Here is a 144,179-nt window from a genome sequence, read left to right as displayed (position 1 = left end):
TTCATGAAACTTTCAGATTATGATTATAACATATATGAATATGCATGTAATTGCCAAAGCACAAGTCACTAGTATTTGAAATACGCTTTTTACAAAAGTGATGGTGAGGGGGTGAATTTAGAGGTGGGGGTAAATTTTAACAAAAACCGAATAAGGTTTTTTATCGATAAAAAAAGATCGAGATGAGTTATCGATTTTTAATGATAAACTTGATATGCGCGCTGTAATTACGGACATTTTAAAAAAAATTTGAAGTCTCTAGCTCTTATATCTTCTGAAATCGACGCGTTCATACATACGGACAGACGGACAGACAGTCGGACAGGGCCAAATCAACTCAGTTCGTCACCCTGATCAAGAATATATATACTTTGTGGGGTCTGCCACGCCTCCTTCTCCCTGTTACATACATTTCAACAAAACCATTATACCGTGATTTCCCATTGAAAATGGGTTCAGGGTATAAAAACAAAACACAAACGCAAAGCTTATCAGCAAACGCGCGACTAACAAAATCTATCGCAAAAGCAAACAGAAACAAAAACAAACACACACCATAAACAGTTACACTGGGCAATAGCCCAAAAACAACAACCATGAACGAACCACCCGCTAGAAGCAAAACCTACAAACCACAAATAAACGAGCCAAAATACATTGTACTAAAACGGAACGACAACGAATCATTCGAAAAAGTGTCACCCTTTATCATAAAAAAGACCATAGACTATGCATGCGGAGGAGAAGTAGAAACATGTAAAAGAACAAGAGACGGCTCCCTGCTTATTAAAACTAAAAACAAACTGCAAGCACTGAAACTAATTGCACTAAAAAAAATGAATAATCTCGATATGACTGCAACAGAACACAAGACTTTAAATACAACCAAAGGCGTAATATATTGCAACGAACTACGAAACATATCTGAAAGAAAATCTGCTCAGAAGCAAAACACACAAATGATGGGGAACTCTGCAAAAATACGCTAAACTGCCTAAACTGCAAAAATAACCCCCAAATTGACCACCAACATAGCCCACTCGACCGTAAATTCCCCACCTTCCTCAAACAACAAGAGCTGCAATAAAAACCACCGAAAAAGTCGATCACAAAACCGCACTGGATATATATCACAACAGGCACAATCAACAATTGAGAAACAGCTATGCTAAAACTCTTGCACAACCAACGCCAAACACATCAACATCAACACAAAATTCAACCAATAGACAATGCTCACATACACAAATCATTACTACGCAGCAAATAGCAAGCACTCCATCTACGATCTTCCCCCTGGAGAAGGTACTCACAGAAATAAATAAAAGGCATCAACCAAATTCCACGGTAACAGAAGATATGGAAACAGACGGTAACCTTCCCCCACACGGAAAACAAATCATATCTATCACAGTCAACTGAGGATCTAAAACTTAGAATATTTACCAAAGATAAATCTAGCCCACTAGCAACTAACTTTAAGCCCTCTAAACCAAAAACAAAATCAAAATCCACTAACAAAAACCTTCATAAAAACAAGTAAGAAAGTTCTAGTCGAGACTACTCGACTACGAGATCCCCTGAACCCTTGGAGTAATAGCTATTTCAATAATTTTTGGCGGCAGTGAGCGCTTACTATGAGAACTTAATTGCTTAATAACTTTTTCATGGACGTACGATCTTCATGAAACTTTTAGATTATGATTATGACATGGATATGCATGTAATTGCCAAAGCACAAGTCTCTAGTATTTGAAATACGCTTTTTTACAAAAGTGAGGGTGAGGGGGTGAATTTAAGGGTGGGGGTAAATTTTAACAAAAACCGAAATTGTATAAATTGCATATAGGCATACATTAAAATTTTGGAGACTCTAGCAATAAAGGTGTAGAAGATATAATTTTATAACTGGTTTTCGATAAGGTTTTTTATCGATAAAAAAGATCGGGATGAGTTATCGATTTTTAATGATAAACTTGATATGCGCGCTGTAATTACAAACATTTTTAAAAAAATTTGAAGTCTCTAGCTCTTATATCTTCTGAAATCGACGCGTTCATACATACGGACAGACGGACAGACGGACAGACAGACGGACAGGGCCAAATCAACTCAGCTCGTCGCCCTGATCAAGAATATATATACTTTGTGGGGTCTGCCACGCCTCCTTCTGCCTGTTACATACATTTCAACAAAACCATTATACCCTGATTTCCCATTGAAAATGGGTTCAGGGTATAAAAATGAATTTAGTAATTATTGCAACATGTGATGAAGAATCTGAAAAAGCAAAGCGATTCAATATTTTGATGCTTTGATAACAGAAAATTTTTAATTGTTCAGCAATAAACTTGTAAGTATTGCAATAGAGAAAAATGAATTCAGTAATTATTGCAACATGTGATGAAGAATCAGAAAAAGCAAAGCGATTTAATTTTTTTGATGCTTTCATAACAGAAAATTTTTAATTGATCAGCAATAAAGAAGTAAGTATCACAGAAGTGCAGTATCACTTCGACATCTCTGGAGATAAGACGTGCTGCATTGAAACCTCGCTACGCCAACGCAACAGCAAAAGCATATCAGCAAACGCGCGACAAGCAAAAATCCAACCGCAAAGCAAATAAAACAAAACAAAACAAGTAAGAAGACTCTAGTCGAGACTGCTCGACTAGGAGATACCCTGAACCCTCGAATCTGATATTCTAATCAGTCTGCACTTCTTTTCGACACACATACATACACACGCACGTAGTAGAACGCGCTCTGCTAACTGCGCAGTAAGCAGCGACTGCGCTTGGGCTGCGCAACATTATAAAAATTTATTTGTTGAATAATTTAATTTCTAGACTTACAATTTTAATGAAACTTTCAGGGCGTAATCATATGGTGGTGTGTGTACATTTCAAAGCACACGTCTCTAGTACTTGAAATACGCCTTTTACAAAGGTGATGGTGAGGGGGTGGATATAGAGGTGGGGGTAAATTACAACAAAAATCGAAATTATATAAAATACATATAAGTCTACATTTAAAATTTGGAAGCTCTAGCTCTAAAGGTGTAGGAGATATAATTAAATAACTAGCTTTCGATAAGGTTTTTAATCGATAATAAAATATCGGGATTAGCTATCGATATATAAAGAAGAACTTGATATGCGCGTGATATACACGGACCTAGGAAAAAAATTTAAAGTCTCTAGCTCTTATATCTTCTGAAATGAACGCGTCATACATACGGACAGACGGATGGACGGACGGACGGACGGACAGACAGACGGACATGGCCAAATCGACTTAGCTCGTCGCCCTGATCAAGAATATATATACTTTGTGGGGTCTGCCACGCCTCCTTCTGCCTGTTACATACTTTTAACAAAACCATTATACTCTGATTTCCCATTTTCAATGGGTTCAGGGTATAAAAATATAATGATAATATATATATATATATATATATATATATATATATATATATATATATATATATATATATATATATATATATATATAATAAAATAAAACAAATATTTAAAAAAAATCAATTTATTTGGAAACTACTTTTTTACCCTTTAAGCCCCAAGAGTGCCTTGAGGCACTTATTTACATTTTCTCACCTTCCAGGTAAACGAAAGCTTCTAGATTTTTTCTGAGTTCATATTTGAGCTCAGGGGCCCCGATTTACTTTTAAAAAAATTATTCGAACTAATTTCTGCCTTTATTTTGGAAAGTAGTCTGAGAGGGTTAATACTCATTCACGAAAGTGAATGGGTTTTGTGCAATGTCCGTCTTGCTGTCCGTCCGTCCGTCCTTCCGTCTGTCCGTCTGTCCGTATGAACGCAATCTATTTCGACGCTATTGAAGCTAGAGACTTGAAATTTGGAACACATACTCGTGTATATCTCCGATTTATAAAGTGTTAAAATTTTCCCGATCCGCCCACTAGGGGCGTGGCAAATCGGAAAATGCATTTTCCGATATACCAGAAATCATGTTAGTTAAAGAGCTAGAAAGCTGAAATTTGGTATTTAGGTCCGCGTCGACCACCCAAGATCACAAGCTATGGCGAATATATCTCCGCCCATTGAGGGCGTGGCAAATCGGATAAAACTGTATCTCCTAAAGTTGTAAACTTAGAATGCTGAAATTTTGCACGTCAGCTAATGTTATGATTCTATAAAGTCTAAAGACAAAACAAGTAAGAAAGCTCTAGTCGAGACTACTCGACTACGAGATCCCCTGAACCCTTGGAGTAATAGCTATTTCAATAATTTTTCGCGTCTTTCAGCTTACACAAGAAACACGCACACACACACACACACACACGCACGCACGCACGCACACACAGGCATACATACACACATACATACAAACATACACACACACACACATACACAAACAATTACATACATATACACACACAAGCATAAACACGCATGGGCGGCAGTGAGCGCTTACTATGAGAACTTAATTGCTTAATAACTTTTTTGTGGACGTACGATCTTCATGAAACTTTCAGATTATGATTATGACATGGATATGCATGTAATTGCCAAAGCACAAGTCTCTAGTATTTGAAATACGCTTTTTACAAAAGTGATGGTGAGGGGGTGAATTTAGAGGTGGGGGGTAAATTTTAACAAAAACCGAAATTGTATAAATTGCATATAGGCATACATTAAAAATTTGGAGACTCTAGCAATAAAGGTGTAGAAGATATAATTTTATAACTGGTTTTCGATAAGGTTTTTTATCGATAAAAAAAGATCGGGATGAGTTATCGATTTTTAATGATAAACTTGATATGCGCGCTGTAATTACGAACATTTTAAAAAAATTTGAAGTCTCTAGCTCTTATATCTTCTGAAATCGACGCGTTCATACATACGGACAGACGGACAGACGGACAGACGGACAGACGGACAGACGGACGGACGGACAGACGGACGGACAGACGGACAGACGGACAGACGGACAGGGCCAAATCAACTCAGCTCGTCGCCCTGATCAAGAATATATATACTTTGTGGGTTCTGCCACGCCTCCTTCTGCCTGTTACATACATTTCAACAAAACCATTATACCCTGATTTCCCATTGAAAATGGGTTCAGGGTATAATTAGAAGTCTACACCCATTAGGGGCGTGGCAAATCGGACCTGAAGATATAGTGATTTTTCGAATTCTGCTATATTTTGGATACTATTGTTGCCAGAGATCTCAAATTTTGTATATATACTCAGGCTGATCACCCAAGACCAAAAAGTTTTGTCGGATATATGTGCGCCCACAGGAGGCGTGGCAAACCGAAAAAGTTTATATCTCCTAAAGTATATATCCTAGAAGCTTCAAATTTTGATAGTTGAGTTACTGGTAGCCTTCTCTATCGATTCATCAAACAAATAATTTTTATGCCTCTTTAGGGGCGTGGCATATCGAAAAATACCTTGTAATTTTCACTTTTTTTGAGGGTAAGCAGTCAATCTTTGCAGTTAGGGTAGAGTTATCTCGTTTTAAAAACTGACCAAAAATGAGGTATCTACGCCCAGTTGGGGCGTGGCAAATTGGAAAAAACTGTATATTCTACAGTATTAGAGCGAAACTTAACTACTAAATTGTTGATGGGATGTGAATGAGTATTCCGCAGTCGGTAACGCCCGACTGCAACGTTCTTACTTGTTTTTTTTTTTTTTTTTATATTCGTTTATTGACAATCTTTATAATACAAGTGGCAAGTTGCGTGTTGGCTAGGATAGTGCGCGATGCTTGCGGGACGGCCGTAAAGCATTGCTTCGCAAGCACTGTGCGCTCGTCTTCTCATTCGCTCGACTCTGCGGAGCTCCATCATCACTGTAGCCGCGAAGGGGCTTGTTAGTTCCCAAGCTTCTTCCGATTCCAGCATGGCGTTAACAATGTTGTCCGCTCTGATGGAGCGGCCCACTGCCTCTTCCAGACGACGCCTCTCCTCCAGGAACCGTCCACATCCGAAAAGAATGTGGTTGACGTCTTCCACATGCCCTCGCTCGCACCAGGGGCACTCGTCAGATTCCTCGTGGCCAAAGCACTTCAAATAGCTCCGAAAGCATCCATGTCCCGAGAGGATCTGCGTAAGGTAGAAGTTTACCTCGCCGTGTTTGCGGTTGACCCATGGTTCAAGCTCCGGGATGAGCTTGTGCGTCCACCGCCATTTAGCTGAGCTATTCCACTTTCTTTGCCATCGTGCAATGCTGTTCGCCCTGACAGCGTTGAGTCGCGTAGGCGCGTGCGAATTCCGCTCTACGGCTTCGGCGACCAAATACTCCAGTGGCACCATACCGGCTATGACGAGCGCCGCGTCATCGGAGATAGTCCTGAAAGCGCAGCTGACTCTGATTGCGCTCAGCCTGTAGATCGCGCAAATGCCTCGGCTGTAGCTCGGCGTTGCCATCGCTCTTGCCCATATTGGCGCAGCATAGAGGATGACAGACCTAATGACGCTCATTAGGAGGAGACGTCGTTGCTGTTTAGGTCCCCGCGTGTTAAGCATGATTCTCGAGAGAGCTCTACAAGAATCAGCTGCCTTTTTATGCACATACTCTAAGTGCTCGCGGAAAGTTAATCTTGTGTCTATCATGACACCAAGATATCTTATCGCCCTCTTTGACGCAATGGTGACGCTGCCGATCTTTATATTGGCAGTTTCCACTCTTTGCGACTGCTGACTAGTACAACTTCGGTCTTGTGTGCCGCAAGCTCGAGCCCAGCTCCTGTCAACCAGCTTCGTATGCGATTGATACTTTCGCTGCACATATCCTCTGTATCTTTGAGCTCCTTTCCTATGGCTACGACAGCTACATCATCAGCAAAGCCAATGGGGTGCGCGCCTGCTGGTAGTTCCAAGCGCAGTACGCCGTCGTACATGATGTTCCATAGGAGAGGCCCCAGCACTGAGCCTTGGGGTACTCCAGCTGACACTGTATGAGTTTGGGGACCCTCACTCGTATTGTATACCAGTGTTCTTCCTCTGAAGTATCTCTTTATTGTTTCTTTAAGATATTTAGCGATATTATATTGTGACAGCGCATTCAGTATCATATCCCAACTAGCTGTATTGAAGGCATTGCGACCCTGGACGTCGCAATAATGCAGTATTGCTTCGTCCCATGTTTCCATCTTGTGCCATGGATGGCGGAAGTGGCCAGACCAACAACTTTGTTTAGCGCATCCGTTGTTGACCGGGCCTTCCGGAATCCAAATTGATTTGGTGACAGGCCTCCGGCGCTAGTAATCGCAGTCTCCAGTCTAGAGCAGATCAATTTCTCAAACACCTTTCCCATGGTGTCTTAGAGACAGATCGGTCTGTATGAAGATGGCTCATCTGGTGGTTTGCCAGCCTTGGGTAGCAACACCAGGTTCTGGGCTTTCCATTTTGCCGGGAACGTCTCTTGAATTAGACATTCGTTGAATAATTCAGCGAACGTACTAGGATGCAAGGCGAGAGCTAGCTTTAGCGCACGATTTGGGATCCCATCCGGCCCTGGAGCAGTGTTGGTTCTAAGACTTCGGACAGTTACTATGATTTCTTCCTCTGTGACTAAAACCATTTCAGTGCTCGTCGAGCCCTGATCAGCAGACTCGGACCCGTTAGTGGAGCTTAAACTTTCTAGAAAGAGCGTTTCCACAATCGATTTGAGCTCCAGACGATCCGTAGGCTGCACCTGTCTACCTGCGTATAGTCTTTTAACTACTATCTTATATGCCCTGCCCCAAGGGTCATATTCGGCTGAGTCGCACAACTCTAAAAAAGCATTCTCTTTTGCTTGCCCGAATGGCCCTCTTCAGCTGTCTTCTAGCTGCCTGGTAAGCTAACTGTTTCTCAAGAAACATGGCCTACCGCGAGCCCGTTGGTAGCTTCTTCTCGCCTGGATGCATTTGCGACGAATGTCACCTATTTGCGTATTCCACCAATACGTAGGCTCATGTTGTCGCGTGAACTGCTTGCGGCGTAACATGCTGCTATTGCAGGCACTCTGTATTTGGGCTACCATTTGGCATGCTCTGGCCTCAGCATTACCAATTGTACCCAGAGACTGAATGGCCTCTGAAAAGACCGCGGGATCAAAAGTATCTAGCCGATACGACTCCCTCCACAATGTTGACGCCCTGGCAGGTGGCTCACCTACTGTGAACAGAAGTGCCGTATGATCGCTGCCTGTATAGCTATCGCAATGGCTCCATGTTGCTCCCCGAAAGAGGGATGAAGTGACAAAAGTAATGTCGATAACAGATCCGTATCCCGCCCGACAGAAGGTGTACTCGTGGCCAGTGTTGAGCAGTGCAACATCTAGTGTCGCGAAGATCTCCAGTAGGATACGACATCTGGCATTTGTTGTGAGGCTACCGCATTCTAACGCCCAGGAGTTGAAATCTTCAGCTATAATGGCCTTCCGACCCCTAGCATCCTCGGCAAGCTCGTCTACCCAACCTATTCTAATTTTGGACAGCTCGAGCAGAGTTTTAGCTTTCCCGATTGGAAGAGCAACCGTAGCTCTTTGCTGTCAACCAAAAGCTGGCCGAAGCGATTTGATAGCCTTAATGGGGAGTGAGCTATCCTTCAACTCCACCCTAATTGCCTCCAAGATCTCCTCTTTGCTTGCTAACTCATCTAGGTCGCGAATCTCAATTTGAACCGATTCGGTAAGTGTTTTAACTAACGCTCGGTCACCCAAGGCTTTGCCTACAGCTTCGTGCAGAGCCTCAGCACTATGCTCCGGCTTCCTACTCAGTTGCAACAAAAGGTCCCCCTTAGCTGTCATCCTAATACCTTGGGTCGCTCTTGACTACGCGAAGCATGTCCGCATAGCTGCAACCACCTACACCTGAAACCGCGATGGCTTCACTTCTGGAACGTTTTTGCAGCGGCTTGCGTCCCGTCCAGCTGTTCGAACTCGTCTGTCGACCTGCCTGGTTGGTTTTATCGGCTGCAGCCCGTAGAGCCATTGGCTCTGTTGGATTTGCTGCGCTTTTATTGTGCCTCGGCTTTTTCGAGGGAGTTTTCCTCTGCTCAGTGGCAACTTCCCTCGACCGCTTGGGCGTATTACTACCTACTGTAGAACTACCACTCGCTGTTTTAGCCTTCTCAGCTACTTTCTTGACCAGCGTGGTCTGCACCTCGCAGTCTTTGACCGGTCGGTTGCAGAACGCTTCGGCTGTCTTGTGGAGACTGACCAGCCTAGCCAGCTCCTCTCTCATTAGGGCATTATTATGCCGCTGACCCCCAAATAAGGCAGTCAAGCCCTCTAGCGTAACTCCTATTTTGGCTAACGCTTCTTTTAAAGACTTGGGTGCCTGGCACTCAGCCACTGGAGACTGATTATAAGTCGACGGCTGCGGCAACGCCCTCTGTTGTTGCTGCGGTGATCGCTGCAACGAGGAACGGCGCGCGAAAGCTTGCAGCTCCTCCTCCATCATGGCCTCCATATTGCTCCGACTACCAAGGCGTGAAGCCTGTTGTGGACACTGCCTACTAATATAATTTGAGTTTAGAGACCGCAGTAACTTAAACTCAACTTAATTACAGCGAGAGCCCGAACGTATGCACTACTTTCATTACCTGCTACCTCACACCAGCAGCTAGGTTGCTGTCTTTGCTGGGACTTAGCAACTCACCAAAGCTAGTGAGCAGCTGATTGTCCGCTGCAATTTCCAGCACTACTAACTGTTGAGGATTGATCTCGAAAAACTCATCATCAAGTGAGCATTTGAGCTAACGGTAAACACAGTCGTCGGCTGATCGCACATTTGTCTCTAGAATAAGAAACCGAATGTTCTGGATTATGAAATAGACGCAAACATAGAAGCATAAGGAGACATCCAGAACATTCGATATGCAGTAGAAGTAGGTATATAAGCGCGCTGTAAGTCGAGCCAAAGTACATTCAGTAAGTTCATTGTGTAAGATCAATGTCAGTGTGTCGGCTCGGTTAGTTAAGTTCAAATTGTCGCGGTACGTGAAGAAGTGTACTTGTTACTGAATATTGTGTTAAATAAACTTTTTGTGTTGCGCCTACATATACCGTGTTTCATTTAAGAAAAACCTTCAACAGGTTATGGGCCCAGACAGTGCTAAACGTGTAATGTAGTGTGAAATCGAGTGCAAGTACAAAAGTGAATTAGTGGCAAATTTGTAACTAAATAAAGACAATGAAAATGGAGCCATTAAATATGAGAATTGAACGATTACGCGACAAAGACAATTGGCATTTGTGGTGTTTTATGATTCGTACGCTATTGGAAGAAGACGACGATGTTCTTGCCGTTTGTGAAGGTAGTTTGACGTGTCCGACACAGGAGTCTGCAACATACGAGAGAGACTCGAAAAGGTTCTTGAAAGCTGATAAGACTGCAAGGAAAATAATTATTCATTCTATCGAGAGAAGACCGATGGAATTGATTGTGAGCTGCAAAACAGCAAGAGAAATGTGGATAAAATTGAACTCAGTGTATGATATGAAATCAGAAGAAAATTTATCGGCTATTCAGAAACAGTTTTTTGATTTCAAATGGATTGAAAGTGAGAGTGTGGACTACAATATTTCAAAGTTAGAAGTTTTGTGGAGCAAGATGAAAAATCTTGGAAGTGCTGTGCCTGAAACAATGTTAATGTCGCGAATCCTGTCATCTTTGCCTCAAAAGTTTAACTATTTTCATAGTGCGTGGGATTCGGTCGAAGACAGCAAAAGAACATTGAACAATTTGACGACTCCTTTAATGACAGAAGAAATGCGGTCAAAAGAACAAGAAGTGGTACCTGAAGAGTCAACAGCGTTAGTTGCCGGCAACGGAAAAAATAAAAGAGAACATGAAAATAAGAAGAAAATTATGAAGTGCTATAACTGCGGCGTGATGGGACATCTGAAGAAGGACTGCTACAGGTGTTATATATGCAAGAAGAAAGGCCACAAGAGCAACACCTGTCACCAAAGGAGAAATGCAGGAAGTCAAGCGGAAAATAATCAAGGAGAATCGGGTGAATCATCGAGGAAAGGATTGATTGCGAGCAGGGACGGCAGAGAAGATGACGTGTGGGTGATCGACTCAGGAGCTTCTGATCACATGTCAAGGCGTCGAGATTGGTATTCTACTTATGAAGAATTTTTGGAGCCCCTGAGGATAGGCGTAGGTAACGGTAAATATATCACGGCGCACGGAAAAGGTAATATTGATATTGAAACTTATGTCAATAATAATAAAAGGGGCGACGACAATGTTTGATGTTTTGTATGTTCCGGAAATAGTTTACAATTTATTTTCTATTATGTCAGCTGCAAAAAGGGTGTTGATTGTCTTATTAAAAATAAAGGAACACAGTGTTTGTTGAGACGTGATAATAAAATAATTGCAACGGGTTCTAGGTTCGGAAACTTATTAAAATTAGATGCGAATGTTTTGATGCCAAAATTGTGTAATTTAACAAGAAAAATAGAATCAAAAGAAAGTGATTCTTTACAAGTATGGCACGAGAGGTTTTGTCATCAAAACGTTCGACATGTTCGCGATTATTTGAAAAATAAGAATATTGATTTTCTAGAAAATGATTTCTTTTGTGAAGGATGTGCTTATGGGAAGCAGCATCGGCTAACATTTCACAAAAATATTGACCGTGCAACAAAGACACGAGAGATAATTCATACTGATGTTTGCGGTCCGATAGAGGTAGAGTCTATTGGTAAAAAGTTGTATTTTGTTAGCTTTAAAGATGATTATTCAAGTTATGGGGAAGTTTATTTTATACGTCATAAGTCAGAAGTATTTGAAAAACTCCAAATTTTTATTCAGGCAATTCAGAATCAATTTCATGAAAACATTAAAGAAATTCACAGCGATGGGGGTAGAGACTATATTAATAAAGAAGTTAAATTGTTCTTTAATAAGAAGGGAATAAAACATATTGTTAATGCTCCTTATACACCTGAACAGAATGGAGTTGCGGAACGTGAGAATAGAACTATTATTGAAGCTGCACGATCAATGTTCCATTCTAATTCTGAGTTACCATTATTTCTATGGGCAGAAGCAGTAAACACTGCAGTTTATGTAATTAACCGCACAGGTCCAACAAAACATGGGAATAAAACTCCATATGAGTTGTGGTTCAAGAAAGAGCCAGATATCGGAAATCTTAAAATTTTCGGGACTGAATGTTTTGTACATGTACCAAAAGAAAAAAGGAGAAAATTAGATAAAAAGTCTATGAAAGGATTTATAGTAGGATACGTTGAAAATTGCAAAGGATATCGTGTATATGTTCCAAATATGAGAGATGTAATTATAAGTAGAGATGTATGTTTTAAACCAGAAAACTTTACAGCTCAGTTTAAAAAACCTGAAATTTTAGTTGACAATTCTGAAAGTGAGACTAATGAAAGTGAATACGAAAATAATAAAATTGAAGATGAATCAACTGAACATAATAATAGTGAAATGGGTCGGCGATTGCGAGATAGATCACAGATTCGTATGCCAGATTTTTATGGTTGCCCTGTTACATTTATTACACAAAGCTTGCCTTTAAATTATAATGAAGCGTTAAAGTCTGATGATAAAGAGTACTGGCAAACTGCGATGCAAGAAAAAATTAATTCTTTACATGAAAATAAAACTTGGGTTCTTGTTCCAAAACCTGAAAATAAAAAGGTTATCAATAGTAGATGGGTTTATACAAAGAAGCTCAATCCAGACGGCTCGGAAAGGTATAAAGCGCGTTTAGTTATTAAGGGTTATTCACAAAAGGAAGGGATCGATTATAAAGAGACTTTTAGCCCTGTAGTTAGATTTGATACCGTGAGATTCCTGTTAAGTGTAGCTGCTCAAGAAAATCTATTTCTTGGTCAGTTTGATGTAAAAACAGCCTTTTTATATGGTACTCTTAAGGAAAATATTTATATGCATCAGCCAGAGGGTTTCGAAGATGGCACCTCTTCTGTTTGCAAATTGTTGAAGAGTTTGTATGGGTTAAAACAAGCTCCGAGGTGCTGGACAGAGCATTTTGCAAATGTTATTAAAAATTTGGGTTTTACACAAAGTATTGCAGATCCATGTTTTTATATATACTCTAAAAATAATGACAGAATTTTGTTAACAATTTATGTAGATGACGGGTTAATTGCTGCATCCAATGAATTTTTAATTGATAATCTATTTGAGAATTTGAACAAGGAATTTAAAATAACAAGTACAAAAAATGTAACATGCTTCTTAGGAATAGAAATACTGAAGCAGCCAAATGGTTCTATCTTCATATATCAAGAAAATTATATAAAGAAAATTTTAGAAAAATTTAATATGATAAATGCGAACATTGTCTCCACGCCAGTTGAATGTAATTATGATGAAAATGTATCTGAACAAAATAATTGTAATGCACCTTACCGCGAAGCAGTAGGAAATTTAATGTTTTTACAAGTTGTTTCAAGGCCAGATATAAGTTTTTCTGTTAATGTAGTTTCCCGAGAGCTAGAAAACCCGAAGCAGCATCACTGGACGTTAGTTAAGAGAATATTTCGTTATTTGAAAGGAACGATGGATTTGGGAATTTTATACAGTAAAATTAATAATATTTTTGAGACATATAGTGATGCTGATTATGCAGGTGATAAGAAAACTCGGAAATCTACATCTGGAATTTTGTGTAAATATGCGAATGCTGCAATAACGTGGCAAAGTAAAAAACAACAATGTGTAGCTTTATCAACAACAGAAGCCGAATATGTAAGTGCAGCTCTAGCAAGTAAGGAAATGATATGGCTAAAGAAATTGTTTTTTGATTGTAACATTAATTTAAGTAACTACATCTTGTTTATAGATAATATAAGTGCGATTAAGCTAATCAAAAATCCTGAATTTCATCAACGAAGCAAACATATAGATGTTAAATATCATTTTGTACGCGATTTATTTGAGAAAGATGAGATAGATGTAAGGTATGTAAAGAGTGAAGAGCAGATCGCTGACATTTTTACTAAAGCTTTGCCAAAGCCCAGATTTTTGTATCTAAGAGAGAAATTGGGAATGAAGAATAAGGGACAAATTTGTTATAGAGATGTTGAGTTTTAGGGAGGGTGTTGAGGATTGATCTCGAAAAACTCATCATCAAGTGAGCATTTGAGCTAACGGTAAACACAGTCGTCGGCTGATCGCACATTTGTCTCTAGAATAAGAAACCGAATGTTCTGGATTATGAAATAGACGCAAACATAGAAGCATAAGGAGACATCCAGAACATTCGATATGCAGTAGAAGTAGGTATATAAGCGCGATGTAAGTCGAGCCAAAGTACATTCAGTAAGTTCATTGTGTAAGATCAATGTCAGTGTGTCGGCTCGGTTAGTTAAGTTCAAATTGTCGCGGTACGTGAAGAAGTGTACTTGTTACTGAATATTGTGTTAAATAAACTTTTTGTGTTGCGCCTACATATACCGTGTTTCATTTAAGAAAAACCTTCAACACTAACAGCTGTTAGAGTGAATGCACCTGATTTTTTATTATTTGCACAAATGTGACGCCTAATGTGACAAATCTTTTCGCGCTTAAAAAAGAAAGGGAAAGCCCTGACGCCAAAAACAGTGACGCTATTGCCCCCCTCTCTTGCACCACCGGATTGTACCACGGTGGTACTCCGCGAGACCGCCACGAAGTAAGTCTTTGATAGTTTTTGCCGTCGCTGAGTGCGTCGCGCCCACAGCAACCACGTTGTCTACAGTTCTTTCCACTTTCACAGGGAAAAACACAGATCAAGCTATTGTCCACGATGGATCACGATAACGTCGACCGTCGAACTCTCTGTATGCCTGAATGTGCGTGCGTGTGTGTGCCTGTATGTGCGTGCGTGTGTGGGTGTGTGCGTGTTTCTTGTGTAAACTGAAAGACGCGAAAAATTATTGAAATAGGCATTGCTCCAAGAGTTCAGGGGATCTCGTAGTCGAGCAGTCTCGACTATAGCTTTCTTACTTGTTATACCCAGAACCCATTTTTAATGGGAGATCAGGGTATAATGGTTTTGTTGAAATGTATGTAACAGGCAGAAGGAGGCGTGGCAGACCCCACCTTGTTTTCCTATAGTACAGTGTTGGCTTACTATGGGAATTTAATTGTTTAATAACTTTTCTTGTGGATGGACCATATTCAGATTATAAATATACCATAGATATACATGTATTTGCCAAAGCACTAGTATTTGAAATACGCCTTTTACAAATGTGATGGTGAGTGGATGAATTAGGGGTGTGGGGAAACTTTTGACAAAAATCGAAATTGTATAAAATTTATATAAGTATACATATAAATTTTGTAGACTCTAAGCTAGAGCTAGAAGATGTAGGTGATATAAATTTATTACTGGTTATCGATAATGGTTTTAATCGATAACAAAATAACGGGGCAAGCTATCGATATTTAAAGCAAAACTCCATATGCGCGTGTTATACACGGACCTAGGAAAAAAATTTAAAGTCTCTAGCTCTTATATCTTCTGAGATCGACGCGTTCATACATACGGACAGACGGACGGACAGACAGACGGACAAATCGACTCAGCTCGTCACCCTGATCAAGAATGTATATACTTTATGGGGTCTGACACGTCTCCTTCTCCCTGTTACGTACATTTCAACAAAACCATTATAACCTGATTTCCCATTGAAAATGGGTTCAGGGTATAAAAAGGGAAGAGAGCAATTGACCCAAATGGCTACCCTGAGGTACACCACACGAAACAAAGATATATATTTTATATGAGCATTTGAATAGAGTTCATATTATATCAAAAGAATCATAATACATCAGCAAAAGACCACAAGATTAAAATCCATCAGCGGCGACAAGTTTGCCAATACATCACCAAAACCAGCAAAATCAACAACCATCAGCGGAGACACATTTTTCAATACACAAAACAAAACCAGCAAGACGCAGTGATGTGGTATGTAATTGTGTGGCTCGTCAAGCCTTGGTGAGTGTACCAAACTCATGTGATTTAGATCCTCATATTCGCGCATAAATTCTGTATATGCTGCCTTTAAGAGGATTGCGATTTAAGCGCCGTTTCCTTAAATGGTAGCCGAACAAAAATTCTGGTTGTTGGAGTACAGATCGAGTAAATATTTGTTCGCACTGCAGTTGCTGCCGTTGAACTTGTTGATTGGTTTGCTTAAATCTTCAATATACTCTGGCGAGCTGAGTCGATTTGGCCCTGCCCGTCCGTCTGTCCGTATGTATGAACGCGTCGATTTCCGAAGATAGAAGAGCTAGAGACTTCAAATTATTTTTTTTAAATGTCCGTAATTACAGCGCGGATATCGAGTTTATCATTAAAAATCGATAACTCATCCCGATCTTTTTTTATCGATAAAAACCCTTATCGAAAACCAGTTATTAAATTATATCTCCTACACCTTCATTGCTAGAGTCTCCAAATTTTTTATGTATGCTTATACGCAATTTATACAATTTCGATTTCTGTTAAAATTTACCCCCCACCCCCGTATTCTCCCCCTCCCCCTCACTTTTGTAAAAAGCGTATTTAAAATACTAGAGACTTGTGCTTTAGCAAATACATGCGCAGCCATTTTATAATCATAGTCTGAAAGTTTCATGAAGATCGTATGTCCACAAAAAAAGTTATTAAACAATTAAGTTCTAATAGTAAGCGCACATTGCCGCCCATGCGTGTTTATGCTTGTGTGTGTATGTGTGTGTGCGTGTTTCTTGTGTAAGCTGAAAGCAGCGAAAATGATTGAAATAGCTATTACTCCAAGGGTTCAGGGGATCTCGTAGTTGAGCAGTCTCGACTGGAGCTTTCTTACTTGTTATACCCTGAAGCCATTTTCAATGGTATGTATGTAACAGGCAGAAGCACGCGAGGCAGACCCTACTAAGTATATATATTCTTGATCAGGGCGACGAACTGAGTCGATTTGGCCCTGTCCGTCTGTCTGTCCGTCCGTATGTATGAACGCGTCGATCTCAGAAGATATAAGAGCTAGAGACTTGAAATTGTTTTTCCTAGGTCCGTGTATATCACGCGCATATCAAGTTTTTCTTTATATATCGATAACTACTCCCGATATTTTATTATCGATCATAAACCTTATCGAAAGCCAGTCATTTAATTATATCTCCTACACCTTTAGAGCTAGAGCTTGCAAATTTTAAATGTAGACTTATTTGTATTTTATATAATTTCGATTTTTGTTGTAATTTACCCCCCACCTTTATATCCCCCCCTCACCCACACCTTTGTAAAAGGCGTATTTCAAGTACTAGAGACATGTGTTTTGGAATGTACATACATTTTCACCATATGATTACGCTCTGAAAGTTTCATCAAGATTGTAGGTATAGAAATTAAATTATTCAATAAATAAATTCTTATAATGTTGCCCACACCGCAGCGCAGCCCACGCGCAGTCGCTGCTTACTGCGCAGTAAGCAGAGCGCGTTCTAATATGTACGTGTGTATGTATGTGTGTCGAAAAGAATTGCAGATTGATTAGAATATCAGATTAGAGGGTTCAGGGTATCTGCTAGTCGAGCAGTCTCGACTAGAGTCTTCTGACTTGTTACAAATTGTTTTTGATTGACTCCTCCTGTGAGAGCGAGTAGCGTCCACACATAATCCATCCGAGTAACGTTTTCTGAAGCGTAGTCAGGTTAGAGCCCAATTTGATTTGTCCCATTGCAAGAATTAAAACAAGTAAGAAAGCTATAGTCGAGACTGCTCGACTACGAGATCCCCTGAACCCTTGGAGCAATAGCTATTTCAATAATTTTTCGCGTCTTTCAGCTTACACAAGAAATACGCACACACACACACACACACACACAAACGCATACACACACACATATACAAACACATACACAAACACATAAACACACATACACAAACACATACACACACAAGCACCCACGCATAAATACGCATGGGCTGCAGTGTTGTTAATTGTTTAATAACTTTTTTTTGTAGACATACGATCTTCATGAACTTTCAGATTATGATTATAACATGGATATGCATGTATTTGCCAGAGCACAAGTCTCTAGTATTTGAAATACGCTTTTTACAAACATGGTGGTTAGGGGGTGGATATAGGGGTGGGGTAAATTTTAACAAAAACCGAAATTGCATAATTTGCATATTAGCATACATAAAAATTTAGAGACTCTAGCAATAAAGGTGTAGGAGATATAATTTTAAAACTGGTTTTCGATAAGGTTTTTATCGATAAAAAATGATCGGGATGAGTTATCGAATTTTAATGATAAACTCGATATCCGCTTTGTAATTACGAACATTTTTTAAATATTTGAAGTCTCTATCTTCTATATCTTCTGAAATCGACGCGTTCATACATACGGACAGACGGACGGACGGACAGACGGACAGACGGACGGACAGACAGACGGACAGGGCCAAATCGACTCAGCTCGTCGCCCTGATCAAGAATATATATACTTTGTGGGGTCTGCCACGCCTCCTTCTGCCTCTTACATACATTTCAACAAAACCATTATACCCTGATTTCCCATTGAAAATGGGTTCAGGGTATAAAAAATGTTTCAGTTCCAATAAGTTTTGTGAAACTTCTCATCAGCTAAAGGTGTGTTCTTGGTATGTTCCAAGATGAAATGTCGATGTCCGAATCCGGCTAATATGCAATCTGTGACGTCACGCAGAAATCAATGGGCATCTTGAAATCCACCAAGCGTGACTTGATTGTGGCCGAAGTGCCAAACTTGATGTATGCGTGTGACTTGCCTACGCTACAAATTCGCATATGCCGTTTGACCTTTGGCAAGCGTAGTGATTGTGCGAACTGTTCTGAGATGAAGTTCATCTGTGAGCAAGAATCCAATAGAGCACGACCGATCCTGTTGTTTCCAGATGCATCCATGACCTCGACGATGGCTATTACTAGGATGACCTGGTCTGTTCGATTGGAGTGTGTATGTGTCACAGCATCGTTTGAATTCGAGCCGCTGGGCAAAGTAAATGTCGATCTCGTCACAGCTGCCTTCCGATGTAATAATCTGTGATGAGGTCTCGAGCAAAATCGACCTCTTTGAGTAGATGGATGTCTGGTGGCCCTTGCCAAGACAGTTTAAACACCGACTATGTCGTTTTGCTGCTTCATAGCGCTCTACAACCGACATCTCCTGAAGTCGACTTCAAAGTGAAATTCGATGCTGTAAACTAAGAGAAAGAGGACATGAGCGAGTTGAACAATTAAAAGACAAACCATGTCGCGTGGCTGTCTGGCATCGTGATTTGCTAGCAATCGCAGTTCGAGCCTGGCTCGATTCGGACTTACCGCTTGATTCCAAATATTGGCAATGCCTCCCAACTACCTGTACACACAAATCCCACGTAGGCAACTTGGAATAATTCAATGATTCGTTCCATTTGCGCTTGGGTTCCATAACAATGTTATCCATGACAATGGCTATAAACATGAGCATGAGATATTGTCCATCGTCGTAGCGTTGATTCAAACGATCAAAGGCCGTCCGGTAATATTCTGGTGTGATCTGAAAGGTTTTTACCCATTCTAATGCTGCTCCCTTTAAGCAGCTGATCAGTTGATTAAACTTCTCGATGTTTGACAAACTGTTCTATTGAATAGCGTACTATTTAATTGAATAGCGCATTAAAATTCTTGTAGTCCGCATAATTGCCATCAAATGTAGGTAGCGTAAGTCGGGGCAGCTTGGCAGACGATAAGAACGTAGGCCCAGATGCGAATGGTGATTCGTGCATCTTATCCGTGAATTGCTCTGTAATGCAAACCTTTATTTCTACATACAGCTCCTCCAGTTCGGCACGTCCTATATCGGTCGGACACTCCTTTTCAATTTGGATCTGCAAAACCATTTCTTGCTTAAAATTTTCCAAGCGACTCTTTAATTCAGCTTGAAGTGGCGCAGATTTCCTTTCCCGTAGTATGGGATCGCCTATATTATGAATACGGCTAATATTGCGGCGAGTATTCGCGCGCTGTGTTTTAAGGCTCTCCAGAGACATGATTCGATCAACAACAACTTTATGATGATCACATTCACTGCCAGAGTTAAACCCAAATTACGCAAAAGATTTAGTAGCGGAACGAAAAATGCAAGTGACAAATTTCACTCAACTGAGCGTGCAGAATAATGCATGAAAGGAGAGAGGAGGTTTTAAAATGCAAGAGAGGCAAGCAATTAGATTTGTCCCAAATATAAGAATATAGGTATAAATTTAAGTTAAACAAATGAATATATGTGAATTTGGGCCAAGAGTTGCTATGGAGTGTATTGCACTGTAGTGTATGTTTTATAACAAACGTTTTCACGCCAATAGTGAGGATACCGGGTGTAAGGTGGCCTTTTTGCCCACCTTACATATTGCATTCTAGCTGTCGAGTTTACTGGAGTTTGTAGTGAGTAAGTTAGTAGTAAGTTATATTTGTAGTGAGTAAGTTAATAGTAAGTTATATTTGTAGTAAGTAAGTTGGTTAGTGAGTTATATTCGTAGCATGTAAGATAGTGGAAGGAAATGAATTGGATTATAGTCATTAAGTTTATATCTGTAGTTTTGTAGCCATTAAGTTTACATTCTGGAGTCATTGATTATTTTGGTAGATAGTAAGTAGGCTAAGTGTTAGATAGTTAAGTAGATATAGGTGTCATAGTCGTTAGCTTTAGATAATAGGCAAAATTCAAATTAGTGGGCGGGCACGCGATCAGCAATGCAACCATGCGACTCGAAAGCTCACGGTGGTGAATTGCATTGCTGGTCGCGTGGTGAAATCGGCAGAGCGCAAGGAGAAGCGCGAAAGCTGCGCGCAGAGTTAGTGAGTTTTGAGCTCTCGATGTGAGCAGTTGATATCAAAGAAAATAAGAAACAGATAAACGAGGGGTAAAGAACGTAAGGTAACATGGAATAAAAATGTTAAATGTATCTATAGAAATGATTGCGTACTCATTTGTAGTTGATTTGGCAACAATAATCTACTAATAATAACAACACTAACTGGTGGTTAGAACGAGGGCAATCCTGTTCGCCAGAAGGCCAAAACTCTGGCACACAAAATCGCGTGGTCTGGAGTGAACGCCGGCGACAACGCTGGGCGTTCCTCGATCTGCGATCCACCAATGATAGTAGCCCCACTAATACCCCGCAATATGCCTTTGTAGCCCCGACCCCAGCAATCTAGAGTGCGCTTGATCGCGCCACTCGATCGCTGCAGCCATCCCACGTGCAAGCGTGTGCGGGCGTGGTCGGCGAGTTCGGGCTGCGTGGCCATTTAATACATAATGACACGTGTAGTCCCGTATTAATTTACAAATGTCTTGTAAGTTGTGGCCCTGGGCAGACTGAGACTCTGACCCCGGCTGAAAAACATAACCTGTAAAATTGTTGTTGAGGATTGATCTCGAAAAACTCATCATCAAGTGAGCATTTGAGCTAACGGTAAACACAGTCGTCGGCTGATCGCACATTTGTCTCTAGAATAAGAAACCGAATGTTCTGGATTATGAAATAGACGCAAACATAGAAGCATAAGGAGACATCCAGAACATTCGATATGCAGTAGAAGTAGGTATATAAGCGCGCTGTAAGTCGAGCCAAAGTTCATTCAGTAAGTTCATTGTGTAAGATCAATGTCAGTGTGTCGGCTCGGTTAGTTAAGTTCAAATTGTCGCGGTACGTGAAGAAGTGTACTTGTTACTGAATATTGTGTTAAATAAACTTTTTGCGTTGCGCCTACATATACCGTGTTTCATTTAAGAAAAACCTTCAACAGGTTATGGGCCCAGACAGTGCTAAACGTGTAATGTAGTGTGAAATCGAGTGCAAGTACAAAAGTGAATTAGTGGCAAATTTGTAACTAAATAAAGACAATGAAAATGGAGCCATTAAATATGAGAATTGAACGATTACGCGACAAAGACAATTGGCATTTGTGGTGTTTTATGATTCGTACGCTATTGGAAGAAGACGACGATGTTCTTGCCGTTTGTGAAGGTAGTTTGACGTGTCCGACACAGGAGTCTGCAACATACGAGAGAGACTCGAAAAGGTTCTTGAAAGCTGATAAGACTGCAAGGAAAATAATTATTCATTCTATCGAGAGAAGACCGATGGAATTGATTGTAAGCTGCAAAACAGCAAGAGAAATGTGGATAAAATTGAACTCAGTGTATGATATGAAATCAGAAGAAAATTTATCGGCTATTCAGAAACAGTTTTTTGATTTCAAATGGATTGAAAGTGAGAGTGTGGACTACAATATTTCAAAGTTAGAAGTTTTGTGGAGCAAGATGAAAAATCTTGGAAGTGCTGTGCCTGAAACAATGTTAATGTCGCGAATCCTGTCATCTTTGCCTCAAAAGTTTAACTATTTTCATAGTGCGTGGGATTCGGTCGAAGACAGCAAAAGAACATTGAACAATTTGACGACTCGTTTAATGACAGAAGAAATGCGGTCAAAAGAACAAGAAGTGGTACCTGAAGAGTCAACAGCGTTAGTCGCCGGCAACGGAAAAAATAAAAGAGAACATGAAAATAAGAAGAAAATTATGAAGTGCTATAACTGCGGCGTGATGGGACATCTGAAGAAGGACTGCTACAGGTGTTATATATGCAAGAAGAAAGGCCACAAGAGCAACACCTGTCACCAAAGGAGAAATGCAGGAAGTCAAGCGGAAAATAATCAAGGAGAATCGGGTGAATCATCGAGGAAAGGATTGATTGCGAGCAGGGACGGCAGAGAAGATGACGTGTGGGTGATCGACTCAGGAGCTTCTGATCACATGTCAAGGCGTCGAGATTGGTATTCTACTTATGAAGAATTTTTGGAGCCCCTGAGGATAGGCGTAGGTAACGGTAAATATATCACGGCGCACGGAAAAGGTAATATTGATATTGAAACTTATGTCAATAATAATAAAAGGGCGACGACAATGTTTAATGTTTTGTATGTTCCGGAAATAGTTTACAATTTATTTTCTATTATGTCAGCTGCAAAAGGGGTGTTGATTGTCTTATTAAAAATAAAGGAACACAGTGTTTGTTGAGACGTGATAATAAAATAATTGCAACGGGTTCTAGGTTCGGAAACTTATTAAAATTAGATGCGAATGTTTTGATGCCAAAATTGTGTAATTTAACAAGAAAAATAGAATCGAAAGAAAGTGATTCTTTACAAGTATGGCACGAGAGGTTTTGTCATCAAAACGTTCGACATGTTCGCGATTATTTGAAAAATAAGAATATTGATTTTCTAGAAAATGATTTCTTTTGTGAAGGATGTGCTTATGGGAAGCAGCATCGGCTAACATTTCACAAAAATATTGACCGTGCAACAAAGACACTAGAGATAATTCATACTGATGTTTGCGGTCCGATAGAGGTAGAGTCTATTGGTAAAAAGTTGTATTTTGTTAGCTTTAAAGATGATTATTCAAGTTATCGGGAAGTTTATTTTATACGTCATAAGTCAGAAGTATTTGAAAAACTCCAAATTTTTATTCAGGCAATTCAGAATCAATTTCATGAAAACATTAAAGAAATTCACAGCGATGGGGGTAGAGAATATATTAATAAAGAAGTTAAATTGTTCTTTAATAAGAAGGGAATAAAACATATTGTTAATGCTCCTTATACACCTGAACAGAATGGAGTTGCGGAACGTGAGAATAGAACTATTATTGAAGCTGCTCGATCAATGTTGCATTCTAATTCTGAGTTACCATTATTTCTATGGGCAGAAGCAGTAAACACTGCAGTTTATGTAATTAACCGCACAGGTCCAACAAAACATGGGAATAAAAACTCCATATGAGTTGTGGTTCAAGAAAGAGCCAGATATCGGAAATCTTAAAATTTTCGGGACTGAATGTTTTGTACATGTACCAAAAGAAAAAAGGAGAAAATTAGATAAAAAGTCTATTAAAGGATTTATAGTAGGATACGTTGAAAATTGCAAAGGATATCGTGTATATGTTCCAAATATGAGAGATGTAATTATAAGTAGAGATGTATGTTTTAAGCCAGAAAACTTTACAGCTCAGTTTAAAAGGCCTGAAATTTTAGTTGACAATTCTGAAAGTGAGACTAATGAAAGTGAATACGAAAATAATAAAATTGAAGATGAATCAACTGAACATAATAATAGTGAAATGGGTCGGCGATTGCGAGATAGATCACAGATTCGTATGCCAGATTTTTATGGTTGCCCTGTTACATTTATTACACAAAGCTTGCCTTTAAATTATAATGAAGCGTTAAAGTCTGATGAAAATGTATCTGCACAAAATAATTGTAATGCACCTTACCGCGAAGCAGTAGGAAATTTAATGTTTTTACAAGTTGTTTCAAGGCCAGATATAAGTTTTCTGTTAATGTAGTTTCCCGAGAGCTAGAAAACCCGAAGCAGCATCACTGGACGTTAGTTAAGAGAATATTTCGTTATTTGAAAGGAACGATGGATTTGGGAATTTTATACAGTAAAATTAATAATATTTTTGAGACATATAGTGATGCTGATTATGCAGGTGATAAGAAAACTCGGAAATCTACATCTGAATTTTGTGTAAATATGCGAATGCTGCAATAACGTGGCAAAGTAAAAAAACAACAATGTGTAGCTTTATCAACAACAGAAGCCGAATATGTAAGTGCAGCTCTAGCAAGTAAGGAAATGATATGGCTAAAGAAATTGTTTTTTGATTGTAACATTAATTTAAGTAACTACATCTTGTTTATAGATAATATAAGTGCGATTAAGCTAATCAAAAATCCTGAATTTCATCAACGAAGCAAACATATAGATGTTAAATATCATTTTGTACGCGATTTATTTGAGAAAGATGAGATAGATGTAAGGTATGTAAAGAGTGAAGAGCAGATCGCTGACATTTTTACTAAAGCTTTGCCAAAGCCCAGATTTTTGTATCTAAGAGAGAAATTGGGAATGAAGAATAAGGGACAAATTTGTTATAGAGATGTTGAGTTTTAGGGAGGGTGTTGAGGATTGATCTCGAAAAACTCATCATCAAGTGAGCATTTGAGCTAACGGTAAACACAGTCGTCGGCTGATCGCACATTTGTCTCTAGAATAAGAAACCGAATGTTCTGGATTATGAAATAGACGCAAACATAGAAGCATAAGGAGACATCCAGAACATTCGATATGCAGTAGAAGTAGGTATATAAGCGCGCTGTAAGTCGAGCCAAAGTTCATTCAGTAAGTTCATTGTGTAAGATCAATGTCAGTGTGTCGGCTCGGTTAGTTAAGTTCAAATTGTCGCGGTACGTGAAGAAGTGTACTTGTTACTGAATATTGTGTTAAATAAACTTTTTGCGTTGCGCCTACATATACCGTGTTTCATTTAAGAAAAACCTTCAACAATTGTAACCTTACAAGTGGCGCCCGAGCAGGGACTGCGGGGCTAGAGAGAGTGCGGTATACGGGCGGCGTGAAATCCCGCCGGCATACCCAAATAGAGGTGATGGTATAATTGTTGGTGACGGTTATTGTAGTGGTAGTGAGCATAGAGAGGTGAAGAAAAATTAAGAAAAACTAAGTACATTCGCGAAAAGTGTCGTAAATTTAAAATCGAATATACCCTTCGACGGCCACGGGGTCGAGGGTAAAAACTTCGAGAAGCGTCGAGCGAAAAGAAAGAAAAAAAAAACGGGATTAGAAAACCGTTGCGGCGCCGAAAAAGTACAGTGCGCGCGAAAATATTACGCAGAAGCGTAAGCCGAAGACGCATATGCACAAGCATATGCACGCGCGGGAGCAGCATAGCGAACGTCGCCGAAATCCAGCGAAGAGAGGTGGTAAGGATATAAAACGGGTATATGCGCCCACACCGAGAGTAAGTAACAAAAAAAAAAAGAGAGAAAGAAGGGTATCATGAGTGCAGCAAGAAGCCAGAAGCTGAATTGGAAAGTGGTAAAAGTGAGCGAAATGAATCATCATTAAGAGACAGTGTGATTGCAGCAAGAAGTTAATAATTGAATGTAAAAGTGTTTGTGAGCGAATATACCCGGTGACAGAGAAGTTAAATTGTGAAGGGTATTAGCGCACGCATATGTAAGCGTGCATAGATGCGTGTATATATGTATGTATGCATATGTATATATACAGGCATATGAAAATTGACATAGAAAGAGTGAATAGTAAAGTGTTCGATAAAGAGTGCATATATATATGTATTTACGTATATGCATATATGTGTGTATGTGCATATGTATGTGTGTATGTGTGCATATGTATATACATATATATATAATTAGTGAAGAGTAAATAGTGGTGAATATTCCATGATACGCGCATAGATGAATGCGCACATGTATGTAGGCATATACATATATACATATATATATACTGGCATGAGAGAGTGAAGGGTACTTGGCGAGAGAGTGAAGAGTTTTGTGCATAGGAAAAAGGGCAAGCGCATGTATATATGCATAGGTGCAAGTGAGAAGGCGAGCGCGAATGCATATATATGTATGCGAGAATAGATCAAGAGAGAGAGAGAGTAATTGGTCAAGCGTGGGCGATTGTGCTAATGCGCATATGACATGAGGCGATTTTGTTGATGCGCATGTGACACTAGGCGATTTTTGATGCGCATATGACATGAGGCGATTTTGATCGTGAGAGTGGACAGTGGGCCGAGACCAGTGAAAATAAAATAAAATAAAATAAAATAAAATAAAATAAAATAAAATAAAATAAAATAAAATAAAATAAAATAAAATGAAATAAAATAAAAAAATAAAATAAAATAAAATAAAATAAAATAAAATAAAATAAAATAAAATAAAATAAAATAAAATAAAATAAAAATAAAAATAAAATAAAATAAAATAAAATAAAAATAAAATAAAATAAAATAAAATAAAATAAAATAAAATAAAATAAAATAAAATAAAATAAAATAAAATAAAATAAAATAAAATAAAATAAAATAAAATAAAATAAAATAAAATAAAATAAAATAAAATAAAATAAAAATAAAAATAAAATAAAATAAAATAAAATAAAATAAAATAAAATAAAATAAAATAAAATAAAATAAAATAGAATAAAATAAAATAAAATAAAATAAAATAAAATAAAATAAAAAAAAAAATAAAATAAAAAAAAAAAAAAAATAAACTAAAAACGCACTGGAACGGAACATAGCGAGGTTAAGTAGGATAAAGCGAAGCGAAGAAAAGCAAAGAAGATAAAGCGAAGCCGAGTCAAGTGAAGGGGAAGTGAGGCGATATGAAATAAGGTGAAGAGAAAATGCAACAAGGAGAGCTGAAGCGGAGTGAAACAGAATAAAAGCGGAGTAATAAAGACTAGAGTAAAGAGAAGAGGAGTAAGTCAAGTGAACGGTAGTGAAAGCGAACCAAGTCGAAGCGAACAAACTAGGATAAAGGGATAAAGTTGAGTTGGATGAGCGAACGGAAAGTGGAAAAAGGGAAGGGGAATAAGATCAATTAAGAAGTAAAATTGAAGGGAAAAAAAAGGAAATAAAACAAAAAATACATTAAGAAAAATAAAGAAAACGAAATAAAACAAAATATACTAAGAAAAATAAGGAAAACGAAATAAAGCGAAATAGATTAAAAAAAAAAAAAAAAAGAAAAAAAAAGGATTAAGAGAAAATGAGAATAAAACTAAAAAGAATAAAAAAAAAAAAAAAGGGGGAGAATAAAACTAAAGAGAGCGAAATAGGTTAAGACGAATAAAGAAAAGTAAACCAAAACTAGAATAAGTGTAATATAAGGTAGATTAAGACAGTAAAAGCAAACAGAATTGTATAAGATAAGAAAATTTGGGGGGAAATATATATAATAATAAATAAATAGATTAAAAAAAAAAAAAAAAAAAAAAAAAAAAAAAAAAAAAAATTAAAAAAAAAAAAAAAAAATAATAATAATAATAAAGGAGAAAAAGAAGAAAAGAAAGAATAAAGAACAAAAGAAGAAAAAAAAGGGAAAAAATAAATAAATAAGGGGGAAAGAGAAAAGAAAGAAAAGAAGAGCTAAACGACTGGAGATCGTTAGTATAAGTAACCGAAGTGACACAGAGCACCCAGGCATCAAGGATGGAAGGAGCGGCATCCCACAGTTCGGGACTGAACGTCGGCTGGGTTTACCAGCGCTGCAAAGAAGAATTGATAGCGGTTGCACGAGATCTCGGCCTTGACGACGAGGGCCGCGTGGAGGATTTAAGAAAGAGATTGTCGTCCTACATCCAGGGCGGTAGCTATTCGGCGGAGGTCAAAGGGCGACTGACCGAATGGGAGGCACGATTCTCTTCGGGAGGTGCGATGTCGAGCATGGGCGGCCGCGCATACCAAAAGTCGGAGCCCGATTTGCGAAAGATCCAGGAGAGTGGATCTAGTTCGACGGCGCCGCTGAGGCTTAGCGTACCGACGGCGAGCAGCATGGCTGGGGGCCGGAGGGACGAAAAGTCGAAGGGGGCCGGCAATGGAGGCGAGATGAGTGTTGAGCGTCGGACTCCAGCGCTCTCACCGCCGCCAGAGAGGCACCCGCCTTGGAATATCGCCGAGCAAGTCAGGAAGTGGGGAATGAAGTACGACGGTCGGTCGGATCCCCTCGGCTTCGTCGAAATCTTGGAGGAGCGAGCCATAACTTATGGAATCGAGCTGGACAGGATGCCGAGGGCGCTGAGCGAGGTGCTGGTAGACAAGGCGGCCAAGTGGTTCCTGACCAGCGGGCTAAGAGATGTGCCCTGGTTGGAATTTAAGAAGGAGTTCTTGGACTTTTTCTTACCTCCCCAATACCTCGAGCGTTTGGAAGACCAGATCCGGGCGCGCCGGCAGCGGGAAGGCGAACCCTTCAAGGACTACTTGATTGAGCTGCGTCTATTGATGCGTCAGGCTAGATACAGCCCGGCCCAAGAATTGAATAGGGCCTACGAAAACGCATCCCCGGAATACAGATTGTACGTACGGAGGCACGATTTTTCATCTCTAACACAGCTGACCCAGATGGCCGCGGAGTTCGAGAACGTGAGGAGTCAACAAAGAGAACAAGGAAGGAAGGCTACGGTGGAGACCACCTGGCCTAAGCCAGCGGAGGTGCGACAGAGTAATCCCTTCCGCGCAAAGACATCTGATCCCCGATCTGGAGGACAAGCCGAGGGGCGGACAGAGACGCCGGCGGCGACACAGTCGGTGGAGGCAACTAGCCGGATGATGGCCCAGGACGCTGGACCTAGGCCAAGCCGAGTTTGTTATCGATGTGCACAACCCGGACATTTCGCGCGAGAGTGTCATAACGCACAGGTGTTGTTTTGTCGACACTGTGGTCAGCGAGGCCGGACTGCGAGGGAGTGCTGCGAACGAGACAGCTCGGGAAACGGCCAGGGGCGCCCTCCAAGAGAGAGGAGCGGCGCCAATTAAACACGGGAGATGAGGAGAGGAACCCGCTCCGAGTAAAGGAGTGGAAGATCGTCGCGACGGTGACGGTCGGGGGTCAAAGGATGACCGCCACGATCGACACCGGGGCCACGCGCAGTTTTGTCAGCGAAGATTGCGCGCGCCAACGGACGATACGAGGCGAGCGTTGCCAGGTGGAGTCGCGAATCAGGCTGGCCGATGGATCGGCGCTGGACGTGACAAGGATGATGAAAACGGAAGTGAGTCTGGCTGGAAAGACGGCGGAAGCGAACCTGCTAATAATGCCGACCATGCTGGACCATGTCATCCTCGGCATGGATTTTCTATGTGCCATCGGCGCTACGGTGCGTTGTGGCAACGCGGAGCTGGAAATGAGGATGGTGAACGACGTGGGAGAAGGGGCGTCGCCACCGAGTGGACGAAGAGGAGAGAAAGGCAGCAGCGGTTTTGGAGAGCAAGGCCAGCTCACTAAAGGACATGTGAAGGAGTCGGGCCCAGAGGTGTCGCGCGAGGCCGCGACGTCGAAGGAGGATCCGAGGTCGGCAATCACGGTGTCGACAGTCGGCGTTCAGGAGTCGTCGAGCCAAGGCGCACCGCCCGACAAGAAAAGAGGTGAGAGGAAACAGAGGAAGAAAAGCAGAGACAAGAGGAAAAAAATGGAAAAGGGAACGCCGGAGGAGAGACTTAGAGGGAGTCTCCCAGCGACAAGGAGAGATAAAAAAGGACAGAAGCGAGATAATGGAGGACAAAAGGGGAGCTGGGCCTCCCACGAGAGCTGTGAAGCAGAGCGAGGACTTGAGGAGCGGACCCGAGGAGTGGTCGCCGGAGTTTAAATCAGTCGAGTTGGAGAAGGAAGGTGAGCCCGGAGGCGGCCCACCGACAAGAGAGGAATCAGAAAGCGAGGATGAAGGAAATGAACGATCCGGGCACAGTAGCAAGGAGTGGCCGGAGGAGTTGGAGGAGGAACTGCAGGAGTTTCTAGAAGCAGAGCTAGCATTATTTGAGGACCTCAGAGGCGTGACGCACATCGCTGAGCATAGCATCCGGATGAAGGACGACAAGCCTTTGAAGCAAAGGTACTACCCTAAAAATCCGGCTATGCAAAAGGTGATCGATGAGCAGGTGGACGAGCTACTCCAAGCAGGGGCGATTGAGCCGTCGAAGAGCCCACACAGCGCACCCATAGTCTTGGTCAAGAAAAAGACTGGGGATTGGCGCATGTGCGTAGATTATCGACAGCTCAACGCTCACTCGATCCCGGATGCGTACCCTGTTCCGCGGATTCTTCACATTTTGGAGAAATTAAGACACGCACGATTCATATCCACGCTGGATCTAAAGAGCGGTTACTGGCAGATCCCAATGGCGGCGGATAGCAGGGAATACACGGCGTTCACCGTGCCAGGCAGAGGATTGTTCCAATGGCGAGTGATGCCATTCGGTTTGCATTCGGCGGGGGCGACATTCCAGAGGGCGCTGGATACAGTCATCGGGCCCGACATGGAGCCTCACGCGTTTGCATATCTAGATGACATAGTGGTCATCGGAGCGACAAAGGAGCAGCATGTGGCCAACCTGAAGGAAGTTTTCCGGCGGTTGCGAAAGGCCAATCTCAGACTCAACAGAAAGAAATGTAGCTTCTTTCGGGAAAAGTTGGCGTATCTTGGCCATGTGATAAGCGGAGAGGGGATTTGCACGGATCCCGCGAAGGTTGAGGCGATTCGGAGCCTCCCATCACCTTCGTGTCTAAAGGAGTTGCGGCAATGCCTAGGAATGGCATCGTGGTATAGACGGTTCGTGCCGGACTTCGCATCGCTAGTACAACCGATGACGAAACTCCTGAAGAAAGGTCAGAAGTGGATCTGGAGCGAGGAACAGGAGGCGTTGCAGAAACTCAAGGAGAGTTTGACGACCGCGCCTATTCTGGCCTGTCCCGACTTCTCGGCCAAATTCGTGCTGCAGACCGACGCCAGCGACTACGGCCTCGGTGCAGTGCTGACGCAAGAAGTTGAGGGGCAGGAGCGAGTAATAGCATATGCCAGTCGGAAGTTACTGAAGGCGGAGCTAAACTACTCGGCCACGGAAAAGGAGTGTCTCGCGATCGTCTGGGCGATCCGAAAGATGCGATGTTACCTGGAGGGCTACAGGTTCGACGTCGTCACGGATCACCTAGCGCTGAAATGGCTCAACTCCATAGAAAGTCCCACGGGCCGGATCGCTCGTTGGGCGCTAGAGTTGCAGCAATTCCAGTTCGACGTACGCTATCGCCGTGGGAAATTGAATGTGGTGGCCGACGCACTGTCCCGACAGCCCATAGACAGTTGCAAGCAGGCCGTGGAAGAAAATCCCCCTTGCGGGCGGATAAAGAGGATGCGTGAAAGGATCGTAAAGGAGCCTGAGAAGTTCCAGGATTACGTGGAGGAGGATACTACCGCAGACCCTATTCCCCAACGCCGAACTGGCGCCGACGTTGAGAGGGACCAGCAGCCGGAATCCGTCAGGATCTCGTTGCGATATACGCCAGGCACGGTTGAAAACCGGCGCCTGTCACGCTCGTCGCAGTCCAGCGCAGAACGCCCGACAGATCACTGCCAGGCGTCCAGGCGTAAGCGTCGTCAGCGACGACGAAGAGGGCGGCCAGTGTTCGCGCGCAAACCGGACCCCTGCACCCCCGCCGGTCAAGGGAAACCAACGGATGGCGCCGAGGGTCCGTCCGCGCATCGGCAGAGCAGGAAGTGGAGCCGGTCTGAGAGCGGCCAAGAACGTGACGGGCGTAGAGATGAGTCGACGGAGACTCGCTCGAGCGAGGAGAGGCGCCTATTGGCAGACATGGCTAAGATGCTGCACGAATGGGAGGTGAGCCTCGAGGATGCGCTGGGCGCAGAGGACGTGGAGGCGACAAGGATGTTATCGCTGATCCCCGTCAACTGGAGGATACGCCCTGCTGGCGCCGAGCTGAGCGAGGAGGTGATCCAACTCTTGAGGCGAGAAGTGGAAACGCGCAGACGGCAGCACAGGAGAACCCGTTTCCGGGTTGCGGCGGGGGAACGGTCATACACGGTGACCATCAATTCGTCGGGGGGCGTCACAGTCGCTCTGTCGAAGTAAGGGGGGGGTGTAAGGTGGCCTTTTTGCCCACCTTACATATTGCATTCTAGCTGTCGAGTTTACTGGAGTTTGTAGTGAGTAAGTTAGTAGTAAGTTATATTTGTAGTGAGTAAGTTAATAGTAAGTTATATTTGTAGTAAGTAAGTTGGTTAGTGAGTTATATTCGTAGCATGTAAGATAGTGGAAGGAAATGAATTGGATTATAGTCATTAAGTTTATATCTGTAGTTTTGTAGCCATTAAGTTTACATTCTGGAGTCATTGATTATTTTGGTAGATAGTAAGTAGGCTAAGTGTTAGATAGTTAAGTAGATATAGGTGTCATAGTCGTTAGCTTTAGATAATAGGCAAAATTCAAATTAGTGGGCGGGCACGCGATCAGCAATGCAACCATGCGACTCGAAAGCTCACGGTGGTGAATTGCATTGCTGGTCGCGTGGTGAAATCGGCAGAGCGCAAGGAGAAGCGCGAAAGCTGCGCGCAGAGTTAGTGAGTTTTGAGCTCTCGATGTGAGCAGTTGATATCAAAGAAAATAAGAAACAGATAAACGAGGGGTAAAGAACGTAAGGTAACATGGAATAAAAATGTTAAATGTATCTATAGAAATGATTGCGTACTCATTTGTAGTTGATTTGGCAACAATAATCTACTAATAATAACAACACTAACTGGTGGTTAGAACGAGGGCAATCCTGTTCGCCAGAAGGCCAAAACTCTGGCACACAAAATCGCGTGGTCTGGAGTGAACGCCGGCGACAACGCTGGGCGTTCCTCGATCTGCGATCCACCAATGATAGTAGCCCCACTAATACCCCGCAATATGCCTTTGTAGCCCCGACCCCAGCAATCTAGAGTGCGCTTGATCGCGCCACTCGATCGCTGCAGCCATCCCACGTGCAAGCGTGTGCGGGCGTGGTCGGCGAGTTCGGGCTGCGTGGCCATTTAATACATAATGACTCCCCCACCCTCTCCCATTTCTCTAACCACGTGTAGTCCCGTATTAATTTACAAATGTCTTGTAAGTTGTGGCCCTGGGCAGACTGAGACTCTGACCCCGGCTGAAAAACATAACCTGTAAAATTGTAACCTTACACAGGATAATATTAACAATTTATCAGACGAGGGTAAGAGTAAAAGTTGCTATTTATTTTATAATTGAAAATACAAGCCGCTACATATATTTAGATTACTTTAATTTATATAATTATATATCTTATAGCTAAAAATTGATATTAGCTCTATAATGTTTAGTAAAGATGCTCCAATAAAAAGTCCGATAACACCTCCAATTGATACTATAAATATATAAAAAGAATTATATTAATATTAAACGAGTAAGAAGTTGGTGATCATCGATCATCGTTTTTAAGAAAATATTGGTTTTGTGAAAGTTTGATAACCTAATGATAGATCAAAATATGTTCACATTCAAAACCACAAGTCTCCAGTACTTCAAATACTTTATTTTTAAGGGTATGAAAGCGTTGGTGCGCATAATGAAAATTCTTTCGCGACGAGCATGCACACATACGTTCATACATACGGACAGACGGACGGACGGACAGACGGACAGACGGACGGACAGACAGACGGACAGGGCCAAATCGACTCAGCTCGTCGCCCTGATCAAGAATATATATACTTTATGGGGTCTGCCACGCCTCCTTCTGCCTCTTACATACATTTCAACTAAACCATTATACCCTGATTTCCCATTGAAAATGGGTTCAGGGTATAAAAAATGTTTCAGTTCCAATAAGTTTTGTGAAACTTCTCATCAGCTAAAGGTGTGTTCTTGGGTATGTTCCAAGATGAAATGTCGATGTCCGAATCCGGCTAATATGCAATGTGTGACGTCACGCAGAAATCAATGGGCATCTTGAAATCCTCCAAGCGTGACTTGATTGTGGCCGAAGTGCCAAACTTGATGTATGCGTGTGACTTGCCTACGCTACAGATTCGCATATGCCGTTTGACCTTTGGCAAGCGTACTGACTGTGCGAACTGTTCTGAGATGAAGTTCACCTGTGAGCAAGAATCCAATAGAGCACGACCGATCCTGTTGTTTCCAGATGCATCCATGACCTCGACGATGGCTATTACTAGGATGACCTGGTCTGTTCGATTGGAGTGTGTATGTGTCACAGCATCGTTTGAATTCGAGCCGCTGGGCAAAGTAAATGTCGATCTAGTCACAGCTGCCTTCCGATGTAATAATCTGTGATGAGGTCTCGAGCAAAATCGACCTCTTTGAGTAGATGGATGTCTGGTGGCCCTTGCCAAGACAGTTTAAACACCGACTATGTCGTTTTGCTGCTTCATAGCGCTCTACAACCGACATCTCCTGAAGTCGACTTCAAATTGAAATTAGATGCTGTAAACTAAGAGAAAGAGGACATGAGCGAGTTGAACAATTAAAAGACAAACCATGTCGCGTGGCTGTCTGGCATCGTGATTTGCTAGCAATCGCAGTTCGAGCCTGGCTCGATTCGGACTTACCGCTTGATTCCAAATATTGGCAATGCCTCCCAACTACCTGTACACACAAATCCCACGTAGGCAACTTGGAATAATTCAATGATTCGTTCCATTTGCGCTTGGGTTCCATAACAATGTTATCCATGACAATGGCTATAAACATGAGCATGAGATATTGTCCATCGTCGTAGCGTTGATTCAAACGATCAAAGGCCGTCCGGTAATATTCTGGTGTGATCTGAAAGGTTTTTACCCATTCTAATGCTGCTCCCTTTAAGCAGCTGATCAGTTGATTAAACTTCTCGATGTTTGACAAACTGTTCTATTGAATAGCGTACTATTTAATTGAATAGCGCATTAAAATTCTTGTAGTCCGCATAATTGCCATCAAATGTAGGTAGCGTAAGTCGGGGCAGCTTGGCAGACGATAAGAACGTAGGCCCAGATGCGAATGGTGATTCGTGCATCTTATCCGTGAATTGCTCTGTAATGCAAACCTTTATTTCTACATACAGCTCCTCCAGTTCGGCACGTCCTATATCGGTCGGACACTCCTTTTCAATTTGGATCTGCAAAACCATTTCTTGCTTAAAATTTTCCAAGCGACTCTTTAATTCAGCTTGAAGTGGCGCAGATTTCCTTTCCGTAGTATGGGATCGCCTATATTATGAATACGGCTAATATTGCGGCGAGTATTCGCGCGCTGTGTTTTAAGGCTCTCCAGAGACATGATTCGATCAACAACAACTTTATGATGATCACATTCACTGCCAGAGTTAAACCCAAATTACGCAAAAGATTTAGTAGCGGAACGAAAAATGCAAGTGACAAATTTCACTCAACTGAGCGTGCAGAATAATGCATGAAAGGAGAGAGGAGGTTTTAAAAATGCAAGAGAGGCAAGCAATTAGATTTGTCCCAAATATAAGAATATAGGTATAAATTTAAGTTAAACAAATGAATATATGTGAATTTGGGCCAAGAGTTGCTATGGAGTGTATTGCACTGTAGTGTATGTTTTATAACAAACGTTTTCACGCCAATAGTGAGGATACCGGGATAATATTAACAATTTATCAGACGAGGGTAAGAGTAAAAGTTGCTATTTATTTTATAATTAAAAATACAAGCCGCTACATATATTTAGATTACTTTAATTTATACAATTATATATCTTATAGCTAAAAATTGATATTAGCTCTATAATGTTTAGTAAAGATGCTCCAATAAAAAGTCCGATAACACCTCCAATTGATACTATAAATATATAAAAAGAATTATATTAATATTAAACGAGTAAGAAGTTGGTGATCATCGATCATCGTTTTTAAGAAAATATTGGTTTTGTGAAAGTTTGATAACCTAATGATAGATCAAAATATGTTCACATTCAAAACCACAAGTCTCCAGTACTTCAAATACTTTATTTTTAAGGGTATGAAAGCGTTGGTGCGCATAATGAAAATTCTTTCGCGACGAGCATGCACACATACACGTTCATACATACGGACAGACGGACGGACGGACAGACGGACAGACGGACGGACAGACAGACGGACAGGGCCAAATCGACTCAGCCCGTCGCCCTGATCAAGAATATATATACTTTATGGGGTCTGCCACGCCTCCTTCTGCCTCTTACATACATTTCAACTAAACCATTATACCCTGATTTCCCATTGAAAATGAGTTCAGGGTATAAAAAATGTTTCAGTTCCAATAAGTTTTGTGAAACTTCTCATCAGCTAAAGGTGTGTTCTTGGGTATGTTCCAAGATGAAATGTCGATGTCCGAATCCGGCTAATATGCAATGTGTGACGTCACGCAGAAATCAATGGGCATCTTGAAATCCTCCAAGCGTGACTTGATTGTGGCCGAAGTGCCAAACTTGATGTATGCGTGTGACTTGCCTACGCTACAGATTCGCATATGCCGTTTGACCTTTGGCAAGCGTACTGACTGTGCGAACTGTTCTGAGATGAAGTTCACCTGTGAGCAAGAATCCAATAGAGCACGACCGATCCTGTTGTTTCCAGATGCATCCATGACCTCGACGATGGCTATTACTAGGATGACCTGGTCTGTTCGATTGGAGTGTGTATGTGTCACAGCATCGTTTGAATTCGAGCCGCTGGGCAAAGTAAATGTCGATCTAGTCACAGCTGCCTTCCGATGTAATAATCTGTGATGAGGTCTCGAGCAAAATCGACCTCTTTGAGTAGATGGATGTCTGGTGGGCCTTGCCAAGACAGTTTAAACACCGACTATGTCGTTTTGCTGCTTCATAGCGCTCTACAACCGACATCTCCTGAAGTCGACTTCAAATTGAAATTAGATGCTGTAAACTAAGAGAAAGAGGACATGAGCGAGTTGAACAATTAAAAGACAAACCATGTCGCGTGGCTGTCTGGCATCGTGATTTGCTAGCAATCGCAGTTCGAGCCTGGCTCGATTCGGACTTACCGCTTGATTCCAAATATTGGCAATGCCTCCCAACTACCTGTACACACAAATCCCACGTAGGCAACTTGGAATAATTCAATGATTCGTTCCATTTGCGCTTGGGTTCCATAACAATGTTATCCATGACAATGGCTATAAACATGAGCATGAGATATTGTCCATCGTCGTAGCGTTGATTCAAACGATCAAAGGCCGTCCGGTAATATTCTGGTGTGATCTGAAAGGTTTTTACCCATTCTAATGCTGCTCCCTTTAAGCAGCTGATCAGTTGATTAAACTTCTCGATGTTTGACAAACTGTTCTATTGAATAGCGTACTATTTAATTGAATAGCGCATTAAAATTCTTGTAGTCCGCATAATTGCCATCAAATGTAGGTAGCGTAAGTCGGGGCAGCTTGGCAGACGATAAGAACGTAGGCCCAGATGCGAATGGTGATTCGTGCATCTTATCCGTGAATTGCTCTGTAATGCAAACCTTTATTTCTACATACAGCTCCTCCAGTTCGGCACGTCCTATATCGGTCGGACACTCCTTTTCAATTTGGATCTGCAAAACCATTTCTTGCTTAAAATTTTCCAAGCGACTCTTTAATTCAGCTTGAAGTGGCGCAGATTTCCTTTCCCGTAGTATGGGATCGCCTATATTATGAATACGGCTAATATTGCGGCGAGTATTCGCGCGCTGTGTTTTAAGGCTCTCCAGAGACATGATTCGATCAACAACAACTTTATGATGATCACATTCACTGCCAGAGTTAAACCCAAATTACGCAAAAGATTTAGTAGCGGAACGAAAAATGCAAGTGACAAATTTCACTCAACTGAGCGTGCAGAATAATGCATGAAAGGAGAGAGGAGGTTTTAAAATGCAAGAGAGGCAAGCAATTAGATTTGTCCCAAATATAAGAATATAGGTATAAATTTAAGTTAAACAAATGAATATATGTGAATTTGGGCCAAGAGTTGCTATGGAGTGTATTGCACTGTAGTGTATGTTTTATAACAAACGTTTTCACGCCAATAGTGAGGATACCGGGATAATATTAACAATTTATCAGACGAGGGTAAGAGTAAAAGTTGCTATTTATTTTATAATTAAAAATACAAGCCGCTACATATATTTAGATTACTTTAATTTATACAATTATATATCTTATAGCTAAAAATTGATATTAGCTCTATAATGTTTAGTAAAGATGCTCCAATAAAAAGTCCGATAACACCTCCAATTGATACTATAAATATATAAAAAGAATTATATTAATATTAAACGAGTAAGAAGTTGGTGATCATCGATCATCGTTTTTAAGAAAATATTGGTTTTGTGAAAGTTTGATAACCTAATGATAGATCAAAATATGTTCACATTCAAAACCACAAGTCTCCAGTACTTCAAATACTTTATTTTTAAGGGTATGAAAGCGTTGGTGCGCATAATGAAAATTCTTTCGCGACGAGCATGCACACATACACTGTCCCTTGCTACATGTACTATGAGCATTTGTATGCCTGTGTGTGTAGCTCTAGCTGCCTGTAGCAATTTTGAAGCACAGCATTTGCATTCGGTCGATCTTGTGAAGTGCTCACATACATATGTATGTATGTATGTTGAGGATAATTTGTCGAATGTTTTAATAAAGAAAGCATTTATTTACGATGGCACGTCAGTGCCTTCTTAGACTTCTTTTGCGAATGTTCTTTATTGAATATATTCTTATGGTTAGAGCCGCATAGCTGCGCTGCCGGTTACGCCAGCAGCGGAGCGGCTTCGTACATATACATATATGCTTAGGTATAAGTGTTTATGTATTAGCTTAAGGGTCTGGCGAGAGTCGCAGACGGAGAGGGCGTAATGTGTCCACTTGTTTACGAAACAGTCGCGCATGTAAAATATGCCGACTCACCGGAGTTAGTACTCTGTTAAGGCACATGCTCTTGAGAGTGATCATATGACCTCTTATGTTGTGACTGCGAGTTATGTATGAATATTGCACTTTAATTGTAACAATGTATTTGTGACATTCTTTGTATATGTAAATATGTAAGGTACTGAGTACAGTGAACATTTGATAAAGTGGACGTACTACATCTCCCTCCTTTTGAAAAATAACATAATTTTATTGGAGTTATTATACCCTGAACCCATTGAAAATGGGAAATCAGGGTATAATGGTTTTGTGAAAAGTATGTAACAGGCAGAAGGAATCATCGCAGACCCCATAAAGTATATATATTCTTGATCAGGACGACGAGCTGAGTCGATATAGCCCTGTCCGTCTGTCCGTCCGTCCGTCCGTCCGTCCGTATGAGCAAAAGGATCTCAGAAGTTATAAGAGCTAGAGAGCTGAAATTTGGCATGCATACTCGTGTATATCATAGGCAGTACGAGTTTGCTTTATTTTTTCGATAACTCATCCGATAACTTTTTTATCGAGAATAATCGAAAAATCGACATTGTTTTTTCAGCCTAATTTGAACACTTTTCAACCAGGAGACTTCAAATTTGCGTTGTATATAGAGTTAATGGATACAAAGATTTTGTAATTTACAGATTTTGGATACCACGCCCCCTTCGCCCCCAATTTGTAAAAAACGCATTTCAAGTACTAGAGACTTGTGCTTTGGAATGTACACACATTTTAACTATATAAACACATTCTAAAAGTTTCATAAAGATACTCTTACTACAAGAGAAATTATTCAACTAATAAATTCTCATAATATTGCCCACATTGCAGCGCAGCCCAAGCGTAGCCGCTGCTTACTGCGCAGTTAGCAGAGCGCGTGCTTATAAGTGCATGTGTATGTATGTGTGCATAGAAGAAGTGCAGAATGATTAGAATATCAGCTTGGAGGGTTCAGGGTATCTCCCAGTCGAGCAGTCTCGACTGGAGCCTTCTTACTTGTTAATGTATGCTTATATGCAATTTATACAATTTCGGTTTTTGTTAAAATTTACCCCCCCACCTCTAAATTCACCCCCTCACCCTCACTTTTGTAAAAAGCGTATTTCAAATACTAGAGACTTGTGCTTTGGCAATTACATGCATATCCATGTCATAATCATAATCTAAAAGTTTCATGATGATGATCGTACGTCCACAAAAAAGTTATTAAGAAATTAAGTTCTCATAGTAAGCGCTCACTGCCGCCCATGCGTGTTTATGCTTGTGTGTGTGTATATGTATGTAATTGTTTGTGTATGTGTGTGTGTGTGTGTGTGTGTGTGTGTGTATGTATGTGTGTGTATGTGTATGTATGCCTGTTTGTGCGTGCGCGTGTGTGTGTGCGTGTTTCTTGTGTAAGCTGTAAGACGCGAAAAATTATTGAAATAGCTATTGCTCCAAGGGTTCAGGGGATCTCGTAGTCGAGTAGTCTCGACTAGAGCTTTCTTACTTGTTTTCTTAGTTATATTACTTATCCAGGGGTTTTTTTTTTTTTTTGTGTCTTATATCAAGCAGGTTGATCATTCCTGTTCTTGATTTTGATTTTTTATACCCTGAACCCATTGAAAATGGGAAATCAGGGTATAATGGTTTTGTGAAAAAGTATGTAACGGGCAGAAGGAGGCGTGGCAGACCCCACAAAGTATATATATGCTTGTATGCTTATATGCAATTTATACAATTTCGGTTTTTGTTAAAATTTACCCCCACCTCTAAATTCACCCCCTCACCATCACTTTTGTAAAAAGCGTATCTCTAATACTAGAGACTTGTGCTTTGGCAATTACATGCATATTCATTTTATAATCATAATCTAAAAGTTTCATGAAGATCGTACGTCCATAAAAAACTTATTAAACAATTAAGTTCTCATAGTAAGCGCACACTGCAGCCCATGCGTGTTTATGCTTGTGTGTGTGTATATGTATGTAATTGTTTGTGTATGTGTGTGTGTGTGTGTGTGTATGCGTTTTTTGTATGTATGCGTGTGTGTGTGTATGTGTGTCTTTATGCGTGTGTGTGTGTGTGTGTGTGCGTGTTTCTTGTGTGCGCTGAAAGTCGCGAAAAAGTATTGAAATATCTATTGCTCCAAGGGTTCAGGGGATCTCGTAGTCGAGCAGTCTCGACTAGAGCTTTCTTACTTGTTTATAGTTTTATTTTTGGTTTTTTTTTTTTTTTTTTTTTTTGCAATTAATTGATTATGAATTAAACATTTTTAATCTATCTTTATGTACTACTTGTTTTTTATTTTTATACCCTGAACCAATTTTCAATGGGAAATCAGGGTATAATGGTTTTGTTGAAATGTATGTAACAGGCAGAAGGAGGCGTGGCAGACCCCACAAAGTATATATATATTCTTGATCAGGGCGACGAGCTGAGTCGATTTGGCCCTGTCCGTCTGTCTGTCCGTCCGTATATATGAACGCGTCGATCTCAGAAGATATAAGAGCTAGAGACTTGAAATTTTTTTCCTAGGTCCGTGTATATCACGCGCATATCAAGTTTTTCTTTATATATTGATAAATAATCCCGATATTTTATTATCGATTAAAAACCTTATCGAAAGCTAGTTATTTAATTATATCTCCTACAACTTTACAGCTAAAGCTTCCAAATTTTAAATGTAGACTTATATGTATTTTATATAATTTCGATTTTTGTTGTAATCCACCCCCTCGCCATCACCATTGTAAAAGGCGTATTTCAAGTACTAGAGACGTGTGCTTTAGAATGTACCATATGATTAAATTATTCAACAACAGAAATTCTTATAATGTTGCCCACACTACAGCGCAGCCCAAGCGCAGTCGCTGCTTACTGCGCAGTTAGCAGAGCGCGTTCTACTACGTGCGTGTGTATGTATGTGTGTCGAAAAGAAGTGCAGACTGATTAGAATATCAGATTAGAGGGTTCAGGGTATCTCCTAGTCGAGCATCTCGACTAGAGTCTTGTTACTTGTTCTTATTTGTTTCTAGCATTATCCTAGCTCTCTTATATGCCTGTTCTAGTCTAAATTTTGATTCCTTAGCATAGTGTTTTACATTATAAAGTGGCTTTATTGTATCTATGCTATTAAAATCTTTTGGCAAGTTTGACGTTTTGCCGAGCACGAGCTCATATGGACAATAGTCATGTGCCATAGAGGGTGTTGTGTTAAAACAATACACAAAGTATCTTAAACATACTTCCCAATCTGTCTTATCGACTGATATGTAAGATCGTATGAACTTGTTAAGTGTTCTGTGGCTTCGTTCCACGGTACCTACTGTCTGGTGATGGTGTGCGGTTGAAGTTATGTTTTTATACCCTGAACCCATTTTCAATGGGAAATCAGGGTATAATGGTTTTGTTGAAATGTATGTAACAGGCAGAAGGAGGCGTGGCAGACCCCACAAAGTATATATATTCTTGATCAGGGCGACGAGCTGAGTTGATTTGGCCCTGTCCGTCTGTCTGTCCGTCTGTCCGTCCGTCCGTCCGTCTGTCCGTCTGTCCGTATGTATGAACGCGTCGATTTCAGAAGATATAAGAGCTAGAGACTTCAAATTTTTTTTAAAATGTTCGTAATTACAGCGCGCATATCAAGTTTATCATTAAAAATCGAAAATTCATCCCGATCTTTTTTTATCGATAAAAAATCTTATCGAAAACCAGTTATAAAATTATATCTTCTACACCTTTATTGCTAGAGTCTCCAAAATTTTAATGTATGCCTATATGCAATTTATACAATTTCGGTTTTTGTTAAAATTTACCCCCCCCCCTTAAATTCACCCCCCTCACCCCTCACTTTTGTAAAAAGCGTATTTCAAATACTAGAGACTTGTGCTTTGGCAATTACATGCATATCCATGTCATAATCATAATCTAAAAGTTTCATGAAGATCGTACGTCCATGAAAAAAGTTATTAAGCAATTAAGTTCTCATACTAAGCGCTCACTGCCGCCAAAAATTATTGAAATAGCTATTACTCCAAGGGTTCAGGGGATCTCGTAGTCGAGTAGTCTCGACTAGAACTTTCTTACTTGTTTTTATGAAGGTTTTTGTTAGTGGATTTTGATTTTGTTTTTGGTTTAGAGGGCTTAAAGTTAGTTGCTAGTGGGCTAGATTTATCTTTGGTAAATATTCTAAGTTTTAGATCCTCAGTTGACTGTGATAGATATGATTTGTTTTCCGTGTGGGGAAGGTTACCGTCTGTTTCCATATCTTCTGTTACCGTGGAATTTGGTTGATGCCTTTTATTTATTTCTGTGAGTACCTTCTCCAGGGGGAAGATCGTAGATGGAGTGCTTGCTGTTTGCTGCGTAGTAATGATTTGTGTATGTGAGCATTGTCTATTGGTTGAATTTTGTGTTGATGTTGATGTGTTTGGCGTTGGTTGTGCAAGAGTTTTAGCATAGCTGTTTCTCAATTGTTGATTGTGCCTGTTGTGATATATATCCAGTGCGGTTTTGTGATCGACTTTTTCGGTGGTTTTTATTGCAGCTCTTGTTGTTTAAGGAAGGTGGGGAATTTACGGTCGAGTGGGCTATGTTGGTGGTCAATTTGGGGGTTATTTTTGCAGTTTAGGCAGTTTAGCGTATTTTTGCAGAGTTCCCCATCATTTGTGTGTTTTGCTTCTGAGCAGATTTTCTTTCAGATATGTTTCGTAGTTCGTTGCAATATATTACGCCTTTGGTTGTATTTAAAGTCTTGTGTTCTGTTGCAGTCATATCGAGATTATTCATTTTTTTTAGTGCAATTAGTTTCAGTGCTTGCAGTTTGTTTTTAGTTTTAATAAGCAGGGAGCCGTCTCTTGTTCTTTTACATGTTTCTACTTCTCCTCCGCATGCATAGTCTATGGTCTTTTTATGATAAAGGGTGACACTTTTTTCGAATGATTCGTTGTCGTTCCGTTTTAGTACAATGTATTTTGGCTCGTTTATTTGTGGTTTGTAGGTTTTGCTTCTAGCGGGTGGTTCGTTCATGGTTGTTGTTTTTGGGCTATTGCCCAGTGTAACTGTTTATGGTGTGTGTTTGTTTTTGTTTCTGTTTGCTTTTGCGATAGATTTTTGTTAGTCGCGCGTTTGCTGATAAGCTTTGCGTTTGCGTTTTGTTTTTATACCCTGAACCCATTTTCAATGGGAAATCACGGTATAATGGTTTTGTTGAAATGTATGTAACAGGGAGAAGGAGGCGTGGCAGACCCCACAAAGTATATATATTCTTGATCAGGGTGACGAGCTGAGTTGATTTGACCCTGTCCGACTGTCTGTCCGTCTGTCCGTCTGTCCGTATGTATGAACGCGTCGATTTCAGAAGATATAAGAGCTAGAGACTTCAAATTTTTTTAAAAATGTCCGTAATTACAGCGCGCATATCAAGTTTATCATTAAAAATCGATAACTCATCTCGATCTTTTTTTTATCGATAAAAAACCTTATTCGGTTTTTGTTAAAATTTACCCCCACCTCTAAATTCACCCCCTCACCCTCACTTTTGTAAAAAGCGTATTTCAAATACTAGTGACTTGTGCTTTGGCAATTACATGCATATTCATATATGTTATAATCATAATCTGAAAGTTTCATGAAGATCGTACGTCCATAAAAAAAGTTATTAAACAATTAAGTTCTCATAGTAAGCGCACACTGCAGCCCATGCGTGTTTATGCGTGGGTGCTTGTGTGTGTATGTGTTTGTGTATGTGTGTGTGTATGTGTGTGTATGCGTTTGTGGGTGTATGCGTGTGTGTGTGTATGTGTGTGTGTGTGTGTGTGTATGCCTGTGTGTGCGTACGTGCCTGTGTGTGTGTGTGTGTGCGTGTTTCTTGTGTAAGCTGAAAGACGCGAAAAATTATTGAAATATCTATTGCTCCAAGGGTTCAGGGGATCTCGTAGTCGAGCAGTCTCGACTAGAGCTTTCTTACTTGTTATACCCTGAACCCATTGAAAATGGGAAATCAGGGTATAATGGTTTTGTGAAAAGTATGTAACAGGCAGAAGGAATCATCGCAGACCCCATAAAGTATATATATTCTTGATCAGGACGACGAGCTGAGTCGATATAGCCCTGTCCGTCCGTCCGTCCGTCCGTATGAGCAAAAGGATCTCAGAAGATATAAGAGCTAGAGAGCTGAAATTTGGCATGCATTCTCGTGTATACCATAGGCAGTACGAGTTTGCTTTATTTTTTCGATAACTCATCCGACAACTTTTTTATCGAGAATAATCGTAAAATCGACATTGTTTTTTCAGCCTAATTTCAACACTTTTAGACCTGGAGACTTCAAATTGGGGTGTATATAAAGTTAATGGATACAAAGATTTTGTAATTTACAGCTTGGGCTGCGCTGTAGTGTGGGCAACATTATAAGAATTTATTTGTTGAATAATTTAATTTCTAGACGTACAATCTTAATGAAACTTTCAGAACATAATCATAATGTTCAAATGTATGTACATTCCAAAGCACAAGTCTCTAGTACTTGAAATACGTCTTTTACAAAGGTGAGGGTGAGGGGGTGGATATAAGGGTGGGGGAAAATTACAACAAAAATCGAAATTATATAAAATATATATAAGTCTACATTTAAAATTTGGAAGCTCTAGCTCTAAAGGTGTAGGAGATATAATTAAATAGCTAGCATTCGATAAGGTTTTTGATCGATAATAAAATATCGGGAGTATTTATCGATATTTAAAGAAAAACTTGATATGCGCGTGATATACACGGACCTAGGAAAAAAAATTTAAAGTCTCTAGCTCTTATATCTTCTGAAATCGACGCGTTCATACATACGGACGGACGGACGGACGGACGGACGGACGGACAGACAGACGGACAGGGCCAAATCGACTTAGCTCGTCGCCCTGATCAAGAATATATATACTTTGTGGGGTCTGCCACGCCTCCTTCTGCCTGTTACATACTTTTAACAAAACCATTATACCCTGATTTCCCATTTTCAATGGGTTCAGGGTATAACAAGTAAGAAGACTCTAGTCGAGACTGCTCGACTAGGAGATACCCTGAACCCTCTAATCTGATATTCTAATCAGTCTGCACTTCTTTTCGACACACATACATACACACACACGTATTAGAATGCGCTCTGCTAACTGCGCTTGGGCTGCGCTGTAGTGTAGTAACATTATAAGAATTTATTTGTTGAATAATTTAATTTCTAGACGTACAATCTTTATGAAAGTTTCAGGGCGTAATTATATGGTGAAAATGTATGTACATTCCAAAGCAATTGTCTCTAGTACTTGAAATACGCCTTTTACAAAGGTGAGGGTGAGGGGGTGGATATAGGGGTGGGGGGTAAATTACAACAAAAATCGAAATTATATAAAATACATATAAGTCTACAGTTAAAATTTGGAAGCTCTAGCTCTAAAGGTATAGGAGATAAATTAAATAACTAGCTTTCGATAAGGTTTTTAATCGATAATAAAATATCGGGAGTAGTTATCGATATAAAAAGAAAAACTTGATATGCGCGTGATATACACGGACCTAGGAAAAAAATTTCAAGTCTCTAGCTCTTATATCTTCTGAAATCGACGCGTTCATACATACGGACGGACGGACGGACGGACGGACAGACAGACGGACAGGGCCAAATCGACTTAGCTCGTCGCCCTGATCAAGAATATATATACTTTGTGGGGTCTGCCACGCCTCCTTCTGCCTGTTACATACTTTTAACAAAACCATTATACCCTGATTTCCCATTTTCAATGGGTTCAGGGTATAACAAGTAAGAAGACTCTAGTCGAGACTGCTCGACTAGGAGATACCCTGAACCCTCTAATCTGATATTCTAATCAGTCTGCACTTCTTTTCGACACACATACATACACACACACGTATTAGAATGCGCTCTGCTAACTGCGCTTGGGCTGCGCTGTAGTGTAGTAACATTATAAGAATTTATTTGTTGAATAATTTAATTTCTAGACGTACAATCTTTATGAAAGTTTCAGGGCGTAATTATATGGTGAAAATGTATGTACATTCCAAAGCAATTGTCTCTAGTACTTGAAATACGCCTTTTACAAAGGTGATGGTGAGGGGGTGGATATAGGGGTGGGGGTAAATTACAACAAAAATCGAAACAAGAAACAAGCACACACACACACACACACGCACGTACGCAAACACAGGCATACATACACACACACGCATACAGATACACATACACACACACACACGCATACATACACAAACGCATACACACCCACACACATACACACACACATACACAAACACATACACACACAAGCAACCACGCGTAAACACGCATGGGCTGCAGTGTGCGCTTACTATGAGAACTTATATACCCTGATTTCCCATTGAAAATGGGTTCAGGGTATAATAAATTCTTATAATGTTGCCCACAATACAGCGCAGCCCAAGCGCAGTCGCTGCTTACTGCGCAGTTAGCAGAGCGCACGTGTAATACGTGCGTGTTTATGTATGTGTGTCCAAAAGAAGTGCAGACTGATTAGAATATCAGATTAGAGGGTTCAGGGTATCTCCTAGTCGAGCAGTCTCGACTAGAGTCTTCGTACTTGTTAATAATTTGCTTTTTATACCCTGAACCCATTTTCAATGGGAAATCAGGGTATAATTGTTTTGTTGAAATGTATGTAACAGGGAGAAGGAGGCGTGGCAGACCCCACAAAGTATATATATTCTTGATCAGGGTGACGAGCTGAGTTGATTTGGCCCTGTCCGTCTGTCTGTCCGTCTGTCCGTCTGTCGGTCTGTCCGTCTGTCCGTATGTATGAACGCGTCGATTTCAGAAGATATAAGAGCTAGAGACTTCAAATTTTTTTAAAATGTCCGTAATTACAGCGCGCATATCAAGTTTATCATTAAAAATCGATAACTCATCTCGATCTTTTTTATCGATAAAAACCTTATCGAAACCCAGTTATAAAATTATATCTTCTACACCTTTATTGCTAGAGTCTCAAAATTTGTAATGTATGCTTATATGCAATTTATACAATTTCGGCTTTTGTTAAAATTTACCCCCCACCCCTAAAATCACCCCCTCACCCTCACTTTTGTAAAAAGCGTATTTCAAATACTAGAGACTTGTGCTTTAGCAATTCATGCATATTCATGTTATAATCATAATCTAAAAGTTTCATGAAGATCGTACGTCCATAAAAAAAGTTATTAAACAATTAAGTTCTCATAGTAAGCGCACACTGCAGCCCATGCGTGGTTGCTTGTATGTGTATGTGTGTGTGTATGTGTGTGTGTGTATGCGTTTGTGTCTGTATGCGTGTGTGTGAGTATGTGTGTCTGTATGCGTGTGTGTGTATGTATACCTGTGTGTGCGTACGTGCGTGTGTGTGTGTGTGTGTGTGCGTGTTTCTTGTGTAAGCTGAAAGTCGCGAAAAAGTATTGAAATATCTATTGCTCCAAGGGTTCAGGGGATCTCGTAGTCGAGCAGTCTCGACTAGAGCTTTCTTACTTGTTTAATTTGTGAAGCTTTGTGTGCAGTGTCGGTTCATTAATTTCATTATTTGCATTTTTGCTTTAGTGTTTCTATTTGTTGGCGCTCTCCCCAGTTCAGTCTTTCTAAGTTTGTTGTGAGTGTGTGCATAAGTTGCTCTCACTATCTACGGTTGTTGTATTTGCCTCTCTTGAATCTTTGATTTTTGTGGTGTGCAAGTATACTCTCTCGCTGAGGACTTTTGATCTGCTCTGTAACGGCTGTTTTTGTTGTTGACTCGCTCTCTCAACATATATTTTCGTTGCGCTCTGTAACGGCTGTTTGTTGTTGGACTCGCTCTCAACACATTTATATCTCTCTTGGTTTTTACATTTCTGTTTACATTCAGTAATTTTGTGATCTATCCCAATTGCCAATATGAGTTGCTGCAAAAAGCTTGCACTTTCAGGCAAACAGTTGATTCTGCACAAGCGCAATTTATAAGTTGCTGGCTGTGTGATAACATGATGCATACTAAGTGTGCAGGTCTTACTGGGCGTGAATATGACAAGATTATGTGTTTTACTAAAGCTGGTAGTGGAGGCATACGCTGGTCTTGTCCGATTTGCTTGGAAAAAAAAATAAACTTTTCTAAAATGTATAGTGCTGTGAGGGCTCAATTTTTAAAACTGAAGAAGATTTCTATGCAGTTGACCAGTGACATGGCTGCTGCTGAGGAAATCTTAAATCAGTATGGCTTTGAAAGTCCTCTCTCTCAATTGGAGACTCCTTTGTTGTCGGTAACTCCTTCTGTAATAGTACCGTCACCTAATTCGCTAGCTCCTCCCGCACCTTGCGCTTCTGTTTTGTCGTCGGCTCCCAAATCTCTAGATCCTCCTTCACCTTGTCCCATATCTGTTTCTCCTATTGAGGCTTCTATTGAAACTCAAGCCCCTGTCCCAAATTTGGATGCTACTTCTATTGTTGCTCAAACAAAGAGTGTCAATAAGTCAGCCTCTCCTAGCATTACCTTATATTTTGTCTCTCCTAGAAAGCAAGTTTTCTTATCTAGGCTTTCATCTGACACTACCATTGAGGCAGTATCGGCTTTTATCTCAAATAAGATTCCGGCTAATGTTTTTATATCGACACCGCGTGAAATTGCTTCGTTCAAAATCAATGTGCCTGTAGAATACTTTAAAACCCTTTGTGACCCTAATTTCTGGCTACCTCATGGAGTTGTTCATGAATTTAAACCCAAAAATCGTAACAGATCGATGCCTATTTCAGTAAATTTACCTTCGGTGCAATCTTCATCAAACGTTGTACCAAAAAACTAAATTACTTACAAACCTTTTCTCAGCTGTCCCTGATTTATCAAAATGTACGTGGCTTAAACTCAAAACTTAAAAGTCTTTTCTTGCATAGTTTCAGTGTACAATATGATATTATCACTTTCACTGAAACATGGCTAAGTAGTAATATTCATAATAGTGAAATTCTTTCAAGTAATTTCACTATTTATAGACTCGACCGTTCGTCGCGCAGAGGTGGTGGGGTGTTAATTGCGGTTAAGTCCATTATCCACTCTGAATTGTTTACCTTTTCGTCCCTTCATGATGTGGAGATTATAGCGGTTAAATTAACTCTCCCATCGTGCTCATTATACATCACATGTTCTTATATCCCTCCCTCTTCTGATGTACAAGTTTATGCTCACCACATAAATTGTATTAAACAAGTTAATGAACATGTAAATGATAGAGATTGTCTTCTTGTGTTGGGTGATTTTAATATTCCGAACACTTCTTGGTCTTCAACTTGTAATGCAAATTACTTTATTCCGACAATTGATCACTATCTTTTTGATGAATTGTTTAACCTGTCTATGTCTCTATTTCAAACCATCTTAATCGCACTCTTGATCTTGTGTTTGTTAATCATGATTCGCTCATTAATGTCGCGAGATCAACTCCTTTCTCCTTACCTGAGGATATATATCACCCCACTTTAGAGGTTTTATTAACTATCGATAATCCTCCCTCTACTACTCCAATGCCTTCTAAGCTTAGTCGCTGTTATCGTAAATGCTTAACGAACTAATTAATTCAACAGACTGGTCTATTTTATATGAGTCGGTTGATATTAATTTAGCAGCATCGTTTTTTTATTCTACCTTAAACTCTATTCTGGACGTTTGAGTCCCTCTCCGCCTTATTTCGCCAGTTTCAAACATTAAAAATAAATGTTTTAAAAATTACAAAAAGTCTGGTTCAAGTATTGACTGGTCCAAATATTCCATTTCCAAGTCAAACTTCAATCTTTTAAATTCTAGCTGTTATGAGAATTATCTTACACGTTGCAAACGTCAGTTTACTCGAGATCCCAAACAATTTTTCTCATTTGTAAACTCGAAGCGTAAATCCTCTGGTTTGCCGTCCTCATTTGTCCTTGGAGGTGAAAAAACATGCAACGATCAGGATTCCTCTGATCTATTTGCTGATTTTTTTCAATCCACTTATTCTTCTGCTGATCTCTACAGCAACTCATATCCATATTCTCTTCCTGAATATGGATGTATAAATACTCCCAAAGTTACTGCATCCTCTCTGGCTGCAGCCATTAGGACATTGAAATCATCTTTCCCTCCTGGTGCTGATAATATTCCTAGTTGTGTGATTAAAGAGTGCAGTGTTTCTCTTCAGTCACAATTACTAAAATTGTTTAACTTGTCCTTGGATACTTCTGTGTTCCCTTCAATTTGGAAAGAATCTTTCATCATTCCCTTATATAAAAAAGGTGGAAGATCTGATATTTCCAATTATAGAGGCATCGCGAAATTATCTGCTATCCCGAAGTTATTTGAGAAAATCATAACATCGGCCTTGCAGCATTTTTGCAAATCGATTATTCAACCATCTCAACATGGTTTTGTTCAAAATCGATCTACGTCCTCTAATTTACTTGAGTTCACTTCGCTTGTTAATGACAGCTTTTCCAAAAAAATGCAAACCGATGTTATTTATACGGACTTCAGTAAAGCATTTGACTCAGTACATCATCACATACTAATTCTTAAACTTGAACGCTTAGGATTTTCACCCAGTCTTGTCTCTTGGATTTCATCCTATTTAACGGGTAGAACCCAAAGAGTCTTGCTGAGAACAGCTATGTCTAAACTTATCTTTGTTTCGTCTGGTGTACCTCAGGGTAGCCATTTGGGCCCATTGCTCTTTTCCCTTTTTATAAATGACCTTCCTAGTTGTATCTCGTATTCCACTATATTTATGTATGCCGATGATGTAAAACTTTGCCTTCCATACTCCAGGGCAAATGGACATCTTCACCTTCAAGATGACCTAAATGCATTTCAACTTTGGTGTGTGGCAAACCAGCTTGACCTAAATTGCTCAAAGTGTATGACAATGACCTTCAGTCGTACCGTTCCTCTAACTGTTGATTATAAAATTAGCAATATTTCCTTACGACGCATCTTTACAGTCAAAGATCTTGGTGTGTTCTTTGACTGTAAACTTAACTTTAATCTTCATATTTCTACCATCATTAATGAACCCAAAAGTGTGTTTGGCTTTATTAAACGTTGGTCTAAGGAATTTAAAGATCCTTTTATTACCAAACGCTTATTTACTTCGCTTGTGCGTCCTATCCTAGAGTATTGCTCTGTCGTATGGTCTCCGCAACATAAACTGTATCAGGATCGTATCGAATCGGTCCAAAAACAGTTTCTTCTCTTTGCCTTAAGAGACCTTAGATGGGACAGTAATTTACGATTACCGTCTTATCATAGTAGGCTCCAGCTAATTAATCTTCCATCGCTAACCAATCGCAGAACAATTTTAGGAATTGTTTTTCTGATTCGTCCTCTTTGTTGGGTCGTCTAAATTTTTTGGTTTCGTCCCGAGCAACTAGACACTATCGTCCGCTTCATTACCTGTGTGCACTAAGGATTATTCTTTGCACAGTGCGTTTCATGTTCTTTGTGTTAATTTTAATAAATATTATCACGTTTTTATACCCTGAACCCATTTTCAATGGGAAATCAGGGTATAATGGTTTTGTTAAAAGTATGTAACAGGCAGAAGGAGGCGTGGCAGACCCCACAAAGTATTCTTGATCAGCGCGACGAGCTAAGTCGATTTGGCCCTGTCCGTCTGTCTGTCCGTCCGTCCGTCCGTCCGTCCGTATGTATGAACGCGTCGATTTCAGAAGATATAAGAGCTAGAGACTTGAAATTTTTTTTCCCTAGGTCCGTGTATATCACGCGCATATCAAGTTTTTCTTTATATATCGATAACTACTCCCGATATTTTATTATCGATCAAAAACCTTATCGAAAGCTAGTTATTTAATTATATCTCCTACACCTTTAGAGCTAGAGCTTGCAAATTTTAAATGTAGACTTATATGTATTTTATATATAATTTCGATTTTTGTTGTAATTTACCCCCACCCTTATATCCACCCCCTAACCCTCACATTTGTAAAAAGCGTATTTCAAGTACTAGAAACATGTGCTTTGGAATGTACATACATTTTCACCATATAATTACGCCCTGAAACTTACATTAAGATTGTACGTATAGAAATTAAATTATTCAACAAATAAATTCTTATAATGTTACCTACACTACAGCGCAGCCCAAGCGCAGTTAGCAGAGCGCATTCTAATACGTGTGTGTGTATGTATGTGTATCGAAAAGCAGTGCAGACTGATTAGAATATCAGATTAGAGGGTTCAGGGTATCTCCTAGTCGAGCAGTCTCGACTAGAGTCTTCTTACTTGTTATACCCTGAACCCATTGAAAATGGGAAATCAGGGTATAATGGTTTTGTTAAAAGTATGTAACAGGGAGACGGAGGCGTGGCAGACCCCACAAAGTATATATATTCTTGATCAGGGTGACGAGCTGAGTTGATTTGGCCCTGTCCGTCTGTCTGTCCGTCTGTCCGTCTGTCGGTCTGTCCGTCTGTCCGTATGTATGAACGCGTCGATTTCAGAAGATATAAGAGCTAGAGACTTCAAATTTTTTTTTAAATGTCCGTAATTACAGCGCGCATATCAAGTTTATCATTAAAAATCGATAACTCATCTCGATCTTTTTTTATCGATAAAAAAACCTTATCGAAACCCAGTTATAAAATTATATCTTCTACACCTTTATTGCTAGAGTCTCCAAATTTGTAATGTATGCTTATATGCAATTTATACAATTTCGGTTTTTGTTAAAATTTACCCCCCACCTCTAAATTCACCCCCTCACCCTCACTTTTGTAAAAAGCGTATTTCAAATACTAGAGACTTGTGCTTTAGCAATTCATGCATATTCATGTTATAATCATAATCTAAAAGTTTCATGAAGATCGTACGTCCATAAAAAAAGTTATTAAACAATTAAGTTCTCATAGTAAGCGCACACTGCAGCCCATGCGTGGTTGCTTGTATGTGTATGTGTGTGTGTATGTGTGTGTGTGTATGCGTTTGTGTCTGTATGCGTGTGTGTGAGTATGTGTGTCTGTATGCGTGTGTGTGTATGTATACCTGTGTGTGCGTACGTGCGTGTGTGTGTGTGTGTGTGTGTGTTTCTTGTGTAAGCTGAAAGTCGCGAAAAAGTATTGAAATATCTATTGCTCCAAGGGTTCAGGGGATCTCGTAGTCGAGCAGTCTCGACTAGAGCTTTCTTACTTGTTTAATTTGTGAAGCTTTGTGTGCAGTGTCGGTTCATTAATTTCATTATTTGCATTTTTGCTTTAGTGTTTCTATTTGTTGGCGCTCTCCCCAGTTCAGTATTTCTAAGTTTGTTGTGAGTGTGTGCATAAGTTGCTCTCACTATCTACGGTTGTTGTATTTGCCTCTCTTGAATCTTTGATTTTTGTGGTGTGCAAGTATACTCTCCCGCTGAGGACTTTTGATCTGCTCTGTAACGGCTGTTTTTGTTGTTGACTCGCTCTCTCAACATATATTTTCGTTGCGCTCTGTAACGGCTGTTTGTTGTTGGACTCGCTCTCAACACATTTATATCTCTCTTGGTTTTTACATTTCTGTTTACATTCAGTAATTTTGTGATCTATCCCAATTGCCAATATGAGTTGCTGCAAAAAAGCTTGCACTTTCAGGCAAACAGTTGATTCTGCACAAGCGCAATTTATAAGTTGCTGGCTGTGTGATAACATGATGCATACTAAGTGTGCAGGTCTTACTGGGCGTGAATATGACAAGATTATGTCTTTTACTAAAGCTGGTAGTGGAGGCATACGCTGGTCTTGTCCGATTTGCTTGGAAAAAAAAATAAACTTTTCTAAAATGTATAGTGCTGTGAGGGCTCAATTTTTAAAACTGAAGAAGATTTCTATGCAGTTGACCAGTGACATGGCTGCTGCTGAGGAAATCTTAAATCAGTATGGCTTTGAAAGTCCTCTCTCTCAATTGGAGACTCCTTTGTTGTCGGTAACTCCTTCTGTAATAGTACCGTCACCTAATTCGCTTGCTCCTCCCTCACCTTGCGCTTCTGTTTTGTCGTCGGCTCCCAAATCTCTAGATCCTCCTTCACCTTGTCCCATATCTGTTTCTCCTATTGAGGCTTCTATTGAAACTCAAGCCCCTGTCCCAAATTTGGATGCTACTTCTATTGTTGCTCAAACAAAGAGTGTCAATAAGTCAGCCTCTCCTAGCATTACCTTATATTTTGTCTCTCCTAGAAAGCAAGTTTTCTTATCTAGGCTTTCATCTGACACTACCATTGAGGCAGTATCGGCTTTTATCTCAAATAAGATTCCGGCTAATGTTTTTATATCGAAGTTTAGTTTCGCGACACCGCGTGAAATTGCTTCGTTCAAAATCAATGTGCCTGTAGAATACTTTAAAACCCTTTGTGACCCTAATTTCTGGCTACCTCATGGAGTTGTTCATGAATTTAAACCCAAAAATCGTAACAGATCGATGCCTATTTCAGTAAATTTACCTTCGGTGCAATCTTCATCAAACGTTGTACCAAAAAACTAAATTACTTACAAACCTTTTCTCAGCTGTCCCTGATTTATCAAAATGTACGTGGCTTAAACTCAAAACTTAAAAGTCTTTTCTTACATAGTTTCAGTGTACAATATGATATTATCGCTTTCACTGAAACATGGCTAAGTAGTAATATTCATAATAGTGAAATTCTTTCAAGTAATTTCACTATTTATAGACTCGACCGTTCGTCGCGCAGAGGTGGTGGGGTGTTAATTGCGGTTAAGTCCATTATCCACTCTGAATTGTTTATCACATGTTCTTATATCCCTCCCTCTTCTGATGTACAAGTTTATGCTCACCACATAAATTGTATTAAACAAGTTAATGAACATGTAAATGATAGAGATTGTCTTCTTGTGTTGGGTGATTTTAATATTCCGAACACTTCTTGGTCTTCAACTTGTAATGCAAATTACTTTATTCCGACAATTGATCACTATCTTTTTGATGAATTGTTTAACTTGTCTATGTCTCTATTTCAAACCATCTTAATCGCACTCTTGATCTTGTGTTTGTTAATCATGATTCGCTCATTAATGTCGCGAGATCAACTCCTTTCTCCTTACCTGAGGATATATATCACCCCACTTTAGAGGTTTTATTAACTATCGATAATCCTCCCTCTACTACTCCAATGCCTTCTAAGCTTAGTCGCTGTTATCGTAAATGCTTAACGAACTAATTAATTAAACAGACTGGTCTATTTTATATGAGTCGGTTGATATTAATTTAGCAGCATCGTTTTTTTATTCTACCTTAAACTCTATTCTGGACGTTTGAGTCCCTCTCCGCCTTATTTCGCCAGTTTCAAACATTAAAAATAAATGTTTTAAAAATTACAAAAAGTCTGGTTCAAGTATTGACTGGTCCAAATATTCCATTTCCAAGTCAAACTTCAATCTTTTAAATTCTAGCTGTTATGAGAATTATCTTACACTTGCAAACGTCAGTTTACTCGAGATCCCAAACAATTTTTCTCATTTGTAAACTCGAAGCGTAAATCCTCTGGTTTGCCGTCCTCATTTGTCCTTGGAGGTGAAAAAACATGCAACGATCAGGATTCCTCTGATCTATTTGCTGATTTTTTTCAATCCACTTATTCTTCTGCTGATCTCTACAGCAACTCATATCCATATTCTCTTCCTGAATATGGATCTATAAATACTCCCAAAGTTACTGCATCCTCTCTGGCTGCAGCCATTAGGACATTGAAATCATCTTTCCCTCCTGGTGCTGATAATATTCCTAGTTGTGTGATTAAAGAGTGCAGTGTTTCTCTTCAGTCACAATTACTAAAATTGTTTAACTTGTCCTTGGATACTTCTGTGTTCCCTTCAATTTGGAAAGAATCTTTCATCATTCCCTTATATAAAAAAGGTGGAAGATCTGATATTTCCAATTATAGAGGCATCGCGAAATTATCTGCTATTCCGAAGTTATTTGAGAAAATCATAACATCGGCCTTGCAGCATTTTTGCAAATCGATTATTCAACCATCTCAACATGGTTTTGTTCAAAATCGATCTACGTCCTCTAATTTACTTGAGTTCACTTCGCTTGTTAATGACAGCTTTTCCAAAAAAATGCAAACCGATGTTATTTATACGGACTTCAGTAAAGCATTTGACTCAGTACATCATCACATACTAATTCTTAAGCTTGAACGCTTAGGATTTTCACCCAGTCTTGTCTCTTGGATTTCATCCTATTTAACGGGTAGAACCCAAAGAGTCTTGCTGAGAACAGCTATGTCTAAACTTATCTTTGTTTCGTCTGGTGTACCTCAGGGTAGCCATTTGGGCCCATTGCTCTTTTCCCTTTTTATAAATGACCTTCCTAGTTGTATCTCGTATTCCACTATATTTATGTATGCCGATGATGTAAAACTTTGCCTTCCATACTCCAGGGCAAATGGACATCTTCACCTTCAAGATGACCTAAATGCATTTCAACTTTGGTGTGTGGCAAACCAGCTTGACCTAAATTGCTCAAAGTGTATGACAATGACCTTCAGTCGTACCGTTCCTCTAACTGTTGATTATAAAATTAGCAATATTTCCTTACGACGCATCTTTACAGTCAAAGATCTTGGTGTGTTCTTTGACTGTAAACTTAACTTTAATCTTCATATTTCTACCATCATTAATGAACCCAAAAGTGTGTTTGGCTTTATTAAACGTTGGTCTAAGGAATTTAAAGATCCTTTTATTACCAAGCGCTTATTTACTTCGCTTGTGCGTCCTATCCTAGAGTAATGCTCTGTCGTATGGTCTCCGCAACATAAACTGTATCAGGATCGTATCGAATCGGTCCAAAAACAGTTTCTTCTCTTTGCCTTAAGAGACCTTAGATGGGACAGTAATTTACGATTACCGTCTTACCATAGTAGGCTCCAGCTAATTAATCTTCCATCGCTAACCAATCGCAGAACAATTTTAGGATTTGTTTTTCTGCATAAATTGATTAGATGTGATATTGATTCGTCGTCTTTGTTGGGTCGTCTAAATTTTTTGGTTCCGTCCCGAGCAACTAGACACTATCGTCCGCTTCATTACCTGTGTGCACTAAGGATTATTCTTTGCACAGTGCGTTTCATGTTCTTTGTGTTAATTTTCATAAATATTATCACGTTTTTTCCTTAGAGCTTTCTCCTCCTAAAATAAAAAGTTTACTATCAGCTTATCTTAGGGAAATCACTCACAATTCCCAGGCATAAGCATTGGCATACGTTTTTGCTGCTAATGTTGTGTTAGTGATTTCTCAATTCTATTCTTATACTCTATTTTTGGCTCTTCCCTTACTCTTTTCTTTTTATTATTATACCCTGAACCCATTTTCAATGGGAAATCAGGGTATAATGGTTTTGTTGAAATGTATGTAACAGGGAGAAGGAGGCGTGGCAGACCCCACAAAGTATATATATTCTTGATCAGGGTGACGAGCTGAGTTGATTTGGCCCTGTCCGTCTGTCTGTCCGTCTGTCCGTCTGTCCGTCTGTCCGTCTGTCCGTATGTATGAACGCGTCGATTTCAGAAGATATAAGAGCTAGAGACTTCAAATTTTTTTTAAAATGTCCGTAATTACAGCGCGCATATCAAGTTTATCATTAAAAATCGATAACTCATCCCGATCTTTTTTATCGATAAAAAACCTTATCGAAACCCAGTTATAAAATTATATCTTCTACACCTTTATTGCTAGAGTCTCCAAATTTTTAATGTATGCTTATATGCAATTTATACAATTTCGGTTTTTGTTAAAATTTACCCCCCACCTCTAAATTCACCCCCCTCACCCTCACTTTTGTAAAAAGCGTATTTCAAATACTAGAGACTTGTGCTTTGGCAAGTACATGCATATTCATGTTATAATCATTATCTAAAAGTTTCATGAAGATCGTACGTCCATAAAAAAAGTTATTAAACAATTAAGTTCTCATAGTAAGCGCACACTGCAGCCCATGCGTGTTTATGCGTGGTTGCTTGTATGTGTATGTGTGTGTGTATGTGTGTGTGTATGCGTTTGTGTCTGTATGCGTGTGTGTGTGTATGTGTGTCTATATGCGTGTGTGTGTATGTTTACCTGTGTGCGTACGTACGTGTGTGTGTGTGTGTGTGTGTGCGTGTTTCTTGTGTAAGCTGAAAGTCGCGAAAAAGTATTGAAATATCTATTGCTCCAAGGGTTCAGGGGATCTCGTAGTCGAGCAGTCTCGACTAGAGCTTTCTTACTTGTTTCTTATTCTTTTTATTAACTTTTCTTGCAACTTCTTTTATTACCGTCCTTTTTCTTTTTCTATACTTTATCTATTCTTATTTTATTCTTTTTTTTTCTTTTTTTTATTATTGTTTTTTATACTCATTCACGAAAGTGAATCAGTATATTGGTTTTGTGCAATGTCCGTCTTGCTGTCCGCCCGTCTGTCCGTCCGTCCGTCTGTCCGTCTGTCCGTATGAACGCAATCTATTTCGGCGCTATTGAAGCTAGAGACTTGAAATTTGGAACACATACTCGTGTATATCTCCGATTTATAAAGTGTTAAAATTTTCCCGATCCGCCCACTAGGGGCGTGGCAAATCGGAAAATGCACTTTCCGATATACCAGAAATCATGTTTGTTGAAGAGCTAGAAAGCTGAAATTTGGTATGTAGGTCCGCGTTGACCACCCAAGATCACGAGCTATGGCGGATATATCTACGCCCATTGGGAGCGTGGCAAATCGGATAAAACTGTATCTCCTAAAGTTGTTAACCTAGAATGCTGAAATTTTGCACGTCAGCTAATGGTATGATTCTATAAAGCCTGAAGATAAATTATAAGTCTACGCCCATTGGGGGCGTGGCAAATCGGACCTGAAGATATAGTGATTTTTTAAATTCTCCTATATTTTGGACACTATTGATGGCAGAGACCTCAAATTTTGTATATATACTCGGACTGATCACCCAAGACCAAAAAGTTTTGTCGGATATATGTCCGCCCACAGGGGGCGTGGCAAACCGCAAAAGTTTATATCTCCTAAAGTATAATAGCTAGAAGCTTCAAATTTGGATAGTTGAGTTACTGGTAGCCTCCTCTATCGATTCTCCAAAAATAATTTTTACGCCTCTTTAGGGGCGTGGCATATCGAAAAATACCCTGTAATTTTCACATTTTTTGAGGGTAAGCATTCAAACTTGTCAGTTAGGGTACCGTTATCTCTTTCTAAAAACTGACCAAAAATGAGGTGTCTACGCCCAGTTGGGGCATGGCAAATCGGAAAAACCTGTATATTCTACAGTATTAGAGCGAAACTTAACTACTAAATTGTTGATGGGATGTGAATGAGTATTCCGCAGTCGGTAACGCCCGACTGCAATGTTCTTACTTGTTTTTTTTTAACTCCTTTCATTTATTTATTTTTATTTTTTTTTATTATTATTATTTCTTTATTTTTATACCCTGAACCCATTTTCAATGGGAAATCAGGGTATAATGGTTTTGTTGAAATGTATGTAACAGGCAGAAGGAGGCGTGGCAGACCCCACAAAGTATATATATTCTTGATCAGGGCGACGAGCTGGAGTTGATTTGGCCCTGTCCGTCTGTCTGTCCGTCTGTCCGTCTGTCCGTCCGTCCGTCTGTCCGTCTGTCCGTATGTATGAACGCGTCGATTTCAGAAGATATAAGAGCTAGAGACTTCAAATTTTTTTTAAAATGTCCGTAATTACAGCGCGCATATCAAGTTTATCATTAAAAATCGATAACTCATCTCGATCTTTTTTTATCGATAAAAAACCTTATCGAAAACCAGTTATAAAATTATATCTTCTACACCTTTATTGCTAGAGTCTCCAAATTTTTAATGTATGCTTATATGCAATTTATACAATTTCGGTTTTTGTTAAAATTTACCCCCCACCTCTAAATTCACCCCCTCACCCTCACTTTTGTAAAAAGCGTATTTCAAATACTAGAGACTTGTGCTTTGGCAAATACATGCATATCTATGTTGTTATCATAATCTAAAGGTTTCATGAAGATCGTACGTCCACAAAAAAAGTTATTAAGCAATTAAGTTCTCATAGTAAGCGCTCACTGCCGCCCATGCGTGTTTATGCTTGTGTGTGTATATGTATGTAATTGTTTGTGTATGTGTGTGTCTGTGCGTGCGTGCGTGTGTGTGTGTGTGTGTGTGTGCGTGTTTCTTGTGTAAGCTGAAAGACGCGAAAAATTATTGAAATAGCTATTACTCCAAGGGTTCAGGGGATCTCGTAGTCGAGTAGTCTCGACTAGAGCTTTCTTACTTGTTTATTATTATTTTAAGAATTATTTTAATTATGCTAGATATTGTTAATAACCTACATTTTAATATTTTATTTTTTTAAGTTTTCTTACTAACACTTTCTTTTCATAGCTTCAATAGTATCACTGACCATATTTGGCTGTGAGACGCGGGCATAGCCGGCCGGACTGACAAATAAAATACCCCCATCGGGTTGGTGTTACTATTGAAATTATATCGTGTACTTTGTATAGGCTTTTTATACCCTGAACCCATTGAAAATGGGAAATCAGGGTATAATGGTTTTGTGAAGAGTATCTAACAGGCAGAAGGAATCATCGCAGACCCCATAAAGTATATATATTCTTGATCAGGACGACGAGCTGAGTCGATATAGCCCTGTCCGTCTGTCCGTCCGTCCGTCCGTCCGTATGAGCAAAAGGATCTCAGAAGATATAAGAGCTAGAGAGCTGAAATTTGGCATGCATACTCGTGTATACCATAGGCAGTACAAGTTTGCTTTATTTTTTCGATAACTCATCCGATAGCTTTTTTATCGAGAATAATCGAAAAATCGGCATTGTTTTTTCAGCCTAATTTGAACACTTTTCAACCAGGAGACTTCATTTGCGTTGTATATAGAGTTAATGGATACAAAGATTTTGTAATTTACAGATTTTGGATACCACGCCCCCTTCGCCCCCAATTTGTAAAAAACGCATTTCAAGTACTAGAGACTTGTGCTTTGGAATGTACACACATTTTAACTATATAAACACATTCTAAAAGTTTCATAAAGATACTCTTACTACAAGAGAAATTATTCAACTAATAAATTCTCATAATATTGCCCACATTGCAGCGCAGCCCAAGCGTAGCCGCTGCTTACTGCGCAGTTAGCAGAGCGCGTGCTTATAAGTGCATGTGTATGTATGTGTGCATAGAAGAAGTGCAGAATGATTAGAATATCAGTTTGGAGGGTTCAGGGTATCTCCTAGTCGAGCAGTCTCGACTGGAGCCTTCTTACTTGTTTAAATTAAAATTGACTCTCGTTTTTAGACTCATTCACGAAAGTGAAATGAGTATATTGGTTTTGTGCAATGTTCGTCTTGCTGTCCGTCCGTCTGTCCGTATGAACGCAATCTTCTTCGGCGCTATTGAAGCTAGAGACTTGAAATTTGGAACACATACTCGTGTATATCTCCGATTTATAAAGTGTTAAAATTTTCCCGATCCGCCCACTAGGGGCGTGGCAAATCGGAAAATGCACTTTCCGATATACCAGAAATCATGTTTGTTGAAGAGCTAGAAAGCTGAAATTTGGTATGTAGGTCCGCGTTGACCACCCAAGATCACGAGCTATGGCGGATATATCTACGCCCATTGGGGGCGTGGCAAATCGGATAAAACTGTATCTCCTAAAGTTGTAAACCTAGAATGCTGAAATTTTGCACGTCAGCTAATGGTATGATTCTATAAAGCCTGAAGATAAATTATAAGTCTACGCCCATTGGGGGCGTGGCAAATCGGACCTGAAGATATAGTGATTTTTTAAATTCTCCTATATTTTGGACACTATTGATGGCAGAGACCTCAAATTTTGTATATATACTCGGACTGATCACCCAAGACCAAAAAGTTTTTTCGGATATATGTCCGCCCACAGGGGGCGTGGCAAACCGCAAAAGTTTATATCTCCTAAAGTATAATAGCTAGAAGCTTCAAATTTGGATAGTTGAGTTACTGGTAGCCTCCTCTATCGATTCTCCAAAAATAATTTTTACGCCTCTTTAGGGGCGTGGCATATCGAAAAATACCCTGTAATTTTCACATTTTTTGAGGATAAGCATTCAAATTTTGCAGTTAGGGTACCGTTATCTCTTTCTAAAAACTGACCAAAAATGAGGTGTCTACGCCCAGTTGGGGCGTGGCAAATCGGAAAAACCTGTATATTCTACAGTATTAGAGCGAAACTTAACTACTAAATTGTTGATGGGATGTGAATGAGTATTCCGCAGTCGGTAACGCCCGACTGCAACGTTCTTACTTGTTTTTATATATTTCGATATATCTTTTGTCATTTTATTCCAGTGATAATGCCTTTTTATTTTGGCTATTGTTCTGGCTATTCCAGTATGACCTCCATGTATTGGGTCGTCATTGAACGTAAACAGTATTGCTTCTTTTTATACCCTGAACCCATTTTCAATGGGAAATCAGGGTATAATGGTTTTGTTAAAAGTATGTAACAGGCAGAAGGAGGCGTGGCAGACCCCACAAAGTATTCTTGATCAGCGCGACGAGCTAAGTCGATTTGGCCCTGTCCGTCTGTCTGTCCGTCCGTCCGTCCGTCCGTCCGTATGTATGAACGCGTCGATTTCAGAAGATATAAGAGCTAGAGACTTGAAATTTTTTTTCCTAGGTCCGTGTATATCACGCGCATATCAAGTTTTTCTTTATATATCGATAACTACTCCCGATATTTTATTATCGATCAAAAACCTTATCGAAAGCTAGTTATTTAATTATATCTCCTACACCTTTAGAGCTAGAGCTTGCAAATTTTAAATGTAGACTTATATGTATTTTATATATAATTTCGATTTTTGTTGTAATTTACCCCCCACCCTTATATCCACCCCCTAACCCTCACATTTGTAAAAAGCGTATTTCAAGTACTAGAAACATGTGCTTTGGAATGTACATACATTTTCACCATATAATTACGCCCTGAAACTTACATTAAGATTGTACGTATAGAAATTAAATTATTCAACAAATAAATTCTTATAATGTTACCTACACTACAGCGCAGCCCAAGCGCAGTTAGCAGAGCGCATTCTAATACGTGTGTGTGTATGTATGTGTATCGAAAAGCAGTGCAGACTGATTAGAATATCAGATTAGAGGGCTCAGGGTATCTCCTAGTCGAGCAGTCTCGACTAGAGTCTTCTTTACTTGTTATACCCTGAACCCATTGAAAATGGGAAATCAGGGTATAATGGTTTTGTTAAAAGTATGTAACAGGGAGACGGAGGCGTGGCAGACCCCACAAAGTATATATATTCTTGATCAGGGTGACGAGCTGAGTTGATTTGGCCCTGTCCGTCTGTCTGTCCGTCTGTCCGTCTGTCGGTCTGTCCGTCTGTCCGTATGTATGAACGCGTCGATTTCAGAAGATATAAGAGCTAGAGACTTCAAATTTTTTTTAAAATGTCCGTAATTACAGCGCGCATATCAAGTTTATCATTAAAAATCGATAACTCATCTCGATCTTTTTTTATCGATAAAAAAACCTTATCGAAACCCAGTTATAAAATTATATCTTCTACACCTTTATTGCTAGAGTCTCCAAATTTGTAATGTATGCTTATATGCAATTTATACAATTTCGGTTTTTGTTAAAATTTACCCCCCACCTCTAAATTCACCCCCTCACCCTCACTTTTGTAAAAAGCGTATTTCAAATACTAGAGACTTGTGCTTTAGCAATTCATGCATATTCATGTTATAATCATAATCTAAAAGTTTCATGAAGATCGTACGTCCATAAAAAAAGTTATTAAACAATTAAGTTCTCATAGTAAGCGCACACTGCAGCCCATGCGTGGTTGCTTGTATGTGTATGTGTGTGTGTATGTGTGTGTGTGTATGCGTTTGTGTCTGTATGCGTGTGTGTGAGTATGTGTGTCTGTATGCGTGTGTGTGTATGTATACCTGTGTGTGCGTACGTGCGTGTGTGTGTGTGTGTGTGTGCGTGTTTCTTGTGTAAGCTGAAAGTCGCGAAAAAGTATTGAAATATCTATTGCTCCAAGGGTTCAGGGGGATCTCGTAGTCGAGCAGTCTCGACTAGAGCTTTCTTACTTGTTTAATTTGTGAAGCTTTGTGTGCAGTGTCGGTTCATTAATTTCATTATTTGCATTTTTGCTTTAGTGTTTCTATTTGTTGGCGCTCTCCCCAGTTCAGTATTTCTAAGTTTGTTGTGAGTGTGTGCATAAGTTGCTCTCACTATCTACGGTTGTTGTATTTGCCTCTCTTGAATCTTTGATTTTTGTGGTGTGCAAGTATACTCTCCCGCTGAGGACTTTTGATCTGCTCTGTAACGGCTGTTTTTGTTGTTGACTCGCTCTCTCAACATATATTTTCGTTGCGCTCTGTAACGGCTGTTTGTTGTTGGACTCGCTCTCAACACATTTATATCTCTCTTGGTTTTTACATTTCTGTTTACATTCAGTAATTTTGTGATCTATCCCAATTGCCAATATGAGTTGCTGCAAAAAGCTTGCACTTTCAGGCAAACAGTTGATTCTGCACAAGCGCAATTTATAAGTTGCTGGCTGTGTGATAACATGATGCATACTAAGTGTGCAGGTCTTACTGGGCGTGAATATGACAAGATTATGTCTTTTACTAAAGCTGGTAGTGGAGGCATACGCTGGTCTTGTCCGATTTGCTTGGAAAAAAAATAAACTTTTCTAAAATGTATAGTGCTGTGAGGGCTCAATTTTTAAAACTGAAGAAGATTTCTATGCAGTTGACCAGTGACATGGCTGCTGCTGAGGAAATCTTAAATCAGTATGGCTTTGAAAGTCCTCTCTCTCAATTGGAGACTCCTTTGTTGTCGGTAACTCCTTCTGTAATAGTACCGTCACCTAATTCCTTGCTCCTCCCCTCACCTTGCGCTTTCTGTTTTGTCGTCGGCTCCCAATTCTCTAGATCCTCCTTCACCTTGTCCCATATCTGTTTCTCCTATTGAGGCTTCTATTGAAACTCAAGCCCCTGTCCCAAATTTGGATGCTACTTCTATTGTTGCTCAAACAAAGAGTGTCAATAAGTCAGCCTCTCCTAGCATTACCTTATATTTTGTCTCTCCTAGAAAGCAAGTTTTCTTATCTAGGCTTTCATCTGACACTACCATTGAGGCAGTATCGGCTTTTATCTCAAATAAGATTCCGGCTAATGTTTTTATATCGAAGTTTAGTTTCGCGACACCGCGTGAAATTGCTTCGTTCAAAATCAATGTGCCTGTAGAATACTTTAAAACCCTTTGTGACCCTAATTTCTGGCTACCTCATGGAGTTGTTCATGAATTTAAACCCAAAAATCGTAACAGATCGATGCCTATTTCAGTAAATTTACCTTCGGTGCAATCTTCATCAAACGTTGTACCAAAAAACTAAATTACTTACAAACCTTTTTCTCAGCTGTCCCTGATTTATCAAAATGTACGTGGCTTAAACTCAAAACTTAAAAGTCTTTTCTTACATAGTTTCAGTGTACAATATGATATTATCGCTTTCACTGAAACATGGCTAAGTAGTAATATTCATAATAGTGAAATTCTTTCAAGTAATTTCACTATTTATAGACTCGACCGTTCGTCGCGCAGAGGTGGTGGGGTGTTAATTGCGGTTAAGTCCATTATCCACTCTGAATTGTTTATCACATGTTCTTATATCCCTCCCTCTTCTGATGTACAAGTTTATGCTCACCACATAAATTGTATTAAACAAGTTAATGAACATGTAAATGATAGAGATTGTCTTCTTGTGTTGGGTGATTTTAATATTCCGAACACTTCTTGGTCTTCAACTTGTAATGCAAATTACTTTATTCCGACAATTGATCACTATCTTTTTGATGAATTGTTTAACTTGTCTATGTCTCTATTTCAAACCATCTTAATCGCACTCTTGATCTTGTGTTTGTTAATCATGATTCGCTCATTAATGTCGCGAGATCAACTCCTTTCTCCTTACCTGAGGATATATATCACCCCACTTTAGAGGTTTTATTAACTATCGATAATCCTCCCTCTACTACTCCAATGCCTTCTAAGCTTAGTCGCTGTTATCGTAAATGCTTAACGAACTAATTAATTCAACAGACTGGTCTATTTTATATGAGTCGGTTGATATTAATTTAGCAGCATCGTTTTTTTATTCTACCTTAAACTCTATTCTGGACGTTTGAGTCCCTCTCCGCCTTATTTCGCCAGTTTCAAACAATAAAAATAAATGTTTTAAAAATTACAAAAAGTCTGGTTCAAGTATTGACTGGTCCAAATATTCCATTGCCAAGTCAAACTTCAATCTTTTATATTCTAGCTGTTATGAGAATTATCTTACACGTTGCAAACGTCAGTTTACTCGAGATCCCAAACAATTTTTCTCATTTGTAAACTCGAAGCGTAAATCCTCTGGTTTGCCGTCCTCATTTGTCCTTGGAGGTGAAAAATCATGCAATGATCAGGATTCCTTTGATCTATTTGCTGTTTTTTTTCAATCCACTTATTCTTCTGCTGATCTCTACAGTAACTCATATCCATATTCTCTTCCTGAATATGGATCTAAATTTACTCCCAAAGTTACTGCATCCTCTCTGGCTGCAGCCATTAGGACATTGAAATCATCTTTCTCTCCTGGTGCTGATAATATTCCTAGTTGTGTGATTAAAGAGTGCAGTGTTTCTCTTCAGTCACAATTACTAAAATTGTTTAACTTGTCCTTGGATACTTCTGTGTTCCCTTCAATTTGGAAAGAATCTTTCATCATTCCCTTATATAAAAAAGGTGGAAGATCTGATATTTCCAATTATAGAGGCATCGCGAAATTATCTGCTATCCCGAAGTTATTTGAGAAAATCATAACATCGGCCTTGCAGCATTTTTGCAAATCGATTATTCAACCATCTCAACATGGTTTTGTTCAAAATCGATCTACGTCCTCTAATTTACTTGAGTTCACTTCGCTTGTTAATGACAGCTTTTCCAAAAAAATGCAAACCGATGTTATTTATACGGACTTCAGTAAAGCATTTGACTCAGTACATCATCACATACTAATTCTTAAACTTGAACGCTTAGGATTTTCACCCAGTCTTGTCTCTTGGATTTCATCCTATTTAACGGGTAGAACCCAAAGAGTCTTGCTGAGAACAGCTATGTCTAAACTTATCTTTGTTTCGTCTGGTGTACCTCAGGGTAGCCATTTGGGCCCATTGCTCTTTTCCCTTTTTATAAATGACCTTCCCTAGTTGTATCTCGTATTCCACTATATTTATGTATGCCGATGATGTAAAACTTTGCCTTCCATACTCCAGGGCAAATGGACATCTTCACCTTCAAGATGACCTAAATGCATTTCAACTTTGGTGTGTGGCAAACCAGCTTGACCTAAATTGCTCAAAGTGTATGACAATGACCTTCAGTCGTACCGTTCCTCTAACTGTTGATTATAAAATTAGCAATATTTCCTTACGACGCATCTTTACAGTCAAAGATCTTGGTGTGTTCTTTGACTGTAAACTTAACTTTAATCTTCATATTTCTACCATCATTAATGAACCCAAAAGTGTGTTTGGCTTTATTAAACGTTGGTCTAAGGAATTTAAAGATCCTTTTATTACCAAACGCTTATTTACTTCGCTTGTGCGTCCTATCCTAGAGTATTGCTCTGTCGTATGGTCTCCGCAACATAAACTGTATCAGGATCGTATCGAATCGGTCCAAAAACAGTTTCTTCTCTTTGCCTTAAGAGACCTTAGATGGGACAGTAATTTACGATTACCGTCTTATCATAGTAGGCTCCAGCTAATTAATCTTCCATCGCTAACCAATCGCAGAACAATTTTAGGAATTGTTTTTCTGATTCGTCCTCTTTGTTGGGTCGTCTAAATTTTTTGGTTTCGTCCCGAGCAACTAGACACTATCGTCCGCTTCATTACCTGTGTGCACTAAGGATTATTCTTTGCACAGTGCGTTTCATGTTCTTTGTGTTAATTTTAATAAATATTATCACGTTTTTATACCCTGAACCCATTTTCAATGGGAAATCAGGGTATAATGGTTTTGTTGAAATGTATGTAACAGGCAGAAGGAGGCGTGGCAGACCCCACAAAGTATATATATTCTTGATCAGGGCGACGAGCTGAGTTGATTTGGCCCTGTCCGTCTGTCTGTCCGTCTGTCCGTCTGTCCGTCTGTCCGTCCGTCCGTCTGTCCGTCTGTCCGTATGTATGAACGCGTCGATTTCAGAAGATATAAGAGCTAGAGACTTCAAATTTTTTTTTAAATGTTCGTAATTACAGCGCGCATATCAAGTTTATCATTAAAAATCGATAACTCATCCCGATCTTTTTTATCGATAAAAAACCTTATCGAAAACCAGTTATAAAATTATATCTTCTACACCTTTATTGCTAGAGTCTCCAAAATTTTAATGTATGCCTATATGCAATTTATACAATTTCGGTTTTTGTTAAAATTTACCCCCCACCCTTAAATTCACCCCCCTCACCCTCACTTTTGTAAAAAGCGTATTTCAAATACTAGAGACTTGTGCAATTACATGCATATCCATGTCATAATCATAATCTGAAAGTTTCATGAAGATCGTACGTCCACAAAAAAGTTATTAAGCAATTAAGTTCTCATAGTAAGCGCTCACTGCCGCCCATGCGTGTTTATGCTTGTGTGTGTGTATATGTATGTAATTGTTTGTGTATGTGTGTGTGTATGTGTGTATGTATGTTTGTGTATGTATGCCTGTGTGTGCGTGCGTGCGTGTGTGTGTGTGTGTGTGTGCGTGTTTCTTGTGTAAGCGGAAAGACGCGAAAAATGATTGAAATAGCTATTACTCCAAGGGTTCAGGGGATCTCGTAGTCGAGTAGTCTCGACTAGAGCTTTCTTACTTGTTTATGATTGTTTTTTATACTCATTCACGAAAGTGAGTCAATATATTGGTTTTGTGCAATGTCCGTCTTGCTGTCCGTCCGTCTGTCCGTCCGTCTGTCCGTCCGTCCGTCTGTCCGTCTGTCCGTATGAACGCAATCTATTTCGGCGCTATTAAAGCTAGAGACTTGAAATTTGGAACACATACTCGTGTATATCTCCGATTTATAAAGTGTTAAAATTTTCCCGATCCGCCCACTAGGGGCGTGGCAAATCGGAAAATGCACTTTCCGATATACCAGAAATCATGTTTGTTGAAGAGCTAGAAAGCTGAAATTTGGTATGTAGGTCCGCGTTGACCACCCAAGATCACGAGCTATGGCGGATATATCTACGCCCATTGGGAGCGTGGCAAATCGGATAAAACTGTATCTCCTAAAGTTGTTAACCTAGAATGCTGAAATTTTGCACGTCAGCTAATGGTATGATTCTATAAAGCCTGAAGATTAATTATAAGTCTACGCCCATTGGGGGCGTGGCAAATCGGACCTGAAGATATAGTGATTTTTTAAATTCTCCTATATTTTGGACACTATTGATGGCAGAGACCTCAAATTTTGTATATATACTCGGACTGATCACCCAAGACCAAAAAGTTTTGTCGGATATATGTCCGCCCACAAGGGGCGTGGCAAACCACAAAAGTTTATATCTCCTAAAGTATAATAGCTAGAAGCTTCAAATTTGGATAGTTGAGTTACTGGTAGCCTCCTCTATCGATTCTCCAAAAATAATTTTTACGCCTCTTTAGGGGCGTGGCATATCGAAAAATACCCTGTAATTTTCACATTTTTTTAGGGTAAGCATTCAAACTTTGCAGTTAGGGTACCGTTATCTCTTTCTAAAAACTGACCAAAAATGAGGTGTCTACGCCCAGTTGGGGCGTGGCAAATCGGAAAAACCTGTATATTCTACAGTATTAGAGCGAAACTTAACTACTAAATTGTTGATGGGATGTGAATGAGTATTCCGCAGTCGGTAACGCCCGACTGCAACGTTCTTACTTGTTTTTATATATTTCAATATATCTTTTGTCATTTTATTCCAGTGATAATGCCTTTTTATTTTGGCTATTGTTCTGGCTATTCCAGTATGACCTCCATGTATTGGGTCGTCATAGAACGTAAACAGTATTGCTTCTTTTTATACCCTGAACCCATTTTCAATGGGAAATCAGGGTATAATGGTTTTGTTGAAATGTATGTAACAGGCAGAAGGAGGCGTGGCAGACCCCACAAAGTATTCTTGATCAGGGCGACGAGCTGAGTTGATTGGGCCCTGTCCGTCTGTCTGTCCGTCTGTCCGTCCGTCCGTCTGTCCGTCTGTCCGTCTGTCCGTATGTATGAACGCGTCGATTTCAGAAGATATAAGAGCTAGAGACTTCAAATTTTTTTTAAAATGTTCGTAATTACAGCGCGCATATCAAGTTTATCATTAAAAATCGATAACTCATCCCAATCTTTTTTTTATCGATAAAAAACCTGATCGAAATCCAGTTATAAAATTATATCTTCTACACCTTTATTGCTAGAGTCTCCAAATTTTTATACCCTGAACCCATTGAAAATGGGAAATCAGGGTATAATGGTTTTGTGAAAAGTATGTAACAGGCAGAAGGAATCATCGCAGACCCCATAAAGTATATATATTCTTGATCAGGACGACGAGCTGAGTCGATATAGCCCTGTCCGTCTGTCCGTCCGTCCGTCCGTCCGTCCGTCCGTCCCGTCCGTCCGTATGAGCAAAAGGATCTCAGAAGTTATAAGAGCTAGAGAGCTGAAATTTGGCATGCATACTCGTGTATATCATAGGCAGTACGAGTTTGCTTTATTTTTTCGATAACTCATCCGATAACTTTTTTATCGAGAATAATCGAAAAATCGACATTGTTTTTTCAGCCTAATTTGAACACTTTTCAACCAGGAGACTTCAAATTTGCGTTGTATATAGAGTTAATGTATATAGAGATTTTGTAATTTACAGATTTTGGATACCACGCCCCCCTTCGCCCCCAATTTGTAAAAACGCATTTCAAGTACTAGAGACTTGTGCTTTGGAATGTACACACATTTTAACTATATAAACACATTCTAAAAGTTTCATAAAGATACTCTTACTACAAGAGAAATTATTCAACTAATAAATTCTCATAATATTGCCCACATTGCAGCGCAGCCCAAGCGTAGCCGCTGCTTACTGCGCAGTTAGCAGAGCGCGTGCTTATAAGTGCATGTGTATGTATGTGTGCATAGAAGAAGTGCAGAATGATTAGAATATCAGCTTGGAGGGTTCAGGGTATCTCCCAGTCGAGCAGTCTCGACTGGAGCCTTCTTACTTGTTAATGTATGCTTATATGCAATTTATACAATTTCGGTTTTTGTTAAAATTTACCCCCCACCTCTAAATTCACCCCCTCACCCTCACTTTTGTAAAAAGCGTATTTCAAATACTAGAGACTTGTGCTTTGGCAATTACATGCATATCCATGTCATAATCATAATCTAAAAGTTTCATGATGATCGTACGTCCACAAAAAAGTTATTAAGAAATTAAGTTCTCATAGTAAGCGCTCACTGCCGCCCATGCGTGTTTATGCTTGTGTGTGTGTATATGTATGTAATTGTTTGTGTATGTGTGTGTGTGTGTGTGTGTGTGTGTGTGTGTGTATGTATGTGTGTGTATGTGTATGTATGCCTGTTTGTGCGTGCGCGTGTGTGTGTGCGTGTTTCTTGTGTAAGCTGTAAGACGCGAAAAATTATTGAAATAGCTATTGCTCCAAGGGTTCAGAGGATCTCGTAGTCGAGTAGTCTCGACTAGAGCTTTCTTACTTGTTTTTTCTTTATTATTATTATCGTTTGATAATAGGGTCACCGGCTTGAGTAGCGCTACTCTTAAAGACTTTAATATTTTATTGCCCATTAATTTAAAAGATTCTATTGAGATAATCTCAAAGATCTTTTCGCTCGGTGCCACTTTGAGTTCGCTAATGATTCAAGCCTTTGAAAGAATTGACCTAAGTCAAAAGTTTCATTGGTGTACATATTGCTAACATCAATTCTTGCGATAACACTTTTTCCGTGTTTTAATAAACATAGAGAATTTGTTATTCGCAAGGTCACTACCTTTCGTACCTCGTCATTTACAATGACTTCGTATACGTTGGGCCTAGAAGCATTTGGAGTCTGCTTTTGCAAGATCTCCCTTTCTTTTTCTTTTCCTGCGCAGGAATTTAACTGTTTACTTTGATTTCTGGTAGTGGCTTTCAGAATTTTATTGTTTGTCTGTATATTTTTTATACCCTGAACCCATTGAAAATGGGAAATCAGGGTATAATGGTTTTGTGAAAAGTATGTAACAGGCAGAAGGAATCATCTCAGACCCCATAAAGTATATATATTCTTGATCAGGACGACGAGCTGAGTCGATATAGCCCTGTCCGTCTGTCCGTCCGTCCGTCCGTATGAGCAAAAGGATCTCAGAAGATATAAGAGCTAGAGAGCTGAAATTTGGCATGCATACTCGTGTATACCGTAGGCAGTACAAGTTTGCTTTATTTTTTCGATAACTTGTCCGATAACTTTTTTATCGAGAATAATCGAATAATCGACATTGTTTTTTCAGCTTAATTTGAACACTTTTAGACCTGGAGACTTCAAATTTGCGTTGTTAATAGATACAAAGATTTTGTAATTTACAGATATGATTACGCTCTAAAAGTTTCATTAGGATCGTATGTCTACAAAAGAAATTATTCAACAAATAAATTCTCATAATATTGCCCACACTGCAGTGCAGCCCAAGCGCAGCCGCTGCTAGCTGCGCAGTTTGCAGAGCGCGTGATTATATGTGCATGTGTATGTATGTGTGCATAAAAGACGTCCAGAATGATTAGAATATCAGTTTGGAGGGTTCAGGGTATCTCCTAGTCGAGCAGTCTCGACTGGAGCCTTCTTACTTGTTAAGTCTGTTATAGTTATTCTAGATAGCGCATCGGCTACGCAGTTGTCTTTTCCCTTTAGAAATTCTACAGTAAAATTTTATTCCTCTAGTTCAAATCTTATTCAGGTGAGTTTGGAGCTCGGATTTGTCATTAAAAATAGATATGTGAGTGCCCTGTGATCTGTTTTGACAGTGAAGTGTCTACCATAAATGTATGGCCTGATTTACGTTTTTGCCCAATGTATGGCTGTTAGTTCCTGTTCTGTTGTGGTTTTATTACTTTCTCCTTTAGTAAGAGATCTTGATGCGTATGCTACCGGGAGTTGAAGTCCATCTTTGTTTTGACTGCTCCACAAGCTTGCTTACTGGCATCCGTTATAATGCAAAATTCTTTGCTGAAGTCTGGGTATTGGAGATGTGTTGGATTCATTAAAGCCGATTTTAGATGTTCGAGGGCGTTTTGGCAATCTGCCGTCAATTCGAATTTGACATCTTTTTTATACTCATTCACGAAAGTGAAAAGTGTATATCTACGATTTATAAAGTGTTAAAATTTTCCCGATCCGCCCACTAGGGGCGTGGCAAATCGGAAAATGCATTTTCCGATATACCAGAAATCATGTTAGTTAAAGAGCTAGAAAGCTGAAATTTGGTATTTAGGTCCGCGTCGACCACCCAAGATCACAAGCTATGGCGGATATATCTCCGCCCATTGGGGGCGTGGCAAATCGGATAAAACTGTATCTCCTAAAGTTGTAAACTTAGAATGCTGAAATTTTGCATGTCAGCTAATGTTATGATTATATAAAGTCTAAAGGGGCGTGGCAAATCGGACCTGAAGATATAGTGATTTTTCGAATTCTGCTATATTTTGCATACTATTGATTCCAGAGATCTCAAATTTTGTATATATACTCAGGCTGAGAGACCAAGACCAAAAAGCTTTGTCGGATATATGTGCGCCCACAGGAGGCGTGGCAAACCGAAAAAGTTTATATATCCTAAAGTATATATCCTAGAAGCTTCAAATTTTGATAGTTGAGTTACTGGTAGCCTCCTCTATCGATTCATCAAACAAATAATTTGTATGCCTCTTTAGGTAACGTAACGCCCGACTGCAACGTTCTTACTTGTTATACTCTGAACCCATTGAAAATGGGAAATCAGGGTATAATGGTTTTGTGAAAAGTATGTAACAGGCAGAAGGAATCATCGCAGACCCCATAAAGTATATATATTCTTGATCAGGACGACGAGCTGAGTCGATATAGCCCTGTCCGTCTGTCCGTCCGTCCGTCCGTCCCTCCGTCCGTCCGTCCGTCCGTCCGTCCGTCCGTCCGTCCGTCCTTCCGTCCGTCCGTATGAGCAAAAGGATCTCTGAAGTTATAAGAGCTAGAGAGCTGAAATTTGGCATGCATACTCGTGTATACCATAGGCAGTACGAGTTTGCTTTATTTTTTCGATAACTCATCCGATAACTTTTTTATCGAGAATAATCGAAAAATCGACATTGTTTTTTCAGCCTAATTTGAACACTTTTCAGCCAGGAGACTTCAAATTTGCGTTGCATATAGAGTTAATAGACACAAAGATTTTGCAATTTACAGATTTTGGATACCACGCCCCCTTCGCCCCCAATTTGTAAAAACGCATTTCAAGTACTAGAGACTTGTGCTTTGGAATGTACACACATTTCAACTATATGAACACATTCTGAAAGTTTCATAAAGATACTCTTACTACAAGAGAAATTATTCAACTAATAAATTCTCATAATATTGCCCACATTGCAGCGCAGCCCAAGCGCAGCCGCTGCTTACTGCGCAGTTAGCAGAGCGCGTGCTTATGAGTGCATGTGTATGTATGTGTGCATAGAAGAAGTGCAGAATGATTAGAATATCAGCTTGGAGGGTTCAGGGTATCTCCCAGTCGAGCAGTCTCGACTGGAGCCTTCTTACTTGTTTTTGCATAACTTTGTTATGTGACGAGAATAGTCGGCGAAGTTCTTAATGAATCGTCTGTAGTAATTACAAAAAGCTATAAATCTTCTAGCGCTGTCCGCATCATGTGGGACTGGGTAATTTTGAATGACGTCGTATTTTTTGTCGTCGGGTAAGATTCCTTTATCTGTGCATTTATGTCCTAAGAAAGTGACTTCATGCATAAAAAATGAACATTTTTCTGGATGTAACTTTAGGTTGTCCTGCCTACATTTCTCAAAAACATTAGTTAAGTTTTTGAGCATATGTTTTTCGGAGCAACCAATGTCTATTAAGTCATCCATATAAAGGAATGCTTGAGAGGGCTCAAGTCCAGAGAATGCTATAGTCATCATTCTCTGAAACGAATTTGGCGCTATTTTTAAACCGAATGGTATCCGCGTGAAGCGATATGAACCGTTGGTTGTTGAAAATTATGTAATGTCTCTTGATCTTTCGTCGAAGTTCTATTTGGTGAAAGCCTGACATTAAATCTAGGCATGAAAAGAATTTCGCTCTACCTAGTTGATCTAAAGTATCATCAATTCTAGGGAGTGGAAATTTATCGGAAAACAATTTTTTATTGATCTGACGATAGTCAATTACTAATCGCCATTTATTCTTTTCAGAATTTGGAAGTGTTTTCTTGGGCACTAATAACAAAGGGCTATTATAGGGGGATACGGACGGTTCGACTATTTTGTCGTCAATTAGTTTTTGGACTTGTTTCTGAATTTCTTCTTTTTGGCTATGAGGATTTCTATAATTTTTTATATATATCGCTTCATCATCTTTCAATCTCAGTTTTTGTTTATAAAATGTTTATGGAATAATGGCGGAAAATTTTTTTTCTCTTTTTTCTGGAGTTGTTGTAACTACTTCGTAGTTTGAAAGTGGTTCATATTTTAAACTGTTTATGCTAATGAATTGGTCTTCGTTAGTTGTATTGAGCATTCTTAAGAATGCTTTTTGAGAATTTACTATGGTATTTGCTTTGTAAATACCATGTTGAATTTCTTGATTTGGAATAAGTATACTTTCTTCTTCTGAGTTTATTTTAATGTTTCTGTTACTTGAGATCTTGCTGGCAGAATTATGGAGTTGTTGCCAGAACTGTATGTTATTTGAACATAAATGGGATATTTTAAATTGTTTGGTCTAATTATTTGCCAGTCTTCAGTAGGATTAAAATCCAATAGGCAGTTATATTTCTTCATAAAATCGATTCCTAGTATTCCATCACATGGAATAGCGAAGTTTGTGTTCACGATGTGAAAATCGTGTTGAATTATATATTTTGAGGTTTGTATTTCTATAGAAGTAAATCCTTTGGATTTATTAACTTCCTTACTTATTCCTTGTATGTTGATTATATTGTTTGTTTGGATGTATTGATAAACTTCCGAATTTTCTTTTAATATTGAGATGTCTGCGCCAGTGTCCTGTACTAGCGTTTGTGAATTTTACATATATATTTTGGCTGAGATTGATAGTGTGAATTTCTGATATCTTTACTGCTGATTTTCTAAAGGGTGTTGGGAGTTTCCCGAAGTATTTTGGGCCACCCTAATTTTGCTATTATTATTGTTGTTATTGTATCGGTTATAACCGCAGTTCTGCTGGTTATTTCCTCTGTTGTTTCCTCTATTACTTCTATTATTGTAATTCCCTCTATTGTTTCCTCTATAGTTGTTATTTTGATTGTTGTTATTTTGGTAGTATAACGATCATTATTATTATAATAATAACCGCGGCCATTGCCCCTACCACGACCTCTGTTATTGAAATTACCTCGACCCCTTTGGGTAGAACACCGTGTTGGGATTTCCGGTCATTTCTGTACTACATTGTACATATTTGGCTATGGCCTCGTTCATTGTTTTGAAGTTTCCATCCTCAAGGATTGTTTTTAGTTTACCTTGCTCGCAATTTTTAATCATTGCGTCAATGGCTTCCTTAGTACTGAATTTATCAGCATGTTCTGCTGGTAAACCTTCATCAATATACGAAGCCTCAAGAAGCCTTCGTAAATTGTCTATTTCGATCGTGAATTTTTCGGCCGGTTTTCCTTTTTGCATAGTTTTAGATAGTTTGGCCTTTACTACTTCGGATGTCTCACCAACTATAGTATCTTGAAGTTTTTTTATTATCGCCTTTATAGATGTTTCATCTTGGACTTTATATAGTGTTGAGCCAATAATTTTTTATTTTATTACTTCAACAGCTATATCTTTAAATGTCCCTTTTGTAAGATCTACTAGCTTCAAAGCTCTTATGAATCTTTGAAGATGTATTCTTTGTCCGTTGAATTCCGGAATGGCATTTGAAATGTCCTTTATGTAGGCTCTTTGATCGTTTATATTTGCCATGATGTTTATTTTTGTATCTACTATACTCGTATTAGAATCTATGTCTATGTCTATCGGGTTCCCATAATGTAAATAGGGATGGTATTGTTAGATCGTTTAGATCTTTTTCTTTTATTTGAGTTTCGGATTCAGAATCGGAATTTTCGTCAACTGATTCTATGTCTGTCTTCTTTGCCAGTGAATATAGCTAGAGGTGTGTTCAAAACGGTTGGTATGAATATATCTAGCTTATATTTTTCTTTTACGTTTATAGCTTATTAGCGATGCAATCGCACCATAACTTTTTTGGATTGTCCTAGAATAAGGTTATATTCAGTTACTATTTTAGCCTGAAAATAAGGAATGGTTGTCGCTAAGACAAGACCTTGCTCGAATTGGGTCAAATTATATAATGTACATGTAACACCACCGAATGTTTCCATATATTCTCCTGAGAATTCATATACACTTATAAATTCTTTGTGCTGTTGAAGCACATTTAGTGATCTCACTAGGAATTCGGGCTCTCTGTTGAGGACTTGCTGATATGTGCGTTTGTCATTTTAGTCATTTCTTATATGTTAGAAAAATATTTGTGTTTTTTGTTTGAGCTTTTATTACTAGAACCGATTTTAAGACATATATAAAAGTTTTCTTCTTTTTATACTCATTCACGAAAGTGAATCAGTATATTGTTTTTGTGCAATGTCCGTCTTACTGTCCGTCCGTCTGTCCGTCCGTCCGTCTGTCCGTCTGTCCGTATGAACGCAATCTATTTCGGCGCTATTGAAGCTAGAGACTTGAAATTTGGAACACATACTCGTGTATATCACCGATTTATAAAGTGTTAAAATTTTCCCGATCCGCCCACTAGGGGCGTGGCAAATCGGAAAATGCATTTTCCGATATACCAGAAATCATGTTTGTTGAAGAGCTAGAAAGCTGAAATTTGGTATGTAGGTCCGCGTTGACCACCCAAGATCACGAGCTATGGCGGATATATCTGCGCCCATTGGGGGCGTGGCAAATCGGATAAAACTGTATCTCCTAAAGTTGTAAACCTAGAATGCTGAAATTTTACACGTCAGCTAATGGTATGATTCTATAAAATCTAAAGATAAATTATAAGTACGCCCATTGGGGGCGTGGCAAATCGGACCTGAAGATATAGTGATTTTTTAAATTCTTCTATATTTTGGACACTATTGATGTTAGAGACCTCAAATTTTGTATATATACTCGGACTGATCACCCAAGACCAAAAAGTTTTGTCGGATATATGTCCGCCCACAGGGGGCGTGGCAAACCGCAAAAGTTTATATCTCCTAAGGTATAATAGCTAGAAGCTTCAAATTTGGATAGTTGAGTTACTGGTAGCCTCCTCTATCGATTCCCCAAAAATAATTTTTACGCCTCTTTAGGGGCGTGGCATATCGAAAAATACCCTGTAATTTTCACATTTTTTGAGGGTAAGCATTCAATATTTGCATTTAGGTTACCGGTTGCTTGTTCTAAAAACTGACCAAAAATGAGTTGTCTACGCCCAGTTGGGGCGTGGCAAATCGGAAAAACCTGTATTTTCTACAGTATTAGAGCGAAACTTAACTACTAAATTGTTGATGGGATGTGAATGAGTATTCCGCAGTCGGTAACGCCCGACTGCAACGTTCTTACTTGTTAAATTTAGAATTATTTTTATATTTAGAAATATGTTGCGCGCTCTATATAGCACTGCCGGCCCTATAGTCCTTGGTCAGGCTGTCGGGGCTCCGGTGCTGGTCCTCGCACAAGCTGTTGGGGCGCCGGTGCTGGTCCTCGCACAGACTGTTGGGGCGCCGGTGCTGGTCCTTTTCATACACGTATAAACGCAGTGAGGCGTCTCCAATAGTTCAGCGCAGTCAGCAGCATTTATCGTCAGGTTTTGTTTTAATATCCTTCTGTAGTGGCACTGCTTAGAATTTTATTTCATTAATAGTTTTTATTTTCTTAATGTTTTTTATACTCATTCACGAAAGTGAACTACTAGTTAACTACTAAATTGTTTATGGGATGTGAATGAGTATTCCGCAGTCGGTAACGCCCGACTGCAACGTTCTTACTTGTTTTTATACTCATTCACGAAAGTGAATCAGTATATTGGTTTTGTGCAATGTCCGTCTTGCTGTCCGTCCGTCTGTCCGTCTGTCCGTCCGTCCGTCTGTCCGTCTGTCCGTATGAACGCAATCTATTTCGGCGCTATTGAAGCTAGAGACTTGAAATTTGGAACACATACTCGTGTATATCTCCGATTTATAAAGTGTTAAAATTTTCCCGATCCGCCCACTAGGGGCGTGGCAAATCGGAAAATGCATTTTCCGATATACCAGAAATCATGTTTGTTGAAGAGCTAGAAAGCTGAAATTTGGTATGTAGGTCCGCGTTGACCACCCAAGATCACGAGCTATGGCGGATATATCTACGCCCATTGGGGGCGTGGCAAATCGGACCTGAAGATATAGTGATTTTTTAAATTCTCCTATATTTTGGACACTATTGATGGCAGAGACCTCAAATTTTGTATATATACTCGGACTGATCACCCAAGACCAAAAAGTTTTGTCGGATATATGTCCGCCCACAGGGGGCGTGGCAAACCGCAAAAGTTTATATCTCCTAAAGTATAATAGCTAGAAGCTTCAAATTTGGATAGTTGAGTTACTGGTAGCCTCCTCTATCGATTCCCCAAAAATAATATTTACGCCTCTTTAGGGGCGTGGCATATCGAAAAATACCCTGTAATTTTCACATTTTTTGAGGGTAAGCATTCAAACTTTGCAGTTAGGGTACCGTTATCTCTTTCTAAAAACTGACCAAAAATGAGGTGTCTACGCCCAGTTGGGGCGTGGCAAATCGGAAAAACCTGTATATTCTACAGTATTAGAGCGAAACTTAACTACTAAATTGTTGATGGGATGTGAATGAGTATTCCGCAGTCGGTAACGCCCGACTGCAACGTTCTTACTTGTTTATATTCGTTTATTGACAATCTTAATACAAATCGCAAATTGTGTGTTGGCTAGGATAGTGCACGATGCTTGCGGGACGGCCGTAAAGCATTGCTTCGCAAGCACTGTGCGCTACCTTAGCCTGGGACAGCTCGTCTTCTCATTCGCTCGACTCTGCGGAGCTCCATCATCACTGTGGCCGCGAAGGTGCTTGTTAGCTCCCAAGCTTCCTCCGATTCCAGCATGGCGTTGACAATGTTGTCCGCTCTGATGGAGCGGCCCACTGCCTCTTCCAGACGACGCCTCTCCTCCAGGAACCGTCCACATCTGAAAAGAATGTGGTTGACGTCTTCCACATGCCCTCGCTCGCACCTGGGGCACTCGTCAGATTCCTCGTGGCCAAAGCGCTTCAAATAGCTCCGAAAGCATCCATGTCCCGAGAGGATCTGCGTAAGGTAGAAGTTTACCTCGCCGTGTTTGCGGTTGACCCATGGTTCAAGCTCCGGGATGAGCTTGTGCGTCCACCGCCCTTTAGCTGAGCTATTCCACTTTCTTTGCCATCGTGCAATGCTGTTCGCCCTGATAGCGTTGAGACGCGCAGGCGCGTGCGTGTTGCCATACCAGCTATGACGAGCGCTGCGTCATCGGAGATAGTCCTAAAAGCGCAGCAGACTCTGATTGCGCTCAGTCTGTAGATCGCGCAAATGCCCCGGCTGTAGCTCGGCGTTGCCATAGCTCTTGCCCATATTGGCGCAGCATAGAGGATGACGGACCTAATGACGCTCATTAGAAGGAGACGTCGTTGTTTAGGTCCCCGCGTGTTAAGCATAATTCTCGTCCAATAGCTTGAAATTATTGTCTTTGGTGTGTCCAGAGTCCGTATCCAATGAATTAGTTGAATATGTCATACTAGGATTGGGACCGAAAATTTTTATTTTTTCCCACAATGTCTTTAAAAAATCGATTGCTCTTTCTTTTTGTAAATTGTCTATAATATTATGGAATCTGGGGTCCAAATAAAGGCAAGCGTCGAAGCCCACGTTTGACACTAATGTTTTGGTCTGTGCTTCCATACTTTGAAGAAGATTGTTTGCAATTATAGAAATAATTGAATCCTTATTTTAAGAGTATGTCGATAAAATCTGATTAGTGGCTAGTTTGCAAGTTAGCCAAACAGCATAAAAATTTCCGTAATGTAACTGCTCTGCTTGGAACTGAACTATTGCCTTTTGTAGTGGAGCCATAATAGTGATATAGGACTCCATATAATCCCATAAAGCGTCATTTGCTTCAAAATGTTCTTCATCTGTCTGATTTTCCACAGTTTCGATTAGATCCAATATAGTTTTTGAGCTGTGAAGTTTTTCAACCATGTTGAAGGTTGACCCCCATCTTGTAGGACAATCCAATTGAGGTAATTGAAAATTTTTATTTTCAAATAAATCACGGTAGTCGTTTGAAGACTTTCGAATGTATTTTGTAAGGTTGCGGCATTGAAATAAACACATTTTTATACCCTGAACCCATTGAAAATGGGAAATCAGGGTATAATGGTTTTGTTAAAAGTATGTAACAGGCAGAAGGAGGCGTGGCAGACCCCACAAAATATATATATTCTTGATCAGGGCGACGAGCTAAGTCGATTTGGCCCTGTCCGTCTGTCTGTCCGTCCGTCCGTCCGTCCGTCCGTCCGTATGTATGAACGCGTCGATCTCAGAAGATATAAGAGCTAGAGACTTGAAATTTTCCTAGGTCCGTGTATATCACGCGCATATCAAGTTTTTCTTTATATATCGATAACTACTCCCGATATTTTATTATCGATCAAAAACCTTATCGAAAGCTAGTTATTTAATTATATCTCCTACACATTTAGAGCTAGAGCTTGCAAATTTTAAATGTAGACTTATATGTATTTTATATAATTTCGATTTTTGTTGTAATTTACCCCCCCACCCCTATATCCACCCCCTCACCCTCACCTTTGTAAAAGGCGTATTTCAAGTACTAGAGACATGTGCTTTGGAATGTACATACATTTTCACCATATAATTACGCCCTGAAACTTTCATTAAGATTGTACATCTAGAAATTAAATTATTCAACAAATAAATTCTTATAATGTTACTACACTACAGCGCAACCCAAGCGCAGTTAGCAGAGCGCATTCTAATACGTGTGTGTGTATGTATGTGTGTCGAAAAGAAGTGCAGACTGATTAGAATATCAGATTAGAGGGTTCAGGGTATCTCCTAGTCGAGCAGTCTCGACTAGAGTCTTCTTACTTGTTATAACTGTGTGTTTGGTAACATCAAGTACACAAATCTGTGCAGTGTGGGCTGCACATCGGCATATTTGTATATCAGCCACAAACATGTTTTCGGTTTTTTCAAAATTATCAATTTGTCTTGCGTACTCAATATTCTTTTGCTCAATAAAAGTTTTGTCCAAATCTTCATCGCTTGTGTTCATTTGTGACAAAATTTTTGAAGTTTTTAACATATTGGCCCCATTATCCGATGTTATTGATACGATTTGGCTCAGAGATATTTCGTACTTTTCTAAAACAGAAATAATTTCCTTAGCAAGATTTTTAGATTTGCTGGAGTCAGGTCCTTTAAGTTCCACCATGCCAAGAATTTGTGATTTTATTTCATTTTTGCTTATGAATTGTGCACTGATGCCAAAAATATTTCGCCCAAGCCGCGTTGCACTATCAATTTTTAAAGATAATAAGCGATTTTTACTGTCTTGTTTTATTTCAAGTCTAGCATTCGCTGCTACGTGTTTAAGAACAGACTTGCATTTGCTTCCATTCAACTTAAAATTTATTCCATGCTTTGTTTCAAGCCTTTGACATATGGGGTCAATTATATTGCGCATATTAATTGAATTAAGCACATGGAATGGAACGCTTTCTTCACTTGCAAGACCAATATATGATACTAGTTGATGTTTCACATTTTTTGAAGTGGCAACAGAATCACTAATCTCACTTCCTTTATCATCGATTTCAATTTCGTGCAACAATAAATGTTTTTTTAAATTAAAAACGCGATCTTTTTTTAAAAGTCTTTCGCATTTTTTGCATTTAATGTAATCGTCATCACTTGCATCGATATATTTATTAATAGTAAAATTCTTTTTTTGCGGTGGCATGTTTGCACATTGAATCAATACTTTGAAGTGCCACATTTTCAGTCTACTACAAAGCAATATGAAAAAACTAACGGTGCATTTCGAAAACCGACCAAAAATTGCAGTAAAAACAAACACAAACAAGTAAGAAGACTCTAGTCGAGACTGCTCGACTAGGAGATACCCTGAACACTCAAATCTGATATTCTAATCACTCTGCACTTCTTTTCAGCACACATACATACACACGCACATATTAGAACGCGCTCTGCTAAGTGCGCAGTAAGCAGCGACTGCGCTTGGGCTGAGCTGCAGTGTTGGCAACATTATACGAATTTATTTGTTGAATAATTTAATTTCTAGACGTACAATCTTAAAACTTTCAGAACTTAATCATATGGTGAAAATGTATGTACATTCCAAAGCACAAATCTCTAGTACTTGAAATACACCTTTTACAAAGGTGAAGGTGAGGGGGTGGATATAGGGGCGGGGGGCAAATTACAACAAAAATCGAAATTATATAAAATACATATAAGTCTACATTTAAAATTTGGAAGCTCTAGCTCTAAAGGTGTAGGAGATTTAATTAAATAACTAGCTTTCGATAAAGTTTTTAACCGATAATAAAATATCGGGACTAGTTATCGATATAAAAATAAAAACTTGATATGCGCGTGATATACACGGACAGAAGGAGGCGTGGCAGACCCCACAAAGTATATACATATATTCTTGATCAGGGCGACGAGCTGAGTCGATTTAGCTCTGTCCGTCTGCCTGTCCGTCCGTCTGTCCGTATGTTTGAGCGCTTCGATCTCAGAAGATATAAGAGCTAAGGACTTGAATTTTTTCAAATGTGTATATATAACGCTCATATCGAGTTTATCTCTAAAAATCGATAACACATCCCGGTATTTTATAATCGATGAAATGCCTTATTTAAAATCAGCTATAAAATTATATCTCCTACATATTTAAAGCCAGAGTGCCAAAATTTTAAATATATATTAGGATGCATTTTATACAATTTCGATTTTTGTTGAATTTTACCACTATATCCACCCATTCACCTTTAAGTTTGTAAAATACGAATTTCAAATACTAGACTTGTGCTTTGGCAAATGCATTCATATCTATGTTATAATCATAATCTAAGTTTCATCGACAAGAAAATTTATGAAATAATTAAATTTCCATAGTAAGCCTACAGCCTACTGCGTATGCCTCATCATTCATTCAATTTTTAATAGCATCATCGCTGAGATTAACGACTCTGCGTTGGTATATAACACATTCTTTCTTTTTGGTGAGCTTGTAAGGCTCAGCGCTCATCTATATTGTATTCCTGACGTTGGAAAGGCTCGTATTACTCTATAAATATAGGGTCCGTACATGAGACCGTTACCTTTATCCTTCTCGTCGTGGCATGTATACGATCTTCATATATTTGTATGTTCATGCCTGGACAGAAGGTTAAATGAAATCAATGTCGAAAGTTGATTTTAGACAGTATGATTAATGAGTACGCGAATTTTTTCATTTAAAGTTTAATGAAAATGTGTGTATAGATATTAATAAATACATACACCTTCTTACCAATAAGGTCTAATTTTGTTTGTGTAACTATACGGTAAAATCTTGCTGAAGGTGGACTGGCGATTTGAATTTCAACGGTAAAGTCCTTTCCGGAATTTAGGTCTTCAGTCGAGCTATATGAAAAAAATGTTGTTCTCTTGTTTAGACTTATTTGTTAAAAATAGTGTTATTTTTATACTCATCTACGAAAATGAAATGTGCAATATCCCTATTGTCGTCCGTCCATCCTTATGAACGCAATTATTGCGGCGCTATTGAAGACACTTGGACTAGAAACTTGATACATGAAACATATACTCGTCTGAACCGTCGAATTATAATCGTATTAATTTAATAGCTAGAGCTGAAGTTTGGAATGTAGATTCACGTGGTTAACGTGATCAAGATCAACAAGCTATGGGGGATACTTCTACGCCCATTGGGGGCGTGGCAAATCGGATAAAACTGTATCTCTAAAAGTTTTTCAGTTATGGATCTATACAATGTTACAATGTTATGGATCTATAAAGTCAAAAGACAAAATTATAAGTCTCGCCCATTAGGGGCGTGGCAAATCAGACCTGAAGATATAGTGATTTTTTAAATTCTGCTATATTTTGGACACTATTGATGCCAGGGACCTCAAATTTTGTATATATACTCGGGCTGATCACCCAAGGCCAACAATTTTTGTCGGATATATGTCCGCCCACAGGAGGCGTGGAAAACCACAAAAGTTTATATCTCCTAAAGTATAATAGCTAGAAGTCCTCTATCGATGACCCAAAATACCCTGTAATTTTCCCTTTTTTTGAGGGTAAGCATTCAAACTTTGCAGTTAGGGTACCGTTATCACGTTCTAAGAACTGACCAAAAAAAGAGGTGTCTACGCCCAGTAGGGGCGTGGCAAATCGGACAAAACTGTATTTTCTACAGTATTATACCGAAACTGTACTACTAAATTGTTGATGGGATGTGAATGAGTATTCCGCAGTCGGTAACGCCCGGCTGCAACCTTCTTGTTTTATTTTATTTTCTAAAAATTTTTACTTACCCCACAAAACTTATTTGTTGTTCTAAGCACGAGGGCAAGCAAATTAAATTGGTTCCAACGTAAGATATTACTTTTTCGGATATTCCAGCTGAAAATAAAGGAAAATTAAAGTTTCTATATAGAGTACATTTAAGATACTGAGATTTTACGAATAGATTCGAAAGAACAAACGATTTTGACCGTCATGCTGTCCGATATTCTATATGTGCAATACTTAATCGTCAATCTATAACTTTTTTCACATGCACCGGCACTTTTCACATGCATCTGCACTACAATGGAGGACAAAAGTATTTTGACAACGCATTGCAAAAATTTTAACCGCTTATTTCAGCGTGCTAAAAGAGCTAACGGTACCCATTATATTTTTCAGAGAGAGCAAATATACTAGGCTTTAAGTGACCAAAATATTGCATTGATAACATGACTCATTATTTTTCCATAATTATTTGCATGGCGAATTGTCATTATTTGGCTGGACAAAAGTATTTTGACATTAATATTTATTAAATAAAGTGAGACAAAAACTTAACAATGATCATAGTAACTAAAATATTAATAAGAATTAAAGCCTCCTTTAATATCTGCAAGCGTCTATGGATCGATCTAAGCAAATTTTGTAATGTTTCTATTGAAAAATCCTGCTAAGGTCCTCAAACCTCAGCAATCCGTCTCTCTCTAAGCTACGTTTTACTTTTGCGTAAGCCTACACATTCTCTATAATATTGAGATCAGAGCGCTGAGGTGGCCAATCATATGTATTGACTTCAATATTCCCAGAAAATTCAATTATAATATGGACCGTGTGGGATGGAGCATTGTCCTGCTGGAGTATACATGATTTTCCAATGAGCCGGTAACCGTAATTCGATGAGTGGTCATTCAGGACACGTAAATAATTATCCCTCTTCATTTTTTCATTAATTAATATCAAATTGGAGAGGCTATTGACACATGCGAGCCCCCAGAGCAATACCGATTCTTCAGCACGTGGGTACGCCTCTTTTTTTGCGAATATTCTTTGGCAATCTGTTATAAATGGCTTTTTTTTATCCAGGATACCCAAAGAAACTATCGACCATCCATAAAATAAGTAAGAAAGCTATAGTCGAGACTGCTCGACTACGAGATCCCCTGAACCCCTGGAGCAATAGCTATTTCAATAATTTTTCGCGTCTTTCAGCTTACACAAGAAACACGCACACACACATACACACACACGCATACACACACAAACGCACGACGGTGCTCGACGAGCTTGCCAAGGATGCTAGGGGTCGGAAGGCCATTATAGCTGGAGATTTTAACTCCTAGGCGTTAGAATGGGGTAGCCTCACAACAAATGCCAGAGGTCGTATCCTACTGGAGATCTTCGCGACACTAGATGTTGCACTGCTCAACACTGGCCACGAGTACACCTTCAGTCGGATCTGTTATCGACATTATTTTTGTCACGCCCATCCCTCTTTCGGGGAGCAACATGGAGCCATTGCGATAGCTATACGGGCATCGATCATACGGCACTTCTATTCACAATAGGTGAGCCACCTGCCAGGGCGCCAACCTTGTGGAGGGAGTCGTATCGGCTAGATACTTTTGATCCCGCGGTCTTTTCAGAGGCCATTCAGTCTCTGGGCACAATTGGTAAGGCTGAGGCCAGAGCATGCTAAATGCCTGCAATAGCAGCATGTTACGCCGCAAGCAGTTCACGCGACAACAAGAGCCTACATATTGGTGGAATGCACAAATAGGTGACATTCGTCGCAAATGCATCCAGGCGAGAAGAAGCTACCAACGGGCTCGCGGTAGGTCTACGTTTTTTGAGAAACAATTAGCTTACCAGGCAGCTAGAAGACAGCTGAAGAGGGCCATTCGGGCAAGCAAAAGAGAATGCTTTTTAGAGTTGTGCGACTCAGCCGAATATGACCCTTGGGGCAGGGCATATAAGATAGTAGTTAAAAGACTATACGCAGGTAGACAGGTGCAGCCTACGGATCGTCTGGAGCTTAAATCGATTGTGGAAACACTCTTTCCAGAAAGTTTAAGCTCCATTAACGGGTCCGAGTCTGCTGATCAGGGCTCGACGAGCACTGAAATTGTTTTAGTCACAGAGGCAGAAATCATAGTAACTCTCCGGGGTCTTAGAACCAACACTGCTCCAGGGCCGGATGGGATCCCAAATCGTGCGCTAAAGCTAGCCCTCGCCTTGCACCCTAGCACGTTCGCCGAATTATTCAACGAATGTCTAATTCAAGAGACGTTCCCGGCAAAATGGAAAGCCCAGAACCTGGTGTTGCTACCCAAGGCTGGCAAACCACCAGATGAGCCATCTTCATACAGACCGATCTGTCTCTTAGACACCATGGGAAAGGTGTTTGAGAAATTGATCTGCTCTAGACTGGATACTGCGATTACTAGCGCCGGAGGCCTGTCACCAAATCAATTTGGATTCCGGAAGGCCCGGTCAACAACGGATGCGCTAAACAAAGTTGTTGGTCTGGCTACTTCCGCCAGCCATAGCACAATATGGAAGCATGGGACGAAGCAATACTGCATTATTGCGACCCTGGACGTAAAGAATGCCTTCAATACAGCTAGTTGGGATATGATACTGAATGCGCTGTCACAATATAATATCCCTAAATATCTTAAAGACATAATAAACAGCTACTTCAGAGGAAGAACACTGGTGTACAATACGAGTAAGGGTCCCCAAACTCATACAGTGTCAGCTGGAGTGCCCCAAGGCTCAGTGCTGGGGCCTCTCCTATGGAATATCATGTACGACGGCGTACTACGCTTGGAACTACCAGCAGGTGCGCACACCATCGGCTTTGCTGATGATGTAGCTGTCGTAGCCATAGGAAAGGAGCTTAAAGATACAGAGGATATGTGCAGCGAAAGTATCAATCGCATACGAAGCTGGTTGACAGGAGCTGGGCTCGAGCTTGCGGCGCACAAGATGGAAGTCGTCCTAGTAAGCAGTCGCAAGAAAGTGGAGACTGGCATTATAAAGATAGGCAGCGTCACCATCGCGTCAAAGAGGGCGATTAAGTATCTTGGCGTCATGTTAGACACAAGATTAACTTTCCGCGAGCACTTAGAATATGTGAATAAAAAGGCAGCTGATTCTTGTAGAGCTCTCTCAAGAGCCTCTTCCAGACGACTTATAATTTTGTCTTTTGACTTTATAGATCCATAACATTGTAACATTGTATAGATCCATAACTGAAAAACTTTTAGAGATACAATTTTATCCAATTTGCCACGCCCCCAATGGGCGGAGATATATCGGCCATAGCTCGTGATCTTGGGTGGTCGACGCGGACCTACATACCAAATTTCAGCTTTCTAGCTCTTTAACTAACATGATTTCTGGTATATCGGAAAATGCATTTTCCGATTTTCCACGCCCCTAGTGGGCAATGATGTGGCAATCCTAATTGTTGCTGAAAACTACCAAGAAGGTTAGTTCGATGAATTATTACGCATATTGTTTGAGCAAAAGTAACTGATATTGGTGCAGCAGATCTCGAATTATAAGTTTTGTAACAAACTCGACTTTGTTTTATATATATAGAGACTGTTCGCCGGGACAACTAGCAATTGATAAAAACACACAGGAAGGATCGCCTATGTTGTTAGTTGTTAATAATTAATAAAACACTTTCAACGTAATTCTTTTATTAATACTTATTCTCATTCTTAAGTTGTTGCGCATGCTCACCCGCTGTTCTCGACCGCTCACTAACTAATGATCATCTTCGCGCTCTTCAGCCGCCTCCACATCTTGGCCGCGCGATCCCCCTCGGCGTCGGCAATGCAACCCAACCCAATGTCGTTCTGCGCGGTAGTCGCCGCCCTTCTAGCTCCCGTTCGTCCAGTGAAGTGCCTGCGGGATGGATTCTCCAGCCGGCAGGGATTGCTGGTGCCGACTCAAATGAAGGGGGCTCTCTCCCATTAGGATGTCGAATTATTACGACGTGCCGAAAAATGCGAAATAATGACAACAAATTTAAACATTCAAAGACGCTGTTAGAAATATATACATATATGTTTCTATTTATCAGTGATTAGTGCTTACGTAGCAGCGACACAAATGCTGCTAAGACAGAGAGAGACACAATGTCGAAGTCACACAAATGTTTTGATACCATGATATTGAAATAATATATATAATATATATATATATATGTCGGAGATAAATGGATAGAGTACAGTATTTTGAAATTACGCGCCAATAGTCATAAGGTTCTGTTGTGTGGTCAGTGCTGTTCTAGCGTGACCAAATTGAGTTAATGCAACACTAAAATGGTGTGACGTCAGTAAATACTGATATCGAGTGTGGCTCAGGGTTGTGTTGGGTAAGTGTGACGACGATTGTTATCGATACTGAGTATGGGAAGAATATGATCTCTAGTAGACATGAATGTGCTAGAGCACGTCACTTTTGATTTGAGTAGAGAACCCGACAGTACGCTGAGACTCGCTGCACAATTTTAGTGGCGTAATGAAGGACAAAATACAAGACGAATCGACTGTAACTGAGGATTTTAATGACTCGCCGATATCAGAAGTGGGATCAAACTTTCGACCAACAGTGGCTGAAGATCAATTTCGTGTTTTGTTAGAGCAACAAAATCAGAATTTTCTGGAACTTGCAAAAAGTTTGCAAGCGTCGTCTAAACAACCGTTACAAAATGGCGGCATTGTCTTGCCGAAATTCAATTCTGATGTTGCTGGCGCCGATGCAAGACAGTGGTGTGCTACTGTAGACATCTTATTCAGCGAAAAACCTTTGTCTGGGAGTGAATTAATTTTGGCGCTAACAAAATGCTTGGATGGAAGCGCGTCTCAGTGGCTATCGCAGATTTGTTATTCAGGCATTACTTGGCCTCAGTTCAGACAACTGTTTGAGCAAACGTATCAACGTGTGGAGACGCCAGCGGCATCTATTCTAAATCTACTGAATAGTCGTCCAAATGCCGGCGAGTGTCTTGCTGTGTATGCCAGTCGACAAATAACATCTCTATTGACTAAATGGCGAGACATGGATACTGAGGGTATAGCTACGTCTGTTGTGCTTGGTCATTTGGCAAATCACGACCACAGGTTGCGACGCATTGCCTACACTGGAAACATTAGTAACAGAAGGGATTTGCAGTCGGCGTTACAGGTGTTTTCGTTCGAAAGAAAGCGATTTAACTTCACGGAGGAGGAATCTTCGAACAAACGCCCCAAGATGTTTCAAGTTAAATGTCACTCATGCGGGAAACTTGGACATAAGAAGGCAGAGTGCAGAGTGAAGAAACAATCGCCATCTAGAGAAGACCTTCGAGCTGAGCGAGCGTCGTTGTGTGTGTCGTCGACGAGCCAAAAACAATGATGCAACATCGAGGTGAGAAGTATCAGACTATTTTTGATTCGGGCTCCGAGTGCTCTTTAGTTAAATTGTGTCTATCACACAAGTTGACCGGTAAAAGAACAAACAATGTTGTGTCACTAAGCGGTATTGGTACCACTACTATTATTTGTACGATTCAGATAATAAGTAACGTAATGATTAATGGAAATTGTATTGAAATAGTGTTCCATGTAATTGAGGATGCATGTATGAAAAATAGTATTGTATTAGGTCGCGAGATATTAGCTCAAGGGTATATCGCTATAGTATCATGTGCAGGTGTCGAATTTGTAAAAGACAAAACAGTTAATATTTGTTCTGTAAAAGCCTATGAATATGATTTTGAAAACGTATGCACAGATTTAATTGGAGAAGAGAAAAACCAATTGCTTAAGTTATTGGAAAAGTATAGAAAACAGTTTATTCAGGGAACGCCTTGTCCTCGTGTAAATACAGGAGAGATGACTATTCGCTTAATTGAACCAACTAAGACGGTACAAAGACGACCTTATCGATTTAGTCCTAACGAACGAGAATTACTTCGAGCTAAAGTTCAAGAGCTGTTAGAGTATAATGTAATCAGACCTAGCAGTTCGCCCTTTGCTAGCCCGGCACTTTTAGTAAAAAAGAAGAATGGTTCAGTCAGGCTCTGTGTTGATTATAGAGAATTGAATGAAAATACAGTGGCTGATAAGTTTCCACTTCCTCTAATATCCGATCAAATATGGATACTACCAGGTGCAGTTGCATAAAGATTCCATTGAATACACAGCATTTGTCACTCCTGATGGGCAGTTCGAGTTTACGGCCATGCCGTTTGGGTTAAAGAACGCACCATCGGTATTCCAGAGAGCGGTAATGAAAGCGATCGGCGACCTGGCCTATACTTATGTAATTGTTTACATGGACGATATAATGATCGTTGCCCCAACGAAGAAAGATGCTTTTGAGAGATTAGAAACGGTTTTGAATGTACTGTCTAATGCTGGCTTTTCATTTAATGGTGAAAAATGTTCATTTTTAAAAGACTCGGTTCAGTATCTTGGATATGAAGTACGAGAAGGTGAAATTCGTCCTAATTTACGTAAAATTGAAGCATTGAGTGAATTGCCACCTCCCACGTCAATCACAAGTTTGAGACAATTTATTGGCTTAGCTTCATACTTTCGGCAATTCGTGCCAGGTTTCTCTCAGGTAATGAAGCCCCTTTATGCACTGACTTGTGATAAAACTAGCTTTAGCTGGAAAAAGGAGCATGAATCAATTCGCAAACAAATTGTTACGATTCTTACTAACAAACCAGTGTTAATGATATTTGACCCAAAATACCCAGTGGAACTGCATACTGATGCAAGTTCAATCGGGTATGGAGCGATACTCTTACATAGAATAGAAAATAAACCATATGTCATAGAGTATTTTAGCAAGACAACTACTACATGTGAATCTAAATATTCGTCCTGAGTTGGAAACTTTAGCAGTAGTTAAGGCAGTAAAGCACTTTAGATACTATTTGATTGGAATTAAATTTGTCCTATTTACGGATTGTCTAGAACGAAAATTGAATTAACACCAAGGGTATATCGTTGGTGGGCATTTTTACAATCTTTCAACTTCGATATACAGTATCGGGAAGGGAAGCGTATGGCCCACGTAGACTTCCTCTCTAGGAATCCCTTGACCAATAAGAAAGAAGTGTCACAGAATAAATTCCTAGAAAAGCGTGTAGAAATTATGACAGTGTCGGAAAGTCGGATACAAGCCGAACAGCAACGCGACTCTGATATTTCAGGTATAATTCGCAAATTAATTGATGGAGAGCTTTCGAATGATTTATCATTCACGTGTGAAATTAGGGCTAAAGTTTTGTATAAGAAGATTCAACGCAATGGTAGGACTCGTAGTTTACCAGTGATCCCGCGATCGTTTCGGTGGTCGATAATAAATCAAGTTCATGAATCAATATTCCATCTCGGGTGGGAAAAGACCTTGGATAAGGTATACGAGCACTATTGGTTTAAGGGGATGACAAAGTATGTCCGAAAATTCGTAGCGAACTGTATCACTTGTAGAGTGACAAAATCAACTTCAGGGAAGGTTCAAGCGGAACTACACCCAATACCTAAAGTGAGTATACCCTGGCATACTTTGCATGTAGACATTACTGGGAGGTTAAGTGGCAAGAATGATCGCAAAGAGTATATAATAGTACAAGTTGATGGTTTTACGAAATATGTGTATCTGTATCACACATTTAAGCTGGACGCTAATAGCTGTATCAACGCATTAAAATCTTCAATTGCTATATTCGGAGTACCCAATCGAATAATAGCTGATCAAGGTAGATGTTTTACATTCATCTGCATTTGATAGCCACGGGAACCAGTAGGGCCAACGGGCAGGTCGAAAGAGTGATGAGTACTTTGAAAAATTTGCTAACTGTCGCTGAGGCTAGTGATCGAATATGGCAAGATGTTCTGGGAGAAGTGCAATTGTCACTAAATAGTACAATTAACAGAATAACCAAGTCAAGTCCATTAGAACTCTTAGTTGGGAAGAGTGCCAGACCCTTGGGACTAGTTCCTATTGATGATATGGAGCCTCAAGTTAATGTGGCAGAGATACGAAAGCAAGCGATAAAGAATATAGAGAAAGCAGTCCAGTATGACAAAGTTAAATTTGATAAGGGTAAAGCTAAAGTTGTGAAGTTTGGTATAGGAGATTACGTTTTAATTAAAAACAACGAACGTATACAAACAAAGTTAGATCCAAAGTTTCGTGGACCTTTTGTAATCATAGAAGTTTTAGAGGGTGACAGATATAAACTGAGATCTTTAACAGATAAACGACTGTACAAATACTCTCATGACAGCTTACGAAGAATGCCTGAGGGGCAAGTACCAAGTGAGCTGGATATCGACGGAGATGAAATGAGTTCATCTGAAGAAACGGGTGAAACAGACCGTATGGAAACGGGTGAAACAGACCGTATGGAAACGGGTGAAACAGACCGTATGGAAACAGTGGCAACAGACTGTAAAGACGGAGGATAGATGCCGTCAGATGTCGTGGAGTATTGTCGATGGCTACGTGGAGGTACTTTGCCTAGGATTCTTGAGACGTAAAAGTGACATGAAAGGACTGAATAACAAGAATTGAAATGTAAAAGATATTTACTGAAGAGGCATTGTTAATGAAATTGAAATGTAAAAGATATTTACTGAAGAGGCATTGTTAATGAAATTGGAATGTAAAAGAAATTTACTGAAATGACAATGTTAATGAATTGAGAATGTTGTGTTAAGAAACGGTTATGTGAATTGAAAGCTTGCATTGAGACAAAATACTTTTGAAGATTTTTAATGAATATTAATTGCTTTAATAAAGTTTGGAACTATTAAAATGAGTTTTTAGAGAACTGTTTCCTACACGTGGGCGTGTAGATTGTCAGGTTGGCCGTGTCGGAGATAAATGGATAGAGTACAGTATTTTGAAATTACGCGCCAATAGTCATAAGGTTGAGTAAATGCAACACTAAAATGGTGTGACGTCAGTAAATACTGATATCGAGTGTGGCTCAGGGTTGTGTTGGGTAAGTGTGACGACGATTGTTATCGATACTGAGTATGGGAAGAATATGATCTCTAGTAGACATGAATGTGCTAGAGCGCGTCACTTTTGATTTGAGTAGAGAGCCCGACAGCACGCTGAGACTCGCTGCACAATTTTAGTGGCGTAATGAAGGACAAAATACAAGACGAATCGACTGTAACTGAGGATTTTAATGACTCGCCGATATATATAAATGTTGTTTTGATTACAAAATTAAATTTTTTTATGTTAAGCCCCTTTACAAATATATTTTTTTTGCTCCTTCTGGTTAAAGCGTCCTCCGGGTCCCTTGAATGTCGCTATAACCGGACTCCACTGTATATGTAGCTTATATATAAGAAGTGAAAAGTAAGCAATTGGAGTAAAGCGTGTTATGCACATACATATATTCTGCAAGCGGTCACTGCATGGTATTCAGGCTGAGTCGGCTTGTTTGTGGTTCAAGACACTCTTAGTAGATCATATTTCGGTGTACTTGAACTGCACTTGAACATGAATGCAACAATGACTAAGTGTCGTTGACTTCTAGTGTAAACAATTATTGGTATATAGAAAGTATATACTTGACATAGTGATGAGCACAGGAGCTCTCGATATGTGCATACCACATCTCCCTCCTTTTGAAAAATAACGTAATTACATGAAGTTATTTTTAAATTATGTGTACGTTTTTGTATATATTTCTACCCTGAATCCATTTTCAATGGGAAATCAGGGTATAATGGTTTTGTTGAAATGTATGTAACAGGCAGAAGGAGGCGTGGCAGACCCCACAAAGTATATGTCGGGTTAGCACTTTCAATATCATTAAAATCCATAACCGGACGCTTTCTGGGCCGCGACATGTTCGCTCTTTCAATCTCTTCTCGAAACTGCCAACCTTCGCTGTGCCATCTCTCTGCCAATTTTTGTGTACTCACACATTCTCGCTCACATGTATTGCAATTGTTATTCTTATCTCGCTCTAACTTACTGTCGGGCCCAGACTGCGTCAGACAGAAACGTCTGCCAGGTTAGGATAACGGATCGGTGAAAAAACGAATGGAATTGAAACAACGGCCGTCGCATAGACACACATACAACATTAAGCGTTATTGCGAAGTACATTTTATTCTTTCCTCTTTACGCTCTTAATCTTAAAATATAGAGATGACACAATGCTTATAATAGTGATGGCACGATATTCATAATATTGTGAGGGCACGACACGGCCATTCTGACGTTCACACGTCCTCGTGTGTTACAATCTAAAAAAACTAATAAAATAAACTAAACAGCAGTATGCACAGCTCAATTTAAAAGACAAATCAGTCCAAACCTATTACTTTAAATAAAAATCCAGTCAATTTATATTTTCTCGAGTAGGTCATTCAATTGACAGAGTTTCCAAGATAGAACAATTATTCTTGTGATGTATCCGGTGGCAAAAGGATTTCCACTAGTTATGTGAGGTTTACTTAGATCATCAGGACAACAGCCCACGAAAAATCTTACTATACGTGCCTACCAGCGACTCAATAGGATAACACATTAACTCGTGTCCCTAATAGCTTTAGTAGTTAAGTCACATATCAGCAAGATTCCCCGACATAGTGTCTGATATCTCACATGTTAGACTCCACTAACATGTCACTGACGTCTCTTTCAACGCCTTCATTGACGTCTCTTTCAACGCCGTCTCTACACATTTCCAACTCAATGGGAATCCCCTCCGCCGGCATACGCCTCAACGACTCATGCGAATACTTATAAGTTCGCTTGTTGACTAAGGACTTCAAAACATAACGGTCTCCATCGAGAACCTCTGTCACTAAGAACGGACCTTTAAATTTGGGATCTAATTTAGTTTGGTGTCTTTCCTCATTCTTGAGCAGTGCATAATCGCCGACCTTAAATCTAACAATTTTTGACTTATTTTTGTCGAATCTCTCTTTTTCGTAACGAGCGTTCTGTTCAATATTTTCTTTGGCAATCTTTCTTACATTACTTATATCTGTCTTATCTTCATTTTCACAAACATGTAACATATTTAAAGGTCTTACTTCTTTTCCAATTAGTAATTCTAATGGGCTGGCTTTTGTAGTTCGATTTGTTGTACAGTTTATAGCCAATTGAATTTCACCTAAAGCGTCTTGCCAAGAACGCTCACTACTCTCAATGGCACACCAAAAAACGAAATCAAGGATTTGACGGCACTAATGCAACTTTCTGCGTTAATATTGACTGTGTGATATAAGTAAACGAATTTGGTGAAGGCATCGATTTGAACTATTACATATTCCTTTTGATCACTTTTTCCGCTTAATTTACCAGTGATGTCAATGTGAACCGTGTGCCACGGAATATCTACTTTTGGTATGGGATGGAGCTCTACTTGTGGTTTGCCTGACGATGGTTTTGTCAATTTGCATGTAATGCAGTTCTCTACAAATTTGCGCACATATTTACGCATGTTATCAAACCAGTAAAACTCATACATTTTGTCTAAGGTCTTTTCCCAACCAAGGTGTAAAATTGCCTCGTGGACATGGTTCACAACAGACCATCTAAACGGTCGGGGGATAACTGGAAGGCATCGTGTTTTTCCATTCCTTTGAACTTTTCGATAAAGAATTTTTGATCGAAGCTCATAAGTCTTTGCTATGCTTTCCTCAAGCTCATCATTTTGAAGTTTCGAAATTATCAAAGAAGTCTCTGGATCTCTTTGTTGCTCCGCCAAAAGCCAGTTATTCGAAATTTCAGATAGCTGTACCCGCTTGATAGGTACTTGGGTATTCATTTTATTGGGTAAAAGATTTCTAGAAAAGAAGTCTACATGTGCCATTTTACTACCAGGTCTATATTGTATGTCAAAGTTGAAAGATTGCATATAAGACCACCAACGATGGACTCTTGGCGTCAGCTCAGCCTTTAAACGTGAGGCTTTCAACGAATTACAGTCTGTATAAACTACAAAATGTTTGCCCTGTAAATAGTGGCGAAACTGCTTCATTGAGTTGTATAGAGCTAAAGTTTCTAATTCGTACGAATGATATCGAGACTCAGCGGAAGAAGTTCGTCTACTATAATATTCGACTACGCGAGGCTTACCATCAATCCTATGCAGCAAAATCGCTCCGTATCCATCCATACTGGCATCAGTATGCAGTTCGATCGGATAATCCGGATTGAATATGGTAAGAACCGGTTCATCTGTCAATGCTTTAATAATTTTTTGACGAATCTCTTCATGCTCTAATTTCCATTCAAATACTTTGTCTTTACAAGTGAGACCATACAGTGGCTTCATTATTTGTGAAAACTGTGGGATAAATTGTCGAAAATATGACGCCAGTCCAATAAATTTTCTAACTTGAGTTACAGATTGTGGAGGGGGCAAGTCAGACAGTGAACGTTTCTTGCGGGGATTTGGGCGAATTTCACCCTCTCTGACTTCAAAGCCCAGATATTCAACGCTGGATTTTAAAAACGAGCACTTAGCAACGTTAAAAGAAAATCCAGCCTCCGACAATATTTTCAACACATATTCCAACCGGTTAAATGCGTCGTCTATCGTTTCAGCAACTATCATAATGTCGTCCATGTAAACGATTACGTATGAATATGCAAGTTCTCCTAAAGCTTTCATCACTGCTCGTTGAAACACTGACGGGGCATTTTTTAGCCCGAAGGGCATTGCTAAGAACTCATATTGCCCGTCTGGAGTGACGAAAGCTGTGCGATCTATCGAATTTGGGTGGATAGGAATCTGATAGAACCCGCTCGCCATATCTAGACAAGAAAAATACTTTGCGCCGCAAAGCCTAGCTATTTGATCGTTTATCAACGGCAACGGATACTTATCATCCACTGTGTTAGAATTTAGTTCTCGAAAATCTACGCAGAGTCGGTCTGACCCGTTCTTCTTTTTAACTAGTATGATGGGACTGGCAAATGGCGAACAACTAGGCCGGATAATATTTGCTTTTAATAATTCCTCAATAATATTCCTCACTATTTGTTTCTCTTCCAATCCTAGTCTATACGGTCTTCGTTGTACTGTCTTGTTGGGGTTCACTAAGCGTATTTCCAGTTGACCTGTTATAACTCGGCTTTTTGGTATCCCATTAATAAAAGAATTAGAATATTTTTTTTAAAATTGCTAACAAACGAACTTTGTCTAGGCCGCTTACTCCACTATCTACAGTGGTCAAATCAACGAGGATACGACTCACCGGACTGTATTAAATTACCAAGAGGCTCTTTTACATGACAAATGTTGACACGTTTTTCTTCTACTCTATTTTTAACTAGTGCTGATGATCCTCTAGGGCAGGCCGATTGAATATGTCCAGCTTCTCCACATTTAAAACAGATTATTGTAGATTTTCTCTGCTTCTCCAAGACACGTGTATCGCGCTGAGTTGAGTTCTGTTGTGAATTTCCTGGGATTCGTCTTGCACGACAATCGGCCACTTTATGTCCTTGCTTCCCACAAAAGTGACACTTAGAGATAGGTTGAAGTCGCATATTCTTACTCGCAGAGTTTTCGGGAACCGAGTTGCTTTTCCTCTTGCCAAAATCAAATGCACTAAGCTCGTTTCGCATCTCATTACGAGATTTAATATTGGTTGTAAATATCGTTCGTTGTAATTTCGGCTCAATTTTAGCTGCATGCGCCAACACAACCGATACAGCGATTTCTTCGATGCTCACATCCTTCCATTTGGAGACAAGTGACGTAACTGTTCGGCTTCCATATGAAGCCAGACCCTCATCAACATTTGGACCACTATTTAAGATGTTGAAGATAGTTGCAGCTGTTGTTTCGTGGCCTTCAAAGTTCTGTAGAAACAATTCCTTGAACTGCATCCAGGTCATCCCAGCAAACGATATTTGGGACAGCCAATAAGCTGCGTCGCCGTCCAACGATTTACTAAGTGCCATGAGAAGGGTAGAGCTTTCCAAAGGGTTTTCGGTCAGTATAAAGTCGGCTATAGCACACCAAGCTGCTGCACTCGATCCCGTAACATTGGGATTGAATTTTGGCAATATAATTATTTTTTTTGTACTTTGTTCATTTTAACCACTTTTCACTGCGTTTATAACTTCCAGCAAGTTTCGGTGTTGCGATTCCAAGATCGCGCACAAGCGGTCATCGGGATTTGTTTGGGGTGGATCTGATCCCACTTCTGATGTCGGGTTAGCACTTTCAATATCATTAAAATCCATAACCGGACGCTTTCTGGGCCGTTACATGTTCGCTCTTTCAATCTCTTCTCGAAACTGCCAACCTTCGCTGTGCCATCTCTCTGCTAATTTTTGTGTACTCACACATTCTCGCTCACATGTATTGCAATTGTTATTCTTATCTCGCTCTAACTTACTGTCGGGCCCAGACTGCGTCAGACAGAAACGTCTGCCAGGTTAGGAAAACGGATCGGTGAAAAAACGAATGGAATTGAAACAACGGCCGTCGCATAGACACACATACAACATTAAGCGTTATTGCGAAGTACATTTTATTCTTTCCTCTTTACGCTCTTAATCTTAAAATATAGAGATGACACAATGCTTATAATAGTGATGGCACGATATTCATAATATTGTGAGGGCACGACATATATATATTCTTGATCAGGGCGACGAGCTGAGTTGATTTGGCCCTGTCCGTCTGTCTGTCCGTCCGTCTGCCCGTATGTATGAACGCGTCGATTTCAGAAGATATAAGAGCTAGAGACTTCAATTTTTTTAAATGTCTGTAATTACAGCGCGGATATCAAGTTTATCATTAAAAATCGATAACTCATCCCGATCTTTTTTTATCGATAAAAAACCTTATCGAAAACCAGTTATAAAATTATATCTCCTACACCTTTATTGCTAGTCTCCAAATTTTTATACTCATTCAAGAAAGTGAATCAGTATATTGGTTTTGTGACTTGAAATTTGGAACACATACTCGTGTATATCTCCGATTTACAAAGTGTTAAAATTTTCCCGATCCGCCCACTAGGGGCATGGAAAATCGGAAAATGCATTTTCCGATATACCAGAAATCATGTTAGTTAAAGAGCTAGAAAGCTGAAATTTGGTATGTAGGTCCGCGTCGACCACCCAAGACCACGAGCTATGGCGGATATATCTCCGCCCATTGGGGGCGTGGCATATCGGATAGAATTGTATCTCTAAAAGTTTTTCAGTTATGGATCTATACAATGTTACAATGTTATGGATCTATAAAGTCAAAAGACAAAATTATAAGTCGTCTGGAAGAGGCTCTTGAGAGAGGTCTACAAGAATCAGCTGCCTTTTTATGCACATATTCTAAGTGCTCGCGGAAAGTTAATCTTGTGTCTAACATGACGCCAAGATACTTAATCGCCCTCTTTGACGCGATGGTGACGCTGCCTATCTTTATAATGCCAGTCTCCACTTTCTTGCGACTGCTTACTAGGACGACTTCCATCTTGTGCGCCGCAAACTCGAGCCCAGCTCCTGTCAACCAGCTTCGTATGCGATTGATACTTTCGCTGCACATATCCTCTGTATCTTTAAGCTCCTTGCCTATGGCGACGACAACCACATCATCAGCAAAGCCAATGGTGTGCGCACCTGCTGGTACTTCCAAGCGCAGTACGCCGTCGTACATGATATTCCATAGGAGAGGCCCCAGCACTGAGCCTTGGGGTACTCCAGCTGACACTGTATGAGTTTGGGGACCCTCACTCTTGTTGTATACCAGTGTTCTTCCTCTGAAGTAGCTGTTTATTATGTCTTTTAGATATTTAGGGATATTATATTGTGACAGCGCATTCAGTATCATATCCCAACTAGCTGTGTTGAAGGCGTTCTTAACGTCCAGGGTCGCGATGATGCAGTATTGCTTCGTCCCGTGCTTCCATCTGGTGTCTTGGATGGCGGAAGTTGCCAGGCCAACAACTTTTTCTAGAGCATCCGTTGTTGACCGGGCCTTCCGGAATCCAAATTGATTTGGTGATTGGCCTCCGGCACTAGCAATAGCAGTCTCCAGTCTAGAGCAGATCAATTTCTCAAACGCCTTTCCTATGGTGTCTAAGAGGCAGATCGGTCTGTATGAAGATGGCTCATCTGGTGGTTTGCCAGCCTTGGGTAGCAATACCAGGTTCTGGGTCTTCCATTTTGTAGGGAACGTCTCTTGTAGTAAGAATTCGTTCAATAATTCGGCGAACGTACTAGGGTGCAAGGCGAGGGCTAGCTTTAGCGTACGATTTGGGATCCCGTCCCGAATGGCCTCTGAAAAAGCCTCGGGATCAAAAGTATACAGCCGATACGATTCCCTCCACAAGGTTGACGCCTTGGCAGGTGGCTCACCTATTGTGAATAGAAGTGCCGTATGATCGCTGCCCATATAGCTATCGCAATGGCTCCATGTTGCTTCCCGAACGAGGGATGAAGTGACAAAAGTAATGTCAATTACAGATCCGTATCCGTGAACTCGTGGCCAGTGTGTATGCGTTTGTGTGTGTATGAGCGTGTGTATGTGTGCCTGTGTGTGCGTGTGCGTGTGTGTGCGTGTTTCTTGTGTAAGCTGAAAGACGCGAAAAATGATTGAAATAGCTATTGCTCCAAGGGTTCAGGGGATCCCGTAGTCGAGCAGTCTCGACTATAGCTTTCTTACTAGTTTGTTTTTGTTTTGTTTGGAGTACGTACTATGTTTCAATAATCTATATATATAATCTATATAATCTATATATATAAATGCATTTTCCGATATACCAGAAATCATGTTAGTTAAAGAGCTAGAAAGCTGAAATTTTGTATGTAGGTCCGCGTCGACCACCCAAGATCACGAGCTATGGCGGATATATCTCCGCCCATTGGGGGCGTGGCAAATCGGATAAAACTGTATCTCTAAAAGTTTTTCAGTTATGGATCTATACAATGTTACAATGTTATGGATCTATAAAGTCAAAAGACAAAATTATAAGTCTCGCCCATTAGGGGCGTGGCAAATCAGACCTGAAGATATAGTGATTTTTTTAAATTCTGCTATATTGGACACTATTGATGCCAGATTCCTCAAATTTTGTATATATACTCGGGCTGATCACCCAAGGCCAAAAATTTTTGTCGGATATATGTCCGCCCACAGGGGGCGTGGAAAAGCGCAAAAGTTTATATCTCCTAAAGTATAATAGCTAGAAGTCCTCTATCGATGACCCAAAAATAATTTTTACGCCTCTTTAGGGGCGTGGCATATCGAAAAATACCTTGTAATTTTCACTTTTTTTGAGGGTAAGCAGTCAATCTTTGCAGTTAGGGTAGAGTTATCTCGTGTAGTATGTTGTATGTCATATAAGCATATGCTCACAGTATTGTAGTGTATACAATATATGAAGTTGACATATGCCCAAAATATAAGTAAGAGTATCATGCTCACAACAAAGCAACACTTTGTTGCTTTACTTATATTATAACAGCTATACATAAGCGCCGTAATATGATCGGTCACTTATGTATAGACTGGCCTGCAGCGTGGGATCTGCAACGTAAGCATTGTTACGCTCTTGTCCACGCCGCAGCTTAAACGCTAAATGTATATGCCTTCTGCATATGCATACAAACATATATACACACACATACAGCATATTATATACTCCCATTCTGCCGCTGCTATAAGCGACAGAATTCTTTATGTAAACTTTATGTACTTTAGGCTAAGACTTTATTTGAATAAAATACGGAGAGCATTCGCTGCCCGACACTGAAATTGAACGGTTCTTTTCTCTTCTGTAGTAGATATTGTTTTACACTCGTTTTAAAAACTGACCAAAAATGAGGTGTCTACGCCCAGTTGGGGCGTGGCAAATTGGAAAAAACTGTATATTCTACAGTATTAGAGCGAAACTTAACTACTAAATTGTTGATGGGATGTGAATGAGTATTCCGCAGTCGGTAACGCCCGACTGCAACGTTCTTACTTGTTTAAATTTTTTAATACACCGAGATTGAAACTAAATGTGCGTTTTTAAAAGTTTGGTTAATCTAGCAGATTCTTAGAATCACATCAGCAGTTAGTTTGGTTTAGTTTTGGTAGATGGTGCTGCAGCAGTGAATCTATTTGAGTTTTGCCACCGCAGCTTCCAGAAGTGAGGTGGCGTAGTGTGTTAGCGGGGTGCTTTCTTTTGAAAAATCCAAAATTCCCTCTGCCAGCTGTTTTGGAATTTTTCCGCCAATCGGCTTATCAAAAAAGCTAGATTTGACAGGAAAAAAGCTAATTTGGCAACATTGCATTGTACACTGATTTCCTATTTTCAATGGGTTCAGGGTATAAAAATTGACCATTGTTAATTCGAACGCTGCGAAAGCTTACTTTTATCTCAAAAGAAAAGCAAAACAAAAGCAACCAATGTAACAGAATCACTTTCTAGTTAAAGTCTGCGAATAATATAGCAATACAGAATGCAATAATTTTAAAATTGGTGCAAACCAGTGAAAGTTTAGCAACGATGGTAAGTGGTAAGCCTATTTGCAACGAAATCAGATTAGAGATTATTTTAAATCTGGAAGACACTTATGGAGATCAACAAGCAATTAAATGTGTCTATATCGTCTGTGCATGGTGTGATACAAATTTTCAAATAAAATGGGGATATTGAAAATATTATTGCGAATAGAGGCCGAACATTAGCAAAAAAAACCCCGCGAGAAAAGACACTTGGCCAAAATTCTTAAGGCTGATCGTCCCAATCTTTAAGAAATTTTGCTTCTGAGTGGACGCAGACTATTAGTAAAATTGTCAAGGGAGAATGGACGCGATTGTATTTAAAAGCAAGTAAGAAGACTTTAGTCGAGACTGCTCGATCAGGAGATACCCTGAACCCTCTAATCCGATATTCTAATCACTCTGCACTTCTTTTCGGCACACATAAATACACACGCACGTATTAGAACATGCTCTGCTAACTGCGCAGTAAGCAGCGACTGCGATTGGGCTGCGCTGCAGTGTGGGCAACATTATAAGAATTTATTTGTTGAATATTTTAGTTTCTAGGTTTTTGATCGATAATAAAATATAGGTAGTAGTTATCGATATATAGAGAAAAACTCGATATGCGCGTGATATACAGGGACCTAGGAAAAATAAATAAGACCGTTGCAGTCGGGCGATACCGATTGCAGAAGACTCATTCACAGCCCAAACGCTGTCATCCAGATCTTTTTTTTATCGATAAACAACCTTATCGAAAACCAGTTATAAAATTACATCTTCTACACCTTTATTGCTAGAGTCTCCAAATTTTTAATGTATGCTTATATGCAATTTATACAATTTCGGTTTTTGTTAAAATTTATCTCCCACCCTTAAATTCACCCCCTCACCCACACTTTTGTAAAAAGCGTATTTCAAATACTAGAAACTTGTGCTTTGGCAAATACATGTATATCCATGCTATAATCATAATCTAAAAGAAGAAGATTCATGAAGATCGTATGTCAACAAAAAAAAGTTATTAAACAATTAAGTTCTCATAGTAAGCGCACATTGCAGCCAATGCGTGTTTATGCGTGAGTGCTTGTGTGTGTATGTGTTTGTGTGTGTGTGTATGCGTTTGTTTTTTTTTTGTTTGTTTTTTTTTTGTTTTTTTTTGTTTTTTTTTATATATTGGTTTATTTACAATCTTATTATACTAAAAGTTACAAGTTGAGTGGTGGCTCGGATAACGCGCGATGCTTGTGGAACGGCCGTAAAGCATTGCTTCGCAAGCACTGTGCGCTACCTTGTAAGGAAGTTATTTCTATGGCCGGGGTACAGCTCTCAGTCTTCCCCAGAGTCGCTTACAAGAAATTTGTAAAATTTGCTGAGACCACGGAATGAGAGCGGATAGAGAGCCACGAGGGCTAAACTATCCGCGATTGGGGCGCGAGAAAAACTTGGAATTGGTTAATAAGAGAAGTAAATCCGACAACTTGATATTGTCACCCAGAACGGAGGCGAATACCATCCCACTCTAGCGTATAACGCTCAGAAGTGTGGTGGCTATGGGCGGTAGCCCGGCCCCGGGAATGCCTGTGCGGGTCGCCACCTCGACGTGGCGCGAGCGTATAACGCTCCGCGCCGCGTCGCATTGCACCCACTCTGTGCTGGTGTGCCGCGTCGGGCGCCCGTGACTCCATGGCCCGTCCTCGCAATTCCATCCCGCCACACGGAATCTCTCCACGATCCCGCGCCCGTGTATGGCACTTGGCGCGGAGTCGTGTGTCCGAGGCCGTGGGCGACGGTGAAACACGTGGTCCACCCCAGGGGAACCGGACACGGACGGCTTCCCACTCCAGATTCTGGCGCATAACGCTCAGACTCCTTCATGCGTCCCCGCCGCGCCCGGACTCCCGACGCCGACCAATTGCTGTTTCTTTCAGCCTCCCGACGCGCAGCCCAGTCGGCGGCGGTCACAACCCAGCCTGGGCGTATAGCACTCCAGGCTGAGCGGTGCCACCCCCCTCACTGGGCAGCGGTACGGTACCTGGGAAGCCAGTGTTTCTCACGTCGGACTCTGGCGTATGACGCTCGAAGTCCTTAGTGCGATTCCACTGCCTTCCACCTAGAACCTGACAAGAAAAATCTTCCCCCCACGAAACTATGCGCCACCACCTCGGTCTCGTCCACCGCCACGCGGGTTGCTGCTCCGCTCCAGTCCTGGCGTATAACGCCCAGGGCTGGTTCGGGCCGCACCCGCCCAACTGTGGCTGGACGCTCAGTGTGCAGCAGTTTCTCGCCTTGGGATTCCGGCGTATAGCGCTCGGAGGCCCTCGGCGTGACTCTGCTGTTCCGAGTCCAGCGGTGGCAGCGCCCACTATCGACGACATAGCAAACCAACTACTCGCGAGGGTGGTCACCCTGACCATCGTTGCCAATCCGGCCCTGGCGTATAGCGCTCAGAGCCGGGCTGTACAACTCACGCCAGGCTCCAGTGAGGGTTGGGTGCACGCGGCTTCCCGCAGCAGGTTCCGGCGTATAGCGCTCAGAGCCTTCTGCGTGAGTCCGCTGCACCGAACCCCTGGGTGGCCAACCTCGTGCACGACAGTAGTAACCAATTCCCCGCATCTTGATGCGTAGTCCGGCTGGTGGCCGCGGCAATCCGGCCCTTGCGTATAACGCTCAGAGCCGGTGGCCGCAACTCCCGCTAGGCTACGCGAAGATCACTAGGTGCGGCCGGTCTCTCGCGTCAGACTCTGGCGTATAACGCTCGAGGTCTTCGGCACGATCCCGCTGCACCGAATCCGATTTGGCCACTTTCTTTAACGACACACACACGTCACTCCTCCTTTCAACGCGTACCCCAAACCGGAGGCCAGCGCAATCTGGTTATGGCGTATAACGCTCGCAACCCGATTGTGCAGTTCCGGTGGGCTACGGTGAGACACGCGTCACCGAGTCAGGGAAGGCAGTGGCAGGCTGGTTTTGCATCCCAGCCTTTGGCGTATAACGCTCAAAGTCCTTTTGCAACCGCCGCCGACCACGGCCTCCCAAACGCGACGACTCGTTTTACCAAAGTCCACTGATCATTCACTCTAACTATCCACAACTTCGTTCATTATTATATTATTCCATTTATTTCATTATTATTTTCTTCTTTTAAAAACAAACTTAAATTAGCTGTTTCACTAATATTCCCCACTACAAGGCACTTGGTGACATGATAAAAACAAAACAAAGAACTGCGCACACAAAAAAAAAAATAAATATCTCGAGAATCTAATTCCCGTCGGCTTACCGGCGAGTCCTGTCCGCGTCACTGTCCATATTCTAATTTTGGTCTTGTCCGTAATTTTGTCTGTTCGCTGCGGGGGTCCAAAGATAAGTGATCTCATTAAATTTTGGCAATTAATGTCAAGCCTGGCTGCCTAGAGCTTTCGCTTCTGCCGACGGCGGCGGCGCTGCATCTATGCGCCGAGAGAGAGCATTGCAACGATATTTGCTATGTTTAAGCAAAGCTTTTTGCTCTTGATCTCGTTCTGCGCTCTCTGTTCTTCGACATTCCAGGCTTTCGCTTTTAGTCGGCGGCGGCGTCGCTGCATCTATGCGCTGAGAGAGCGTTGTTTAGACGATGCTTTCGCTCTCGCTCTGCGTTCTTTGTTCTTGAGCCTCTGCTTTTGCCGGCGGCGGCGTCGCTGCATCTATGCGCTGAGAGAGCGTTGTTTAGACGATGCTTTCGCTCTCGCTCTGCGCTCTTTGTTCTTAAGCCTCTGCTTTTGCCGGCGGCGGCGTCGCTGCATCTATGCGCTGAGAGAGCGTTGTTTAGACGATGCTTTCGCTCTTAATCGCTTTGGCTGTGCGCATTGCTCATTTACTCTTAATTTGTCAATGGGCGAGAGATGCGCCGTTATGTTTCAAAAAGTCGTATTCTGTCCGCGTTCGTTTTGTCTGTTGCTGTTGCTATGCAGGCTACCCTGTGCTGACTTGCTCCAAATAAGTGCATTATTTTCTTCTTTCTTTAGCCTTCTTTTCTTTTCTATTTTATTGTTTAAGGGGTTACGGGAACAGTTTTCTTAGGGTCAGGATTGGGGTAAGAAGATGTGATTCATCACACCCCCCCCTTTGTTGCCGAGGGGGCGTTTGGTGTCGCCGCTTCCGGTAGCCGCAGTATAGCTGGGGGCCCGGTGCGATTCCGGCTGATTCGGTAGCGCTGCCCGTCGAACTCCTTAGCGTACCGAATACGCTTCGGGGCTGGTTCCTGGAGTTCCCTCTCCACATGTGCCACGAGGTCGTATGGCAGGGTGGTCTCGGTGGTTAGCCACCCTGCGGGCGTGGTTACCCAGAGGCCCTGACTTGGCAGCGTGCGCCCGGGTGTCCTTGGGGCTTGCGCGGTGTCTTCCTCCGGGGGTGTGTCCTTTTCTCCTTCTCCAGCCGCCGTCGACGGGCATGGTGGCCCTCCCCTACGCGACTGCCCGCGTCGCCTAATATGGTTTGGGGTAGGCGGGGTGGGGTGGCTCGCCGATCCTCATCGGTCTCCTCCGGGGAACTCTGCCGGCGCCCTGCTTCCGCTTCGTCGTCTAAACCGCTGTCGTCGGACAGGGTCCAGGCGGGAGTCACGCCCTGGAAAGGGGGTGGGGTGCATGGGCTGGACGAGGCTGAGGCTGCGGGTGTGGACGGATTAATGGTGCTGGCGGGGTCGGTGGAGATGATGTCGACGGGTGTTGTGGTTGGGGTCCTATCCTGGCTGGCTTCGGCGGGGTTGGCGGAGATGATGGCGGTGGGGGTTGTGGTAGGGGCCTGTGCTATTGTGGTGGTCTCCTGGGTATCGGCCTCGGGGAGGGTGCTGGCTGGGGTGTCGGTATTGGCTGACTCCGACAGCGAGCGATCCAGCACCACGGCCAAATACACCTCCTCCAGCAGCTCTACGTCTGACGGACGTCGGTACTGCGGGATATAATCCACCCGCTCTTCCCCGGCTAATCGGACCCCGGGTCCAAAGGCTGCTGCCCGTGCCCGCTGAGCCTCGCGACGGGCCTGCTGGCGCTCCGCTGTCACCACTGGGTAGTGCCGGTTGTGGTGGCTGACCCACTGCTGCGTAATGTGCGCCGCTAGATGCTGTCTCCTCCGCTCCGCCCTGCGAGCTGCCTCCCTACGCTGCTCAGCGGCCGCTGCTGCCTCCTCCTCCTGGGCTAGCTGGGCCGCCCAGCGGTTGCCATCCCTCCAGCGCGTACTGCGAGGCGGTCGCTCAGGTGTGCTGTGGGGTGTTTTTTTTTTAATTGTAAAATTAGTAAAAAACAAGGGGAACTGCTACCTAATGCCTGCGCTTATGCCTAGTGCCTACCTATAGTGCCTTATGTCTACCTGTGTGTCTTAGAACTAATACAAGATAAGTGTTTTTCCCCGCCCCTTAAACTATCCTGGCGTTCGCATCTTGATCATCCTCGTCATCGGGGCCTTCGTGAAACTCCTTTAGATCGGCCACGTTGGCCGTCCTACGCTGCCTTGTGCCTGGTCGTTGCAGTCTCACGATGTTTGTAGACACAAAGCTGACGACCTTGTATGGCCCATCATACCGTGGGCCTAGCTTAGCAGCGAATCCTTCGGCGGCCTTACTGAGGAAGTGAGTGCGTACCATTACTAGCGATCCCAGGGTGGGCCGCCAGTCTCTTCTCCGCAGGTTGTAATAACGGCCTTGCTCCGCGGAGGCGTTACTAGCATTTGTTTGGGCGATTTTGAATACCTCTTGCAGCTGCTTTGCCCGTTCTTCTGCTGTGGGGGTCGTTCTGCCTGGTCCAGGGGTGACTTCCTCGTACAAGGCTCCTGGCAACCTTGGCTCTCGCCCTTGTACTAGAAATGCAGGGCTGTATCCCGTTGTGTCCGAGATGCTGGAGTTAATAGCCAGGCTGAACTCAGGTAGTAGGGTGTCCCATTCGTTTTGGCGTTTCCCTAAATATTGTGCAATCATAGTTTTGACTGTCCTGTTTGCACGCTCCGTTGGGTTCTGGTTCGGGCTGTATGGTGCGGTGTGTTGTAACTCTATACCCGCCCGCCTCGTGTAATCCTTGAAGGCTTTGCTGGTGAATTGTGTTCCGTTGTCGCACACCAGGACCTTCGGGACTCCGAAGTGACTCATTATCCTTTCCCGCAGGGCTTGTTCTAAGGTGGCCGAAGTTGCTCTGCGTAACGGCACAAGCTCGACCCATTTGCTGAAGTGATCAAACAATACCAACAGCATCGTATGTCCGGCTTTCGAGCGCGGAAGAGGTCCCACGAAATCGGCGCATACGGTGTGAAATGGCTCCATTACCTGGCGAGTCAGCATCTTGCCCGCTGCCTGTCGTTGACTAACTTTATACTGCTGACACGTCGGGCAACGCCGAACGTGGGTGGCCACGTCTCGGAAATAGCCGGGCCAGTAGTAGCGCTGCGCTACTCTCAACGCTGTCTTTCTCATCCCCAGGTGGCCTGCCGTTGGTTGGTCGTGACATTCTTGGAGGACTCTAGCCCGAGCGTTCCGCGGAACACAAAGCTTCCAAGGTACGTACTCTTCTTCGGATGGTCGCCCTTGTGTCCGGCGATATAGTTGATCGTTTGCTATGACATAGTCGGGATACTGGCTGGGATTGCTCTTGACCTGGGCCATCATCCGAGTCCACCATTGGCAGTGGGGGGTCTCCTCTTTGGTGAGACTGAGCTTCACCACTGGTTGCCTAGACAAGGCGTCGGCCACGACGTTCTGTTTCCCTCGACGGTAGCATACTTCAAAGCGGTATTGTTGTAACTCCAGGGCCCACCTGGCTATCCTGCCTGACGGGTTCTCGATGGAGTTCAGCCACTTCAGTGCTAAATGGTCGGTTACTACGGTGAACTCGTAGCCCTCCAGGTAACAACGCAGTTTCCGGATCGCCCATACGATAGCGAGGCACTCTTTCTCCGTGGTTGTATAATTTACTTCTGGTGGGGCTAGTCGCCGACTGGCATATGCCACCACCCTTTCCTGTCCATCCTCCAAACCATGATCACTAGCGTCTGTTTGTAGGATGAAACGCTTGTTGAAATCCGGACATGCCAATACTGGTGCTTCTGTCAATTTCCGTTTCAAATCCTCGAACGCTGCTTGCTGCGGGGCACCCCATTCCCACTTGCGGCCCTTTTTCAGGAGTATAGTCATGGGCTGTACTACGTCGGCGAAGTTTGGGACGAACCGTCGATACCATGATGCGAGCCCGACGCACTGTCGAAGCTCCTTCACGGTAGTGGGTGGCTTCAGATTCTGTACAGCTACGATTTTATCTGGATCGGTGTGGATTCCCTGGTCACTGATTACGTGGCCCAGATAAGTGATACTTTTCCTGAAGAATGCGCATTTGTCCGGGTTGAGCCTAAGATTGGCCTCGCGTAGGCGGCGGAATACTTCACGCAAGACTCGCATGTGCTCCTCCAGAGTCGCGGCTACCACCACGATGTCATCCAAGTAGGCGAACGCGTATGGTTCCATTTCGGGCCCGATGATACTGTCCAGAGCGCGTTGGAAGGTGGCTGGAGCGGAATGTAACCCAAATGGCATTACTTTCCAGTGGAAAAGCCCGCGTCCTGGTACCGTAAATGCCGTACACTCCCGACTCTCCTTGGCCATTGGAATCTGCCAATAGCCGTTCTTTAAGTCTAGCGTTGATATATACTTCGCATGCCGTAGCTTTTCCAGAATATGCGTCATTCTGGGGAGTGGGTATGCGTCGGGAATAGACCGCTCATTCAGTTGTCTGTAGTCCACGCACATACGCCATTTATTGTTCTTCTTCCGTACCAATACAATCGGCGCACTGTGAGGACTCCGTGATGGTTCGATACAATCCTGTGCCAGCAACTCATCTATCTGTTCGTTTATGATCTTTTGCATGGCTGGATTCTTTGGATAGTAGCGTTGTTTGATGGGTCGATCATCTTTCATAGTTATCCTATGCTCCGCGATGTGAGTGGTCCCTTTGAGGTCATAGAATCGCTCGAGCTCCTCCGTCAAAAATGCTACCACATCTGGATTATTCCCGAGTGGGTTGTCCACTTCCTGGTCGGTGGGTGAGTCCTCTGGACTTGGTTGATAGACTTCCCTTTTCCTCGCCATCGGGATACTTGTTGCCTGGCCTTCGCTCTCGGGCTCTTCATTCCGTCCCACCTGGGTGACTTGGGTTAACGGAGTATCGTCACGTTGATTTCCCATCGACGTGGGCCGTAGCGAGACTCCACGGTGGATCGCCGGCGTCATCGTCTGAGCCCCTTCTTTAATAATCGCGCGATGATTCCCGCACTGAATCGTGGCCTGCATCGTTGCCAAAAAGTCCATTCCTAAGATTAGTTCGTCCACTAGCGTCGGCAAGACGAGTACCGGGATCGTGACTCCCCGAGTTCCCAACTTTATGTCAGCTCTAACGGTATGGTCGACTTCGCGTGACGTCCCATCCGCTAAAGCTACTCGGATACAAACTCCCCCGGCTGCCTCCATCAATTCCAACCTCCTTGCCGTTTCCGCTCCGACGAAACTCCTCGTCGCCCCTGTGTCGATGGTGCCATCCAGTTGGCGCCCATTAACCACCACCGTCGCGACGATTCGACCCTTCTGGATTTTGATTAGTTCTTCTGGTTCTGGGGAGTTGGTCGACTCGTCTCCACCACCTCCCCTGATGGACGGAGACGGGATTCGTTTCCCGGTGTGGCTCTTCGGCAGCAATCCCGCGTCATAATGCCCCTCTGGCCACAGTCCCAGCAGAAGTATACTTGGGCTCTGCGGCATTCCCTAGAAAAATGGCCTATTTCTCCGCATCGACGACACGCTCTCCGCACATCTATAGGAGCCCCATTCTCGTGTGTCACGGATCGATTTATCGCGTGGTTCTCCGGAGTTGTGGCGGTATGATTCGGGGCATTCCGGAAAGGATTAACGTGTCCGCGTGGTGCGACAGTTGCGGGTTGTTGGTTCCTGGTCGATTCTCTTTGTCCTTTCAACTCCCGTAATTCTTCGTAAGTGACGGCCAGTCGTGTCAGTTCTGTCATTGTCCGGCATTCATCGCGCTTCATATACAGTTGGTACGTGGGCAACATGTTGTCGTATGCTCGTTCCAATTGTTCGGCGTCCGTCAGTCCTGCCCGCTGCATCATCACTCGCAAAGCGATAAGATAGTCCTGAAACGGTTCGCCTACGCGCTGCATCCGGGCCCGTATTTCGTCTCCAAGGCGTTTGAAATACCGTGGCGGAAGAAAGAATTGCAGAAATTCGCTTCTAAAAGTTTCCCACGACGCGCCTTGGAGTCCGCTTCCCCTCAGCCAATCCTCGGCCCGCTCAGTCAGTAACTCTGGCATCGCTCTCGGCAGGTAGCTGACATCCACTTGGTAGCCTACGGCGCGCTCCTCCAATTGCTCGATGAAACGTAACGGGTCGGTGCGGCCATTAAATGTCACCCCCCATTTCCGTGGTTGCACTATTTGCCGGGCTGGCGGGTCGTCTCCTCTGATTGGGCCTATGGCGTTCGCTGGTGCCGACGCTATGGTAACTCTTGTCCGAGGGTTTTCCACGGGCGGAATGAGGAGTTGTGTAGGCCCGCTCAGCCGGTCTGACTCGACTTCTGCCTGCTTTTCGTCTTTTGGGGGGTTGGGGCTGGGTGGTCGCGAGTCCGGAGATGGCCGATTGCCGTAACTCTCGGCCCAGTAATCCAGCCTCTGTTGCACCCCCTCGCTGAGGTCATCCCTATTGATATATGCGGTTAGTCGCCGCCGTAGCTCGTCCACGAGACCATGTGGTTCCAATCCCAGTTCGATGAGAATGGCCTCCAGCTCCGCCTTTCGCCTATAACTGACCCATCCTGTATTGCCTGTCATTGCTTGTTGTTATACGCCTTGATCTTAGCGAGGAAGTTCTATGACGATGAATCTAGTAAATACTTGAATACTCCACGATGATACTTTTATGACGATAAACCCAGTGAACTCCTTGAATGCCCTACGATGATACTTTTACGCCGATGCACCCAGTAAACTCCTTGAATACTCCACGATGATACTTTTACGCCGATGCACCCAGTGAACTCCTTGAATACTCCACGATGATACTTCTACGACGATAAATCCGGTGAACTCCTTGAATACCCCACGATGATACTTTTACGCCGATGCACCCAGTGAACTCCTTGAATACTCCACGATGATACTTCTACGACGATAAATCCAGTGAACTCCTTGAATACCCCACGATGATACTTTTACGACGATGAATCCAGTAAACTCCTTGAATACTCCACGATGATACTTCTACGACGATAACCAGTAAATACTTGAATATCCTACGATGATATTTGTACGCCGATGCACCCAGTGAACTCCTTGAATACTCCACGATGATACGTTTACGCCGATGAATCCAGTAAATACTCGAATATCCCACGATGATAAGTTTACGCCGATGAATCCAGAAAGATTGAGTATCCCACGAAGAGAGTTCTCAGTGAGAGTTAACAGACGTGTTTACTATTGTGCTCTTCAATTATTCTTGTTTTCTTAGTTAATTATTTTTATTAAATTTCACATAATTGCGGTTCGGTTGTATACAGCAAATATCTATATTATCCTGTGCAAGGTTTGATCCGTTGTTCACTGCGTTTTTAATAATTTGCTTTTTTAATTTGTGAAGCTTTGTGTGCAGTGTCGGTTCATTAGTTTCATTATTTGCATTTTTGCTTTAGTGTTTCTATTTGTTGGCGCTCTCCCCAGTTCACTCTTTCTAAGTTTGTGTGAGTGTGTGCATAAGTTGCTCTCACTATCTACGGTTGTTGTATTTGCCTCTCTTGAATCTTTGATTTTTGTGGTGTGCAAGTATACTCTCTCGCTGAGGACTTTTGATCTGCTCCGTAACGGCTGTTTTTGTTGTTGATTCGCTCTCTAAACATATATTTTCGTTGCGCTCTGTAACGGCTGTTTGTTGTTGGACTCGCTCTCAACACATTTATACCTCTCTTTGTTGTGACATTTCTGTTTACATTCAGTAATTTTGTGATCTATCCCGATTGCCAATATGAGTTGCTGCAAAAAAGCTTGCACTTTCAGGCAAACAGTTGATTCTGCACAAGCGCAATTTATAAGTTGCTGGCTGTGTGATAACATGATGCATACTAAGTGTGCAGGTCTTACTGGGCGTGAATATGACAAGATTATGTCTACTACTAAAGCTGGTAGTGGAGGCATACGCCAAAAGTGTGCTTGGCTTTATTAAACGTTGGTCTAAGGAATTTAAAGATCCTTTTATTACCAAGCGCTTATTTACTTCGCTTGTGCGTCCTATCCTAGAGTATTGTTCTGTCGTATGGTCTCCGCAACATAAACTGTATCAGGATCGTATCGAATCGGTCCAAAAACAGTTTCTTCTCTTTGCCTTAAGAGACCTTAGATGGGACAGTAATTTACGATTACCGTCTTATCATAGTAGGCTCCAGCTAATTGATCTTCCATCGCTAACCAATCGCAGAACAATTTTAGGGAATTGTTTTTCTGCATAAATTGATTAGTGGTGATATTGATTCGTCCTCTTTGTTGGGTCGTCTAAATTTTTTGGTTCCGTCCCGATCAACTAGACACTATCGTCCGCTTCATTTACCTGTGTGCACTAGGGATTATTCTTTGCACAGTGCGTTTCATGTTCTTTGTGTTAATTTAAATAAATATTATCACGTTTTTTCCTTAGAGCTCTCTCCTCCTAAAATAAAAAGTGTACTATCAGCTTATCTTAGGGAAATCACTCACAATGCCCAGGCATAAGCATTGGCATACGCTTTTGCTGCTAATGTTGTGTTAGTGATTTCTCAATTTTATTCTTATACTCTATTTTTGGCTCTTCCATTACTCTTTTCTTTTTATTATTTCTTATTCTTTTTATTAACTTTTCTTGCAACTTCTCTTATTACCGGCCATTTTCTTTTTCTATACTTTATCTCTTCTTATTTTATTCTTTTTTTTTTTTTTTTTTTATTATTGGTTTTTTTTTTTAACTCCTTTTATTTATTTATTTATTTTATTTTATTTATTTTTTTTATTATTATTATTTTTTTATTTTTTATTATTATTTTAAGAATTATTTTAAGTATGCTAAATATTGTTTAATAACCTACATTTTAATATTTTATTTTTTTAAGTTTTCTTACTAACACTTTCTTTTCATAGCTTCAATAGTATCACTGACCATATTTGGCTGTGAGACGTGGGCATAGCCGGCCGGACTGGCAAATAAAATACCCCCATCGGGTTGGTGTTACTATTGAAATTATATCGTGTACTTTGTATAGGCTTTTTTAAATTAAAATTGACTCTCATTTTTGTCAATAGCTTTAAGAAAATAAATAAATAAATAAATACGTTTGCGACGATGAATCCAGTAAACTTGAATATCCCACGATGATACGTTTGCGACGATGAATCCAGACAGACTCGAATATCCCACGATGATACTTTTGCGCCGATGAATCCAGTAAATACTCGAATATCCCACGATGATACGTTTACGCCGATGAATCCAGTAAACTTGAATATCCCACGAAGGTGAATTCTTGAATATAATTCCGTCGGTGTCCTGCGCTAAATCTCCTTGGTGAATTCCTCCTCTGAAGTGTGTACACGTCGCAGGTCGGTAGGTTTTTCTTTTGTTGAATTCCTCCGCTGAGGTGTGTGCGCGTCGGTGGCTGGTAGAAGAGTGACCCTCGTTAGGTTGCGCTCGCTTCTTTTATACGCGTCATCGGCCTCGTGTCTTCGGTGCCGAGGAGTGGTGAGTTCGGTTCGACTATTCTGTCCAGTCTCTCTCTCTCTCTCTCTCTCTCCGTCTCTGTCCATCGTCTGTCTGTCCCTAACGGTGCCGTCACGTGCTATTTTTTTTTCTGGTGCTGTCTTATGAGTTTTGAATGTCTCATGGTCGCCATTTTGCTGTCTCAGCGGTCATTTTTCTCTTTTTTTTTCTTTCGATTCTAGGCTGTTTCTTTTATTCCAAAATTTTCTGGTGCCTTATGGGGTTCTTTCCAACGGGGCTTTAATCCCAGAAAGAATCCTCACTCAACAATCTCGCTCGGGCGCCACTTGTAAGGAAGTTATTTCTATGGCCGGGGTACAGCTCTCAGTCTTCCCCAGAGTCGCTTACAAGAAATTTGTAAAATTTGCTGAGACCACGGAATGAGAGCGGATAGTGAGCCACGAGGGCTAAACTATCCGCGATTGGGGCGCGAGAAAGACTTGGAATTGGTTAATAAGAGAAGTAAATCCGACAACTTGATATTGTCACCCAGAACGGAGGCGAGTACCATCCCACTCTAGCGTATAACGCTCAGAAGTGTGGTGGCTATGGGCGGTAGCCCTGCCCCGGGAATGCCTGTGCGGGTCGCCACCTCGACGTGGCGCGAGCGTATAACGCTCCGCGCCGCGTCGCATTGCACCCACTCTGTGCTGGTGTGCCGCGTCGGGCACCCGTGACTCCATGGCCCGTCCTCGCAATTCCATCCCGCCACACGGAATCTCTCCACGATCCCGCGCCCGTGTATGACACTTGGCGCGGAGTCGTGTGTCCGAGGCCGTGGGCGACGGTGAAACACGTGGTCCACTCCAGGGGAACCGGACACTGACGGCTTCCCACTCCAGATTCTGGCGTATAACGCTCAGAATCCTTCATGCGTCCCCGCCGCGCCCGGACTCCCGACGCCGACCAATTGCTGTTTCTTTCAGCCTCCCGACGCGCAGCCCAGTCGGCGGCGGTCACAACCCAGCCTGGGCGTATAGCACTCCAGGCTGAGCGGTGCCACCCCCCTCACTGGGCAGCGGTACGGTACCTTGGAAGCCAGTGTTTCTCACGTCGGACTCTGGCGTATGACGCTCGAAGTCCTTAGTGCGATTCCACTGTCTTCCACCTAGAACCTGACAAGAAAAATCTTCCCCACGAAACTATGCGCCACCACCTCGGTCTCGTCCACCGCCACGCGGGTTGCTGCCCCGCTCCAGTCCTGGCGTATAACGCCCAGGGCTGGTTCGGGCCGCACCCGCCCAACTGTGGCTGGACGCTCAGTGTGCAGCAGTTTCTCGCCTTGGGATTCCGGCGTATAGCGCTCGGAGGCCCTCGGCGTGACTCTGCTGTTCCGAGTCCAGCGGTGGCAGCGCCCACTATCGACGACATAGCAACCCAACTACTCGCGAGGGTGGCCACCCTGACCATCGTTGCCAATCCGGCCCTGGCGTATAGCGCTCAGAGCCGGGCTGTACAACTCACGCCAGGCTCCAGTGAGGGTTGGGTGCACGCGGCTTCCCGCAGCAGGTTCCGGCGTATAACGCTCAGAGCCTTCTGCGTGAGTCCGCTGCACCGAACCCCTGGGTGGCCAACCTCGTGCACGACAGTAGTAACCAATTCCCCGCATCTTGATGCGTAGTCCGGCTGGTGGCCGCGGCAATCCGGCCCTTGCGTATAACGCTCAGAGCCGGTGGCCGCAACTCCCGCTAGGCTACGCGAAGATCACTAGGTGCGGCCGGTCTCTCGCGTCAGACTCTGGCGTATAACGCTCGAGGTCTTCGGCACGATCCCGCTGCACCGAATCCGATTTGGCCACTTTCTTTAACGACACACACACGTCACTCCTCCTTTCAACGCGTACCCCAAACCGGAGGCCAGCGCAATCTGGTTATGGCGTATAACGCTCGCAACCCGATTGTGCAGTTCCGGTGGGCTACGGTGAGACACGCGTCACCGAGTCAGGGAAGGCAGTGGCAGGCTGGTTTGCATCCCAGCCTTTGGCGTATAACGCTCAAAGTCCTTTTGCAACCGCCGCCGACCACGGCCTCCCAAACGCGACGACTCGTTTTACCAAAGTCCACTGATCATTCACTCTAACTATCCACAACTTCGTTCATTATTATATTATTCCATTTATTTCATTATTATTTTCTTCTTTTAAAAACAAACTTAAATTAGCTGTTTCACTAATATTCCCCACTACAAGGCACTTGGTGACATGATAAAAACAAAACAAAGAACTGCGCACACAAAAAAAAAAAATAAATATCTCGAGAATCTAATTCCCGTCGGCTTACCGGCGAGTCCTGTCCGCGTCACTGTCCATATTCTAATTTTGGTCTTGTCCGTAAAGATAAGTGATCTCATTAAATTTTGGCAATTAATGTCAAGCCTGGCTGCCTAGAGCTTTCGCTTCTGCCGACGGCGGCGGCGCTGCATCTATGCGCCGAGAGAGAGCATTGCAACGATATTTGCTATGTTTAAGCAAAGCTTTTTGCTCTTGATCTCGTTCTGCGCTCTCTGTTCTTCGACATTCCAGGCTTTCGCTTTTAGTCGGCGGCGGCGTCGCTGCATCTATGCGCTGAGAGAGCGTTGTTTAGACGATGCTTTCGCTCTCGCTCTGCGCTCTTTGTTCTTAAGCCTCTGCTTTTGCCGGCGGCGGCGTCGCTGCATCTATGCGGTGAGAGAGCGTTGTTTAGACGATGCTTTCGCTCTTAATCGCTTTGGCTGTGCGCATTGCTCATTTACTCTTAATTTGTCAATGGGCGAGAGATGCGCCGTTATGTTTCAAAAAGTCGTATTCTGTCCGCGTTCGTTTTGTCTGTTGCTGTTGCTATGCAGGCTACCCTGTGCTGACTTGCTCCAAATAAGTGCATTATTTTCTTCTTTCTTTAGCCTTCTTTTCTTTTCTATTTTATTGTTTAAGGGGTTACGGGAACAGTTTTCTTAGGGTCAGGATTGGGGTAAGAAGATGTGATTCATCACAACCTTAGCCTGGTACAGCTCGTCTTCTTATCCGCTCGACTCTGCGGAGCTCCATCATCACTGTGGCCGCGAAGGTGATTGTTAGTTCCCAAGCCTCCTCCGATTCCAGCATGGCGTTGACAATGTTGTCCGCTCTGATGGAGCGGCCCACTGCCTCTTCCAGACGACGCCTCTCCTCCAGGAACCGTCCACATACGAAAAGGATGTGGTTGGCGTCTTCCACATGCCCTCGCCGCACCAGGGGCACTCATCAGTTTCCTCGTGACCTAAGCGCTTCAAATAGCTCCGAAAGCATCCATGGCCCGAGAGGATCTGCGAAAAATAGAAGTTAACCTCGCCGTGTTTGCGGTTAACCCATGGCTCGAGCTCCAGGATGAGCTCCTTTAGCTGAGCTATTCCTTCCTTTGCCATCGTGCAATGCTGTTCGCCCCGATAGCGTTGTGTCGCCCAGGCGCGTGCGAATTCCGCTCCACGGCTTCGGCGACCAGGTACTCCAGTGGCACCATGCCGGCTATGACAAGCGCCGCGTCATCGGAGATAGTCCTGAAAGCGCAGCTGACTCTGATTGTGCTCAGCCTGTAGATCGCGCAAATGTCCCTCCTGTAGCTCGGCGTTGCCATCGCTCTTGACCATATTGGCGCAGCATAGAGGATGACAGACCTAATGACGCTCATTAGAAGAAGACGTCGTTGCTGGTTAGGTCCCCGCGTGTTAAGCATAATTCTTGAGAGAGCTCTACAAGAATCAGCTGCCTTTTTATGCACATATTCTAAGTGCTCGCGGAAAGTTAATCTTGTGTCTAACATGACGCCAAGATACTTAATCGCCCTCTTTGACGCGATGGTGACGCTGCCTTTCTTTATAATGCCAGTCTGCACTTTCTTGCGACTGCTTACTAGGACGACTTCCATCTTGTGCGCCGCAAGCTCGAGCTCCGCTCCTGCCAACCAGCTTCGTATGCGATTATTACTTTCGCTGCACATGTCCTCTGTATCTTTAAGCTCCTTGCCTATGGCGACGACAACCACATCATCAGCAAAGCCAATGGTGTGCGCACCTGCTGGTACTTCCAAGCGCAGTACGCCGTCGTACATGATATTCCATAGGAGAGGCCCCAGCACTGAGCCTTGGGGTACTCCAGCTGACACTGTATGAGTTTGGGGACCCTCACTCGTGTTGTATACCAGTGTTCTTCCTCTGAAGTAGCTGTTTATTATGTCTTTTAGATATTTAGGGATATTATATTGTGACAGCGCATTCAGTATCATATCCCAACTAGCTGTGTTGAAGGCGTTCTTAACGTCCAGGGTCGCGATGATGCAGTATTGCTTCGTCCCGTGCTTCCATCTGGTGTCTTGGATGGCGGAAGTTGCCAGGCCAACAACTTTTTCTAGAGCATCCGTTGTTGACCGGGCCTTCCGGAATCCAAATTGATTTGGTGATTGGCCTCCGGCACTAGCAATAGCAGTCTCCGTCTAGAGCAGATCAATTTCTCAAACGCCTTTCCTATGGTGTCTAAGAGGCAGATCGGTCTGTATGAAGATGGCTCGTCTGGTGGTTTGCCAGCCTTGGGTAGCAATACCAGGTTCTGGGTCTTCCATTTTGTAGGGAACGTCTCTTGTAGTAAGAATTCGTTCAATAATTCGGCGAACGTACTAGGGTGCAAGGCGAGGGCTAGCTTTAGCGTACGATTTGGGATCCCGTCCCGAATGGCCTCTGAAAAAGCCGCGGGATCAAAAGTATACAGCCGATACGATTCCCTCCACAAGGTTGACGCCTTGGCAGGTGGCTCACCTATTGTGAATAGAAGTGCCGTATGATCGCTGCCCATATAGCTATCGCAATGGCTCCATGTTGCTTCCCGAACGAGGGATGAAGTGACAAAAGTAATGTCAATTACAGATCCGTATCCCGCCCGACTGAAGGTGAACTCGTGGCCAGTGTGTATGCGTTTGTGTGTGTATGAGCGTGTGTATGTGTGCCTGTGTGTGCGTGTGTGTGCGTGTTTCTTGTGTAAGCTGAAAGACGCGAAAAATGATTGAAATAGCTATTGCTTCAAGGGTTCAGGGGATCTCGTAGTCGAGCAGTCTCGACTATAGCTTTCTTACTAGTTTGTTTTTGTTTTGTACTATGTTTCAATAATCTATATATATAAATGAGAGTTGTGTAAAAGTGCTCCTCCACTTATAACTCGAGATCTGCTGGACCAATTTTCATGGTTTTTGATTTGTTGGATTTGTCTCCGCTACGAGTAGGATAGTAGATCTTAAAAATACTGAAAAAATTTGACGAATACTTGAAAAACGAGGTTTTTTCCCTACAGATTCAAATTTCCATTGATACTCAGTAGGCTTGATAACCGTGACAGTTTTCGGTCCTATATTAATATAAAATAAGTAAGAACGTTGCAGTCGGGCGTTACCGACTGCGGAATACTCATTCACATCCCATCAACAATTTAGTAGTTAAGTTTCGCTCTAATACTGTAGAATATACAGTTTTTTCCAATTTGCCACGCCCCAACTGGGCGTAGACACCTCATTTTTGGTCAGTTCTTAAAACGAGATAACTCTACCCTAACTGTAAAGATTGACTGCTTACCCTTAAAAAAAGTGAAAATTACAAGGTATTTTTCGATATGCCACGCCCCTAAAGAGGCATAAAAATTATTTGTTTGATGAATCGATAGAGGAGGCTACCAGTAACTCAACTATGAAAATTTGAAGCTTCTAGGATATATACTTTAGGATATATAAACTTTTTCGGTTTGCCACGCCTCCTGTGGGCGCACATATATCCGACAAAGCTTTTTGGTCCTAGGTGATCAGCCTGAGTATCTATACAAAATTTGAGATCTCTGGCATCAATAGTATCCAAAATATAGCAGAATTCGAAAAATCACTATATCTTCAGGTCCGATTTGCCACGCCCCCAATGGGCGTAGACTTATAATTTATCTTCAGGCTTTATAGAATCATACCATTAGCTGACGTGCAAAATTTCAGCATTCTAAGTTTACAACTTTAGGAGATACAGTTTTATCCGATTTGCCACGCCCCCAATGGGCGGAGATATATCCGCCATAGCTTGTGATCTTGGGTGGTCGACGCGGACCTAAATACCAAATTTCAGCTTTCTAGCTCTTTAACTAACATGATTTCTGGTATATCGGAAAATGCATTTTCCGATTTGCCACGCCCCTAGTGGGCGGATCGGGAAAATTTTAACACTTTATAAATCGGAGATATACACGAGTATGTGTTCCAAATTTTAAGTCGAAATAGATTGCGTTCATACGGACAGACGGACAGACGGACGGACATTGCACAAAACCAATATACTGATTCACTTTCGTGAATGAGTATAATGATTCACTTTCGTGAATGAGTATAATTAACTCTAACTTAAGGCTAAGCACTGGCAGCAGGGGCCTTCGGCTGGATGGTGTTTATTGTGATTATATCTTATTTTGAATTATTATATACAGATTTTATTTATAATAGCATTATTTCTATATTTACATTTTATTTTATTATACCATGAACCCATTGAAAATGGGAAATCAGGGTATAATGGTTTTGTGAAAAGTATGTAACAGGCAGAAGGTATCATCTCAGACCCCATAAAGTATATATATTCTTGATCAGGACGACGAGCTGAGTCGATATAGCCCTGTCCGTCTGTCCGTCCGTATGAGCAAAAGGATCTCAGAAGATTTGTAAAAAACGCATTTCAAGTACTAGAGACTTGTGCTTTGGAATGTACACACATTTTAGCCATATGATTACGCTCTAAAAGTTTCATTAGGATCGTATGTCTACAAAAGAAATTATTCAACAAATAAATTCTCATAATATTGCCCACACTGCAGTGCAGCCCAAGCGCAGTCGCTGCTTACTGCGCAGTTAGCAGAGCGCGTTCTAATACGTGCGTGTGTATGTATGTGTGTCGAAATGAAGCGCAGACTGATTAGAATATCAGATTAGAAGGTTAAGGGGAATCTCCTAGTCGAGCAGTCTCGACTGGAGCCTTCTTACTTGTTATACCCTGAACCCATTTTCAATGGGAAATCAGGGTATAATGGTTTTGTTGAAATGTATGTAACAGGGAGAAGGAGGCGTGGCAGACCCCACAAAGTATATATATTCTTGATCAGGGTGACGAGCTGAGTTGATTTGGCCCTGTCCGTCTGTCCGTATGTATGAACGCGTCGATTTGAGAAGATATAAGAGCTAGAGACTTCAAAATTTTTTTAAATGTCCGTAATTACAGCGCGCATATCAAGTTTATCATTAACAAGTAAGAAAGCTCTAGTCGAGACTGCTCGACTACGAGATCCCCTGAACCCTTGGAGCGATAGATATTTCAATACTTTTTCGCGACTTTCAGCTTACACAAGAAACACGCACACACACACACACACACACGCACGTACGCACACACAGGTATACATACACACACACACATACACACACACATACACATACAAGCAACCACGCATGGGCTGCAGTGTGCGCTTACTATGAGAACTTAATTGTTTAATAACTTTTTTTATGGACGTACGATCTTCACTTTTAGATTATGATTATAACATGTGTTGGGCTCAGCAATCATCGCTTCATTGTAATTAAGAGCGGCAGTTCATAGAATATGTTATCATGTAAGAGAATTTGTAACGGAGATCACGCTCTCCCTTTTGCGTTGTCTCTTTCACCCACGCACCGGCTCAGCTTAATCCGCCGGCTCGCGTACATTGTAGTTAGTATGCAATTAACTCTTGTTTAGAGCAGATGCAGTGTTAGATTGACTATTACAAACATAGTAGCGGACAGCACGACAGACTAGTCGCTTGCTCGCGTCTATCACATAAACTCTGTAAACTCTAATAATCGCTAATAAACTAATCACTAAGTAAATTCAATCGTTTAATAATTTAAAGCTATTCGAAAAATCTCGATAGCTCAACATTTGGTGACCCCGTCGTGATTCTCTTTCGTTTCTTTACATATTTGCATATATATATTGACAGCATCACATACATACATACACCCGTGAACATAAGCATTGTATATAGCGATTAGTTGCGTGCCGTTACTTTGCCAATTCGCCAGACACTCTTTCGTTCGGTCTGCAATACACTGGCGCCCGTAAAAGTAGTACACATGCGAAAACTTCTGCAATTGACAATCTAATAAAGAATCAACTAATTTCTGAACTATGTCTATGGTTAGTGACTGCGTGTTCTATAGCTTCAATCTATAAGTGATTAAGTTTACATAAGCACAGTGTAATTACATGCTTGCCGTTATTCTTCGTTGACATTGCACTCTTTCACCACGGCTGCGATACGAGCGCGTCCATAATAATCGTACCGGTGTGCAACAATTCATACGTGTATATTATTTGAGTACCATAATATAATTCTTTGCCAGTTTATTAAAGTTGCAAGTACTCTGCTCGACAAATACGACTTATTCCAAGTTTGTGTCTGCGCTATATATACATTTACTTACTCTTGCAATCGCGCTCGCACCAACGACTTTGAACTCTATCGTGTTGCTCTTGCTGTACTCGTCATGGCGAATTTAGATGCTAGTGCAGTTGCTCCCGAAGATCGCGTGCGGTTTTATAAGCTCAAGGTACAGTCGGTGTTTGAACGCGTAAAAAAGCTACAATCCAAGGTCGATTCAGATGCTCTTGCCGATCACAGTGACAGCACTCTAAATGTTCTACTGGAGCATATCGACAAGCTAAGCCACTCCTTTAGCAAGGCCCATGAAAGTCTAGAGGAGCTCGACTTTACTGAGATGTCCAGCAATTTGCGCACTGACTTTGATGATTTAATAATGGTCATGCAGTCAACAATAATGTCCGAAGTGCAAAGTCGTACTGCTCAAGTGCATCATAGTTCCACGTTTAGTCGTCCAAGTGACCCTCCTCGCGCATCCGCTCCCAGATTGCAGGCTGCACCTGCGTTGCCGCCATTAAAGTTACCTACGTTCAGCGGTGGATATGCTAATTGGGCTGATTTCTACTCAATGTTTTCTACAATCATTGAAAGTCGGCCAGAAATCAGCAATATGGAAAGACTTCAGCACCTCCGGTCCTGCCTCGATGGCGCAGCGTTGGATACGGTTCGCTCTTTGGAAATTTCTAATGATAATTATACAATTGCCGTAAATTTATTAAAGCAGAGATATGATAACCGACGTTTAATCTTCCAGGCCCACATCGTAAAGATCTTAGGTCTCAAAAGAGTAGAAAACGGATCCATAATCAAGCTGCGTGAGCTATCTGACAGCTTCAATGTCCATATGCGTGCGCTCAGTAGTCTGGGCACAACAGAGCAGATAGCCAGTGCCATGATTGCTCAGATACTGCTACAGAAGCTTGATGAGGCCTCACAAGCTAAATGGGAAGAGAAATTGGACAACTCAGAGACGGCTCTTCAGATACCCAGATATGAAGAAGTCTCCTCATTTCTTGAGCTTCGTTGCCGCACTTTGGAATCGATGAAATTTGCTCTTACAAACTATTCGTCAAGTAAGCCGATGAATTCTTGCAGTAAGGTTGCTACCAGTAGATCAGCATTTCTCGTAACCGGCCACAGTACTCACAGTTGCAATTTTTGTAATGATCTTGAGCACACAATCTACAAATGCCCAAGATTCGCAAACTTGTCTCCTAGTCTTCGCCTGAATGAGGTCCGAAAGGCTGGCTTATGTTTGAATTGTCTCAAGGGAGGTCATCAGTCGCGACAATGTGGCTCGCGCAGTTGTCGGGTCTGTGGAGTCAAGCATCATACGCTTCTTCATCTCGGCCACTCCAGCACATCGCAGGCAGCAATTCCGCCCCATCAACAATCTTCAACATCAAGAGTACAGACCATCCCTCAGCCCTCAGCACCAGCCAATACTCTCTTATCCAAGGATCGGCACAGCGATGTTGTGCTCCTGGCTACCGCAGTGGTTCTGGCAAGGAATCGGTTTGGCGAGCTTGTTCCTTGTCGTGCACTTTTAGATTCAGGCTCTCAACTACATCTCATTACAGCCAGATTTGCGAATCTCCTGCAACTTAAGAGAACAAAATCGGTGGCATCTGTATGCGGCGTAGGCGACTCCAATGTTGCCATGGATGGCAGCAGCATTTGCCTCACTCTTCAAGCTCATGCATCTGAATATACAACTAGCATAACGGCTATGGTAGCTACAAATATAACTGGCAGGCAGCCCAGTTCTAATGTGAATACGAGCAATTGGAGCATACCGCAAAATATAGTGCTGGCAGATCCAGCTTTCCATAGGCCGCAACGAGTAGATCTGCTTATCGGAGCTAGCCTGTTTTATGATTTGCTCTGTGTGGGACAAATCAAGTTGATGCCTGGACTTCCATTGTTACAGAAGACTCGTCTTGGTTGGGTTGTATCAGGTGGCGAGGCTCGCAACCACAACTCCGTGCTAATAGCTTCAAAGACGCCTTTGGATCCGATTACAGACTCCTGTGCTGATATCAAGTTGGACAGTCTCGTTCGTCGCTTTTGGGAAGTTGAGCGCTGCAGCGATTCCATTGTAAAGTTCAGCAAGGAAGACTCAGACTGCGAAGCGCATTTTGCGAGGCATTACAATCGATTGGCTAGTGGCCAATATACAGTACGCCTGCCTGTTAAGCTTAGTTGTGAGCTTCTTGGAGATTCTTATGAGCAAGCGCGACATCGGTTTCTCAATTTGGAGAAGAAATTGAGTCGTTTGCCGCATATAAAGTCTCAATACTCAGCATTTCTGAAAGAGTATCTTGAACTTGGTCACATGTCACGCGTTCCTCTAAATTCATTCCATCTATGCAGATATTTTCTTCCTCATCACTGCGTTCTGAAGGATGATAGCACAACTACCAAGCTTCGCGTCGTCTTTGATGGATCTGCATCTACAACAACTGGGCATTCGTTGAATGACATTCTAATGTCAGGTCCCGTCATTCAGCCAAAATTAGTCGACATATTATTGCGCTTCCGATCTTATCCAGTTGCACTCACCGGCGATATTTGCAAAATGTATCGTTGCGTGAAAGTACCTGAGCCGGACAGCTATCTACAATGCATTTTATGGAGGAATTCGCCAGATGATGAGTTGGAAGTTTTCAGGCTTGATACGGTAACATATGGAACAAAACCAGCGTCATTTTTGTCTGTGCGCGCCATGCATCAGCTTGCCGTAGATGAAAGGAACGCATTCCCAGTCGGGTCCGACGTACTGCTTCGCGATTTCTATGTTGATGATTTGATTAGTGGAGGAAATTCAGTCGAAGAAGCAAGACTTGTTATGCAAGAGACAGCTGGAATCTTGGCATGTGGGAAGTTTAAATTGAGGAAGTGGTGTTCAAGCCATCCCATGGTACTGGACGGCGTAACAGACTGCGACAAGGAATCGCTCATTAGGTTCAACGATGGCAGCGACATTACAAAGACACTTGGCCTTGCATGGGATCCGGCATCTGATCAACTTCTTTTCTCATATCTAGCTCTGAATTCAGCCTCTAAGCCCTCCAGGCGCTCTGTTCTCTCGTCTATTGCTAGGTTTTATGATCCCCTCGGCCTGGTCGGCCCAGTAATAACGAAAGCTAAAATCTTCTTGCAACAACTCTGGAGGCATAAACTTGATTGGGATGAGAGTCTCCCGTCTGCATGTCACACTGCATGGCTAGACATTTGCAGCAACTTTGGCAATGGTCTTAGTAGTGCATTTCCCAGGCTATCATTAATACCAGGATCGAAGGTTGAGGTCCATGGATTCTGCGATGCCAGCATCGAGGCATACGGAGCTTGCATTTATATTGTATCCAGAGGTCAGCATACCATCAGCAGGTTGCTTTGCTCTAAGTCTCGAGTTGCGCCTCTAAAAACGCTCACGGTTCCCAAGCTGGAACTATGCGGGGCAGAGTTGCTTGCGCGTCTAATGAATGAAGTGGCTCGCTTAGGCATTTTCGCAGGCGAGTTTCATTGTTGGTCTGACTCTACTGTTGCGCTTTCTTGGATCAATGACGAGCCCGGACGATTTAACGTTTTTGTTTCAAATCGCATCGCCACGATACAAGATCTCACATCAGCAATGGAATGGCACTATATACCTACAACACTGAATCCCGCGGATATATTATCTCGGGGTGCATTGCCCTCGGATTTAAATGCATCATTACATTGGTTCAACGGTCCAGGTTTCCTCTGTAAGCCCAGATCTCAGTGGCCAGTCTCAGCACTTCCAGAAAGAACTTCAATTGAGCGTCGAAGAACTGTGCTTCTTGTAAAGGACGCAGTCCATGATGTCTCTATGGACTGCAAGTTTGTGAATTCTTTCGGCCGCTTGCAGCGTACGTTTGCATACGTATCAAAGTTTATTAAAAAAGTCATGGTCCAGGAATAACCCTAGCAGACATCCGGAACGGCACTCATATACTGTTAAGAATGATTCAACGAACACATCTCTCAGACGACATAAATGCTCTTCGAAATAAAGGAATGGTTCCGTCATCCAGCAGTCTAGCCTCGCTGTCACCGTTCCTTGATGAGATTGGGCTGCTACGTGTCGATGGTCGTCTCAAAAACTCAACTTTAAATTTCGATAGTCGCCATCCAATTATTTTGCCCAAAGTTCATCCAGTAACTAGAGCCATCATAATGCATTTCCATCAGCGAAACTTGCACGCTGGTCCCCGAGCAGTGCTAGCGTTGGTTCGTTCCCAATATTGGCCAATTGGAGGTAGAAAAACTGTAGCCAGTGTAATTCAGAGATGCGTAATTTGCTTTCGTGCAAGGCCCCGACTCGTTGAACACATAATGGCAGATCTACCCAAGGATCGAGTCGACGGCTATCGGGTCTTTGGAGTGACTGGAGTCGACTTTTGCGGACCCTTCTTTTACAAGCCTGAGTCACGAAACAAGGCGCCTGTGAAATGCTACGTTTGTGTGTTTATTTGTTTTGCTACGAAGGCTATTTGGTTGGAGTTAGTCAAGGATTTAACTACCGCGGCATTTTTGCATGCACTTCAACGTTTCATATGCACCAGAGGAAAGCCAAGTCAAATCTGGTCGGATAACGCCACAAACTTTCTTGGTGCCCGCAATCAGCTTCAGGAGTTGAAGCGTCTATTTCTGTCAGACACCCACCAGAAGGCTGTGAAGGATTTCTGTTTGGCAGACTCAATCGAATGGCATTTCATCCCTCCACGATCACCTCACTTTGGTGGCTTGTGGGAGGCTGCAGTGAAGACAGCGAAGCATCATTTTTACCGATGTGTTGGGTCCTCCGTCCTAACTTACGATGAGCTTCGCACACTGGTTTGCAACATCGCTGCTGTCGTTAATTCACGCCCTTTAGTTTCGATTTCAGAGCACCCATCAGACATAGACGTGTTGACTCCTGCGCATTTCCTCAACGGTGGCCCTCCTTCGTCTTTCAGTGAGCCAAACCTAACCGGGCTCAATTTTAATCGTTTGGATGCTTGGCAGCGCGTAAGCTATCTCCAGCAGGTGTTCTGGACTCGTTGGCGGGACGAATATCTCAACTTGTTACAACAGCGAGCGAAATGGAGAACCTCTAAACCTGGCTTGGCTGTTGGCAACATAGTTCTTGTGAAGGATGAGAATCTACCTTCACTTAAGTGGCCACTAGCCAGAATAATCGAACTTATCCCTGGAAGTGATGGCGTTGCACGGGTAGCCCTACTAAAAACTGAAGTTGGCGAGATAAGAAGAGCTACAAATAAGCTGTGCTTGCTGCCCCTTAAGGATTCTGTTGAAGACTAAGTCTTCAACGGGGGAGGATGTTGGGCTCAGCAATCATCGCTTCATTGTAATTAAGAGCGGCAGTTCATAGAATATGTTATCATGTAAGAGAATTTGTAACGGAGATCACGCTCTCCCTTTTGCGTTGTCTCTTTCACCCACGCACCGGCTCAGCTTAATCCGCCGGCTCGCGTACATTGTAGTTAGTATGCAATTAACTCTTGTTTAGAGCAGATGCAGTGTTAGATTGACTATTACAAACATAGTAGCGGACAGCACGACAGACTAGTCGCTTGCTCGCGTCTATCACATAAACTCTGTAAACTCTAATAATCGCTAATAAACTAATCACTAAGTAAATTCAATCGTTTAATAATTTAAAGCTATTCGAAAAATCTCGATAGCTCAACAACATGAATATGCATGTAATTGCCAAAGCACAAGTCTCTAGTATTTGAAATACGCTTTTTACAAAAGTGAGGGTAAGGGGGAGAATTTAGAGGTGGGGGGTAAATTTTAACAAAAACCGAAATTGTATAAATTGCATATAGGCATACATTAAAAATTTGGAGTCTCTAGCAATAAAGGTGTAGAAGATATAATGTTATAACTGGGTTTCGATAAGGTTTTTTATCGATAAAAAAAAGATCGAGATGAGTTATCGATTTTTAATGATAAACTTGATATGCGCGCTGTAATTACGGACATTTAAAAAAAAATTGAAGTCTCTAGCTCTTATATCTTCTGAAATCGACGTGTTCATACATACGGACAGACGGACAGACGGACAGACAGACGGACAGGGCCAAATCAACTCAGCTCGTCACCCTGATCAAGAATATATATACTTTGTGAGGTCTGCCACGCCTCCTTCTCCCTGTTACATACATTTCAACAAAACCATTATACCCTGATTTCCCATTGAAAATGGGTTCAGGGTATAAAAATCGATAACTCATCTCGATCTTTTTTTATCGATAAAAAACCTTATCGAAACCCAGTTATAAAATTATATCTTCTACACCTTTATTGCTAGAGTCTCCAAATTTTTAATGTATGCTTATATGCAATTTATACAATTTCGGTTTTTGTTAAAATTTACCCCCCACCTCTAAATTCACCCCCTCACCCTCACTTTTGTAAAAAGCGTATTTCAAATACTAGAGACTTGTGCTTTGGCAATTACATGCATATTCATGTTATAATCATAATATAAAAGTTTCATGAAGATCGTAAGTCCATAAAAAAAGTTATCAAACAATTAAGTTCTCATAGTAAGCGCGCACTGCAGCCCATGCGTGTTTATGCGTTTTTATACTCATTCACGAAAGTGAATCAGTATATTGGTTTTGTGCAATGTCCGTCTTGCTGTCCGTCCGTCTGTCCGTCTGTCCGTCCGTCCGTCTGTCCGTCTGTCCGTCTGTCCGTCTGTCCGTATGAACGCAATCTATTTCGGCGCTATTGAAGCTAGAGACTTGAAATTTGGAACACATACTCGTGTATATCTCCGATTTATAAAGTGTTAAAATTTTCCCGATCCGCCCACTAGGGGCGTGGCAAATCGGAAAATGCATTTTCCGATATACCAGAAATCATGTTTGTTGAAGAGCTAGAAAGCTGAAATTTGGTATGTAGGTCCGCGTTGACCACCCAAGATCACGAGCTATGGCGGATATATCTACGCCCATTGGGGGCGTGGCAAATCGGATAAAACTGTATCTCCTAAAGTTGTAAACCTAGAATGCTGAAATTTTGCACGTCAGCTAATGGTATGATTCTATAAAGTCTGAAGATAAATTATAAGTCTACGCCCATTAGGGGCGTCGCAAATCGGACCTGAAGATATAGTGATTTTTTAAATTCTCCTATATTTTGGACACTATTGATGGCAGAGACCTCAAATTTTGTATATATACTCGGACTGATCACCCAAGACCAAAAAGTTTTATCGGATATATGTCCGCCCACAGGGGGCGTGGCAAACCGCAAAAAGTTTATATCTCCTAAAGTATAATAGCTAGAAGCTTCAAATTTGGATAGTTGAGTTACTGGTAGCCTCCTCTATCGATTCCCCAAAAATAATTTTTACGCCTCTTTAGGGGCGTGGCATATCGAAAAATACCCTGTAATTTTCACATTTTTTGAGGGTAAGCATTCAAACTTTGCAGTTAGGGTACCGTTATCTCTTTCTAAAAACTGACCAAAAATGAGGTGTCTACGCCCAGTTGGGGCATGGCAAATCGGAAAAACCTGTATATTCTACAGTATTAGAGCGAAACTTAACTACTAAATTGTTGATGGGATGTGAATGAGTATTCCGCAGTCGGTAACGCCCGACTGCAACGTTCTTACTTGTTTTTTTTTTTTTTTGTATGTGTGTGTGTATGTGTGTGTGTGTGTATGCGTTTGTGTCTGTATGCGTGTGTGTGTGTATGTGTGTCTGTATGCGTGTGTGTGTATGTATACCTGTGTGTGCGTACGTGCGTGTGTGTGTGTGTGTGTGCGTGTTTCTTGGGTAAGCTGAAAGTCGCGAAAAAGTATTGAAATATCTATTGCTCCAAGGGTTCAGGGGATCTCGTAGTCGGGTAGTCTCGACTAGTGTAGTATGTTGTATGTCATATAAGCATATGCTCACAGTATTGTAGTGTATACAATATATGAAGTTGACATATGCCCAAAATATAAGTAAGAGTATCATGCTCACAACATAGCAACACTTTGTTGCTTTACTTATATTATAACAGCTATACATAAGCGCCGTAATATGATCGGTCACTTATGTATAGACTGGCCTGCAGCGTGGGATCTGCAACGTAAGCATTGTTACGCTCTTGTCCACGCCGCAGCTTAAACGCTAAATGTATATGCCTTCTGCATATGCATACAAACATATATACACACACATACAGCATGTTACATACTCCCATTCTGCCGCTGCTATAAGCGACAGAATTCTTTATGTAAACTTTATGTACTTTAGGCTAAGACTTTATTTGAATAAAATACGGAGAGCATTCGCTGTCCAGAACTCAAAGATAATAGAGGTTCATTTTATTACATGGCGACCGTGACAGTTGTTACTGTCTGGCGTCACTTTCATATTTCGTGTCAAAAACTTAAGACTTAAATAAGTGTTACGTGGCTGCCAAATTGTTATGCTGATCTGAAAAAAAAAATCCTCAGCCTTGTGGGTATAAAAGCCGACTCCAAGCGTCTGACCCATGCCATCAACAAAAACAACAAAATGCAACAAAAACAACAACAGCAGCAACAGCAGCAACAGCAGCGTAATAGTGACACCAAAAACAACAAAACTGCAACAAAAACAACAACAGCAGCAACAGCAGCGTAATAGTGACACCAAAAACAACAAAACTGCAACAAAACAACAACAGCAACAACAGCAGCAACAGCAGCGCAACAGTGACAACAAAAACAACAAACCTGCAACAAAACAACAACAAGAACAACAGCAACCACGAAAGCAGCAACAGCAACAACAGCAACAGCAGCAACAACAACAAGAGCAACAGCAACCACGAAAGCAGCAACAGCAACAGCAACAACAGCAACAACAACAAGAACAACAACAACAGCGACTGCAGCAACATCAGCAACAAGAATGAGCAAAAGCAACAGCGGCCACGCACCATCAACTGCGATCGGTCAAAATATATAAGAAGGATGAAAAAAAGCCTGTGCGAAGACCAGCACCGGCCACGCCCAGCGCGTCAAGCTGGGCCAATGTAATGCAGAAAAAGCCTGTGCAAGGACCTGCACCGGCAACGCCCAGCCCTACAAGCTGGGCCCATCAACAGGATCATGTGAACCGACAGCGCTACTTAGAGCGCGCAACGTTATAGGCTATAATAATATATATTAAGATATAAAATTTAATTTTAATTATACATTGTAAAATTGTACTACTGAGCGAAAATTTTAGACAGGAAGACCACTGCGTTGGTCGAGTAGGATCAAGAAAATAACTAAAAAAAAATATATATATATATAAATATATAAATATAAATAAATTTTTTATGTTTGTTCAAGAAATGAAAGGGTATACACTAATTTTTTTTAATTACAAAAAAAAAAAAACTATAAATTTGATCTGATTTATATTTACACAACTTCATTATGACCCTTTTTCATTTGAAATTTTATGTTCTTGCTGACTCGATATTGTCGATTTCAGCCTTGAACTTATTACCTGTTGTCGATTTCAGCCTTGAACTTATTACCTGTTTTGTGTTGGCAACATATAATGGATATATAACATCCAACATAAAAATTTTATAAAAGTCCTGAAGTCACTACCAGGCAAGTAAACAGAAAAATCCTGCAGGACATGTTCAAGAAAATTTGCTTGTGCAATCTCTTAACAAACGCTTCTAAGCCCAACGTCATTTTTAATGACGAAATATGAATAGTAGTGGCCTTGCATATAACAAATCGACATGTTTTTAGAAACATGAAGGAATTATAGCAAGAATTGATGTTAGCGATTTTGTACTCCAATGGAATTCTCGACTTAGGTCAGATTTTCCAAAGGCTTGCATGACAAGCCGGTGTATATATAATCAGCAACACAAGAGGCACCGTGCAAAAGATCTTTGAACTAGTTTCAACAGATTCTTTTAATAATATGGGCAATAATATATTTTAGAGTAGCGCTACTCAAGCCGGTGACCCAAATATAATTAATAACGATCGAGAAGCGATACTGTTTACAATACATGATAATTCTACTATCGAAAATTGCAAATAAAAGTGCAACAACTGTTGCCAAGCAATATTCAAAACTTTTGTTCTGAAACATGGTCCAATGAAGACGTTCATTATGGACACAGAAACAGAGTATAAAACAACATATGACTTGTGCGAATACTTAAAGATAGACGATATGACGTCTACTGCACAAAACCACCAGACAGTTTCGAAAAATAAATTAAGACATAAAATTGGTCTGATCAACCAATTTAAGGTAATCAAAATGAATAAAAACAAAATTCATAATAATTATCATTTTACTAATGCCATCATTTCTTGAACAATGGAGTCAATTTTTTTAAATACATTGAATTTTTTTTATATGTGGTTATACGTTATATAGAAAAAACAATAAGAAAAAAAAAATTTTTTTTATAAAAAAAAAAGAAACAAAAAGAATTAAAAGCAAAAATTCTTTTTAATTACTAAAAAAAAAAAAATTTAAAAAAAAATTTATGTTAAAAGAAAATTAAAAAAAAAAAAAAAAAAAAATTAAAATAAAAAAAAAGTATACAATATTTTGTTTTAAGAATACAACATAGCACATATATATAAAAAAAAAAAAAAAAATTAAAAATAATTTTTATTTTAAATAACTACATTATATTACGTTATTTTTTTAAAAAAGGGAGGTGTAGTATGTTGTATGTCATATAAGCATATGCTCACAGTATTGTAGTGTATACAATATATGAAGTTGACATATGCCCAAAATATAAGTAAGAGTATCATGCTCACAACATAGCAACACTTTGTTGCTTTACTTATATTATAACAGCTATACATAAGCGCCGTAATATGATCGGTCACTTATGTATAGACTGGCCTGCAGCGTGGGATCTGCAACGTAAGCATTGTTACGCTCTTGCGCTCATAGGAGGTGGTATGTATTAGATTTTTTAAGAAACTCAATTATCTTACGGATGTTAATCTCGGTTGGGTTTGCTAGGATTGATAAGGGGCAGGTGTTTTGGAAGATTTTGGTTTGCTGGTTAGAGGTTGCGGGGCAGTCGCAGAGAATGTGTATAATATTAATGTTTGTGGTTGTGTGACAGTTGGGGCAAGGAGGGGTGTTGTCAGGGTTGTTATAGTGCTGTTGTGTCATTCTTGTGTGACCTAGTCTTAGCCTTAGAAATTTTATTTGATCACTGCGTGTGATGCTTTTTTGGTCTATATTTTTTAGATAGTTTGACGTGTTGGATAGGTTTGTATTTAATCTCTGGTACCATCGGTTGCAGAGCTCTATGTTTAGTTTAAGTTTATTTGAGTGTTCGTTATTGAGGAGTTTGTTTGTGTCTGTAGTGTTAAAGTTAGGGGTATAGTGAAGGGCATATAAAATGTGTCTTTGGCTGCACTATCGGCTAAATCGTTTCCTTTAATGCCGCAGTGGCTAGGGATCTAAAGGAGTTTTATTTTTGAGTCAGATTGGGTAAGCAGGGTTCTAATAGTTGTGGGATAAAAGTTATTGTTATTAATGTTGCGGATGGATTATATGGATGCGAGGGAGTCGGAGCAAATTATGTACTTTCCAAGTCTGTTTTTATGGCATTGAGAATGGCCTTGGTTTCAGCTGATAGGATGGATGAATAATGGGGGAGGATACATCTATTCAGGATTTCGTTTTCGGTCGTGTTGTTTTGTAGAGAGCCGTCTGTGTATATAAATTTATGGTTGTTGTATTTCTCTTTGATTTCAAGGAATTGTTGTCTGAATGTGCTTGGTGGTGTGTTGGATTTGCTTCGTCTATGTAGTGTGGTATTGATGACAGAGGGGGGAATAGCCATTAGGGTGTGGTGGTTTTACTTGGGAGGGGAAGGTAGGGAACGTTGGTTTCTTTACATAATGCTATGGTTTTTAGACTCATTCACGAAAGTGAAATGAGTATATTGGTTTTGTGCAATGTCCGTCTTGCTGTCCGTCTATTCGTCTGTCCGTCTGTCCGTATGAACGCAATCTATTTCGGCGCTATTGAAGCTAGAGACTTGAAATTTGGAACACATACTCGTGTATATCTCCGATTTATAAAGTGTTAAAATTTTCTCGATCCGCCCACTAGGGGCGTGGCAAATCGGAAAATGCATTTTCCGATATACCAGAAATCATGTTTGTTGAAGAGCTAGAAAGCTGAAATTTGGTATGTAGGTCCGCGTTGATCACCCAAGATCACAAGCTATGGCGGATATATCTCCGCCCATTAGGGGCGTGGCAAATCGGACAAAACTGTATCTCCTAAAGTTATAAACCTAGAATGCTGAAATTTTGCACGTAAGCTAATGTTTTAATTCTATGAAGATGGGTGAAAAAATTATATATCTACGCCCCTTAGGGGCGTGGCAAATCGGACCTGAAGATATAGTGATTTTTCGAATTCTGCTATATTTTAGGCACTATTGATGCTAGAGATCTGAAATTTGGTATATATACGCGGGTTGATCACCCAAGTCCAACGAGCTATGGTAGATATATGTCCGCCCATAGGGGGCGTGGCAAACCGCAAAAGTTTATATCTCCTACAGTTTAAAAGCTAGAAGCTTCAAATTTGGATAGTCAAGTTACTGGTAGCCTCCTCTATCGATGCCTCAAAAATAATTTTTAAGCCTCTTTAGGGGCGTGGCATATCGAAAAATACCCTGTAATTTTCACATTTTTTGAGCGTAAGAATTCAAATTTTGCATTTAGGTAACCGGTTGCTCGTTCTAAGAACTGGCTAAAATTGAGGAGTCGACGGCCACTAGGGGCGTGGCAAGCGGCATTTACAGTGCCCGTATTGCGACATTTATATGCGTCAGCCATTTATGCATTTGTACATATAAATAAGCTTAATAGATATTCATAATACAAAAGGAAACATTTTTATGAATTTAAAAAAATTTAAAAGAAGCTAAAATAACAAAAATTTGCAATTTACAAAAAAGTGTTTTCCGCGGGATTTGAACTCGCACCCAACCCAAACAGCATGTTTGTCGAAATAGCTAAAATAATGGTTGTCGGCGCTTCAGCCTACAGCACCACCGCGTCGTTTCGATCAATGTTAGTTAAAACGAAATCACATTATTGTTATGACGCCACATAGCAAAGAAAAGCCAGAGTGGTGGCTGGAAATTCAAAAACAATGCAAAGACAAATCAATCGCAACGAGATTCTTAGAATATGCTAGAGTACGCATTTATGTGTGCATACATACACACATACAAATGAGCGCGTGTATAAGGCTGGAATGCTTGATGCTATGCGTGCAGACTTACATATATACATATGTATGTATTTGCATATATGTATTTGAGGGCTATTTGAGAAGAAACAAATTTAAACTTATAAAACTATTCGACTAAGAAAATGAAAAGTATTAAGTGCCATTCAGTCAAGCTCGCACCTTCCCAATAAAATATCTATTTTATAAAAACGAAATATGTATGAAAAAAAAAAAAAACATAGTAGAGGTTCGAACCTCCCTACTCTAACGTTACTTGCGTCCCCCTTAGCACCCGCGCCATTGCTTTGCTCGAGCACTCAGTTGCTAAAATAGAATAGCTTAATAAGAGAGCGTCATCAGACAAAACTACAGTAACGGAAAGTCCAGAAATCAATCGAAATTCTAAGAATGTGAGAAACGGCGCGCTTCTGTCTGTACGCATAGAAAAGACGATGAGTGTGTGCACATGTATAGTAAAATCGCGCTGATCTGCTGCTAGCTTGAAGCCGGTATCCAATATATGGATATAAATACATGTATATTATTAAAAGTCAAAATTGTATAAATTATATACATATGCATGTAATTTGAATGCAATTATGCAATGATCATAGCAATAGCTATCGATGATTTTCCAAATTTAATGGGATCATGCCCTGTTTTTTGTTGCGCACTAGACTTGAAAATTGCACTATATACTCTGGTTGACAGTGTTTGGGCTGTGAATGAGTCTTCTGCAATCGGTATCTCCCGACTGCAACGTTCTTACTTGTTTCTATTGTTGACGTCAATTTTTTTCTTTTTTGGCTGTCCTTCTGTTTAGTGTATCTGTGGAGCGGTGAGTTTGAGCTATGTAGGAGTGTTTTGTAGGCTTTAACTGTGATCAGGTCTCTTTTTTGCTCTATTGTAGGTATGTTTGCTTTGAAAAGCAGGTTAGCGATAGGTGTTGAGCGTAGTGCCCCCAGTAATATGCGGATTGCGGCATTAAATAAAGTTTTGAGTTTATTGAGGGTTGATTTGGGAGCATACCCGTAGATGAGCAGTGCGTAGTCAATTTTCGGAATTACTATAGATTTTGTTACATTCAATATAGTATATGTATTGCAGTTTAGCTTAAAGCTTGCTAGGCATTTAATGATGTTAAGCTTGTTGTTTAAGGCTGGCAGAATTTGTTTGATGTGCGCGTCCCAACAATTTTTATTGTTTCTTGCTTCTTAACGACTTCGTTATCAGGTGGTCTGCAAAAATCAGACCGTCTGTAACGGATTTGCCGTATTTAAAGCCTGTTTGGTTGGGATGGATGTAGTTGTTTTTCGATACCAACCGTCAAAGGCGCTTGGCTATTATTATACCCTGAACCCATTTTCAATGGGAAATCAGGGTATAATGGTTTTGTTGAAATGTATGTAACAGGCAGAAGGAGGCGTGGCAGACCCCACAAAGTATATATATTCTTGATCAGGGCGACGAGCTGAGTTGATTTGGCCCTGTCCGTCTGTCTGTCCGTCTGTCCGTCTGTCCGTCCGTCCGTCTGTCCGTATGTATGAACGCGTCGATTTCAGAAGATATAAGAGCTAGAGACTTCAAATTTTTTTTTTTTAATGTTCGTAATTACAGCGCGCATATCAAGTTTATCATTAAAAATCGATAACTCATCCCGATCTTTTTTTATCGATAAAAAACCTTTTTGGAAACCAGTTATAAAATTATATCTTCTACACCTTTATTGCTAGAGTCTCCAAATTTTTAATGTATGATTATATGCAATTTATACAATTTCGGTTTTTGTTAAAATTTACCCCTCACCTTTAAATTCACCCCCTCACCATCACTTTTGTAAAAAGCGTATTTCAAATACTAGAGACTTGTGCTTTGGCAATTACATACATATTCATGTCATAATCATAATCTGAAAGTTTCATGAAGATCGTACGTCCACAAAAAAGTTATTAAGCAATTAAGTTCTCATAGTAAGCGCTCACTGCCGCCCATGCGTGTTTATGCTTGTGTGTGTATATGTATGTAATTGTTTGTGTATGTGTGTGTGTGTGTGTGTGTGTGTATGTGTGTATGTATGTGTGTGTATGTGTATGTATGCCTGTGTGTGCGTGCGTGTGTGTGTGTGTGTGTGTGTGTGTTTCTTGTGTAAGCTGAAAGACGCGAAAAATTATTGAAATAGCTATTACTCCAAGGGTTCAGGGGATCTCGTAGTCGAGTAGTCTCGACTAGAGCTTTCTTACTTGTTTTTTCTAAGGTTTTGGATATGCAGCAGTTAAGAGAGATGGGTCTATAGCTGGTTATGAGTGTTTTGTTGGATTTGGATTTTATTATAGGAATGACAAGGCTGATTTTGTAGGATTGTGGGATGGTGTTGTTGAATATAGTATTGAAGAGGTTTGTAATTCTGGCTTTAAGGGCGTAAGAGGTATTTTTTATCATAGGATAAGAGATTCTGTTTAGGCCGGGAGTTGTACCTTTGAGGGTGTGTAACGCTGCTAGTAGTTCAATTAGTGTGATGTCAGATTCTATTGCTTGTGCTCTAGGGCTGGGTGAGTCATTGATAGAGTTGTCAGCATATTTGCTGGTAATGAAGCTATTGCTAAAATTTTGGTCGCTGGAGCAGTAGGGCAAACAGCCCGCAGAGCCGTCGGAAGAGGGCGTTAGCTCTTTTGTAGTTGAGAAGGTTATCGGTGGTGCTATTGCGTTTGAAATTTCGCCAAGTTATAAATTTGTTGGACCTAAGTTTGGTCAATGTTTTGTTGTGGGTGTGAGGGGTTGTTTGTGGTATACTATGGTGAGCGGATTGTAGGATTATTTTATTAATTATTGCAGCTTCTTTATTTATGTTAGAGGTTCTAGGTATAAGTTCGTTTAGGTCGTTAGTTAGTTTGGTGAATAACGGGACGGGAAAAGTTGTCTGATTGGGGCTGTGGGAACAAGGATAATAAGATTGGAAAATGATCGCTGCCATGAAGGTCATTGATTATATTCCAATTAGTGAAGGGAGTTAGTAGAGGGGAGCATACTGAGATGTCAATATGTGTGAAGGTATTGTGAGTAGAGAAGTGTGTTGGTGATTCGTCATTAAGTATAGTGAGATTGGCGTTTTGGAGGAACTTCGATAGGGTACGTCCTCTCCGGTTATCTTGGGCTGATCCCCAGCTCTGATGGTTGCTGTTGAAATCGCCTAGGATAATTTGGTTGGTGCTGTTAGTGTGTGGTATGAAGTGTTCGGTTAGGTCATTAGGTGAAAATTCTTTGGTGGGAGGTATATATACAGAAATAATGTTAATTTTCCTATTAGACATAATTTCGATTCCTAGCGTTTCTATGTGTGTAGGTTGAGCTAGTGTCTTATGTTCTATGGATTTGTGGACCAATATGGCTACACCGCCAAATCGTTTGGAAGCTGTATTTGTGTAAATTTGAAAGTTTACTGGAACAGGGGTGGGGATAAATGTATTGTAAAAGTGGGTTTTTTGGAGACATACTATGTGTGGTGAGTATTTTTTTATTATAATTTGCAGTTCGTTATAGTTGTTTCTGTATCCTTTCATATTCCATTGTATTATTTTAAGCATTTCTATATTTTTATGACTTGGGGTCTTGGGTTGAGTATTTGGGTTTGTTTTGAGTTAAAGGTTAAAGTATAGAGTATGAGTTAGGTATAAAGTTTGTTTCTATTTACTTGATTTGTTTTAGATGGATTCGCTGTCACTATTGTTTTTATACCCTGAACCCATTTTCAATGGGAAATCAGGGTATAATGGTTTT

At 41.1% G+C, this 144,179-nt stretch overlaps 2 protein-coding genes and 1 long non-coding RNA gene across 4 annotated transcripts; 2 read left to right on the top strand and 1 right to left on the bottom strand.

Moving 5' to 3' along the window:
* Positions 1-38,674: 38,674 nt before the first annotated feature.
* On the bottom strand, positions 38,675-91,585 carry LOC122757825. The gene is made up of 4 exons (XR_006357990.1): positions 91,154-91,585; positions 87,427-87,514; positions 86,394-86,506; positions 38,675-38,731 (listed from the first exon to the last, which is right to left on the bottom strand). It is a non-coding gene; the product is annotated as an uncharacterized LOC122757825 (long non-coding RNA).
* A 29,627-nt stretch (positions 91,586-121,212) lies between these two features.
* Positions 121,213-131,479, top strand: LOC122757824. Of its 2 annotated transcripts, none has more exons than XM_044011391.1 (2): positions 121,213-121,218; positions 128,647-131,479. In XM_044011391.1, the coding sequence occupies exon 2, from the start codon at positions 128,796-128,798 to the stop codon at positions 131,079-131,081; it is 2,286 nt and encodes a 761-aa protein (XP_043867326.1). In that variant the 5' UTR covers positions 121,213-121,218; positions 128,647-128,795; the 3' UTR covers positions 131,082-131,479. The 2 variants fall into 2 exon arrangements, with proteins under 2 accessions (XP_043867326.1, XP_043867325.1); XM_044011390.1 differs by having other exon boundaries at positions 127,555-131,479.
* Positions 131,480-131,494: 15 nt separating this feature from the next.
* Positions 131,495-132,463, top strand: LOC122757823. The gene has a single exon (XM_044011389.1). The coding sequence runs from the start codon at positions 131,495-131,497 to the stop codon at positions 132,461-132,463; it is 969 nt and encodes a 322-aa protein (XP_043867324.1).
* Positions 132,464-144,179: the final 11,716 nt, after the last annotated feature.

This window comes from Drosophila mojavensis, unplaced genomic scaffold (assembly GCF_018153725.1).
Source record: "Drosophila mojavensis isolate 15081-1352.22 unplaced genomic scaffold, ASM1815372v1 contig_82, whole genome shotgun sequence".
Classification (NCBI taxonomy): Eukaryota; Metazoa; Arthropoda; class Insecta; order Diptera; family Drosophilidae; genus Drosophila; species Drosophila mojavensis.
Note: the sequence above shows the minus strand (reverse complement) of the source record. Positions and strands in the feature narration are given on the sequence as shown.

What these genes read in the sequence shown, in the direction of transcription:
- LOC122757824 (XM_044011390.1), top strand. Translation starts at nt 127,704, where the DNA reads ATGTTTTCTACAATCATTGAAAGTCGGCCAGAAATCAGCAATATGGAA.
- LOC122757823 (XM_044011389.1), top strand. Translation starts at nt 131,495, where the DNA reads ATGGCAGATCTACCCAAGGATCGAGTCGACGGCTATCGGGTCTTTGGA.